Source organism: Epinephelus moara, chromosome 16 (genome assembly GCF_006386435.1).
Source record: "Epinephelus moara isolate mb chromosome 16, YSFRI_EMoa_1.0, whole genome shotgun sequence".
Lineage (NCBI taxonomy): Eukaryota > Metazoa > Chordata > Actinopteri > Perciformes > Serranidae > Epinephelus > Epinephelus moara.
The window spans coordinates 25,344,546-25,488,724 of NC_065521.1; the positions used below are offsets into that span (position 1 = coordinate 25,344,546).

The 144,179-nt window shown below is 42.2% G+C and overlaps 6 protein-coding genes and 1 non-coding gene across 12 annotated transcripts in view; 5 read left to right on the plus strand and 2 right to left on the minus strand.

The window, feature by feature from the left end:
- The first annotated feature begins 26,735 nt into the window (after window positions 1-26,735).
- Window positions 26,736-29,386, plus strand: sp5l (Sp5 transcription factor-like). The gene is made up of 2 exons (XM_050065143.1): window positions 26,736-27,159; window positions 27,556-29,386. The coding sequence occupies exons 1-2, from the start codon at window positions 27,106-27,108 to the stop codon at window positions 28,591-28,593; spliced, it is 1,092 nt and encodes a 363-aa protein (XP_049921100.1). The 5' UTR covers window positions 26,736-27,105; the 3' UTR covers window positions 28,594-29,386.
- A 958-nt stretch (window positions 29,387-30,344) lies between these two features.
- arhgef25a (Rho guanine nucleotide exchange factor (GEF) 25a) lies at window positions 30,345-84,434 on the minus strand. 5 transcript variants are annotated; one of them, XM_050065550.1, is made up of 17 exons: window positions 83,682-84,431; window positions 82,415-82,553; window positions 46,197-46,504; window positions 45,525-45,635; window positions 40,486-40,610; window positions 39,753-39,819; window positions 39,223-39,326; window positions 38,916-38,985; window positions 37,278-37,367; window positions 36,617-36,709; window positions 36,116-36,166; window positions 35,928-36,005; window positions 35,607-35,798; window positions 35,153-35,333; window positions 34,055-34,284; window positions 33,666-33,800; window positions 30,345-32,358 (listed from the first exon to the last, which is right to left on the minus strand). In XM_050065550.1, exons 1-17 carry the CDS (start codon window positions 83,775-83,777, stop codon window positions 32,236-32,238), a joined length of 2,193 nt encoding a protein of 730 aa, XP_049921507.1. In that variant the 5' UTR covers window positions 83,778-84,431; the 3' UTR covers window positions 30,345-32,235. The 5 variants fall into 5 exon arrangements, with proteins under 5 accessions (XP_049921507.1, XP_049921506.1, XP_049921511.1 ...); XM_050065549.1 differs by having other exon boundaries at window positions 30,345-32,361; window positions 83,682-84,430; XM_050065554.1 differs by lacking the exon at window positions 33,666-33,800 and having other exon boundaries at window positions 83,682-84,434.
- Window positions 84,435-92,597: 8,163 nt separating this feature from the next.
- On the plus strand, window positions 92,598-99,859 carry ankrd33aa (ankyrin repeat domain 33Aa). The gene is made up of 5 exons (XM_050065171.1): window positions 92,598-92,835; window positions 94,478-94,795; window positions 94,904-95,033; window positions 95,118-95,258; window positions 96,859-99,859. The coding sequence occupies exons 2-5, from the start codon at window positions 94,538-94,540 to the stop codon at window positions 97,677-97,679; spliced, it is 1,350 nt and encodes a 449-aa protein (XP_049921128.1). The 5' UTR covers window positions 92,598-92,835; window positions 94,478-94,537; the 3' UTR covers window positions 97,680-99,859.
- trnae-uuc (transfer RNA glutamic acid (anticodon UUC)) lies at window positions 95,745-95,816 on the plus strand. The gene has a single exon. It is a non-coding gene; the product is annotated as a tRNA-Glu (tRNA).
- Window positions 99,860-104,539: 4,680 nt separating the features above from the next.
- On the plus strand, window positions 104,540-120,074 carry acvrl1 (activin A receptor like type 1). 2 transcript variants are annotated; one of them, XM_050065511.1, is made up of 10 exons: window positions 104,540-105,216; window positions 112,093-112,164; window positions 113,659-113,895; window positions 114,244-114,449; window positions 114,544-114,643; window positions 114,733-114,879; window positions 115,955-116,230; window positions 116,416-116,613; window positions 118,217-118,347; window positions 118,505-120,074. In XM_050065511.1, the coding sequence occupies exons 2-10, from the start codon at window positions 112,095-112,097 to the stop codon at window positions 118,649-118,651; spliced, it is 1,512 nt and encodes a 503-aa protein (XP_049921468.1). In that variant the 5' UTR covers window positions 104,540-105,216; window positions 112,093-112,094; the 3' UTR covers window positions 118,652-120,074. The 2 variants fall into 2 exon arrangements, with proteins under 2 accessions (XP_049921468.1, XP_049921467.1); XM_050065510.1 differs by having other exon boundaries at window positions 104,541-105,231.
- A 4,903-nt stretch (window positions 120,075-124,977) lies between these two features.
- On the plus strand, window positions 124,978-143,092 carry acvr1ba (activin A receptor type 1Ba). Its single transcript, XM_050064825.1, has 9 exons — window positions 124,978-125,177; window positions 136,172-136,402; window positions 136,493-136,753; window positions 136,953-137,183; window positions 137,344-137,511; window positions 137,974-138,130; window positions 138,561-138,685; window positions 138,772-138,902; window positions 140,682-143,092. The coding sequence occupies exons 1-9, from the start codon at window positions 125,114-125,116 to the stop codon at window positions 140,805-140,807; spliced, it is 1,494 nt and encodes a 497-aa protein (XP_049920782.1). The 5' UTR covers window positions 124,978-125,113; the 3' UTR covers window positions 140,808-143,092.
- kmt2d (lysine (K)-specific methyltransferase 2D) overlaps window positions 142,849-144,179 on the minus strand; it is a 13,752-nt gene continuing 12,421 nt past the window's right edge. Inside the window, exon 20 of the mRNA XM_050063897.1 lies at window positions 142,849-142,874. Coding sequence (XP_049919854.1) covers window positions 142,849-142,874 — 26 coding nt within the window. The remainder of the gene's footprint in view (window positions 142,875-144,179) is intronic.

Consider the following 144,179-nt stretch of genomic DNA (forward strand, 5'->3'; position numbering starts at 1 on the left):
CCTGGTTCATGGATCAAACCACACCTTGACTCTGATCAGAGATTGTATGTGATGAGTGAGATGTTGTTCTATGCCGGACAAGAGTGAATACAAGGAAGCTTTGGATAAATACAAGATTAAACATGATATGTGTGTCTACTGGCCATAACGTATTGTTTGCAAAATGTAGCTTGGATACCATCACGTGATGAAAAAACCTTGGGCAGAAAGGAAATCACAGTCTCAAGAGAGGTCCAGTCTCACTGGTGGATATAAAAATAAACTTATCTCTGATGTAAGCCCAGTAATGGGTGCTGTGAATGAACCTCTCATATGGCTACGTGAGGAAGTGCAGCCAATGCCACCGTTTTCTATTGTTCCCCAAGATGACGCCCAAGGACTTTGGCTTGAATGGGACGTAGGATAAAAGGGCAGAGAGTTTTAAGCCATTCAAAATGTGTTGTACCACACGTTCAAATGTACAGCAAAGATGACAAAGCATTTAATATTACACTTGTGAAGCTGTATTTACCTTGATGCTATCGTCTTTCCAGCCAGCTAACATGAACACAGTCACACAGTGTATTTCACTGGCATTGTCAACTTGTCAGGTGCAACCCAACAAACATGATCAATGTTTCCCACTGTATCACCACACAGAAGAAAGTGTGCATCTACTGCTAGCTCACCTAGCATCACTGAGCTAGCTAACATTACAGTTCAGCCAAAGAGGATGCTATTAATGCTTACATCTCTCTCTGTCACAAGCACGAGCCACTCAATCATGAGTAGATGCACTCTTCCTTCTGTGCTGTGTTACAGTTGGCGAGTCTGGTTCCCCAGAAAACTGTTTCTATATGAAACTCCTTAAAAAAGGTCTGGATTATCTTGAGTAACCAGGTCATGATTTCTGGAATGTTTCTCAAATGTATGTTTTGAGGCTTTGAGCATAGTGCTATCTAGTTCCATTGTATTCGAGTGAAGGCAGACATCTCTATGGCCACTATCTCTAAGACTTGGCAACTCACACCAAAACAATCTGGATTGATAAATAGCACTACAGGTAAGAGGAAAAAATATTATTTTTAAATTTGTGGTGAACTTAACTTGAGCAGGAATTATGCTGCATACAGGCAAGTGTGCAAGAAAGTTCAGATACGTTCAAATGTTTCTTTTATACTCGTGTTGTTATCATCAGTTTCCAACCAACAGGAGCTGAATCTACCAATTAACTTGCTTAATGCACAGTTTAAGATTTTGGAGGTGTGTATGCCAGCGTGTGTGACCCATGGCTACCAGCAAGTCCTATCTCTACATGGGTTTGTTTACCCAACGTTACAATACCTGAAGAAGTTGTAAGCAAACACCTTGAACATCTAACAGACACTGCGGAACATTAACATTCATTAAGCATTGTGTTTCTGGATATCTGATGAATATAAGTCCAATATTCACTCTACTTTAAAGGAGACGTTTTGTGTTTTTTTCCCATGAACCAGGGTGTACTTAACCAATGTTTCTGATCGCAAGTAGCTATGACTTTGGCTTTGTGATGCAACTATGTCATGGCAGGTGACAGGTGTATTGCTCAGGACCCAAAGAATTGCAATATCAAGTGTGAAGTTGTTTGGATGAGCAGTTCTTGAGAAAACTGCAAGCAGCAATACTACAAGCCAAGCAATCAGCCGGTTCCAAACAGGCATGTTTTGACCTGGCGCTCCACTAGTTCGGTTAAAATTTGCACTGCATTTGGATGGTAACCCGACTTCTAACTCCAGAGAAAAAATGTCTGTCAATGGGCACTGGGCAGGGAGCATACTGTTGGTTTATCTGGGTGGGCCATATGTTGCCACTGGAAATGGTATTGATGAGCGCGGTGAGACTAAAGCATACAACAAATTTGCATCAAATAAGAGCTAAAAGGGCACAAACAGCTGTGCAGAGTTGGATAATAACTGTGAGTTCATCACAGCGAGAGACCTCTGACTCATTGTTAATGTATAAATCTTCATTAGTGCAGTTTTAATCTAATGGATATGAAATCAGTTTTATTTTCACACAATGTGTCACCTCATCAGCCCAGAGGAAGCCATAATTAGCAGGGGGTGTTTGGTAATCCCACATACAGCGACATTGCTGGAGTCAGGTCAAATGATTTAACCCTGATAAATGTCTCCATTTCTTTTTAATGACCATTATTGATTCTAAAATTAAAAAGAAAAACAACGGCTAATGCTGAAGGAGATTTTGTCCATGGTGTTGTTATTCCATGAGAGAGAAGACATTGCTAATTATGTAACTGGAGTCAAACAGGGTGTAGGTGAGAGGTCCAGTGATGCGTTACAAAGGTAAACCACTGGATAGACCCCCACCCCCCCAAGTGTCATGTGTCCCTGTCTTAATAATGTTTTAAACTAAATGAAATAAACAGACCTGCTTGTAGAAGTTGTTTTTGTTCCAGTGTCATATTCCTAGAATGTCTCTGGTGGAGAGGAGATGCAGTGATATAAGGGACTTCCTTTAAATGCCAGGAATGTGGGCTATTGTGTTGATCAGCTCCAGAGGATTTATGCACATACAGACGGCGTTGTGTGTCTGCGGGCTGTTTAAACAAGATATTAATCAGTGGTAAAAGGAACAATGCGTTGAATGGAAAAAGGATATGGAGTGTTAACCCCAAACTAGACGAAACCCTTCAGCTCCATCATAACACAGACAGCTCTTTATAAATTTAAACAATGAAAATGGGGATACCTGAGTGGCACACCGAGACACAAAGTATACAGCTCTGCCATTTCTCCAATCCAGCGTGAGTTCAGTTATCTTGAAAGCAACAGCACACAGGGTATCAACACCTTTATGTGGACACAAGATGTGTCGAGTGATTTGGGCATTTTTGTCTGAAGAACATGCATATTTTAAATGTGAAGTCACACTGTATGAGATCACTTCAAGTTTTTAAACGCGCAAAATCAGATGAATATTAAAGGGGCTCTATGTGAAATTCAGAGGCCTATAAGCTGACTGGACAACACATTCTCACTCCAACCTTGTCACATATCAACGTTTGGTCATGGACTTTCCATGTCCAGATAGGACGTGCAAGGTACCACGGGTGCGTTGGTTGCTGATGTTCTGGGACACTGTGTCAAGTTCTGCCTGCTACATGTCTTATTTCAAAATACACCTCCGTTTTCACAGGAAATTTGCAGTTTACATACAGTCTCTTTCAAAATAAATGCACTATGTCGATACAACACAACACTCCCGGTGAGGGTCAGTGTTTGTTGGACCCACCCACCCCACTTAGACTTTCGCTGCCTATATTTTCATTCGTGTCCAGCCGTGTTTCCCCCGACGCCGCCAGGCCCTGTTAAACTATAACGGAGACCAGCTGCATATTATGCCAACATGAAAGGACACCTTTTTTTGTCGGTGTCTTACGCAGCAAGCCACTGCCCGAGCAGCGGATTTCAATCCTAACTCCATTAACAACACTAAACAACAGCAACAGTGCTGACAGAGCTAACAGTGGTAACCAGGGGGAGTCGAAGGGTGGGCGCTACGCTTCCACAACAACAGCATCACCATATTAACAGTAACTGCCGTTTAAGTGAAGTGCGAAGTAGCGTTGATGAGCTAGCCATTCGTATACCGGCTTACCGCAGCAAACGGTGCTATGCTATTCTTACAATGGCCCAAAATTCTGAAGCCCTGTTTGTCTGAAAAATGTCTCACTGGACCAAAACCCATTTCTCTGACAGCCCATTTCTTTGAAAATACACACTCTCTGCAATTTGTTTCAGTTTCTTAGCGGCGTTTGAGCCATCAACCCTTGGTGTTTTTACTAACCCTTTGCGGCATTTCTCCATCATTTGAGCCACCATACCCGTGTATTTTTACCGACCAGGCTATTGTGCCACCAAACGTGGGTGATTTTAAGCCAAAATCTGGTCTTTACCCCACCAAAACCAAGTGTTTTTTGTGCCTAACGTTAACCACACAGTCACCACAGTGTTGCTTACAAATGTAACACATCCATGATTTACAGATATGTACAACACAAACATTTTTTTTCTTGCAACTGGGTTGTCTAGCTGCAGTAAATGTGTATTTTTGGAGAAACAGGACTTCAGAGGAATTGGCTTTTGTTTTGGGGATAATGGGCTTTTGCAGAAATGGGCTTTTAGTCCACTGGGACATTTTTACGACTAACTGGGCTACAGATTTTTGGGCTGTTTAAAGAATGGGCATCCCCAAAGAAGTTTAGATTGGCTCAAACACACGCAGCGGAAGCAGGATATCATTCTTTGCTCAGGACGCCATAACTCCATTATATCTTTACACAGCAAATAGTGGTTAGCTGCTATATTAATGCGCTAAATGTTGCATAAAGAATCTTTAATACTTTTCTGTTACCCCGCAGTATGTCTTGTTTTCATTTTCAGTGTTGTTAATGTTCCTGAAGTGCAGCATTTTCCTGGAAGACAAGTAATTATTCTTAGACTCATAAAAAGCACTTATGGAGTGTTGTGAGGCTTGCAGTTATGTCTGGCAGCATACCTCATGATCCCACTCTGCTTGTTACATTAGCATTAATCACATTATAAAAATATCTCATCCACCCTGTCGCCTTCACGCTGAGTGTGTGTCCTGATCTTACAGGGTCTTTCTATTATTCTCGTCCAGGGAGAGGCTCCAGTCATTTTGTGGCCTATAGTTCCTGCTATTGTTCTTTATCTGCTTTATGGGATGCTTGTCCCGACCCCCCATGGCATGCTACTTTGGAAATGACCTTTCCTATGAGGCTGAACACTGGCAGCCAAACCTCTCCTTGTGTCCCTGTCTCCTTACCTCTCCCATCCCTTTCCGTTAGCTCCTCTCCATCAATTAGTGCCTCTCTTCATAGTGCTGTCCAGTTATTTGCATTGTTTGAGGTCATGATTCATGTCTTTGAGACGAATTCTTCCTGCCGGCTCATGAATTTGTTGTAATTTGTCACTCACGCTATACAAAGTTTCTGCAGGGGTTAAGAGCCGAGCACAACCCGGGGATTTTGTCTAACAGCCCTTTGATGTGTGTTGAAAAGTGTATATATTATGGAAGCTTGTCAGGCCCTATTATTCAGGCAATACAATAATCAAACAAATATTGCATTGTTTAACCAACCTCAAACACTGCTAAATCTTCTGTTCTTGACTGTACCTGTAATTAGCCATGTCTTGATTTCCCAGGGCAACACACTGAAATCCAATTACTTTTTGTCAAAGATCTGTGGAGATATTCTCTGCCTGTTTAACATTGAAAATTCTTCATCTGAGGCTGTGCTTGTAAAGCGTGAAGGTTTCGAGTATTACTTTTTTTTTTTTTTTTTTTTAACTTTGCGTGAGTCCAGTAGGTTTCAGAGTGAGTTGGTGATTTCCTGTTCATTCTTGATGAACATCTCCTGACCTCCACCACACCTACTCTGCACTAGTTATGTCCATTCATCAAACATCTGTGTCATGCATCTCCTGGGCGGGTAAGGCAGCACCCGCCTACATCCACAGGCTCCCCAAGGAACTGTCTGAGTGTGCGCTCACAAAGCATCCTCCACAAGTAAGTATTATGTTCTCATTAAGGTAGCAACAAAGATGATGACTTAAGGATGTCATGTCTTTAACCTTGATTAAGCACATGATCATTTCCCTCTGATCAAGCAGAGGGTGGTTTATGAACAGTAACTGCTTGTTGAGCTGCTAGCAGTGGGTGTTACTGTAATTGCACTTCTTTTGGCGCAAACCAGGAATGCAATTGATTACTTTTTCAAATAAATAATGCTGTCACAATTAATGAAATTTAAATGGGCTGGTTACTTGCTGTCTTTGTGTCGATCGTGGCAGACAAAGACAATATAGTCAGTGGATTTTTTCCCACTTGTGATATAACATCACCTGTGATGCACGGCTTAGGTGAGCAGCGCTCAGCCCCTCTGTCTTGTCCTGTGTGTGTTTCAGAGAGGCGCAGAGAGAGAGACAGAGTAAGGGGAAGAGACAGTGGACGGTGGACTGTTGCATGCAGTGTTTCTGTAAGTTTTTAATAATGTAACGTTATTCAGAATGCCACAGGACCCGCCAATCAACCGATTTGGCACATCAGTATTCACCCGACCTTACTGCAGCACAATAAATGGCGTGAAGCATTAAATCAATCACTTGTTTGTCCGAGTACCTGTAGAGGTTACATTTAATAGGCCACAAAATATCTATTGATATTTTTTTTGAGTGCAATCATAGATATTATTTGACAGTTGTATTATCTCACTGTTACACAGAAACACAAAAATGCTATAGCTATGCGTGCCTAAATAAGAGAATTTTAGCAGCTATTAAAAAGTAATGCAAAAGTTACTTTCCCACATAACTTATTACTTTTATATGCAGTAATTGGTAGAGTAATTGAATTACTTTAGAGAGAAGTAACTGGTAACTGTGACTAATTATTATCAGTAACTTTCACAACACTGGTTGCTGGTAGAGGGAATGCACGCTAAAGAGTGCTATCTCTTCTGCTCTTCTATGTTGGAGACCAAACACACCAAAACAGACAATTAAAAGGTCAACGTCTTGCCTGAGCAGCCGGTCTATCATCTAAAGAGAACAAAAGGTGAGACCTGGCATCCCATCTGCCCTCCCTTTCCTGGCTAGTAGTCACTGTCCTGGTACCACACATGAAAAAAACAAACTTGTGTTTAGTCTCATCTGTGATACTTCTGACAGTCACAGTTGCACCTCTTGCTGAGAGATGAGGCATGCAATGTAATTCTTTGTACAAAATCTGCCATTATGCTCTACAGCAGTTCTGCTCCACCATTTAATCATCTCCACAATAACAATTAGATTTACTAAACCATGTAATGGAGCTGTTTTGGGATGTGTCACTTCCTAGCCCATGCCAAGGCATTGTGCAGCTCAAGTACACAACGGTGACACAGCCTTGAACCACATTGTAAGAGCCGCTACTGCATTGTCTGCCTCACCTCAGCACCTCTGTCAGCACTAGATTCACTTTTGGTGGTAGAACACTTATGGTGTTCAACACAGCAAAGAAACATTTCCCCATGTTTTCATTTAAAGCCCTCGGGCAACACCCTACTGTAAATTCTTCACAACTGGTGTATGTACACTAGCAAAGAATAATTAGTCCCAGATGTAATACACATAAAATAGTGGGCTAGAACAGCATCTGAAAGTGGTGTGTTGATAAATGTAAGTAAATTACTGCATAGTAGGGTACTAACAAATTTATGTTGTCTGAAAAGATGCACAAAGAACCAAATATTGAAGGCTGTGAAACAGTCATGGGGTTGAAGGGGATGGGATTTTGCGTTGATCCACTGTAGTGACTCCATTATTTCGCCATGTGCGTGAGACTCTGATGAAGTGGGTCCTCGAGAATCACCGGTGCAGCCAAGTTCACCTCAACAGAGTTCACGGCAGGTATTCTGTGCTCATTGCCCAAAAATGTTGACTCAACAACTTTTTGTCGTTTGAATTTGTATGTACCAACACAGTGATCCTTGTGGTCTGTTCTTGCATATTAAGGGGTGTTTATCTGCTCAAATGTAAGCTTCAAACGTTAGCATGTTCAGCTAACTAGCTTACTTACCGGCAGCAGTAACACTAACAGAATGTTTCTACAAAGGCCATCTAGCAAATCTTCCAAGGGAGAAAAAAAGGACTGATGCACACAGATTGATTTGCAGTGCAAATTGTGCAAACACAGAGACAACACTGCTGTGTCTTCATCAAACTCAAAGAGGACAAAGACAAAAGACAAACACATGCATATGGTGAATTCCTTTGGCACTGGGAAGTCAGAATTTCCAAGTTTAATTAGAATGCCCCTGGTGTTGGATTTCTGACTCAGAAAATCGTAGGAACCTCACCAACCCCAACCTCAAAATCTAAGATGGCCACTCTGCACATCAACAGTAGTGAAAGCTGCAGTAATAGATTGTCTATTAGCACTTCTGTCTTGATTGTGTCTCATTAAATCAGTCGTAGACACAGTACTGTCCAGCTTCTATCTGTGGGAATGTTGCTATGGTTTTTCTATGAACAGAATACATAATGTGTTGTTAAAAATGGCTAACACTAACTAACCCTGTATAGCTGCTGCTAATATTCCCACTTGTTTTACCGGAATGTATTTAAAAAGGGTGTGATGTCATTCTCAGCTGTGACTTTTAAATTCTGATGTAAATGTAACACAGTAATAATGCTATTATCAGGCCATTAAATTGCTGTTATCGATGGTGATAAGGGTTATAGATATGGGTTAGTTCAGTTAGCATTACTTTAGTCAAAAAAAACTTCCATTTGCAGTATTATATTTTGTGGTATGGCTCTGTTCTGGGGCCTCTGCCTTACCTAGGCCTGCACAGAATGCCTCTTCTATGCACAAACGAGAAAAGCCTGAGGCAGAGAGAGCAGACCTCTCTGCCCTTCCATGCGCCTACATGGAAAGCTTAAGGCAGGGAGAGCAGCAGCAGACCCGCCCTGGAAACAGAACAGAGCAAATATCAATGACAAACAGAAATGATAAGTCAGACGCAACATGAAAAGGAGGAGCTGGGGTGGAGGCGGCTGCAAAGCAGCTTACAGAGGAAGCAGCAGCAGTAGGCAGGCCAGAGCAGTTTAATTAGGGTGCCCTGAATGACATTTGCCAATGTGTTGCATAGAAAGGAATCATGTGATCAATCAGCTGCTCCATCAGTTGATTGGGTTGTTTGAGATCAGCTGATGTAGCTGGGATGTGAGCTGAGCTTGACTTCGTGTCCTGCCTGAACTAACGCTATGCTCTGCAATGTGTTTTTCAATCAGCTTGGCACATGATTTATTTTAAAAAAAATATTTCTACAGAACAAGACAGTGGTCACTTTCTGCATTATCTTGACAGCTGATCAGTTTGAAATATTGTAGGGAGTAACAGAACAGTCAGAGGCAGCCTCCCTAAGCTGTTAGATCAATAGCTGCACGTGACAGGCTGCACACCTCCCACTTTGCGAGGTAACCAACTTCCTTCACTGTGCCCTGCTGTCTGCAGACTCATGCCACGTGCTGCCTAAAAATAAGGTCACAGTTGCTGACAAAATGACAAAAAAAGGCTAATTATTGTCTGTCTTGCTGCCCCCAGAACTCTTTGACCTGTACTATTAAACCTTATTTTCTGTCACCAGTAGTAACTACAGGTGTAGCCAAATCAACCAGTTATGAAATCTTCAAGACTACCACTTCAAGTACTGAATAAAAGCATCTCACCCACACTAGACATGAGAAATTGCTTGTGGCCAGGGATATTCCTGCACTTCTTACTTTCAAAACACTTGACTCACCCTCCATTTAATGATGTGATGAAGATCTACGGACCAAAATTAATTCTTTATTCCAAGTAAGGAGGTCTAGGAGGAGCCAAAACATTATTTTCTGTCTATTACATTTTATTGCAAGTAAAAAAAAATAGTCTGTAATAAATATTCACAGTGCAGGCCAGTACTCTGTTGGAGTTGTGATCACATGTAACCCCTATCGTCACTAATACCATTCAGTAATATTCCAACTCTGGATTTTCCCTTTCATCAGCCTGAGTGCTCTGTAGAGTGGTTCACAGGACTGCAGCATCACCAGACACCCTCTGCAGCACGTACCAGGCTGAGAGTAGTGGGGTGGAGGGCAGGCAGACGTGGACCCAGAACTGTACTCTGCACATTGGCAGACCACCTTCCTGCAACGTCCGTGCCAAAACTGAAACAAGAAAGACGGGTTTGTTATTGTGTTACATTGTGCTAAAATTAAGAACCAGTACAAAAAGCACTAAATAAAGGTATTGTGGGTGTACTGTAAGGTTTTTATTATTAGTATTATTTTTACCTCCTGAGACCTGCATCCCTTTTTATCTTAAAACAGTGTCACATGCATGAAATTCAAACTGTCAAGCCAAAGTAGCACAAACAGTGTGCTGCAAGGGTCTTGGCTGAAAGATGATCCAAACAAAGGCCGGGTGACTGCCGTGCATGACACCATTTAAAATAAAATGGTCCAGGTCAAATCATCACTGATAAACCTGACAGTGAACAATAGTATGTAACAATGACTCTCCTCAGAAGTGATACGTGTACAGTGTCTTATCAGCTTCTATATTTTTATTATGCCACTCCTGGAAGCCTTGTTTCATATTCCTTATTTTCCTCTCCTCTCCTCTTACCTCTCCATCACCTTTCCCTTGCTCCCATCCGTACTTATTTAGCATCAAAGGGCACCCGTGGCACCGGCTGGGTGGCCACTAGCTTCTCATTTCCTCTCGTGCTCTCCAGCCATTCAGCGGTGGTGTGCTCCGTCAGGGCTGAGCAGACCCCAGGGAGTCCACCAGAAGCCTGCGCTCGGCGCTCACCGCCGCTTCCTGCTCATTTAAGAGAGCCCTCAGAATGGAGGACCATTGTCCTGGCTGTTATCTGATGGCCCCACTCAACAGGCAGACAAAGCCAAGAGCCTGGGGGCTCCCCCACCCCTTACCCCCCTGTACTGGCTGTGTTGAGGCTCTCCTGATTTTTTTTCTCTTTATTGTTAAACATGTCCATAGCTGTGGAAGGGAGCTCTGCAAACACTGATAGATGCATGAAAGAACTGCACATTCTCTGAGCAATTAAGGGGAATTCACAGCCTGCAGACCACACAGACATTATCAGAGTAGTTATAAGAGATGTGGAGGAACCTGATGAATGCAAGGCAAGGTATTACTGAGTACATTATATTGACGAGGCCTGTAGACTGATCAGCTAAGTGTGACAGATGCTGGAGCAGCAATACAGTCATATCAGTGAGAGTGATGACTCTCTTATAAATAAAGCATCAATCAGCAAACATAAATAAATAAAGCTTTTTTCTGCTTGATGATGCAGCAACCTTAAATTATGTGTGGTAGTAAAGTCAAATGTATGATATAAACAGAGTTACATTGATTCCAACAACATATAACACACACATGCATCATGAGAGACATGCAGGCTAAAAAAAAGCCTGCTAAAATAGGTGGATGTTAAATACATTAAATGTTTTACTGTAAAGATTCTGTACCCAGACCGTGCAGATTTAGCCTAATTGCTGGCAAACAAAGGAGACTTTGTATGTTTTGTGGGAAAATTAAGGTAGAGTCCCTCTGCAGGGGGGTTGGCAGCACAGTACAACACAGGCCTGTCAAGCTTAAAGGCCAGATTGAAGTTCCTACAACAGGCAACAGAAACTTCCTTTGACCTCGTTGTGTGTTTTTAGAAATAAACTTGAGAGAAGTACACAGGATGTGCGGTGTGTCTCACCTGAGATAATCATATTCCTCCTTGTGACATCACCCAGCCATAGGTATTGGCAAAAAATGTGTTAACTGTTATCAGTGGATTATAATAGAGATTCATAAGATAAGTGACCTGTACTTAGATGGAGTGTTTATGTCTTTTTCGGAACTTGTGCAAAAATACAATCTGGACTATAAAGGTCATTTTTGGAAGTATTTACAAACCAGAGAATGAATCACTAAGGGATAATTTATTCAATGTAAGAACCCAGTATTATGGGTTTTTTTAATTACCTGGTATAGCACACAGGGCAGCTACATGTATGTTCTACAGAATCTTTAGTGGGTTACCAAAAGATATTTCTAAAAATCTGAGGATCATTTGGCAGAAGGACCTAGTGTGTGATCAAACACTGGGAAATATATACTGTAAAGCGGGCGAGGGGGAAATTTACTCAGTATAAATAAATTCATACGTTTTACTTTACTTCCTCTAAGCTGTACAGGATGGGTCTACTAGCAAATAATTTATGTTGGAAATGTCAGACGGAAACAGGAACATTTCTACATGCAATCTGAGAATGTAAACTGGTTAATCCATTCAGGGAAAAAGTTGTGGATCACATAGGCAAGTGGTTGGGTATGATGGTACCTAAATCACCAAGGTTATGCCTTATGGGAGACCACACAGCATTGCAGAATGTATCAAAATATGGCAAATATGCTCAACTGAGTCTGGAGGAGTGCATCACCTCCAAACTTTGAAAAGTGGAAGGTCTCTATGATAGAAATTGTGTCATATGAACACACGTTAGCTAGGGTCAGCAATGAAATTGAAAGCTTTAGAGGTCATGGGAAGGCTTATAATATGTCTGTTTAACTGTAACGATGTGGTGTTTAGTTGTACCGCTGTGGTTGCTAAATTGCTGTTATGGGTATAAGAATGTGTAGCTACCAGGTGCCTGTGGATTTGTTGAGTTCCAATAACAGCACGGTTTGTTCATATTTGACTGAACTGATTAATAAAAAAATGAATTATATTGTCAGACACTGTATCCAGATTACTATAATTTACACAACATTAATTTTAGTCCCCCTATAGCGGTTTTAGTCACAAGTACGCCACACAAAGCTAACTGGATTGATCACAGACTGTATATTAAGAGATGTCTTTTTATACAGTCTATGGTTTTGATGTAGTTTGTGTCCAGACACTGATCATGACTGAATCCTCTCCAAACTTCTTGTTTTCACATTTACTTTGACAGATGTTTTGTGTGAATAATATATGAGAGGCACCACAGAACACATTGCCAGGATGAACCAGTGAATGAGTGAGGCTTAACGGACACTGTCCTTTAATCTGCCAAATCTGGAGACTGAAAGGTTTAACGCCACCCTAAGTGAAGACATAAGGAATGTACTTTTCAGTAAAATTACCTCTATCTATGCTGATTTCTTTTGGTTGGATGATCATGAAATATTTGAGTTTTGTTTCAGAAAGGGAGCCTTTTTGTGGCTGGATTTCTTTGCCAGGCCTGGGATAGAGGGCAGATTATTCTGTTTCTGGACCGAGTAGTTAAATAACATGTACTTTGGATTGTTACTGCAACGTCATGGTAATGGTGTCTAGTAATCCCATGAGGGTTGTGCACATGTAAGTGTGTGTGACACAAATAAAAATCAATCAGTCAATCTAACAAAACAGCTTAAATTCATTCAATGACGTCTATGTCACTTTTAAAATCGGCAGCTTCTTAACAAGCAAAGCTTTCTGCATGATTTTCTCCAACATCTGCATTACTAAAATTCTTACAGCCACAGGCCTCACAGTATATAAATAGGAACAATAATGTTTTGTGGGAGCTTTATTACTCAAGAGATTTCCTTAAAAATACACAGGAAATACTGCTGAGCAGTTTCGTACCAGTCTGAAGTACTCAAACTTTCTGCTGTCGAATCAATTTTATTTCTAAAGCCGCAAATCATAAATTCAACCGAAAGGGCTTCACAGTCTGTGCAGGACACAACACCCTCCATCCTTAAACCTTTGATTCAGAAAAGAACTACAATAAAAAACCCTCAAAAAAAGGAAGAAACCTCAGAAAGAGCGACACCAGTGTAATGTATCAGCGTCACTTGCTTGACTAGACTGAGATGGAACTTACATATTGATTTTGCCAACCTAATGGTTACTAGAGTTCATTTCCATGTGAGTCTTTTTATGCATAAACAACACCATGATATAATCCTAATCATTAATTACAGCTTCATTTCTTTTGATGGTTTGTTATTTGGGAACATCTTTACATTACACAAACGAATCTGCAGCCATCATGATTCATGTCGTACGTCATTTGTCTAGTTAAGAGACAGATTGGTACCCTTGAAATACACTGATTCAACAAGATTTTATACAAAATTATTATTTAGACTACATTAAGATCAGGTGACACATGCAACTGGTCTTTTTATTGAGCAGTGTATGTTTATATTCTGCAACAGTGCACAAGACCGGCGCAGAGTAGATACAGTATGGGAGCAGTGTCCTCTTGTGGAGAGATACTGTAAAGCAAATGCACCACAGTCTTTTCCTCTAAGTCCAGACCCAGCTTTGTCTCATTTAGCAGGCCTTTTTTTCTGCTGTGCCATTTTCTTTTCTTGTTTGAGACTCTGCCCCGCACACACACACACACACACACACACACACACACACACACACACACACACACAGAGGCGAGGGGGTTTCCTATAGAGACACTATTGTGTGTGCTGTATCAAAGGGAGATTTGTTAAAGGAGCTTTGGTGTGCTGTGATATCGCCCACATCAGTCAGGACTGCCCGTGCAGATGCCTGCGACCGGGTGGGAAGGGGGGGCTGGACTCACTACCTGCTCCAATTTCACCCTGAAAGACTGTAACAGCAGAGGGGAAGGTATCAAAACTGGCAGGAGTCACGTTTAATAAGCTGACTGTAAGCAAACAATACTTCCTTAAAATATATCTGTATGTGAAAATGTAAATATTTGACCCCTGTTGGGAAGTGATCCTATGTTGTTCTTTAACAGCATAGTAGCTTGTGTTGCCTTCTCAACAGCCCTCTCTAGTGGGGTGGCAATGAACTGTGCTATCTTACCACCTGCGGTAAAACAGTGAAGTAAGAATTTGGGTGGAACAATAATGACAAGTCCTTCTGAATCTGTTGATGTACTTCAGTAAACTCACATTCAAATTACACAAATGCACAATGAAGCAATGACATTCTCCTTCAGTTACCTAACGCTTCATTTTACAGCAGAGAGGCAAAAACTATTTGTCACAATGTCCTATATTAAATAAATATAATCAGAGTAATATTAACAGGAGCAGTGCAGGAAACTCATAGCAGTCATTTCAGCATTAAGCGAACCACAATATTTTGGTCTTTGTCAGCAGAGATTATGAGCAGCATGAGTGTACAAGGATAAAGTCACTGCAGTCTGACATTTTGCCTTCAACAGCGTCCAGACTGTATTGGATGTGTTTAATACATGTGCTCAAGGGTGTTGGTTTTATTTCAACATTGGGAGGACACATGTAAAATGGAGGGTTTGAGGATCCTCTGTCGGAAATTTTTGAGCATTTAACACTCAGTTTCCTGCATTATGGTGAATTTTTATGCACTAATTTCGGCATTAATTCATGGTGTAAATGTCTTTAATTTTGTCCAAATAAATGTCTTCTGCTACCTTTATGGTTTTATTGAGGGGACGGACAAATGCGCATGGGATGTGTCCCCTGCGTCCACCCTGAAATCTACACCAACACAAGAGCTGCTGGCACTTTGGTTAATTATCTATGTATGAATACCTGGTCAAAATATGATGCACAAAGTTATTTTATTGCATTCAGGGCACTTAGTTGCATTTCTTTTTTCTCTACAAAATAAACATCAATATTTTATTCCAGTCATTCAGTCTTAATTAGTATTTTTTAAACAGATACTAGTGGTAGGAGAACTTATATACTTAAAAATAAAGTAGTAAAATTAATTGAGAGAGATGGGAATCCAATTTTTTTAAAAACATGCTTTGGAGTATCGTCCAAGCAGCACATAAGCGTATGCTTGTTTTACCTGCGCCATGAAAGAGCCCAGCACTCAGACATTAAAGCCATGATGTACAAGTAAATACACCAGATGAGAAAACGAAAGCTCATAAAACAACTGAAGAACACTCTAACTCAAACTGATTCATCCATCTAGATCTCCCCTACTTTTTCCTCTCTTCTTTTTTGAAGATCAAGCAATGGCAAAAAGTTGAATAATTCTGCCTCTTTGATCTGCACACACAAGTGAGAGTTCATTTCCATTTTTGATTTTTTTTTTTCCTCCTTTCTGTAAGAGTGCCAGCATCAAGATTTACCTTGGTGTGCAAATGTGCTGGAATAGGTTAAAAGGAAATCTCGCTGCTCTCTCAAAGCACAAGTGCAGATGTTATGAAGTTAATTAAAAATTTAGCAATTCGTTTCTCCCGTCCCAATTTAGGCTGCATCAAATAGAAGAAAACAGACGGAAAAATGACTTATGAGAGAAGTCCGTGCAGTCTGTCTTATTACATGTATGGCAACGTCAACAAGGAGGAACACGTCTGTAATGTAAAATTCAGGATGATAAACCAAAGCTTTACACCTTTTGCAATTCTTCACACAGGATGTATCATTTACAAATATACTCAGTCCTGTAAGTGTAGGCTATATATTACACACAGAAAACAATTCATCAATTATGATTCTCAACATTCCCACTTATTGAATTCCCTTCTTTATTTCTCTAAATGTTTGAGTTTGGCCTGTGATGTTACTGAGAGATCAGAGTCCAGTCAGTTATCATCTGTTTTCCCAAAGACATCTCACCCAGCCTGCCTCATTTAGCAGACAACAGCAATAAACACATTTTAAAGCCTCCCCCCCATCCACCAATCTTCCCAACAAGTAACCCGGTTTTATCCATGTTTACTAAAATTGCATCAGTATGTTGACATAGGCCCCGCATCTTCTACCAACTCTTCGATCTCCTCCCAAATAATAGTGCCATCCACAGAAAGGATGTCAAGTCTCAAGGTGCTGCCCACCCCTCTCCACTCCCCCCTGCGTGGATGATGCTCCAGGAGGGTAGCGGAGAGGGGGGGTGGAGTTTCTGCGCAGGTGTTGCAGCTGCATTCGTACATAATTCCTTTCTGTGCGAGCAGTGCTCAGTGTTAGCCTCTCTGTGCTGCTTCCCCCCAGTGGGACCCCTCCTCCACTGAGTGATATTACAAGCGGCAGCCGTGCGCCTCTGATCTACATGCACTGGGCTCCCTCCTGGTCCTGGGTGAATAGCGCTTGACTTGTTCAATTTGTTTAGAAGCCGCGTTCGACGCTTTGAAGCCACACATTTTAGCATAAATCATAACCTGTCTCCTTGCTCACAACTGCTTTGAAATGCAACATCTGCTTTTGAATCCCCTGCTTTACAATTAGTTAAGCAACATCAATAGATTGACTCCCTATAATTTTTCTTGATAATGAACTGCTTTGTACACGTGCAGGGGCATTAGTGGTGGGCCCATTTGATTTTTCAAGGCCAAGGTCCTGAGACGGATCAATCTTCATCATCCTGACTGCGCCGGGGCGGCTTGAACTTCCTGAAGTGCTCAGCATGTTCTGACTACAATCCGACACACGTGTTAAATTGGGTTACCCTCCATGGTAACCTACTTAGGAAGTGTCATGGTTGTGGGGCATGTTACTGGGCCATGTTGTTTACTCTTTCATCACACTCTTCAGGTTCCCTGTTTGTTGGTTTGTTTTGCAAAGCACAGCCTTCTGTTCAGCTGTGGGAAAAGTGCGGAATCAAAGTCCCGGAGAGCAGCCTGACGTTGACACTGATAAGCTTGGCCTGTCACTATCCATTTGTCTGAATGACATTGATGCTCAGGTTGGATCTCTGGAGGAAGCCGTACACACAGAACCCAGGTGCATATGCTACTGCTGCTGCATGCCGGAGAAAGAAAAGTCTCCCCTATCCAAGTTTGCTTAATGAAGTTTGTTCTAAAGTTAATGTATTGAATAAAGGAAATACACACACGATATTGGCAGGAGTTGCTCAATATACTGTACCAAAGTTCAAACTCTCAAAAACTGATCCATCAGTTGGAAACCTCTCATCAGGTGCATTAAGAATTCTTTTTGCAGGTTGAAGGGGAAAATAACAATCCCAAAGATTTTATTTTCAAAGGCAAGCATTTGATCAGTAGTCATCAATTAAACTTACTGAGGTGCAAATTACACCACAAGGATTAGATGAAAGAGCCTCTGTGTCATTTTCTCCCCTCCTCCTCAAAGCTTGGCTTGGTTCGCAGTACACACAAACAGCAGGCTGATCCCTGGCATGGTGGTGACAGGGTGACACTTCCCCTCACATTACGCAGGCTGAGCTGACTGAGGGGCTTAACAGATAGTGGCATCACAGGCGTACGTTTACAAATAAATCTACTGCTCTGGCTGTGCGGCACTCCTCTGCACATGTAGCCCTTGTATCTCTGCTCCTGCTTTGCATTTCTGATTTCAGCTGGAGCCTTGCCATAAGATCCGGTTACCATACCGACGTGAGTCCCTCATCCCAGATGGCATGCTGGGGCTTCCTGGGTAATATTTATGAAATGGGTTCCATGACTTTCTAGGTTTGGTTTCTTTTCCTAATGCTACTTCAGGGCCCTCTGCACACACAACAATAATATGCGACACAGTCATTTTCTCCTGTGAGGTTAAACAGGGCTAAACACGATCATGATACAGAGCATTAGTGAGAATACATTCTTTTGATAACTCATGTGATTTTATTTCCATTTCCTTCTGGAGTCAGTCCCATCTGAGTACAGTTTAGATCAGACGCCAATATCACCATGACAGGTGCTCACATCTCCCACAGCCACTGAACAAAGCCATAAGATCAGGGTCCCTGCATGCTACAATACCCACACTGTGCTGACGGCTGTGAGTGACACTGTCAAATGTTACAGCTAATTATTTACCTCTGTTCATATTTGTTTAAATGCGTTTGGAGACGCTTCATGATTGATCATGCCATTGTTTCTTTTTTTCCTTTTGTCTCTGCGTTTGCTTTTTTATTATTCATTTAATGTGGCATTGCACCGACAGGCAATTGTAGGGAATTCATCTTTTTAGGGAATTTACACAGCAAACCCTATGAATAAACAATTCATTTTTTTTCCTAGTAAATTAGTTATCATTAATTTTAAATGTTGTGTTGGGGATATGCATTAACATAAATGTATTGTGCTCAGAAAGGGTGCGACAGTGGATACTTTAAGCACTAACAGGAAATTCACAGAGGATGTCAGACATCTGACATGCTGTCAGTGTCTTTAATTAAACAGCAATCACAATCAACTTTAATGGCTAAGTACGTGGAGTATAAATCATTTGACTCCACAAATATAACAAATACACACATATGACTAAATAAAGACAGCAAAGTTAGACAAAGATAAGCAGACAGATATTATGTACAGGTAAAAGAAAATACATATATTTATATACATATACCTAAACTACTACTAGACAAACATATAGCATCTATAAAGAGATTAAATTGTTGCTGAAAAAATGTTTAAACATGGTTTGTTTATATGATTGAAACCTCGAACCTCCAGTGTCTGTACATTTTTCATGAAGCTGGAACCAGCAGCTGGTTAGCTTAGCTTAGCTTAGCTTAGCTTAGCTTAGCATAAAGACTGAAAATAAGGGGAAACATCTAGCGTGGCTCTGTCCAGAAGTCACAAAATCCGCCAAACATAATGTCTATGGCACACTAATCAAAACATGTATCTTGTTTGTTTAATTTAATGAGGTCTTTTCGTCACTGTGAGGTTACCAGGCAACCAGAAATGTAGGGAAGTAACTGCTCCCAGGTAAGAAATACTGCTAACCAGTGTACCAGGAAGTGTCCTACACTATGGAGCTAATTTTTGTAGAGGCCAAACTGTCGAATTACAACTTTCAACTCTGTCATGTGATGACACTGGGCCCGAGACTTTTTTCCCATAGACTTATATTGTGAGAAGGATGTCCGTAAATTAGTGGATATATTGTTTGAGCGTCACAACCCTGTGAAATGACTTGCATCACTATCAGAATTTGACTTGTCAGGGTGATATTTAGCTCACCTGGTAGACTGTGCGCCTGTAAGATAAGTCTTCTATGGTAGTAAAGGTTTGATTTTGACCTGTGGGCCTTTGCTGCATGACGGCTGCCCTCTCTCACCCACCTTTCCTGGTTGTCCTATAAATAAAAAGGCTGAACTGCTTTAAAAAAAAATAAATAAATCTTACAAGGAATTTGATTCGGTCCAATAACATCTGAAAAGTCTAGAAACGCTGCACAATTCAATTATTTTATCCCGATTTAGGTAGACAACTCAGCCAGTGGAAGTGCGCCTGCTCTATGGTCCCAATGATGCGGAAGCCGCGCCGATTATCTGGGTAATTTTATATATATATATATATGTATATATATATATATATATATATATATATAAACATATGTCATGTTTACTCTTTGGTTGTGTAAAGGGCCCCATTATGCTTTTCCTTAATTTCCGTCATATAATGTTACAATGTTGAATGTTGGATGTTCATACTAAACAAAGTTTTAAAATAATGAGGTAAACTTATAGTAATCCATCTTAGCAAACCCCTCTTCAGACTGTTCTGAGACTCTTAATCCACCTTTTTGTTTTGTTTTGTTTTTCTAATTTTGAGAAGAGTTTATGTCAGATTGTGACAAATTTCTTTATATGATCATCTGCTCCAGGCATGCTAGGCTATGCAATGTGTTTACATTGCGTAACCTACACTGCTGCCTGTAGCTACATGCTAATGACAGGGACACCTGTATTCTTGGTTCCTAGTGTTGTCAATTTCTCCTGTTCCCGATCCTATTTCTGCTCGAGCATGTCCAGTTATGAAGATTTAGGTTTTAAAGCATTTATCAGTGATTTTTTTTTATGGCTGAAAGCGCTGCTATACTCTGTTGCAGTCACTCCCTGCTGCAAGTAGGCCTACTACGATGGGTAGCTACATGCTAACATCAGGGAAACATGAAATCTTGGTTGGCAATGTTGATAATTTCTCCCTGATTTTTAGATCAATGCAAAGATGCTGGAAAACCTGGAAACACTGACCAATCAGAGCATACTGGGCTATTTCGGGAGGATTGCTTAAAGATACTGGTGCTAAAACAAAGCATGTCATTGTCAGACAGAGGATGACATGCTTTGTTCCAGCACAGACAAAATAAATTATGTTTTTTTTTTATATTAAAGCATGTAAACATGTTCTAGTAGAAGCAGAAACCCAACATACAAATAAGAGTCTGAAATTAAGTATGAGCTTTAGCGAGAGTCAAGCTACCTTTTACATTCTGTTTCCATCCTTCATGTTAAGCTAAGCTAATCGGCAGCTGCCTCCACCTTCTTATTGACCAGATAACTAGAATAGTGGTATCAGTCTTCTCATCTTGACAAGAAAGCAAATAAGGGTTTTTCCCAAAATGTCAAACTGTTCCTTTATCTGGCTCTAAATGACTCCATTTATTTCTCTGCTACACAGTTTGCTGTAAACCATGCTCCAGGCTTCACTAGCAGCAGTGTCACATATTATCTCTTGATTGACTACATGTCTTTTCATGCAACTTTGCCACAAGTCTCCTTTTCAGATCAAACGCCATATTTTATAGGCCAAAACCTTCAAAGCGTGTCATATCCTGTCGAGATGATGAAATGATTATGAAGCACTATGAAAGTGACATTTGGCAGATGGACTGTATTCATCTTTATCACTGCAGAGTTCCTGTACTACTTTCCTTTGATAAAACATGAAACACATCCTCTGCTCAGATTTTCAGTCTGTGACAAGTGTTTTAGCTCCAGCGCTGATATATATAAGCGAGGTTATTGTGAGTCTGGAGTCGATTAAACAAAAAGTAAAAATGTCAGGTTTGTGGTTTCCTCTTATGACACGAAGTTGCCAGGTAACACGTTAACATTTCGTCGATTAAAATCTGTTACATGATAAAACTTATTGACTTGGGCTGCCACATTCATTAGATTACATCGGTAGTGTGAAGGGCATCTCAGTACATTTTATATAACATTGCCACAAAGGTGAATAAGGCAGTGATTTCTTCAATCCATTTCTTTTATATGTACTTCCCAAACCCCCTCCATCTTCCCTGGATCTCTCCCTCTCCCTCTCTCCCCTTTCGTCTTTCGTCTCTGGGAGTATGGGTGCATGTCAAGTGATTGTTGAATTGAAATATTGATGTGGAGTATCAAAGCGTGGCGTAGCACTCCTGTGTTTCCAGAACTAACCACGAAGCGCTTTGATCAGATACTCCTGTGATCTGACTTCTGAAGTTGTTAAGAGTGCTGGAAAACAAAATGCAAACAAACTTCAAGTGCTCTTGGTATTGATAAAAGTTTTCTTTGACAAGTGGAGATGCGTGCTGTCTGCCTGTGTCTGCCCAAGACTGGAGATTTTGGGGTTTTCGTACATGCTAATGGACAAGAGATGAGGGAATTATTGTGGTTTTACACTTCTCACACACCTAGCAATGTAAACTGTAGCGCAGGGGTGGGAGTCATCACAGAATCCTGCTGTGATATTAAGGCACTTGAGTAGTAACGCAAAAATATTGCAATTCTGCCTTAATTTTTTCTATGAGTAAGCATGTGAGAATTTACCAGTTTATTTCTAGTATATCTCCTTAAAACCTTACATGAAATCCCTTTAAGCAAATAAAGCAAAAACAAATTACGAGATTGAAACACTCATCCTAGAGACAAAAATGTATGTATTCATATAAGGGATTAAATTGAAATATCTGCACAATATCCCTGTGTGATTAGTAAAAGAAGAAGGCAGGTATTTATTTTTCTCATCACCTTCAGAGACAAATTATGTTTCTTAGGAACAAATATTATAATATGTAGGAAGATATTAGGTGCAGAGATCATTTTTAGGTTAAAAGAACAGTGTGTAGTGGTGAGAACTGCATATTTCAACCAGCTGAAACTTCTCCCATGTTCCAGGTGTGAAATCCTGGTTAGGATTCCTTCAGTGTTCATCGTTAAGGAGATTTTTACCAGGAGTCAAATTATCCGCAGAGGTCTCTTCCTCTTCACAATAAACAAACCAGGGGTCTCATTTCTAGACACTGCATATGCACAAAACAGGGCCTGAAAGAGGCGACGTTGTGATGTATAAAGACAGACTTAATGGGAGAAACTTTGACCTATACTTACAAACATTTTTGGAGACGGGTAATTGGCGACGGTAAGGTGGAAATCTGATTGTAGAAACTATCGAATATTTTTAGCACATGTCACTTTTGGCTTTTGTCAGTTCGTACATTTTTAGTATAGATCCCAAGCATTGTTTTATAAAGAGATCTCAGGTGATTTAAACCAGTAAAAAACTTAATATAGCAGGTCACGTTAAAAAATAAGTGTCTCTACAATGGTGTTTGGCTCGTCACAGATGGCTGCTGACCCAGCACTCATCAATGTGTGCGCACCTTTTTTCTCTGATAATGTAAGATCCAGATGTTCAGGAGATTTTTACCAGGAGCCAAATAATCCTCAGAGGTCTCTTCCTCTATGAAACAAACGGAACTGGTGATATTAACCGGTAAAAACACTGAATGAAGCAGTTTCACATTAAAAATCCGTTTTTCCAACACTGTTTATGTCATGGCGGAGGTTCTGCGATCTATGGTGGCCGACGCGACAATGTAAATGACCCTGTGTAGAGCCAGTGCTGGGTTTGTCCATTCTGGGCTACCATTGAAAATTGGCCGTGAAACATGGCGGACTCCGTGAACAGGATGCTCTCCCTAATTAGATAAAAACTGCTCATTCAAAGGTAAAAAAAAAATCATGACAGTTCTTATTTCTTACACTAAGGAAAACATACTTCTTATATTATATTCCACTTCTGTGGACCTTTAAATGAGTTTTAGTTTCAATTTCTGAATGAGCGGACATGAAAATAGGTGGGTGCAAGGACATGTATCTACACAGATGACGTGGCACAATGTAAGAAATGACACATTGTGACTGAGGTGGAAAGTTTCAACATCACGTCATGATCAATGCAATGTGCAAATTCTCCAACACACTACTGAGCAAAGGCACACAAGATGAACTACAACAGGATGCCTGATCCTGAACATCGATCTCTCTGCAATATATCTCTCTGCACCTCCCTCTCAAAGACTCACACGCAGACACACACATTTCTAACTGAATAGGAAACAGGAAAGAGACTCCTGAATGAGGTATCAAATTGTTGCACTGTAAAGTCCAGCTGTTGGTGTTGCTCTTCATCCCAATGAGACCGAGTGTCATGGTAATTACGCCCCATCTTGTCCTGTCTTGGATTTGAATGGTTAAAGAGTGAAGCACTGCAGTTAGCAGCAGGCTTTTACATGCTGTCTGTCTCATCCATTAGACCACATTTGTCACATGAGGGCCATTGAGTCAGCACGGTGCTGTAAAATTGGCTTTTTGACATGGCCACCAGTACAAAAGCCGCTCTCCGTGGCTGCCCTTTTTGAGTGCAGATGGTCAAGACAGCTGGGACAATTTAGTGATCTGAGGCTTTTAAACTGCCCCCCAGGCATGATAAAAACAGCTTGAGAAGCCGCTTGCATATTCTACGTTCTGAGCTTAAGATTATGTCTGCAACGTAAACAACACCATTTGTTTTTTACGGTGGGCAAAAGGACCAAAAACTCTTCCAGGATCAGGAGATTTCAGAACATTAAACTATCACAAAAATCCCTGTTGAGTTTTAGCGTCTGTTCTGGGTTTTTTTTCTTGGATGTATTTTCTGTTTCGAAATAGACACGCGAGAGCGTCTGCATCGCCTTGTTGGGATTAAGCCTGTAGTTTTGAAGTTGAATTTGCTGGTAGCCACCCAGTCAGAGCAGCCTGCAACATATGACGGAGCGGGCCTGATTACCAGCAATCTCACCAGCTGTTTAATGAACACAGGGACCTCTTTCTCTGGAAATGAGTTTTCCCTTGAAAACTGTGGAAGCCGTATCCAGGTCTATTTAAATGAGGTAACATGGGGAAGGTAAGCACCACCACATGAGCATTGTTTTCACAGTTCAAAGTGAGGAGAGAGTACTTTGCACTTCAAAGCCACTCATCTGGGAGGCAGTACAGTGGGGGTGGGGTGGCGTGGGGGAGAGGGGACAGGAAATAAGAATCAGGGTAATTAACAACTTCTGCTCCGTAATAAACCAGAGATACCTCTGCCTCCAAGATACACTCCTATTTTCATGTCCTCCGCGCTCTTTTCCTTTACTACCATTTTCTTTCATCCTAAATGTTCACTTTAATTCGGAAATAGACTGCTTTCCTCAGTGCTGCTGGAGTTACATCACATTTGTTAATATTTGCAGAGGGGATTTGTATCATACAAAATCTATGTATTTTATTTGTGTCTTATTTTAACTGTAGTAGCTACGGACCTGCAGATGTTTATCCTCTCTGAAATTATTTTGTTAAATTTCAAGCCAGAGGCATTAGGAAACATTTGGACAATTAGAATTCATCAAAAAGCATCTTGTGTTGCTTTTGCTAAATCTAATAATTAATCTGGTCCTGTAAATATTTTTCGGGAAAAAGTATTCTTATCATTTTTTAATTCCAACACACAGATTTTCAGATTTGCTCAGTTTTGCTCTGCACCTAAAATAAACACAATCTGAGTGATTTGTTAGCTGGCTGCAGATGAAGTCATTGTGAGTCTGGAGAAATCTTTTGTTTCAAACTGAGGTGTCTCTCTGTCAAGGACATAATGTAAGATACACTGCCTGCTCTGCTTTCACACCAGTAACTTCAAAAAGGCCTGAACCAAATGGTACAGTTTAGTGATTGTCTTCACCGGCTTTCATTCCTTTTTATTACAGCCAAGTGGAATTCAAGAACCTTTACATTTCTGTTCAAACTTAATTATAAGGTGTGCATTTTCAAGTTAATTTATTTCCAACTTTATCTGGCTCCTCCTCAGGGTATGTTTATTTAAGGATCACAGTCTGTGAAACAGGGAGCAGCAGATAAGTGAGGAACTAGGAATTTACATGAGAAACAGGTTCCCGGCCTGGATTTAAACTCTTAACATTGTAATGGTGAACAGACTTACAGAATGAGATTAAGCCTCAATCTGCATTTAATGGAGCAGATCTGAAGCGGCCTCTACTTGAACCCTGAAATGTGAGAATGTCACACAGGGCAGCCTATTTGACATGTCACCCACTGGTGAGAACTCTGAGGCTTTGATTGAGTTTTATCAATTAGCTTTGTGAGGGAAAATACTGTTACTGTCTTCGCAGTGTGTGAGCCTCACGCCTGCCGGGCCGGAGAGCTGCCTGCTGCAGCGTTAAGAAACAGAAAGTTTATGTGTCATCTGGAGAAAACTGATAATCAAACAATGAATTAAATTAGTGTCAATGTATTTACTCATCGCTGTGCAAAAACAAGGTTTCATGCTCATCATCTGCCCATGCACACTTTACATCACTGAAGCAGAATTATACAGATTAACTCCAGCTTCACACTGTAAAATGCAGAATTCAACTAAATCAAAAGTGCATGTGAGTGTGTATGTATTGTTACCAGAAATTTCATTATGAAACCTAAACTACATTTTTGTCCTGACATCAATCTCTCTGACATAAAGTTTTACTGTTGCATTAAGTGATGCAAGATGTGTGACGACAACAGGGGAAATTATACTTTTATGCTTTCCTGAATCAATTATCCTTTAAATTGCCTCTTGTTTGTTGACTGCAGATCATAGTTTGCCCACCTTTCCATTCAACGCTGCATCACTGACTGTTGCCAAAAATATAAAATCCATGTATTTACTATCTTTACTTGAATTCCCACAGTGGAGTTGAAGCAGTATGCAAATACTCCCAGAGTGGAAAATATATTTGACTAAGCTGGCTATATTAATCTTAGATCTTTTCACAGACTAAGCATTTTGTGCTTGTGGTCCTAAATGTAGAAATTGAAAGTTGCTGAAACACTAAATGTTAACACTTTGAAATGTTTGTTTGTTCTGTGGATTTATTTGGAATTTAAAGACTGTAAAGGTAACATGGGGTGTCCAGAGAAGTTCAAATAGATACTCTAAATGTAGATATTAAAGGAAAAGCTCTTTTTTTTTTCAGAACAATTGTAGGAGGAGTCAGCTCTTGGGGTCAGCATTTGGTTGAAATTGAGTGAAATTATGAGTAGCCCACCCCTTCACCTAACAATCCCCCCTCCTTCCTCCCTCACATCTCCTCTCTATTGACTGGCTCTCCTGCATCATACTGGAGACCCCGTTGAGAGGATCTTTTCTCTCTATAAAGAGAAGATGCAGCTCAGGCGCCTTTGAGATGATCGCAAGGATTTACTGCGCGCCTCTCTGCCTCTAACTTCAGACGGGCACCCTCGGCTGTTTCAACGCCAAACTATCTGGACTGCTAGCACGTTTAAAATACTTACCTCGCGGACTGAGGGACACATGAATGACGCGGGATTTCCCAGTCTACTCTGCCAAACTGTCTGAGTCATCCGAGACCCGAATGTGAGCATCTCTTTCTTCTGCGCTCCGAGCTGTTAGTTTAGACTTTGTGCGTCGTCGCCTCTCGGCGCAGTTTGTGTTGCAGGTGCGTGGAGAAGGAGCGCGAGGACAGATGGCTGCGCTGGCGATACAAAGGACTGACAACTTTTTGCACACCTTCTTACAGGTTTGTTGTATAATCATCATTTTGACGCATTGCACGCGGATGTATTACCTGATTTAATGGCGGCGAAAGCTGCAATTCATTAATACGCAACTTGTGCGTAATGAATAAATGCTTCACCTGTTTTGGGGGGTCTGTGTGAAGACAATTAAACTTGTTATAGTGGTAAAATTATTTTTAAAAATAGGGATAACAGTCAAGGTGACTAAAAAATATCAGAAGAAAACAAATTAAATGTTAAAAATTGATAATTATTTTAAACTTTTTTGGATAATATAAAGTGCCAAATTCAGAACATTTTCTGATCATGTAAGGAAAAAAACATTTATTAATATCAATCAAGATTTTAATGTTGTCTTCAATGTGTCTCATTATGTGTGTTTGTGTATGGCTACACAGGACCGGACGCCCAGCTCCTCTCCAGAGGGAGCACCCAACGCCCTCTCCTTCCTGGCCACCACCTGTAGCCAGGCCTGGCAGGTGGGAGGCACAATGGGCTCTGAAGGCTCCCAGTTCCCCTACGAAGGCACTGTCAGCTCCACATCAGGAATGTTCCAGCTCTGGAGCAATGACATGGCACCCAGCACAGCCCTCAGCACACACCAGATGACCTTCACGGTGCCCAAGGTGCAGTTCCCTGGACACATGCAGCCTGCTCTGGGTCACCATCATCATCACCCCCATCATCACCACCACCATGAGCTGCCTCTCACCCCTCCAGCCGAACCTCCGTCTTCCTACTCCTTTGAACTCTCCCCTGTCAAAGTGCTGTCCTCGCAGCAGCAGGCCACTGGCCCCTATTACCCTCAGCACAACAGTGTGGGACAAAACTTCCCCAGCTTCCTCCAGAACTCCTCAGCCAGGCATCACCTGCCTGGAGGCCATGTGGACGACGGGCAACAATGGTGGAGCCTACCCCAAACCAATGCGACCCCATCCAACCATCCCTTCTCCATAGGCAGACAGCTGGTTTTGGGCCACCAGCCCCAGATAGCTGCTCTTCTCCAAGGCACCTCCAAGGGCCTGCTGAGCTCCACACGCCGCTGCCGCCGCTGCAAGTGCCCCAACTGCCAGGCGAATGGCGGGGGGTTAGAGTTTGGAAAGAAGAGACTGCACATCTGCCACATCCCAGAGTGTGGCAAAGTGTACAAGAAGACCTCTCACCTCAAGGCACATCTGCGCTGGCATGCCGGGGAGAGGCCCTTCATCTGTAACTGGCTCTTCTGCGGTAAAAGCTTCACCCGTTCAGACGAGCTACAGCGGCACCTCCGTACACACACCGGTGAGAAGCGCTTTGGGTGCCAGCAGTGCGGCAAGAGGTTCATGAGGAGTGACCACCTCTCCAAACATGTCAAGACCCACCAGACCAGGAAGAGCCGGTCTGGGCCGCCTTCACAGAGCACGGACCCTCTGCTCACCAACATCAAGAGAGAGTAATCTTTGTGCTCCATCATTCAGAAATCAACAATGAACAGACTGTGTGACTTACACTTACTGCCATAGGTTTGCACTAGAAGGTGAGCACCAAGCTCCCCGAACATCTTCTGTTGTCAAAGCCCTACTTTTTGACTTCAAGTAGTACCATAAAAATATATTTAGAGACCATTTTTAATCAAAGTTATTGTGTCCTGTTTGAGGCAAGGCACCTTTAAAGAATACTTGAAGCCTTTTTCAGTGATATTGTGACAGTTTGGCTGAACTCAGTGTACTTTCCAAGACGCCACACAAACTGGTTTTATGCCTTTAACAATTTTAAGATTTGTTTAAATTGCAACTGATGTGAAAATCTAAATTTTTTCAGCGTTCATTTTGTAAATATTTTATCCATGTGAAGGACGTGGCTTGAGCGAAGGCTATCCTTAATATGTTGTCCTTATTATCATGTTCAAAATAAATGTATGCCTTAGTACAGCTAAAGGTTGCTGTATAAAAATTAGAATTTCTTCGCTGGAAAACAGGTTCAGAATGGAAAGATGTTTCTGTTGCTGTTAATTAGATTTTTATTCCAAAAACATATCCTAATTTGTCAGCTTCAAGGTCGTGATCTTTTTTGAAATGTAAGTCTTTGATCTACAGATTTATCTCGCCTGCTCTTAAGCAGTAATGTGAAGCACCATTGCTCCAAATTAGCAAACATTTTAAATGTTTAAAGTCTTTGTAAATTATGTATAAATATCATGAACAATTTTATTGGGGTTATGGCCGCATGTAAATTTTAATAAACATTGTCCTTGCTAAAACAATTTCCCTGTTTCTAATAATGTTATTTTCTTACACCTTGGCGACTGATTGTGAAGTGAATATCTAATATGACTGACAGTGAGAGTCAATGGTGTTAACTCCTCTTAGCTCATTCAGAAAATGTGTGAATTCCCGATGCCCCCGGAGCTCCTTAAGATCTAACATTTTATTTAAATGATAATTTGATTGCATTCAGAATACAAATGCTGCTCTTTGTGCTGCTGGTGTGAAGGAAGAAGCTCCTAAAGAAGCCCTAACATGGTGGGCTGTTCAAAGATTTTCACACCTCAAAGTAAATACTCAATCCATTGATGGGGCTGTTTGTCTCGCCTGCTGCAATCAAGTTCACAGTCATGTGGCTTTTAATGAGTGTTTTCTTTCTCTCAATGGAGAAGATTGAGTCAACAGATGCAACAGAGGGCAGTGGAGAGGAATTCCCTGTGAATGGAACCCCTGTTGCTGAGACCCCCTCAGTGGTGACAGGAACTCCCTTTGATTTTGCACCCTTGTGAAAGTTAATACCCCCTTCTCCCCCCCTCCGTCCCCAGCCTCCATATATCACAGCTGTGTTACGATCGGCCCTGCTTTACTGCCCAGAATGGGGCTTTATTCAAGAGGCCAGCCAACCAGATGTCTGCTCATCCAGGGGTTTCTTCTCTTTGTTTTTAATCCTGTTTGAACTTTCTGCACGGGGGATGTCACAGCAAGCAAAATGTTTTGCCTTTGTCTTCGTCAAAGATTCCCAAATGTGGAGTCTGAGGACCTCCATGGGGTCTAAAGCAAAAAAATCTATACTTGCACTATAGTTAATTTAATAAGAAAGAGCACACTGTGAGAATGAGTAAGGGCAACAGTATTAATCATTATAAGGGGTTAGAAACATTTACAGTATAAGAAATCAACAGAAGAGAAGATTATTCATTTAGAGAAACACAAACACTGCACTCTGTTTCAAAAAGTCACTTTTTATTTGATATGATACAACAGTTTCTACACAGTCAAACATGGCATTAACCAACCCTCTCCTGGTTTTATGTCCTGCTTTGGTTCTCTGTAGTGGTATTATTGAAGCAAAACTGCCTGATCAGTAATTCCCATGAACACACGCCAGTTCACATTAACTGCAGATGGATCCTGTGAGATGCTTCCACTCACCTATCAGTTTGTTTTGTGTCATTTATTATTGTGTTTCGGGACAGGTTATTGAGCAGCTTCGGCTTCACTGTGAACACTGAAATATGAGGCCTATTGATCTTTGGTGCAGCTGTATGATCTAACTGGAAGTCAAAGCCTTGTGGGGACCTCTACTGGCCACGGAGAAGAACTGACCTGATATTGACAGGATAGCCGCCTCCTTCTACTCCGCTCTCCTCTTGCTGTCACTCAGGCGTTACAATCCAGATAGTAACACAGGTATCTACAGTTGTTTTGTAAGAGTAGTGGCAAACTGAACTATAAGTACGAGCATGAAACGTTTGAGTGGTGAGCTGCTGTTTTGTTTTTTTGGCACTGTTGTCTGAGGAAGAGGGAGCATGCAGATTCATCAGCATCACTCTGTTTATCCAGCAACATATTATCCTTCATTTTAACCAACTGGAACAGTGACACTTCTTGGCATACCGCCCCCCATTCTTCATCTTACAAGTGGAAATGTGTGATTGCCTTTATGGTATGCACTGTACAGTATTTAGTTCATGAGGGCAAAAGCTAACAGAGATTATAGAAATGGTGCACAGCCTTGACATGACAACAGTGGACTAATAAAACAATTCATATTAGTTTAAACCAATGCACGTTTAAGGACTAGTGTCCCCAAAACCACAAGCACTGCACTTCGGCCTGGAAAGAAAGATCTGTGTAAAGTAGCAACGTGTCAGTCAATCACCAAGGAGATGTTGCATGCAACACTTTGGGTCAGCACAGCAGTCCCTTTGAATGCACCTACTGTATCTCGCAACTCCTCTGGAGTTGCCCAAAGAGCAAAAAAGTATTCCGAAGTGACGTCATACCCACAGAGAACCTCCAGGGGGCTCCCTCACGCCTTTTTTGTCCAGATCAAACGAGGGCTGGTCAAACAGAATAAGAGAACACACCGGGGCTCTCAACGCTGTGGCAAGAAAGAAAGTTCTTCACTTTCAGTTGAAATTCGAGTGAGTAAAGTCCTTGTGGCGTATTCACATCAAGTGTTCTGCCTTTCCCATTCTTGTCGACACAAACAGCAGTTGTCAGCAGGGGAATGACAAAATGTATTAATGTAGCTGTCCTTGTCTTCACAATGGGGCATCAGAAGAAAAAAAAAACATTATCTAGGAATTTACCAGAGGGTACAAGAGGAGCCACTGCCACTCTTTGCACACTCTCACGCACTCAAACACATCCACACTTAGTTGCACACACTCAGGCACACACGCAACTCCAGTGACCGCCCCAATTAGGAATGGATATTTCTTCAAACAAATTCCCCTTGCCCTTTGAAAGAGAGACGAGTATGGTATACAAACTCTCAAAAAGGTAAAAAGCAGAAATTGTCATAACACTGAGTGTCCACTGAGTGTTTTCACTGAGCCCAGTAACATCCCACTGGGTGCTGTTCATGTACTCTCGAGGTGGCCAAGTCTCACCACCTCCCACTGAATGGCTCTCTAAAAACAGGAGCAAAGTGATTTTATAGTCCATAATTCCTTCATATGTTCAGGTTCCTTCATTGTCCTGCAGAAATCATGACTGAACCAGGTAAGGGTCCAGCCTGGCATACACACAGTAGACAAGTCCTCTTGTCTCCACAGCTGTGGCGTTAGCCGCTGTCCTCCTGACCCAGGAGACAGATAGCATCAGAGTTCATAGGTCATCCTCGGCCAGCTGAGCCAGGTTGCTGGGGCGTCGTCCTGCTGAGGGGCCCGACATTGGAGCCTGGCTCCCAGCCTCAGTAGCCTGACCTCTTCGGCAGCCCTCTCCTGCTCTCTGCTGGGGAGAGAGGGAACATTCATCACACAGATAGAAAGTATTTCTATGTTTTGACTTATCTACTAAGAAAAGTTTACTTTCAAGAGCAAAGAACTTCCGCACGCTGTCTCCTACACTTGGAATAATGATACATTATGGGGAACAATGTTTCAGTGCAGAGGCCTTCATCATTTTTTTTTTTTTTTTTTTTTTTTTTTTTTTACAAGTCAAAGGGAAAGACCATCTTAAATAGTTTGTATGACCCATCTGGACAAATCAGGTCACACTATAGACTGATGCCACTCCTTAAATAAATCATTATGGCACCATACAGTATGCTGCCTATATATATAGACAGAAAACATCATATACAAAATGCACGCCATGGTGCCTGGATTCTTTGCTCTTGTATAGTCAGCCCATGGTCTTCTTCTGTTAACCTACAGGTGTACAAAAGTTTTGCCAGTTGTTTTTTCACTTTATACCAAACTAAAGCAGTAGAAATGAAACCTATAATATCAGCTATTTCTCATTTACACTTGCAGTCTAAAAATGCGCTGGCCCAGCACAAGTATGTGAAACGATTATCTGCCTTTGATAGGCATCTCTCTGACATCCTCATCTGGCTCAGCCTGCTTCCTGTTTATTATGTACCAAGCCTATCCAGCCTGAATAAACAGAAAGAGAGCTGGAAAACAACAACTGCTGGCCTGTCAACAACAGCCCAGTGATGACAGAGGGAGACGTCGCTAATGGTAATGTAAAGCCCAACAACAGGATGCTCCCATTATTGACCGGCCAGATGGCTAAAACCTCAAAGTGAGGGCAGACAGGCTTGAAATGGAAAATGTTACATTTTGTGTATATCACTGAGACGAGGGAATTTCCCCTCTTTGTATTCAACTAAGTGAAACAAGTACAACTAACACTGTAATCCATTTCCTTCAGAAACATCCAGATTTGTATTGATTCCTTTTTCATCCAACAGGGGGAGAAATAACTCTTCTTATGACTCAACAAATCCCTTCACTGTATGTGTCTAAATAAATGGTTACCATTTACCAAAGTCTTTCATCTTTTAATTACCCGTAATGAGCACATTGGAATTATTGTTAGTCGTTTTACAATGGCCCATTATTTCCCCGGTGGTTAGCTTCCTGTGGCTTGTTTTGTCATTAATTTTTTCCAATGTTGGTGTTGAATAATGACTGCTATGCAGCCCAGGAGCACCATGTTCAGCTATGTGCAAAACCATTACATTCTGAATGTAACACTGAGGCCCCCATTTAGACAGCTGTGTCTCTATTAGCATGCATATACACTACCTGTGCACTTTGTGTGGTGGGTGTGTACAGCCCATTTGACACAGCTTGACAGTTTGGCTGATCAGTGAAACCCAGTTGGACATGTGACGGAGAAACAGTGTGGGGGTCAGCAGGGCATGGCTGGACCACAGTGGGCTGCAGATGCAAATAACAGGTAGGTCACTCACCAACACTGTAGTGCATGCACACAATACCATTTGCTGTTTTTTATTATCCCATTTGTGCGACAGACCAGTGCCGCAGCCAAAAAAGCTTTAGAGAAAAGCAGGCCTGGTGGTGTCTTAGGTGTTTCAGAAATAGAAATACTGAGTTTGAGTGGGCAGTTACTGCAGAACAGTGTCGCTGTACAGTATGTAAGGCAGAAGGAAGAGACAGCTAAAGAAACCTACGTCCCGCAGTGAGTATGTCTCGCTGGGTCCTTGGCCCTGGCCATGGCTGGGCAGGTAGAGCGTGGGCAGGGAGGTGTTGTGAGAGTGAAGGGAGGGCAGCTTATGACGGTCAATAGAGGCGGAGGAGTGGGGCCGCAGGGCACTGGCGGCAGACAGAGGGGGCCTCATGCTGCGGCCCAGGCTATTAGACTTGCTCTCTCGTCGCTGGTACTCAATAGGAGACTGTAAGGCTGAAAGACACAGAGGAACAGAGACAGTTCTTATGAAGCTTAGATATATCTTTTGATATATCTTGTGAAAATGTAGCTTTTTAGAATTACGGGCGTTTTCATAGTAGGAACGAAAAATTCGTATTGTGCCTGAGTACAACCTCCTCCAACTGTCGCTCAGCTTTCCCATCAGTAATGTTGTTCCGTACCCAGGTACACCTGTGTCATCATCTGCATGACATTTTGTGGTGCTACAGTGTAGAAAAAGACGCCACACATGGACACTGTTGCCCCGGGAACCATCATCAGCGGGGACTGTCAGAGCAGTAAGGCGAAGCTCTGCTCCTGGCCAGAGGAAAAGCTGCTGCTGTCAAGTGTGGAGCTCTCCAACTGCAGATTGAAGGTGGCAGCAAAACTGGAGCTGGGTCTGTCAGCGGCAGGCTGCGCTGCTGTCTTATATAAAGCCACTAATATTAAATGACACTGTTTCGCAACTGGTTAAAAACTCATTGTGGTCACGTTAAATAGCAGTCGACTTCATGTTTCGGTGCAGATGGTGTTGAATCTCTGTGTATCGTACTGGAGTACACATGAACCGTACTCGAGACCACCTTTTCAAGTGGACCAGCATGCCGTGCCCAGGTGCAGTACAGTGTTCACCCTAATCACACGGGACTTAAAAAAAAAAAAAAAAAAAAAAAAAAAAAGGTCAAGTCAATTCTGAGATTCCTATCTTCTCTTTTTTTTTGGCTGCAATGGGCTTCCATAGCCCAAGACTGCAGGGTCAAACAAAACACTCATCTCAACTAACACTGATTCAACTGTGAGCTGACAACAAAGTCAATAAATGCCGAGCTGAAACATGATTTATGGATCTGGGCGCACTTACCATTCAGGAAGTTGCGCTGGCTTTCCAAGATCTGAACCACATCATTGACCCAGGCCCTGCCGGTCTCCGGGGAGGACGCCTGCAACTGGAAGCGCACCACACTCCCGTCGGGGTTGCGTGACGTCAGCACAAAGCGGGCGTCATCGCCGTCCACGCTGGGCTCCACCCCCAGGCAGCTCACCTGGAACATATCACATCTGATTAGCATCTATGAGGAGACCTTCCTGCCAAGTTGCTTGTTAAATACTTCAGTAACACATGCAAGCCTCTAAAATGTCCCTGCTCTGGGATTATGTAAGATGTGTTGATTGAGGCAGAAATTAGTGTGGTGGAAATCTCTTGTGTAACTACTAACCTGGGAGTGAAATGTATTTTCTCATTATTTTGGTGTTCTATTTTGCTAAAACATCCTGTGTAGCTGATCTGAGCTGAATGAGGCAGAGCAGGTGCTCACCTTGATGCTGTTCTTAAAGATGTATCCAGGGATTGAGAAACCTTTCTTCCTATCAATTGGCTCACTAAAGATGACCAGCTGCTCAAACAGGAAGATCCGTCTTTCCTTGGCTCGGGACAAGAAACCACTGTCCTGCTCCGTCACAGTGAAGGTGTCTTGCTGGAGCAGTTTGCCCTGGGCTGTGATCTTCCCCTGGTACCACAGCAAAGATAAACATAACAAACCGAGGAAGTGGTTACGGTTTGAGTTTCTTGAGCTGAATAGTTGGCATGAGAAATGTTTTGAAGGCTTTGAAGGATGGTTTAAATTCCTGAGACGTACCTCGAAGCCTTGTAGTCTGCCCACATTCATCATGTCATTGCAACGTTTTGGCACAAAGCACATCACTTCTACTGCTTTCTGTTTGAAAGACAAAAGTGGGGTTGTTACCAAGAATACTAATAAAAAACATGACTTTAAACACACGGAACATCACTATAAACCTTATATTTATAAATCAGGACACCCACCTCCAACTCCTCCGTGTCCATCCCAGCTTTGGTGTAATACTTCAGGAAGTCCTGCTCAAATAAACACAGCATGGTCACCAGAGCATTCCAGGTTTACTGCTCAGAGTAAGGTGAGGACATCTGGAGGAGTATTTATGGGTGTTGAACCCACCTTTCATTTGAATGCCAAAGGGCAAAGTTTTAAATTTAGACAAAGTTTTATGCAAGGGATGTCATTTTATGGTCATCTTCAAAGGCTTTTTACTTATGATTGTTTAAATCCTCTGGTAAGAAACTATTATGTCATTTGCCTCTTCCTCCAGCTGGAAAGTAGCCTGAGCAGACATTGAATACATCATCAGTGTTTCTGCACAGAGGGGTGTGCGTGTGTGTGTTTGTGTGCATGCTTATATGTTTACAACAGCGTGACTGACCCTGCTGTGTGTCAGACAGCTGCACATTGTGTGTATGTGTGTGTGTGTTGGTGTGTGATCAACAGCACAGCAGTGCCCTGCTTTTCACCTTGAGCAGCAGCTGGTACTTCATGATCCTCTGGACAGGTTTGATGAGCAGGTCGTTGAGCTGCAGTCTGTGGCCCAGCTGCTGCCGCAGCTCCTGACAGCAGAGACGGACACGACAAGACGCCAGTTAACATGACAGTGACAGCATAAAACATGGCAGCTAATGGCCAGTGTAATCCCTCTAAGACTGTATATCACAGGGACTATACAGTTTGCCTGATAGTCTTCTGTTTGCTGTCAAAGGCAGGGAACTGATTACAATCTGAATAATAAATGGCAGCTGAAAAGACACCCACATGTATAATATATAGTATAGGAACAGTTAGACATCCATGCATATTAAAGGCCTTATTAACTACAGGCCCGAGTGGCAGGTGACCAGCGTATCATTGGCATGCACATGTTTGCCCTGAATCAACAAGTAATTCAACTGAAAAGTTTAAAAACTTTAATAGTTGAATAACTGTTTAAATTTGTTATATAAAAATCCCAAACATTTGCTATAGCTTTTAAAATGTGAGAATCCATTTTTGAAAATGTCATATTTTGGGGTTTTAGACTGTTGGTCACCTTTTTGCTAAACATTTTTTCACTATTTCTGACATTTAGAGACATAAACATAAGTAAATATTGATTGTTTAATCATAAAATAAGGCACTCACCTCAAAGTAAGTCTCAATATACTCCGAGACGATATGTTCCGACTTGGGCTTGTTCTGACAGTATACAACGTACATATGCAGACGCCTCTCCTGCATCACAAGCCAAACAAACATCTCACTACAAAATCATTCAGCTGAACCTTTGACATAAATGAGCCACAAAATGAAAAAGACTTCACTGTGAGAGAAACATATCTGAAACAACATATCTTTAATTGCATTACAGATAAATGAAAATACCCCCGAAACTGTTAGAAAACAACAATGGTGCTGTCTCAGCGCAGAGCAATAATGATTTGTGGCGGAGTCCTTTGAAGCCGACTCTGTCTGGTTAGCGCTTACTCTTCTGTGACTAATTGGCATGGGAGTGCAGATGTGGCAGTCCCCAGAGTCCTAATGGAGCTACATGTAGATGAGGATCAGGTTATGTATAATTCACCCAGGTTACCCTCAGTGTAACCGGAGCCTTTTAGAGACTGCGGATATAAGGCTGTACCTAGCAACAAGCTGCACGGCTCTGTAACCTAGAGACCAGTGAGCTGCTCCACCTGAATATGGACATCGTGTAACACTGCAGGAGAGGGCTGAATGTGAAATATATGCGTATCTGTCTAACCAGCATTCAATGTGCCGGCGTGGCTGCATGTTTACATGTGTTTATATGTTGCATGTGTGTGGGAGTGAGCACACATGTTGCACATTGGTGACACAGCTCTTGTTAAAAGCAGATTGGGCTTTCTGCTTTTCATTAGGGCCGCGTTCCCAGTCTGCTTGTTTTCACAGTTTGACACCGTGCTTAGATTTAGTTACAAGTTTCTTTATTCCCCCGCAGGCTTTATAAGTTGATTATCCAGTGGGCTGAGCCTTATTGAATTGTTTAAAGAGCTACACACACACACACACACACACACACACACACACACAGTGAATATAGCAAAAGAGAGACACAGACATTTCACTTAATCATCTTTAGAGAAGGAGCAAAGACAAGTTGGTCAAATTACGCGTCATGTCTGCCCCGTCTGCATGTGCCACCACTTAACCAATATATATAAATCTAATTTTGCTCCCCATATCAGCCCTGTGACCCCGCACTGGCTCAGGCTCTATTCTATTCTAAGAACAACGTACTTCACAGTGAATCTTTCTTTGCATGCATCGCTTTGCTTCATTCTTGCGCCAGGACATGTAGGAAGAAGTAGGTCGCCGTTTTGGGTGGAATAAAGCCTTCATATCAAAGAGGCTGAGCTGCAAGTTTGTTATTTCTCGCCTTATTCATGTTGTCTTTTCTGGCTGTTTTTTTCCCCTGGTGTTTCCTGACCGGTCCAGCCCAGACTGGAAATGGGCCAGTGTGTCATTGTGTGTATGTGAGTGTTTGCCGTGCGCACTGTTGTAAAAACACAGCCAGGACTGAGACGTATCAGTAACAGGGAAGTGGAAGGAGAGACGCTGGCAGAGTTGAGAGTAAGGGAGAGAGGTACGGTATAGCATGAGCATAACAGGAGCTCTGAATGTTTTCTTAGCTCTATTTACCCTCACACCAAACAGCACAAGGAAGCAGACTCACTTCCACTGATGTTTGTGTGTGTGTGCGTGTGTGTGTGCGCGTGTGTGTGCCTACACGGTAGTCATACTCACATGTTTAATGAAGAGCTGAGCCAGCCTCTCTGGCTCTGCTAAACACTTCTCCAGCTCTCCCAGGAAGTAGCTACAGAGAGAAAACACACACAAACACACACACACACACAGCCACACACACACACGTAAGCACAGTCATCCCCAAAACGGAAGGTCAGATTTGTCTCCTGACCTATTGTTCCTTTGTCCACCACTCAGCCGCAAACACAATACTCTGCAAGTCACTGTTTGTCTTTCTCTTTGAATGCAACTGGAACAAGCAGAAAAATTTTCCACATCAAATGCATTAAAAAAATTAGAGACTTACTCTTTATGCCAGTCAAATATTTGGTGAATGTTCCCAAAAACGATCTTGTCTTTTCCCTTCATGTCCTCCGGTATACCTTTGGATTGCATCGTGGCCATGTAGCCCTGCAAGGAAACAACAGAGCTGACGTCTGTTCACACCCACAAAAACCAACACCTGGCTGAGAATAACACCAGTAAATATAGCTAGATTAATATAACACACCGCAACAATCACACACCCGCTATTACTGAGCTTTTATTAACTTTAACATGGCAAGAATTCTCCTCTGAACCAAAATATCTCCAGCTATTTAAGGCACCTGGGAGATGGATTGCCATGCAACATAATACTCTTCAAGCTAATAATTCACAAAATCTGCTTAAGACTGGAGACGGTGGGATGGAGGCAGACAAAAGTGTGGAGGAAAGTGGAGGAATTGTGATGATAAGGATTTAGGGCTCTCTCTGACAGACTGGGTGGATGACTAAGTTCCTTCTTCTCTGTCAGGGCAGATTGTGTGTTCTTAGCTGGCAGACTGGGAGGTTTACCTCCACTATGAGCCCCAGGTCCACCACATAGTGCTTCTCTGTCTCGACGAGCTCCTTCAGTACATACCTGTGACCATACAAATAAGGCAGGATTAGTGTTAGAGTTATGCTAGCAAAGTTATTTTGCACACAGCGAAAATCTTAGTAACACTTTATTTTACAGGTCCCAGTTTGCCTTATAATTCTCCTAATAAGGACGTGATTGCATGTTGTAATTTTGTAGGAAGTTTCCTGGAAATGTGATGTGCTACTCTTTACAAGGAAAACTAAGACAGTGTTCAATGGGTACACTTTCAATGAAAAAAAAAATCAGCAAGCATGCAAATTTTAAGCATGAAAGTTTACCCTGGAAGAAAAGTTTAAAGAAATAATCTTAAATCTTCTTTTTTTCAGAGCTTTGAACTATATCTAACAGTCTTCATCAGGCAACAGGTTTTGTTCTGTTGTCATGGAGATGGCTCAGTTGTCACATGACTCAAGTAAGGATGTCTGGACACATGAGAGCCGCTGAAATAAGCAACTGCTAATAAAGTCAACACAACTATTTAACTCGTACATATAACAGTGGATCTCAACCAGGGGGTGTCCAGAAAAATAGGGAATAGTTTATTTTCATTTAATTTAATTCGCTATAGTGGTGAGCCCGATGTGAGTTAGAGTCATAGGTTTCACAAACTGTTACACATACTTGAGCTAATATGAGTTTGGTTGTTTACATTGACAAAACACATACATGCTTTTCTCTAAGGCACTCTTCCTCTCCTCCTCAGTGTCGGCCGCAGCTGACCATTGGCTGGAGGTGTCGTCCATCAGCACAGAGCCGCTGTCATCTGGCAAAACACTGGTGGACTGAGTGTCCTGAGGAGGCAGAGACCGACAGACAGACAAACAGACAGACAGACAGACAGACAGAGAAACTGTTTATCAAAGGTCCAGTGGCAGTAATGGGGATCATGCCAGGAATAAAGTAAGCAAGGGGAGATAAAGAGCAGGAGAGAGATGATAATGATGCAGGTTGCCAAGGTGACCAGAAAGAGCAGAGAGACACGAGGAACAGAGATTGGATGATAAGGAGATCAGATTCAGATTGTCACCGTTAATGATCCGTGCTGTGCACATCAGCCACAGATAGATGGAGGGAAAGAGATTAAAAGATAAAGAGTTGGAGGAGCAACAGGCTCCATAGCTGTAGGAGATGACAAATACAGCTGTGAAGGTTCTTGATGGAGTTTCTGCGTCAGAGGAAGAGGAATACATTTACTGCATGCCCGCTGGCTATTACGTTTCTGACTTATGTGTAAATTACTATTTTCTTGTTTTGCCACCTGAGCATTCAACCCCGCATGTAAATACATCACAGTATTTTTTCTGTGTCTGCAGGTGCTACAGCAACATCTATGTCAGTATTTCCTTGTTGGAGTAAAGAGTGCAAACAGAGATGCATGCAGGATAAACCCAAGGTTACTCTGATCTAATCGATTGTGTTCAGGCGTTATATACATGACCTCCTTTTCATGCTTTTTCCTGGAATTGATATCATTTCCTGTGGGGGTCATGGTGCAAATATAGAGTCATTGTGCACGCCGCTGACGACTAAAATCATCACTAACTCAATGGATACATGTACACCACCCTCATGTTTGTGTAACCCATTTCTCTTGCACAACAAGCACACTTGTCCCCATTATATGGCCCTAAAATGACTCAGTGCCATGTCTCTGTACAATTATATCCACCAACAAAGTTCATCCATCTATTTTTAGCCACGCTGCTCAACCATTTCTTTTTAGGCTATTCACTCTCCGACTGTGTAAACTTATAGGAGCAGCCGTCTGTCTTCACCTAAATCCCTAGTCAAGCAGAACCTCCCCACCTTAAACACATACACAAACCTGCACACACACCGCAGACAGCCCTCAGACACCCCTTGCAGGCGGCCGCCCCGTAGAGAAATAAATACATAGATTGGATAGATAGACATTTAAGCAAATTGAAAAAGCTACGGAACTTTCTCCTCTTCCCCTCTGGCCTAGTTCAATTTGTTCACCTGCCATCTCCATGATAAACTTGTTGACGTCTACAAGTTGTGAGCTTTCTATTCTGTCACAGTGATGTGTGTGAGAGGGAGAAACATAATGAAAGAGACAAAGTGAAGTAGAGAGAAAGGGGTGTAGGGAGAGACAGAGAGGCTCCATAAAGACCCTTGCTCCCCCAACTCGTCTTGCCCCGCTAGGAGTGCTCCAGCCTGGCTGACAGGTCTTCCTGGCTCCTTGATCACTTCCAGATGTGCTGTGGCAAAGCCCACAGGAAAAATTCCCCCCTTGTCTCCCTCTGTTGCAAGTTTTGTTTTTCTACTCAGAAGCCCACGAAAAAAAAAAAACCTGACAACAGTTTTAGTAACAGCCGAAGTCATGCTTTTGTGTAAGACCTTAAAATAAAATCCATCCAAACAATTCCATCAATCAAGAGCAGGAACAAATTGTAATAACATATTTATTCTCAAAGTCTGAACAAGTGTCTGGGTAATAAAATCTTAGGCTTTAAGTCTCACGTAAAAAATGACTTACAATAAAACAACTGTTATTAGTTTTACAACTTCTGCTGTTTTTATTCTTGCCCCAGAGCACAATGAATAAATCATAAACTTTTTTCTTTATTTTATCATTTTATATTTATCTATTTAACTATTTTACATGTATTATTATAAGTTCTGCATTGCTGCTTTAAGCACTAACAAACCACTAACTGTTAGAACACCTTAAATGCCATTAAAGAGATTTTCATATAAAGAAATGTGACTCTGTCTGGCATTACGTGTGATGTTTTTAACACCAGTTGTTGAGTAATATTTGATGATGCTTGAAGCTGATGTGTTTTTAAATTTCCAGCGTTGCCATCGGCAATTTCTTATTTTTGGAATGGAGCAGACTCAAAGGGCCCATCAATACTTAAACATGCAGGCACAAATCAAACATATGGTGCTATGCCAACGACAAACACACTTACATCACCCACTTTGTATGTTATCACTCAATTGAAGGGGTGTTATCAGTGGTTTTCAGTCTCATATATAGATATGGGTTAGTGGGTTCAGAAGGAATTACCAGCCATATTGTCATTCAGTCATTAAATGACCATTGTCATAAAATGTCAGTTGTCATTAGGAGCACAGGCGGCAACCTCTGGTGGTCATAGGAAGTCAGATGAGGCAACATAAAGAGCGACAAAGTCCATCTACAGAGGAGGTGGGGCTGGTGGATGGGTCAAACAAACACAGGACTTTCATCCAACCTGGTCTCATTCCCAAATCAGCGAAATCCGGTGCTTGGGCAGTGACTTGTGGCGTCAGACACCAATGAACAAAGCTGTTCTTTCACGTTGGCATGATACGCAGCCAGTCACCGTTATAGCTTAACACAACTCGGCTGCGTCAGGGGTAAATGTGGTGGGACAAGAGTGAAAGATAGGGTGACGAAAGTCTGAGTGGGGTGGGCAGGAGGGGTGGTGGATGGGTCCAACAAACACAGACTTTCAACCATGTGAGCAGTGTGAGCGTCCCGTAAAATTATAAAGCCAAACCCTGTTCTTTTTCCTAAACCCAACCACGTGTTTGTGTTGCCTAAACCCAACCATGTGTTTGTGTTGCCTAAACCCAACCACATATGCTGGGGGAAAAAATGTCAATTTGCGGTATTATACCAACGTAGTGTGTTTATTTGTATGTAAACCTTAAATTTCCTGTGACAACGGAAGAGTATTTTGAAAGAAGACAATGCATGTAACAGGCACAACTTGACACAGCATCCCAGAACATCAACAACCAACGCACCCAGGGTACCTTGCATGTCGCATCTGGACGTGGAAAGTGCATGACCAAACGTCGATATGTGACGAGGCTGGAGTGAGAATGTGTTTCATACAGAATCAGCGCTAACTCATTTTAACTGATGTACGTGAGTTCGCCATGTTAAATTACATTACATGACAAATAAACTTATTTTAACCCAACCCATGGTCTTTTTTTCTAAACTTTCTAAACCATCAGTTTTTGCAGGTAACCTAAGGAAATTAGACACGAAATCTAACAAAACTGTAACAATGTTAATCGACTGATAACACTCTTCTGAACCTACTATCAGGTGTAGATGGCCCTTCCTAACCCATATCTATGGGGTGATAACCACATGCCCATTCAATCAAGTGATGACATTCGAAAGAGGTGGTTACATGGTCTCAAGTGCTGAAAACTGCAATTTGATAGCACTGTTGCCAGTGTTGCAAATCAAGGGATTGGGCTTTAAAGAGATCTCACAGCACCATCTGTTTCTTTTCAATATTTCTTTTCCCGTTTCACAGGGAAACTGTTTCTAAGTTATTTGTTTGTGTCTTTTTTTATCTGCAGGTCGAGATGACAGACTGTACAAATTGTTCCTCGGGAAAAACTGTTTATTAAATACTATAATCTGCAGTTCTGGCTTCCTTTTTGACACCACATCTTGTTTAACTGCTGACACACAATCACAAGAACTTTCCACTGACCACAGAAACATTCAATCAAAAAACTATGTTCTGCTGTGGTTGTAAGATTAGAGATGACCGCATAAAGGAAAGGTGGAAAGACAACAACGCGTTTAACAGTGGACGTGAGGCCACTGAATGTGGGGTACAGAGACAGAACCCACAGCTCGGAGATGACTGACCTACATAATTTAATCTCCCTACCTCTACCTCTCTCCCCCTCTCTCTCTGTTTCCCTCTCTCTAAAGATTGGCAGTAAAAACACCATAGCACTGACCTCATCCCTCTGATGTAATCGTATTAATGGCTTTTGATGTGTTGTTGAGACTGAAATTAGGATTTAAGTGCTCTGGTGTCGATTCACCAACAGGAGACACTCCACAAGGCTCAAATGCTTAGACATCATTATTGTTTCACCGTATATCGACAGGGTTCAGGCAACCCAGTCTCTGCCATGCCTCCACCTCACAGCAAAAAAGGGACCTTCTGAACACTTGAGATGTTCCTTTGCCACGAGCAACTGACTCAGAGTGTTTGATGGAAAAATGAAAGCGTATGCGCACACAGGGCTCACACAAGAGGAGTCATCTTTCATCACATCTGCTGTTTTGTGCTACAACCTATTTATTTCCAGGCATGTCCTTTTGTAGCATGTTGAAAGTGAGTCATGCATCACACAGGTCGCTGACAAGCTCTGCCCTCTGGCCCTGTGGTGCATCGATCTGCTCTGAGAGAGCCTTGTATTCATTTGGACTCCCATACATGTGTGTGCTCTACGTCTGTATGCATGGGTCTATATATCTTTGCATCCATGGTTGTGTGAGTGTGTGGTTGCAGGAAGCAGTGCTCCTGTGTGCATCTGTGTGTTTGTTTTGCTTGATAGTTGAACTCCGCCCGCAGCAGCAGAGTTAGTCATTTCCAGATCTGGCTGGAGGGCCATGGAGGCAAACAGCACTGATGTCACCTCCCCACCAGGCTGAGTCCTTACTGAGAATGTTACTGCTACTCCCTTTAGAGACTGTCTACAGTAAACTATCAGCTAAAATGGATTGTAAGTGTATTTCCTCCTCATAGTTCAATTCTCATCATAGCCAATCACTGATTGTATTAAACAGAGGGATATACTCAGGTACTCTGGCATCCTGTCAAAAAATTACGACTTGTATTTAAGCCAGAAACATCAGCTCTGCTTGATGTTATTTTTACGTGACAAAAATAATATTAGGTGATAGAAAAGGTTGCATGGTGTCAGACCTGGGTGTTTGGCAGTGACGTGCAGCCAATCAGCGAGTCAGTTATGTAGCTGGGGGACTGGAGTGTGGCTGGTGACAGGTCCTCAGGGCTTGCCAGGCCATCTTTCCACTCCTGAAATACGCACACACAAACACACACACAAACAGACACACATCCTCAGCGTCAGAATAACACTATCAACATGATGCAAAATGTTTGTAGCATTCCGGCACACAGGCAGCTGCACAACAGCAAAAGAGAGCACATGAATCACAGAACATGGCGGCGTGAGCTCCTGCGGGCTGAGCCAGCAGTGCTGCTGTTATGTAACAGCCTCGCCACCTGCCATGATACTTAGTCCTCTGTCGAGCAACTCTACATTAAACCTGTGTTTGCACTAATATTCTTGAGCTACCTCGTGTAAACAAACCGCCGTCAGGATGTTGGCTTTAGTTTCAATTTATATAAGACTGAAGCTTTGCATGTTTACTTCGGAGCCAGTTTATACAAAGGCCTTGTGATAAGACAGTCTGGGAATAAATCCAGTTGATGAGTTTACTTATGAGGTGGTTCATCTTAAATGTGTAAAGGGGAATTTCAAACACAAAGCTGACATGCCATCCCTTGTTTGATTAGTTCATGTGACCAAGAGAAAAAAAAGATGCATCTTTGCAACAACTTTTCACTTCTCACCAGTTCTCTGTGGGTGACGGGCAGAATGGTGAAGGTCTCATCAGGCCTCGGGGGGCTGCCCACATCCTGGCTCTGGCTGTGGGATGGAAGAGGTGGAGGCTTTCCCTCAAGTTTGCGGACCTGACGCTCCCCTTTGCCGGCGGCCCCGACGCTGAGTTTGCGGACAGGGTTTGTGAGCCACTTCTTCAGGGTGCTCACAGAGCGTCTGGAGCCCGGGGAGCTGGGGGCCGAGCTGCCTGATGCCTGCGGGGGCAGGGACGCCACAGATGTGGAGATGCTGCCCTCGCTGCCTGCTGCCGAGTATGAGTCTGGAGAGAAGAGACAGAGAGAGAAAGAGAGCAGAGGGTTATTGGTAAAACAATGAGTGTCTGAGGAGGAATAATGCGGAGGTGGAGATCTGGTAAATAAGGTTTTTATGGGTCAAAGTAAAGAGCAGAGTACATCCTGACTCTCTATGCTCAGACCTCCACAATCAATGAATCAATTCATCTATGGACGAAAGCAACAGTGTAAAAAGAGCATTTTGTTCGAGGCAATAGAACTCCTGATTGACTATTAAATGAGGGCAGCTGTGCTGGTCAGTGAGGTGATGGAGGGCTGGAGGCAGACATGTCAACACCAGGAGAGAAGAAGTAAACGAAGACATAAAACAAAGGGTGGATGTATAAATAGCCTTCCTCTTCAAACACAGCTGTGCAGCTGTGAGTCGTACTATAAAAGACGCACTGTTCTGTTTATGTCAAGCAGACCATGGTTTTTATGTTTGAGCTGTGCATCCAATCACATGACCAGCACACTCTGATGCAAAGCAGACAGCAGAGGTCAGACCGGTGGATGTGAAAAATACCCCAGACCAGTTGCAGGCCGGCTGCTGCAAAGTGGTGTCAGGAGGACATGGGAAGTAAGCTGGGGGGGGGGCAAGTCAGGACCGGACATCCACTTTAAGCCTTTGTAGAGGGGAAGATCCTTGCTCGGGACTGTTTGTTTTTTCTGTCTTGTCCCCCATTCCCATCCTGCCTCATCCACCAAACCCTACCGCCCTTCCTGAGTCCTGAGATAGCTCTTCCTCTGAGCTGTGTGTCTGGAGTGTTTTATCTGTGCAGGGTTCACTCATACCTCCCCATCCATCTCTTTGCCCTCGACCCGACCTCCGACCCTCAATCACCACTCTCCTACAGATGGAGAAACACTCTGTCCCACTAAGACTCACTGTCAAGGCTTATTATTGTTCGCATACAGCTGCTGTTTCACACCAATCTTCAGCTGAGTGTGACAAAGCTGATAACTAAACAACCTTTTGTTTCCAAGAAAATGCAATTTTCAGAGAGCTTGTACTGAGTTTGTGAATTTGTTGTTCATCAGAAGACAACACTGACCTCATTTCAGTGTTCCTTATGTGAGCCACAGAGGAAGATCTTATCAAGTGTACTCAGCAGTTAAGAGCCAGACTGCAAGAGCCACACTGACACAGCGTGGCCCATTTTGTGAGTGTACCGTCTTCAAAGGCAAAGCCAGAATAAATTCCCTCAGTTTTAAATACTTAAAGCGATTGAGCTTCTCTGCACTTTATTCATTCAGTTACTTTCCCTCAGAAATGCAATAGTAGCCACTGTACCGATCAATGAAAATGAGCTGAGGAAAAATGTCCCCGACTCTCCAGTGCACAAACCACAGTCAGTGTGTTTGAGAAAAGGCTAACCTCAGAGCTAAGCAACTCACGCTCACGACATGCCATCGCTGCCAGTGCACACAAGTTAAGGTGAAATACGTTGTTTATGGATCCTACAAAAAAGAAACCTCTGACTTGTCTGTTTGTGTTTTTTCACCACAGAGACAACATTTCCTCTGTAATCTTTCTCTCAAATGTCTTGCCATACATTTTACAGGCATCGAGCATGTGTGAGTGATCCAAGGGTGGCCAATTTCCCCATCGTCTCCTCCCACTCCTATCCACATGAAAGGCTGGAGAGTGTAAGGAGATCTGAGCCTGGCAGGATGGGGGGTTAAACAGAGGGAAGAGACAAGGAGCAGAGAGGGGTTCAAAGAAGGGAGATGACTAAACCCTGCAGGGGATGGACAAAAACTCTGAACAAACAGCGGATGGGTCCACAGACAGTAAGACGACATTAAAAAGAGCAGCAGTCTAAGTTCATGCCGTCGGCCTTTGTGAAGTATCATAGCAGCAAAAGACAATAGGATATCAAAAAGCATCTGAAAGCTATTGAATTTATGGCAGGAGCTGTAAAAAGCCCGAAGCAAAGCGTACACCATATCTGATGGTCCCCAGCTAGAGAGAGGAGAGAGAGAAAATGATGCTGAGCACATGTGATAACCCCAACCCCAGCTCCTCTGACCTCTAACAAGGGCCAGGCCTCGAGGTTTGTGTTTCCCAGTGTTCCCTGCTCAAGTTCAGTCAGGCCAGGGTTTAGAGGGTCACAGTGCAGAGACACAGCCGCAGTAACACAGTTTCTAACCAGCTCCAGACATGTGTTGAGATAGCTTATCACAAGAAAGAAATGGGGGAAGAGAGGCTGACACCCTCTCTGCGCCTGGAAGCAATTAAAAGTGAGTGGAGACAGCAGTGCAGCCTCATGATTTGAGGCCCTGCGTCAGAATGACACAGTGGCTCTGTCAAATGTACAGATTTACAACGTGCAGAGTGTACATAATTTACTGGTTTTATAATCAAGATCGTTACATCTGATTCTGTCACCATAGCAACTCCGCAGTTCCCCTACTGATCATCGTGCTCATGGGTTGGTTTCCCTGTTGACCCTGGAAAGCTTCATCTCTGTATTGTTGTGAGACCTTACACTCGCCACTACAGGGACATCATTAACAGTTTTTCCACAGTAACAGCGAGGAAACTGTAAAACACAAAGGGAAATGATGAGCTTCCCCTCAGAGCAACATGCCTCCGCTCTCCCTACACTTTACAAGATGAGAGGAGTTGATGCCATTATACACCTACACAGAGGAAATTGGGGAAAAAAACCATAATTCCTTCCCACTCTCCCTCTGTGTTGCTTCACGCTGATAGTGCCCAGTGACATTCATCTCCATAATGGCGCTGCTAAGAAAAGATTACCCATGGCTGATTTTGTTAATGCAACTTGACTATTGTTTATGTGCTGGCGATAATTAACAGTTGAAGGCACAGGGCAACAGGGCTGCATTAAGCTGGCCAGATCTGTTATGATCAGTTAATGCTGGGCTTTCACCAGTCGCCCACTCACTGTCTGAAAGGCTGAGCGGAGGCCGGGTGGGAGGCTCGCCCAAAAAGTTGCTCCACTATGTAACTTTAGAGCCGAGTGGGTTTCTGCTACAAAGTCGTTCCAGACCTTTTCTTGATGCTGTTCACTCACAATAGTGAAGTTTGACAGCACTCATCGCCTGAGAGGGTAACTTGAAAGAGTCAAATTTAGGCAGTCTATGCTTCATTTATCCATTACCATTTTTCTTGCACTAAATCAAGCTTTTGACCCCATGTCTGCTCTGATTATTCTGGGGCTGCAACTACTGAGTATTTTTTATATTTTCATCATCGATTCATCTGCTGATTGTTGTCTGATTAGGTGACTATTCATTTGGTATAAAACTTCAGAAAACTGCCCATCAAAATTTCCTTTGGGCCAAGGCAATGTCATCAAATGTCTTGTTTTGTCAGCAGTGGTGCCCACAAGGGGAGGCCAATGGTGGCTATGGCCATTCTAATAGAATCGTTGGTACCCCCAACTGGCAAAAATAATAAGAGGCCGAAATAAATGACTAGATTGAAACTAGACAACCACTAGACAACGTCATCTATTAGTACCATTTTAGCATAGCTTGTCAGGAAGGTGGCTAAATTACACTCCAAATGTCGGCTAAATTTTGGCAAGGCAACAACAGGCATGGCCATTTTCAGAGGGGTCCTTTGAACCCTCACCTCACAATATCTTAATCTCACAATATCTTAATTCCCCTAAATTTGAGGAGGCATGTTCCCCGTAAATGTCTGTTAATTACCAGCAATGTCATCAAAGCTGTCTATTTTTCTTTATAAGGAACTTATTTATAAGGGCAACCAGCCGATTGGAAGAACAATGAATCGCCTAAAACAGTGGTTCCTAACTGGTCCAGCCATGGGGTCCAGATTTCTCCTTAGTAATTAGTTCAAGGCCCACACAGTTTAATTCAGCCTCATGCTTGAATTTGGTCGTTCGGTCGTTGAGCTTGTTTGCTGTCTCTGTCAAGTAGCTGTCCGTTATTCACGTACTCTACAACCGGAAATGGCACTTCAAAATAAAGACACTGTGCCAGAAATTCACTGCACTTAAAAATAAAGTGTGTTGTTAACAAACTTGACATATTTGTGAGTCACTTGGACCCCTGACCCACGTTTGGACCGCAACCCACCATTTGGGAAGATACAGACAGATACATAAATCACTGAAACAGGACTGCTGTAAACTCAAAATGTTAACTTTATCTTTATTAGTTTATGCACATCAGATAATTAGTAATATTAACTGAAAAACAAGAAACCAAAGTATTTCAGTATGTGATTCCTTTATTCTCATGTTGACATAGTTTTCAACTTGCCTTTATACTTCAACAGCATAATTGAATTCCTGAAATTTAGTTATGACTTCGGTTTTGGTGTGCCACCCCAAGATTCTGGCAACCTCTATTAAAAAATATCTAGGGGCGCCACTGTTTGTCAGACCACAGACCACAAAAATACTCTATTTACTATTATACAAGACAAGATAAAGCAGGAAATAGTCACATTTTAAAAGTGGGAACCATCAAATATCTGACTTTTTTTTTTAAACTAAAAATGATGAAGATTGATTAATTGCCTGGTTGTTGCAGCTCTAAATCATTTGATGTTCATCCGTCTTTTTCATGTGGTTTACAGTGAACCATGAAGGCTCAGCAAAGTTTTAAATTTAATTGCAGCTGAATTGAATTACCCAGTACCTATTTGCAACACAGCTTTCTCAGTCATGCGGAGAGGGAAAACATCAGATGCAGTAATCGCATGAAGGTCACAAAGGTCTGATTTGGATGTGATTGAATAAAAGATACATTTCCTGGTAATTTGTGTTTGAAACAGAAAACTAGAGGGCAAAGAAAATAAGGGCAAATCAGCCTCAAGTTTGTGGGTGGATGATGTGGATGGATGGGCTGTAAATGTTGGTCCCCCTGAAGAAGTTTAGTCTAACTTCCCTTTATTGATTAGTTGATAAGTGAGTGCTGCTGAGCCAACAAATCAGACTAAAAGCGTTGGCTGTAATGGAGCAAACTTGTTCACAGCCGCTTCGCTCTGGAGCTCTCTGTCAATCCCACTGCCTCCTGGGAACATATAGGCAATTTAGGCATCACTGGACTCCACCAGTGCACACATACAAACAGACCTGCGGGTGCCCACACACAAAAACGGCACATGCGCATTTTCTCCAGGGTAGCTGTCCAGATGTATGGCTGAAGACTGTTCACTTGTGATATGAGCTGTCATCTATCTGTCACAGTAAACAACACGAAACACATCAGAGGCAGGCGACCTGCTGGTCTCCACAGTGCCAAACATGTCAAGCGTCCAGCTGAGTCTAAGAGACTCTTAGTGCTGCCAATCAATGCCAGCACCTCACAGATTACAACCCCAGGGGTCTGAGAGTGCAGTGGTCAGCACACAGGCACCAGATGCCCACCTGAGTCATCGCTAACAACTCTCAACACAACACCATGCTTATCTTCTGTATCCTCCATCTCTCATTCATTGCCTTCCCCACCTTATGCACTTCAGCCCAAGCTCGACTTGTATATTACATTTCACCTACTCAGAGGAAATGGACACTCTTCCCATCAACTAGCAGGACCTGAGCTGAACCCAGGCACTCAAATGTGCAGACTGATAGACCTTTGAGACGATGAGGCACTTAGTACCTGAAGCATATGACCGGAAACCCTTTAACTGTCCTCTGATGAACTTTTACAGAAACACAGTGCAAGGCAACATTTAAGATCTCACTGTGTCCTCACAGGGCTCCAGACTATCTTCAGCTGGGAGCACTGGTTCAATCAGCATCCTCACATGGTCACACCAACATATGATTCGGTCGCTCCCTTTTGTCACTGTTATTTGAATCATTTCAATAATCTTTTTTTATCCAATAGTTGATGCTCTGATGCAGCAGCCTCTCTCTGTCATCACTCTGTAGTTTCGCTTAATGTCCCGCCCACAGCACTATCTGTTTGGTCCAACGCTGCAGGCCTCTGTGCTACAGACGGGCCAAGAGACTTGAACTGCTGCTTCTGTCAGCAAGAGGAGCTGTGTGTCGAATGTCAGGCAGCAGATAGTACTGAAATTGTAATAAACATCATAATCCCCTACACTGAATTTACAAAAACGCCCAGTGTTTCCACTGCTGTTTCTAAGAGTAGATACTCTATGCAACTTCGAGGACCACAGGGAGAGGAAGAAGGAGTGGGACTGTACCAGAACGAAGGTGAGAGGTGTGACGAGTTTATCATTATCATTTATAAAAATGCAACGCAATGACAATACAGACTTTTCATACACTAGATGTATGACACAGACCTGCTGATGCGCATTTAACCCACGTTGGACCTCCCATCACACTGTCACTGTAGACTTCAGTCTGCAGTGTCCTTAGTTACACACTTAACTGTTAAACCAAGATGATATAGCCTTTATGATGTAGCCTACACACACTGTGCGTAGGGTTACGTGAAGGCAGGGGCACCAATGATAATGTGACCATGTTAAATTCTAACTCACACACTCACAAAAATGGTCACATATGCAACTGTTTCTGTCCCATTTTAGATCCCTGTCTTGTCAGCAGTGACTCCCAGTGAAAAGCCAATTTTTGGACCTTTTGAAACTGCTGCCTTTTTTTTTTTTACCTCATATCTCTGTCTCGTTCACTTTTTTCTCATTATATTTCATCCTGTTGGCCCCCGGGCTGTTTCATGTGTATTTTGTTTGTGCTGCTTCTGATTAATAAATCCTGGCACTTGGCTGTTCTCTCTTTCCCCCGCACTTTTTTTTATTTTTTTTTCACTCCACCACCTCTTTTGCACTCTTACCCGTTCTTCCCCCCTCTCTGCACTGCAGTGTTTTTTAGACTTTGGCAGGGTCCTGTCCTGGGATCAGGACACATAGCTCCCTCCTCTGATGCAATGCCCCGCACTGCCCCAAAGCTGCTGAGACCAGCACATGCTCAACGTGCAAAAACCAACTGGCAGAGAAGACAGTGACACAGGAACAAAGGAAAAAGTACTAGGAAAATCTCTCTTCTCTTCTCTAGTGGGGATTTTAACAGTACAACTCGAGTAAATGAACTTTCAACCTTAGAAATCCTCTGGAATTATCTAGCTGATACATCTTTCCAGTGAATATAAACGTGCATATTAATGAACAGCAGAAAGAGGAAGAGATGGGATGATGGGAAGAGCAGGGATTATTCATGAATTAGGTAAGCAGCAAATGAAGGTTAAGCACAAATGCCAGATAGATTGAAGCTAAAACCTTGAATCAGAGAAGAGAAACAGATACTTAAGAGACGGAGGGAAGGAGGGTAGTTAGGGCATGTATCCTTTTAAATATACTTGAGAGCATATAAGTAATGTCATGCATCGAAACATGCATGTGCAAAAGGACAACTGTTGGCATCCTTGTTTGTGTGCCATATGTGAGTGTATTTGCATTCAGTAACTTTTGGAGAGTCACACTGCAGTCAGACAGACAAGTGAACAGAGATTTCCTGTCCTCCTACTGACCTAGTTTATGCAGACACACATGCACACGCACTGCTGTGATTCCAGGAGCACAGAAGAAAATACGTGGTAGACACAGTCACACAAACAAGCCATCAGGGTCGATCTCCTGCATCAGCACTCTCAAACAGACTCCGTGGCGTATTTTTCATCAGCATAACGCATCAAAGCAATGCCAGTTACAGAAAAACAGGCCCGAATATGACGCTGGCATTAATCCTATTGTCTATGGGGAACAATGTGAAAGAGTGAATCAGACACTTCTCCTGATGAGGGCTTACGAAACGACCCTAAGTGATAGATCTAAACCACCTCTAGGGCCACTGACTGTCAAAATCAGGTCAACATGAGTATAGCGATGCATTTCAAGTGGCAAAGGTTGTGCATTTACGTCACAGCTGCTGCTTCCAAGGTTTCAATCAATCCTACAGCACCTACTTTGCATCTGAATCGTTCTTTGTTACAAAAAAAGATGCACCAGCATGGGTTGGCAGTAGGGCTGGATATGGTTTAAAAAAACATAACAATACCAGTACCCTTACAGTGATACCAAGTACTTCACTTGATACCTCAATTTTCTGCTTCATTCGATACTAATCATGGCAGTATTCAGTTGCGTAAAATGCCACCTGATGTCCAGGCCTGTAGTAAAGACATACTTTCAAACATTTTGGCGGCATCTCGGCACTCTGAACTGTCAACCCTCTGGAATACACGGCACTCGACTTCACCACACCGCAGACTGTATGGGTTGTAGCTGCTGCAGTAGTGGGCCAAGCCACTGGAGTAGTTGATTGTCTGCGAGCAAAAGCATACAACTATTTTTTTGATGATCTAAAAAGGATAGAACGTAGATATCTTTTGACTGAAGAAGTTTCAATACCATCTGGCGCTGGGTTTTTTCAGTCAGTACCTTCAGTGCAAATAGGCAGCAGTATTTTCACCGCAGACATGAGTTTTTCCTCAGCCTATGCAGCAGTAGCAGGCTCCTGGCAGTGTGAGACTGGAACCATGTTTGTGGTCACTGGGCCTGAAAACTCCAGACATTCCTCCAGAACCATTCAGAGAGAGACTTGCCAAGTCCCTGGCACCATCTGCCTTTATTTCTCTTAATGTAAGCTCTGGAGAAGCGAATGTGTCAGATTCAGGGGATTAAGGTTTCAGGGTGGTCCATTCCACGCTCACTCTGATGTTACAATTTAGCACCGTCAACAGGAGAATACAGAGACGCTGATTATGATTTACTACTTTCATTACTGAAACTATCAGGAACCGTCAAAATCAAAGCTGCAGAGACCGAGATATTCTAACTTTTATACTCTAGTATGGATCAAGCTCTAAAAAATATAACCAATACTACATTCCCCATAATGAAATGTGTCTTTTATTAGACCCTCTATGCCTGGTAAATGCCCACAACTCCATGTTCCAAGTTTCTTTTAAAACTCTTTATTCTTAAGCCCAGTATGAGATTTTTCAAACCCTGAAAACTCCCTTCATGTGAAATAATGGCCACTTAGATTTGAATTTCAAAGTAAAATATTTCAGTGTAATTAAAATCAGTTGTATTTAAATTTCAACAGCAAGCAGCGATAACATTTCAAAACTAAGTGTTCAGCTGCTTAGAATAAGATTCAAATCTTTATGGCCGTTATTTGCTTCATACCTTCAGAGCCATTGTGGACATTATGCAGCTGTTTCCATCATTCCTCTGTAAGTGTGTGTCTGAATGATGTCTACCTATTGACGTCACAAATCGTAACCTTTAATTTTCCCATGCTGTGCTTGAAGTAAATATTATAGACCCGCATTGATCTGTGAGAGAGAAATCAGCCCCTGTCAGCATGGCAATAAATGAAAGCTGCTGATTCTGAGTGTTTGCACCTCGCTCTGTGTGTGTGTGTCTCAACAATTTTGACTCACATCAGTGTTTTTGTATTCATAACACAAATTCTGATAATTTGGGTTTGATTTTGTTGATAAGGCTCTTTAACTTTATGTAACTGCACTGAACAATGTTTTCATAGTCAGACCTGAATTTTGATGATTAGGAACAAAGAGCGGTCATTATAAGGTCGGTATGAATCTGAATATGTTGCGCTGCCAAAGTATACGGAGATGAGAAAATCACACACAGGTGTTCATTCTTCTGTAACTTCCACAGTACTGTTTTTTTCTTCTTTCAGAAGCAGCAGATGAGCATGAGGCCTTCATCAAGTAGCCTGGCAAAGAATATTCGCTTGGCTCATTGTGATCTGACAAAGAATTTATCAAAACCGATGTCCTGTCAAGTGCAAAAGATGATTTAAACTGAACCATACTTCACTTTATATTTACAACATGTAATTATACATAAAGGTTCCAGTTCAATTCAAATCTCCATGTAGTTCACTGATTTGCAGTGGAGAAAAAATGTACTCCGATGCTTTTAGTAAAAGTAACAATACCACGGAGCAAAAAGACTGTTACAAGTAAAAGTCATGCCTTCAAAAGTTAACTTATGTTAAAGTCCCTCTCTAGACACTCTGATTGGCATAAATAGAAAGTAAAAGCATACAAAGAAAGATCGTCAGACCTGCATCAGGAAGTCAAAGCTAGTTAAAGTGAAGTGAACGGATACCTTTTTAGCTTTCTTTTAAAAAATATTTAGCAAGCTAGCTTCCCTGATATCTATAGATAGCGTGTTCCCTGTTTTGGGGCGTAACTGCCAAAGGTTACGTCCTCAATATTGTTCCAGCTGTTGCGGGGAACCTCCAATAAACCAGCAGCAGATGATCGCAGTGTTCTTGAAGGCAAACAGCCTACAGTAGTTAACAAGGGCGTTAGCAATGTAGCTCGGTCCCAGCCCATGAAGCCGAGCTGCAGATTTTTGAATGAGCTGAATTCTCAGTGACCATCAAGATGGCTAGCGTAAGGAGGAAACATCAGTGAGATTCAGCCATACATGTCTGAGCCTCAGTCAGACCCAGACTCATATGAAGAGTCTGTTGCGCACCAAAATCTGCAATTAGCAGAAGTATCAGAACAGTAGCTAAGTTTAGTTAGCATCATATTTTTTGCTAGCTTGTTAGCTTGTAGGCTAACTGGTAGTGGCTGACGCAGCGTTAGTGGTAGTGAAACATACAATAATATCTGCCACCATGGAGGTTTTGGTAAATAGTGGAAGGAAACTCCAAGATCCGGTTTGTATCCAGTAACTGCACACTCTGCTGTGTTTGCTGTCAAAACTTTCTGTACTGACAAGTCTGCTTTGAGCTGGAGGTTTCAGGTTTCTTTACTGGTGTTGTGTCAAAGTCTGTTCATCTGTTGATTTGATTTCCCATATATGACAGTGATTGGCTTTCGTATTAGTGATGTACTTATGAATCAGTATAGTCAAGTTAGGACATTTCAGGAAAAATAAACACATATTTGAGTTGAAGGGGAGTACAAAGTATTAGCATCACAATATACTTAAAGTACCAAATGCAAACGTGCTCAATGTGCAGAATGACACATTTCAGAATAATCTGTATTATTGGATTATAGTTGTTGATGCATTTGTGTGTACATCACTTTAATACTGCAGCTTGTGAAGGTGGAGCTAATACATCAGAGCACTTACATGACCTTGCAGTGTCTACATGGCGCTCTGTTTTAGTGGATGTGTGTGTGTGTGTGTGTGTGTGTGTGTGTGTGTGCCTGTGTGTGTTTGATAGTGTGTATGTGTGTGTGATAATCATAGTGATGATCAACACTACCCTTTGAGCCTCTTTAGCAGCAGGCAGCACCAGCGCACACACGGTACTGTTGATCATCACTATGATTAACTGGGCAAATACACACACACACAAAAAGAAAGGAAGTGAGAGAGTGGCTCACACTCCTGTTTAGGGGTAAACAAGGCTGCCATTAAGCCGGAGGTGGCTGAGAACACAGAGCAAATTAAAAGCGATTGTGATTCCATATGGCAGCTGTGGCAGTGCCAGTCAGGAGGCCTGCAAGGAGAGCTGGAGACAGAGCTGTGGTGCCTGCTGGGCCGTGGGGACGTGGAGCCTCTCCTCCTGGCCCCAGTCTGCCTGACAGCTCTAGTCTTCTCAGCTCTGGGGCTCTTGCTGTTTTTCACGCTGGCCGTATACAAGGTCATTTCTGAACTGCAAGTAGCCAAGACTACCGTTTATAACCAAATGAGTGAGATGTGAATTATGGGCAGGATTTGTTTGAACTTCGTAAACTGAATTCTGCAAACGTGGCATCTCGTGCAATCACGTCTTTAGTATCCTACACATTCAGACATCCTGTTTATGTGAACTTAGCATTAAAGGGTTTTGTGTTGAAACCACAGAATGAAACAAAGAGGTAAGTGTCGCTCTCATGCTGATCTGGCATGCTGTGTTGACCTGCAGATGTAAAGATGTGCTGGTACAGTTCCTCTCAGTCAGACTTGATGGGCTTTCCAGACACATATTCTCATTCCTTTCCATGGCTCTACACCTCTCCGCGCTCTAATTGCCATAGCAACGAAACCCAGAAGGGAGAGAGAGTGGGGACAGCCGCACAAAAGATTAGCCATCAGCAAGACATAAAATCAACCTACATATGTGGGCACACACACATGTACACACATCTGTCTGGGGCAAACACAAGCACACAAACAATAATTATCAACAGATTTGCATCAGTGTTTATACAGTAACACACCACTTAATATTATCATGCCTTATGATTATTTGTAAAACAATGCTGTCCGCACAAAGGATGCCTTTGAAATTCTAATTCAAAATTAAAGAAAGCCATCTGCACCTGTCAGCTTTTGTCTATTTCAGATCAAATCCTGCGTTTGGAGCAGGAGCTCTCCATATGGCCATTAAGAGGGTGTATGAATACGCAAAATCCATTCAAGTGTTGCAGGAAGACTACCTGTTACAGGTCCACCTGGAAGTCCATGGATTAAACAGTGTTGACTACTTTATGGACTATTAGTCCTGGATAGGGTTATACAACCTCATGATGAAAGTGAAGCAAAGCAATATAGGGTGTTACTGCAGTCTCTAAAAGCTGTTTATATCCTCATTGCTCAGTGAACTGCTTTGTTAGCAAACATAAACCAAGTCCATGTTTTTCTCCGACTGTAGTTATCAGCAGGTTTCATTTGAGTGTTACCACAGAAACACATTACTCTGATAAAGCCTGAGGGTAATGTCTTAGAATTATTAGGCTATAGCTTTTCATGTCTTCGTTTTGCTGCTGCATAGAGAAAGTCAGCTGCACAAAAATAAAAAGATTATGAGGATTTTAAGATGGGGAGCTTTGCCTTCATTATATAGTTTGAAGTGAAGATGCTGACAGGAAACATAAGGAGAAGAGGGGCTGACATGCAACACATTCTGTGTCGAAGTAGTCCTTTGTAGTTTTTTGTTTTAACCACTAGGCCACCAAGACAGATTTTAAACCTCAAGTATTATCCAAAACAGACTAGCTGCTGTGGTAACAATTAATGTGTACCTGCTGACAACTGACAATCAATGTTGTCTGCTGACAAAGAAGAGAAAGACAGATCAATTTTGGTTTTCTAACAATGTAACAGAGCAGGCAGAAACTAGGGGAAAAGTTTAGTGAAGACTGAAGGGATCAGTTGGAAATGTTTCTTTTATCCTCGGCTTTCTTTATAACTGAACTCCAAGAAAAAATAGACACAGCTTTTCTGCTGGAGTGAACAGAGCCAAGAAGCTAGGACCGTCTTGATTTACCCAGAATTCATTTGATGATTTTGTGACACTTAAGGTAATCAGTAATTAGACATGTTTATGTGACTGATGAACTTGTTCAGCTAGCCTCTGGTCAGGTCAACACAACAGCAGTACCCCAGCAAACATGGCCGGACGGTGATGTTGTGATCCTGACAAAAAATGCTTTGACAACAAAAAACTGCAACACAGACCCTCTCTTACGAACCACGAAATCAATGTTGATATAAAAAAGCAAATGCATGTTTGTTTGTTTTTTGTTTTTAATACAATGACATTTTGTTGAAAATTTATTTGTTTAGGTTGTGAAATAGTTGCGATCTGGTGGCCCCACTGTGATATCCACTCCATCTACAAAGACTAGTGTTACTTGAATGCAATTTCTAAAACATGAAAAACAGACCATTTTTTTGCCATTTATGTTTATCTACATGTAAATTATATTCCAGTCTCATCGTTTGAAGCCTGTGGTGTTGTTAAGAGCCAAAAGTCTTTATCTAAACTGTCTTTGATTGTGCATGGGAGAAGGAGACTTCAGGGGTTTTGCCAGAAATTCAGGTTATTATTAACATTATCATATTTCAGCGTTGCTAGGACGCCCAGGTAACGTCCTGGACATCGGCCCAACCTCTATTTTGGAACCATTTTTAACCATGTCCATGATTGGACATTCAGACAATGGTCATTCAGCATCTCAGTGTTTGCTGAGAACCCAAGTCCACTTCTTCAGCACAACTTCACATCGCTTTCAATATTGTCACTTTCCATTGTTTGCTTTGCTTTGCACACTGTTTTGGAAAGTTTCTCAGCGAGGCCTCTATCAAGTGTTCTCTGGGGAGAACTGCAGAGGAGAGCGGCCAGAATCAGAGCACCTCTCTACTCTCACAGCCTGCGGGGTCACTGAGGCAATCGTTATAGTTAACCTGCTGCTGAGACTTACTGTAAGCATGTTCCAATCTCACTGGATGAAAAGATGTTCTAAATAGAAAGTGAGCAACTTTTTTCCAATGTACTCAGTCTACCTTCTTTTAGAGTTTGACAGAGCATAAGAAGGAGTGAGTAACACACCATAAGGGTTTTAATAGAGTAAAAACAAATGTCATAGACACCCCTAAAGACTGCAGACATAAAAAGAGCCATATGGGCTGAAAGTGGGGGTTCAATCGCAGAGGGAAGTGGCTCCTCTCCCCCTCTGCACTGTAGGAGAATTCTTTCTAAACAAGGTATGGAATGCACTCCTGTGTTTCATAATTTGTTCCCTCATTCTTCTCCTCTGCACGTTTACAAACAGAGCCATGAGGAGGAGAAAAAAGAGAGGGAAAGAGAGTAGGAAAGAGTAGGAGAAGGGCATGGAAGCCCTGGAAATATGTCAGGGCAAGGCCGTTTAGTAGAGCAAAAGGGAAAGGAGAATGAACTGTGAAAAAAGGGAGATGGCGAAATGAAAAGGGGAGAAGACATAATTAATAACCGTCTGACTGGCTGTATGCCGACCAGTCTGAAAGAGAGAGTGAGAGAGAGAGATCAGTGAAAGAGGAACGAAGGGAAGAGGAGGAGAATGGGAGAAATGAGAATGCCCCAGGAATGATCTTAATGCTCCACTTGGTGTTCACATTCCAAGCCAGCAAATCATGCAGCATTCAGCCCCAAAATTAATTTCTTCATCCAGCTTTGAGACTGGGAACACTGGTTTACTTCCTCATCCTTTCTCCCACTCCATTTCTCCCTCTGTGTCTGTTCTTTTCTCTGTTGCATGTGCGAGAGAAACAATACGGAGGAGATCAGTTGCACAGCAGAGAGGAGACAGGGGGCTAGGTGGGAGGGCAAGAGGAGATGACGAGGTGGAGGGTGGGCAGGGGTGCAAAGTTTAAAAATATCTCAGACTGCCGAACACAAGGCTGGGCCACAGCAGTCCAGCGGCATACCTTCAATTTCAGCTATTTTTGTTGCTTTTTCCATAATGTCTGAAGTCTGCCTTATAAGCTGATGACAAAGACAGTTCTCCAGCTGAGACATAAAAAGACACGCCGCTTCTGTCACGGCAATTTTCCCTCGCGTTTGCCAACAAGGCTGCTTTCTGTCAAAAGCACACTCCACTTGTTATCAAGTGGGTCTCGGGGGTCTCAGGGAAACCTGGGGATCAAATTCCTGTGTCTGAAAACAACCATATACCGCAGAAGCGCCCTTGAGGAAGACACTGACCCCTACCACCTCCAGGGGCTGTAACACATCACGCACTCTGACTGGTCTGAGAAGGAGGACGAGGGGACAGAAATAATTCTCCTACAGTGATCGAGTATTTTATTTTAAATTGCCTGGAAACCGCAACAAATGAGCCGTGTGTTTAAGCTGAACATGGCCAAGAAGCCGTACAAGTACAAGGGTTGGACAGAAATAACAAACACTTTACGAAGAAATGCAATTTAACATAGAGCTTAAATGATTGGTAGATAGAAATTATCGAAAAGTATTTTAATAATCGCTTAATGTATTGTAATTGTGAGAATTTGCTTCTCTTCTTTGTCTCATGATAGCAAACATATTTTGGGTTTTGGACTGCTGGTTGGATAAAACAAGCAGTTTGTAATTTTTTGACGTTTCATAACAAACAATCAAATTATAAAATAAATAATTAGCATTAGCAAATACTGATTTAATTCTACGCGAAATGTGTGTATGAGTTGTCTGCACACGCTTCTCAATAATGAGGTGGCTGAGCTGGCAGCTAACAACGCTAACTCCATAAACAGTGCTAAACAACAGCAAGAGTGCTAACAGGGTGTAAGGTGTTAACCACGGGTAAACTGGAGGGTGGGGCTACGTTTCTGCCAGGCCGCCACCACAACATCAGCGGAAACCACTGTATGAGAGCAGTGCAAAGCAGTGGCGATGAGCTAGCCAGTGAGATACACACATGCACTAACATACACACACACAGCTGGACAGGCTTACAGCAACAAACCATAGAGAAGCTCAGATTACAACACACACATAGACGTAGCATGATTCCATTCTAGGCACAGGACGCCATTACTCCACTAAATCTTTACATAGCAAATAGTGGTTTGCTGCTATATTAGTACACACATACAGAACCTTTAACATTAGGTCTAACTGCCAAATGCACACACATATGGTTAAACAATGGAGTGTGAGGCTGTGCTATTTAATGTTCTGCTTTTTCATATATGTCTCTGTTTTCTGTGTCTCTGCCATTCACCCATGTAAATATATGTGTACGTGTGTGTGTGTCATTGCTGGGGGGGATCCTTGTCCTAACTCACTGCATGCATGAGTCAACACCAGCCCCCAACACTCACAAATAAGCACAATCACAGATGCACAGCAAACACATATAGACGCACGATGCAGCACGTAGCCTCTTCCTTCTGTATGGGGACATAAAGGAAGAGGAAGATAAAGAGAGAGAGAAGAAAGTGATGTGAATGGGGAGATGGAGAGATAATTGTGGAGGAACAGATGGATATTTTAGGTCCACAGATGGAAAAGTTGGTTTAGTTGCTATGCCACTGTTGCAGCTGCAGCCAAGTCATCTTTAACCTAAACTCTCAGACAGATAAATCTGCTTTCTGCCTCAATGGGGGAACAGAGCAGGTCAGGGACATGTTGAGGAAAACACAATCGAATGTATGGTTAAAAAAAAGCGTGAGACAGTGAAAGAAGGCTTGAATAGTCAGAACCTTCTTGTAAAGCTAAAACTTAATACTCAGTTTTTCATTCCGTGATTATTATTCCCTAGGAAACCAGAAATATATTTGGCATACAGTACACTTTCTATATAAAAACACATGTAAGTGTGTCTTGCCTCATATATTTTGACAACATATTGTAAAGCTTATCCAGTTCAAATGCATTTCCTGTCTCTGTGCATGTATTTCTTATTCAAACTCCTTCATGTCTTTGAAATGCATTTTAACACTGCTGCAAATGTATGCCAAACCAATTTGAAACACATTTCAGAAGCTCATTGTCTAATTCAATTGTATATTTATTTTTGCTAAAAGCTGCTTAAAAAGACATTTTCAATGTATTTTCTTTGACACATTCAGGTTACATGCTTTTTTAAACCACATAAAAAACTGTGCTTATTCTAGCATGGCCTTAAACGCATTCTAATTACAATCTGTGATCTCACCTCAATCCTTATCTTTCTTTTGTTTCTTCTGTCTCTCTGTCAGCGTCAGATTTACCTCAGGGTGCATCCCAAATACCATTAGGTGTGTGGGAGGCTGTGCTGCAGTACAGATGCGATGTTGAAATGATTGTGTTGGCTTAGACTGACGTCGTCTATATCATGTTTAACATTACCATTTATGTAGAGGGAAAACATTGTGAGAGTCTTTAGGAATCTATACGAGCTTTTTATGTGAATTTTTTCCTTTGTTTCATAGTCGCCATTTGATCCTCAAAAGGGAACGCACATTTTGCTGCATGCTGTAGGACAGAGGTGTCCAAACTTTTCTGAAGAGGAGCCAGATTAGATCATGTGAAAATGCCAGGGGACCAGCTGCTTCTCAGATTATATGGGTTAGTAAAAAAAAAGACATACAAATAAGGCAAATGCAATGGTTTCATCTTTCAGCAAAAAGGTATTCAACTTTTTATCACTCGCTGTCAACTTTATGCTTGTTTGCTGTGGCCATGTCAGCTACTTAGCAGCAAATGTCTGCTGTTAGGTAACCATTTGTTTGCTTGTTTAATTCAATTCATTGAAACACATGAGTATCGCCTGCATATTTCCTTCTTGGTGCATGTCTACAAAGTGTTTTTGCTAGATTGATTGAATTGATTACATGAACCGACCATGAACCCTTGAACAATCATGAGCCGCTAACGCTAAATCATTGTGTGGCACTGGTTCATCACACCGAGGTGACGTAGTTGTCAAACTGTTACATATTGAAACATATTGGTCAATAAGCTGTATTATTTCAAGTGTTGGGACATTCTTGAAAGCCACAGTTTTATAACTTTTCAAGCAACCGTCCACCTCAGAAACCACCAGCGAAAGTGCAGTGAGTGAGGCTAACGCACCTAGCCATGCTACAACTGCTGCTGACTTGGCAGCTACCAGAGGCTGTATATAAAAAGTGATTACAAAACAGCTTCCCAAAGGTGAAGCTCAAACATCTCAATCACCCACTGGTGACTTGCTGCAGCAAAGGCCTTAAGCCCCGCCCCATACTAGATGTAGTTTCTGCCATTTTAGGTAGTTCTTATCATGTTGCTGTATGTTGAAGTGATAAGTTTGGATTTAATTAGTTATTTAATGCTATAAAAAGGTGTTATGACATCATGATTGACAGCTATGTGTGCCAATCAGTGTGCTCGTGTTGAAGGCGCTGTTTGCGATTGGTCAGGTGGGGCAAGAACTCAAGACCACAAAAATCGCTACTGCAAAGACTCTGGCTCCAAATGACATCACCAGGGCAAGATGGCAGCCATATCCGGGATATTTTGGCTTCAATTTTTTACAGTCTGAGTTAGTGGAGACACGTTGTCCATCTTTAAATACAGTCTGACAGCTACAAGCAAGCACTAATGAGAGAAGACCTGAAAATATTCAGCAAATTATCTTAAGTGCAACTCAGTTTTATACGATATCTTTGAGCTCAGATGTCCTTCTCCTGAAAAAAACTGAACCCTACTCTCTGATATTCGAGATACTAGCAGCAGCAACACCTACTTTATTCCACCTTTCCCTCACATATTAAAAGCCTCTCCCAAAACAAAGCTCCTGCCAGATCTAATTTGGTGAATCCACAGGTTGTGTTTCCTCCCTCTGGTCTATGGAGGCAATTGACTTAAGACAATATCAAACAATGGCACACCATCTATTTTTAAATGGTTTGTCATCAGTATTTGCTGGGAAGCAGCCCTCACTAATGGCCCTCTGGCAGACAATCTGCTAATGTGCCGTGCAGAGCAGCGCCAACATCAGAGCTAAAATGATACGTGGTTTTCTCTTTATCTCTCCACCTGTCCATCTCCCTGGGCTTCTCTATCAAGTTGAGTACTGCTGCGATCAATAATCCCACCCCTCCCCTCCCCCCCCGCACTCATGTTTATATATTTCCTCTTGACTCCATTTTTCATGCCTTCTGGCACTTGTCATGCCTATAATAAACCTGCAACACACACCCTGCAACAACAAACTCCTACACACATATCACAGATAATCATGCTTAGCTACGGACTCTACAGTTCCTCATTTAATTGCACATTGATTAAGAACTAAAAAAAGAAATGTGTTGCAGAATAGTCCGTATAAGGCCACGGAGAGCCACTGATCACTTGTTTTTTTCTGATGCACTGCAGTCCCTTTTCTGCATAAAAGTGAATTGGCTAGAGGCAGGACTGTCGGTCATTTAATCTGAGTGACAGCAGCTGAAATTACTTCAAGTTTAGTTATTTATTCACTGATTGCTTCGCGTGAATGTGTTGATCTGAGTACGCGTGTGAATGGAGGCACACGCCGGATACACATATGGTGTGACATAATGGCATACTGCGCTGTGTGTCATCATCCAGCGTACAAGTAAGTGTTATTATGCCTAAGTAGGGAATGAATCATGCGGTACACTATCATTTCCTCTCGTGTTGTTGGAGTGGCTTTTTTAGAATCAATGAATGGTGTAGCTGCATCATGGACAGTTTTGTGTGATACAATAGACTGAGACAGCCTGTCACTGAGATGAAAATGACTACAAAGAGGAAACATCTTTGTTTGTTGTTGATGCTAGAGTCACATTAGAAATCTGGCAGCTCACTCCAAGCCATTATTTAGTATTTTGACCCTGATTATTTCAGCTTGGAGAAAGCAGTCGGCAAGTGTTTTATAAAAGAAAACTCTCCTACAGTTAAACATAAACCTTTTTCACACATAGTTTTCTGTAGATCACTGGGATAACCTTCAGCCACTGCTAGAGATTTTCACCATTCACACATGCACAACATTCAGGAACATTTCAGATTTGCTCCTTTTCACAAAATTTGAGACATTTACACCATAAGATGATCCAGGAAAGGCAAAAACCGGTGCATACAAATTCACCAGAATGCTTAAAATGTTCAGACGAGAACCCACAAAGCCCCTATGTCATATGTGTGTCCCCCAAATTTGAATCAAAACCTACACCCTTGCACACATGCATGGCAATGCCAGAATAGCTGGGGCAAGGGACAGTCCAGCAGATGACAACAATGCAACATTTCTGGAAGTCAACCGCCATAAAATTCAGCCTAAGAAGAAGAAGATGGGGTAAGGCCAGATGTACGTGTACACAGCGGAAGATGTCTTTATTTGTTCATAAATATAGTTCATAAATATTGTTCGGAACACTTAAACTCAGGAAAGCTCGACTCGGAAAGAGCCTGATCCCAGCAGCCATAGCTGCACTGAACAAAAGATCCCGTTAACTCAAAGTGTCCACCTCTGTGAATGAACATGTGATGTTTTGTGATGTCTGTGATATGTCTGTGCCTGTGATATTTCTGATCGATCTCTGTAAATGTACAATTAGTCGAAACGAATTTCCCTCTGGGACGTATAAAGTAAGTCTAAGTCTATTTCCTTTCTTGAAAAACACGCTTATTTGCAAACAGAAGAACTTGTTTTATTGTTAGTTTCCAAATCACCCACAAAAGCATTGGCGGAAATGCAAAATCATTAACAAGTCACGGATTCAATAGATCATCAGCGTGGTCTTGTGATTTGGCTTTCTTGCTTTAGGTGAGAGCATCTTTGTTTATATAAAAAAAATATAGAGTCTGTGTGACCGTGTGGTAGAAACATACAATGGCTTAAAAAACACACCTAAAGAACATACAAAAGGTAAAACGTACAAAATCAGCAGTACTTTTTAAATATTATAGTGTTGAAAATTTTCACCTAAAATAAGTGCATTATAGTTAAAACAGGAGAAAAAATGTAGAGAAACAGGAACAGTTGCCATATTTACAGTATGAAAGTTTTTTGGCAGGAGGGCATTTTAAGTCCCCAAAAAATTTGTTGGGAAAAAGACCACAGGGTGCTTTATACACTTGTCAGAGCGTCTCCCATCAGACCGATGTAACCCTTTACATGCTTGTCCCTGCAATGTTACTGCTTTCATTCACAACACAGCCGTACCAACATTTTCTTGGGGTGGGAAATTCTAGGCACAGATTTCCCTGAAAATCAGTCCCTGCTCACATCCACACATGACCCCATGCAGGAAATGTTCCTGAACTGCATGTGTGAAAGAGGCTAGAGAGTATCTGACACTGTGACGTGTTTAACCTGCATAAACATTGTCTTGGGACTGCCGTAAATACTGAGGATCTTGGCAAGTGAAGTCAGACCTGCATTGTTCAGTGTTTTTCCTGTAAACACCACAACAGAAACAATGGGGTCCTCGGTCTCAGCTTAGTTCCCAACACAGAGAGACACAGTAAATGAGTTTGGAAAGTCAGATGTATCAGATAAAAAGTAAGAGAAAAAACGACGAGTGCACCACAGCTGACCCTTTTCCCTCTGACATCGTGTTAATTATAGAAACTGCTTTACAGTATCGGAGAGCACTGTACAGCACGTGAGCTCCGAATGGGACCAGACCAGTGGTGGCAACATAGAAATGTACTTTACATGCTCTGTGAGAAGGTTTTATAGAGCACACGGCCTCACATTAATAGTTAAGTTACTCTAAGAGACTACTGTAGTTTTTATAATGCAGTGTCTCCAGAGGGGGTTGAGCGCTTACATTTCTTCTGCTCAGATTGTAAAAGGAGATCAAGAGGTTTTCTGCTTCGAACTGTAAAATATAAAACATCCCATCTTGCCATGTTGGACCAAAAACAGCCCCCTGATACATTACTACTGGCTTGTCGGAATACACTGTATGTTTATTAAGATTTCTTTTAATAGCCTGAAATGTTTCATTCTTCCAATCACCCACTTGTTTACACATCATGATCTAAGCGTGCGTGTATTTGCTATGATAACAAGGTAGAGGTGCAGTTGGGAGCTGCAGGCTATGGAAAGGGAGAATATCCATTACATAAGAGATTAAACTGAAGGAATCTGAGGTATGCATCCAACAACGCTGGCCAATAATATGAAAGCCTACTTCATGAGCCCCCCCTCAAGTGCAGAGCCTCAGCGGGTAGGTCCACTGTTTATCCCTTTGATGTAGGCTTGTAAAAAGGTAACAACCATGCAGCACGGCACCAAAGCGTTCACTCATATTAACCAATGTTGTTGTTTTAACTTTGCATCCGAGCCACGGGAACAAGAGGTCGCATGAGTGCACAAGACAATGCAAGTTAGTGTTACAATGAGTCTCTAGTTTTGTTTAAACTTTAAAGAACGCAGCATCCGCCTCGCTGTTATTACATATCATGCCACCCGCTGCTTTTACTCAACCACACTATTCTAATGGGCCGCTGCTATGCTGCTGCACTTCATTACAACAAACAGGAGAGGGATAGAGAGAGGAGATTACTGCTGTTTTGTTCAGCTCCCTCTGTCTGGGGGTGAGTGATGTTTCAGCTCAGTCCCCCCTGTGTGTTTCATCCATCCACGTGCTGCACATACCTGAGTGACACACACTTATCAAGATGAGGACAGTCACTTTCCAAATCCCACACATACACACACACAGTCTCTCTTTCCTTTCCTAATGATAGAAATGTGTGTGTTTCCTCCTCTTCCTCACTGTGTACTCATCTGTAGGAAGGACTCTTTTTTTTTTCCTCCGCCTGCTCTGATGTGTATGTGACACACATCTGTTGCTTTAGCTGGAGGCAGCGCGAGCAGGCGAGAGGATTGAAGCTTACACTTAAACCATTAGCATACGCTCACAGGAATGGAGGGAGAGATAAGGGGAGAGGTGGGTGGACATGTAAGAAAATGTGGAGGAGAAGAAGAGAGGGTGAACGTAGAGAGGTGTTGAATGGAAGAGGAGAGGAGTTATTGCCTCAGTTCAGTATGAGTAACAAAAACACACACGTACAAGTAAGTACTCACACACAAAATACAACAACCAGCAAGCACTGAAGCATTTTTAAAGTACAGTAACAAACCTCACAAAGAAACTTCGACTGACAACAGTTACTCGAACATATGTGTGTTTATAAGTGTGTGACACTGACCTCTGACTCGGGCATAGCAGCAGCCACACTTGGCCAGGACTTTACGGAACAAGTGTTGGCAGCCACAGCCTCGGTGGTGGCGATGATGATGGTGGCCCCCTTTCATGTTGTTGAACCATGAGCAAAGGTGGGCATGGCCCGGCACTCTCTCTTTCTCCCCCCTCCACCCCCTTTCTCTCCCTCTTTCTCTCTCTTAGTCTCCCCCCTCTCACCCTCACACAAGTAGAGGTTTACTCCTCAAAGTGTAAATCCCCCAAAAGGTGTCAGTTGATCCTCCTCCTCGGTTGACTGCAGACAGACTTAAAGCCCACATCCAGACCGAGAAGAAGAGAAAGAGTCCACAAAAGCAGCAGCCAAGAAGAAATCCACACTCACAGGGTTTTTCAGATGGTGATAAAAAGCCAAGGAAACATTCCAGCAAGCTTATCGTTAGATTGAATGTGCTTCCCTTCCCTCTGCCTGTCTTTTTCCCTCTGTTTTCTATTTGGTGCTGAGCTCTCGCCTCTGTGAACTGCCTGGTCAAATGACAGACTGGGAGACTGCTTCAGAGAGAGAGAGAGAGAGAGAGAGATAGCGAGGGAGAGAGAGAAAGAGAAAGAGAGGGAGTAAGGGGAGGGGTGAGAAGGGTGGAGTCTGCAGCTCTAGTTGCTGGCTATTCCAGGATAAGGTTCCCACTCCCCTAATTTTCTCTCTTCCTGTCTTCTGTTTCTCTCCTCTCAGCTGTTTTTCTCTGCTGCCCTCTGTTTCCTCGCCCGTTTCCTCTGCCGTCCCCTAACTAACTCCGAGACCAGGCGTAATGCCCCCCCTCTCTAATGGAAATATAGCTCTCCTGGAAATAGTAACACCAAGGTCTGTAATGATACATAATGCTATTTGCAGAGGAGAGGCTATGTTGGGCTGAAGGTGTCATGTATTTCCCAGTAAGGAGGCGACAGTGTCATCACCAGCATCTGTAAGTGTGTGAGACTGACAGTTTAAGAGTGTGTGTTCACTTCATGGATCATAGAGGGCTTTCCTTGCTGGGACAGATCCAATATTGATTTCTGTGTTCATTTACGATCATGGGGCCAGCACAGCGAGGGGTTTTTGTGTGTGCGTGCGTTTCCATGGAACGAGCAGGCGGTCTCAGATTTCACAATGCTGGCATGTTGGCGTGTGTGTGTGTGTGTGTGTGTAAAACACTTTTTATTAAGCCTGACAATTCATACAGAGTACTCACTGAGGCACTCTGACCCAAAGAAATCTACAGATCGAGGAAATACCAGGTTTACTAAAGAGATTAAACCAACACCTGTTTTTTCCACCAAAATTGGCGCATACATGCAGGTGCGTGGGAAAATCTGAAAAAAAATAGGTGATAGACTCCCTCTTTTCCAACTGCAATTAGACCAGACAGCTCTGCAGTACATTAGACGCACAGGAAAACAGGTTAGTAAACAGTAGAAAGCAGCATCAAGGCATCTTTCACACTCTATGCCAAATAATTCGGAATGTTCAAGCACTGCTTGGACGGAGAAAGACAGAATTTGTGGCAACACGTCAGTGCATAATGCCAGGAAAAGGTTGAAAATTTGCACTTTCAACAGGGTTTAATGTTTCCCTCACTGACAAAAGGAGCCAAAACTGATAAATACCCATGACTACTGCTACTACTACTGGGACTATTTGTCCCAGGAATGAAAGCCAATTGTAACCTTTCCCGTCTAACAGAAAAGCCAGATGTTAATGGGTGTTAAGGGTTTTTTTGTCCAGTGGGAAAGAGGGCTTGATACTGATCCTCTGAATGAGTGATCATCTAGGATGATGTTATGGAAACTGAATTTTAAAAAAACATTAGCCCTTTTTAAAAAGGAATTGTGCAAATTTGCAGGAAAGCCCAATCAGTCTTTTTTCAGCATTGGCAGTATAAAAACAAAATCAGGGAGTGCAGCAAAACGCCACCTACCTACTTTTGTTCATACTGAATGCGCCTTTCTCGGGGCAATGGGAGGCGTGAGCAAGTAACAAAACGTGTAGCTCAGAGTGTGACGTAAACAGTGACGTACTCGAGAGAAGCCGCGACTGGTCAGTCCTTCGGCGATTTTCTCATAAGTTGGCCCGTCCTTCACCGTCCCCATCATTTGACGATTAATGGCCTCTTCGTTTGCGAGGGCAAGGAGAGTGCGCAATTCTTTGTCTCCCCAGTTGCTCATCTTTACTGTAGTGTCTGTCAGGTTTGCATTTATTCTTGCTACTAGTAATAGCTGCTCATTCCTGCTATCAGCTGTTTCCTGTTTATCCACCACCAGTGGGTCGCACGTGCGGCGTCACCAACAGCTCCTCCCACAAGTCATCAACAGCCCCTCCCGTGGCGGAAGGGCGCCTCGTTCTTTTTAGCCAATATGACTACCCTATGAGGCGGAAAATTGGGCACCTCGGATCAACTCGCCAATCCGGCTCTGTGTGTCTAAACGCTCGCATGTTACCGGAAAAACGGCCCAACATTTGCCGAAAATCTGGCAGTGTAAAAGGGGCTATACAGATAAAATAACAACATGCTAATATCTGGGGTTTCCACAGCTGAAAAATAAAGCCGATGTGGAAGTGCCAAAAACTGCAGCTCATTTAATGGCCACTTGAGACTGGCTCCAAAGCAGGGTCAGTCCTCAGAGACCCTTATGTTAAATGCCCAACTTTACAGCAAAAATAAACATGTGTACAGCCTGTACACAAAAGGTTTTGGTCTTGATAGCTATTTTCAACATTATGACAACTGTTTAGGGGATGAATTTTTATATAACTCACACATACACTTTTTATTTAGGCTTAAAGTTATGCATATTCATGGTTGGGGCCATTTCATTGAGAGGCGTCGCTCCAGTCAGCTCCACCCTCTCGTCTAAATATGGTCACCTCTGACTCCAAAAAACCAAACAGCCGAAATGCCGAACTCAAGGCTTCAAAACAGGAGTCGAAAAACAAACACATCCATTATTTTATGCAGTCTGTAATCATCTCATATCATCAACTGTGCTCTCATCAAATGCAGCGAATTAGCATATGCTTTTATGAGGTTTCACTCATCAGTGCCTTTCACTTGCTGTTTCTTTGCTTTATTCTGTCTTTTACTTTGATTCCTTACGTGTTTAACAAATCACGAGTATCTGTGTGCGTGTGTCACTGAGATTGAATGAGTGCTTACTCAGACAGTGCATACATGGACATTGGTGACATCAGTGTGCATATCTTATGGAGGAGATGTGTGAGAGCATAGCACTGTATCCATGCACACACACGCAGACATGTATGCACAGACACTTTTCATTCAGCTTTTCATCATCGCAGTCATTGTGTTGAACCTGGAGGCTGCAGAGGTTGTCTAATCGTACCATATTTAGATGTGTGCTTTACATCAGAGCACATTAAACTCAATCAACACTACGTTATGACTCATCAGCCTTCCTTACAGATGAAATCACAGTCTGTGGACATGTCAGTATGGTAGGAAGGAAACAACTCTAGACGCAACCGACAGAGGCAGGGAAAATGAAAGAGGTTGGTGATGATGCTATTGTGAAATGCTGCGTGTTCTGAAACCCGACCAATTATTTTCTGACCAGCAAACATCATTTCTTCAGCCTGAAGCTGCTGAGCTTATGACTCAGTTTGTGATCTCATCTCATTTTTGCGGCACTCATCACACCATGCTCCTCTCACACGAGCTACAACCCAGCCGCGTGGAAATCACTACCTGGTAACTGCAACAAAGACGAGCACCCACTCAGGTTCCTCTCCGGGGGCATCGACGGAAACAAGAGAAGGCTGAGTATCGGCTGGCACTGAACCAACATGCACGCTTAGAAGCAAGCACGCACATCCCTGAGGTGCACTGTCAAGTGTTTTAATGATTGGCAGGGCTGTCTCTCCAGCATCCATCTCTCCACAGTGACAGGGTGGTGGCAGATTGCTGTCAAGATGTTTCTGTCGTCTACAGGAGACAGTCAGAGCAAACAGAGAGGCCTGGCTGCCTCACCCATTAGCCACACAAGTAGAGTACACACACATACACAGTTGCATTAGACACAAATACACAGAGAGGACTAAAGCAACTATAACATATAAAAGAAGAAAGTTCTCCACAAGAGAAAGCCCCACAGTGACAGATATTTTATCTATCCTCAGGTTCAGACAGCACACTGGTTTGCCACATGCAACACTTACACTCTGCACAGATTTATATCTCCCTCCCTCTCTCCCTTTCTTTGCTTATAATGGATGCTTTAAGCGACTGTGATTGAAGGGGCAATTCACCAGAGGAATATTGAACAGCGCTGCTGAATGTCTCCACTTGTCTGATGCCGATATGGCTGCAGCACTGTCTAGGCAAAGGAGCAGGATTCTAAGAAGGCTTGAAAAACAATGGATTTGACAGCAGAACAGAAGGTTTAAAAGCAACGAGATAAAACAAAGACACCAAGACGAGAGAGCGAGGGCAAAGCATTACAAATTGAGCACACGCCGCTGCACTGTCGTTCTACACAAACACCGACTACACAGCGGAGAGATAATGAAGAATACACTGCTCTTGGGATGCATTCAAAATTCATGAAGTGAATGCAGGGGAATCTTTTCATGTGCTCTTAAGTTAGAAGATGGGAGTGTGTTTCTACAAGGTGCCCAGTAGGGGGCATTTGTACTTGTTGCATAAGGCTGATGTTGGTTCAGGCACTTGTCAGTGCTGCTTCAAAGCACTGCAAACATGAACATTTTTGTTTTATTATACTTTCATTGATATTTTTTCTGCAATAACAGCAACACAAATGTTTGGAATATAAAACATTTCACAGATGAACACCCCGGCATTATTACAACACACAGAATGGCCAAATGCTTATTAGTGACTGAGGATCTTATTTCTCTTCAGCCCTGACGTTCACCTACAGTATCACTTTCTCGATATGGAATGAAACCTTTGAATAAGTGAACACCGAAATTGGCCCAGGAGACATACAGAGCCCTGAATGTTAACAGAAATATGGAAAAAATGTTCCTCCCCTGCCTTGAGGAGGGGGGAGCAGGGGATGTGAGGTGAGGCGTGCATTAACACCCATTCATCTCTCCCCTTTTATCTCTCTCCCCTCGTTCTCTCCATCTCCCACACGAGACACACTAAAAGATGATTCATCCGCACACGTATGCTTGTGCAGACGTGGAAAAAGAGAGAGACCTGAACTGCCACAGTGATAGAGGATAAATAAAATCCATACATGTACATTCACACGGGACTGGATTTAAAGGCTTGTCTACAAGATAAGCACGCCAGTAGATGGATGTGTGTGTTTTTGTCTGAGCCAAGCCGGCCAAAAAGGGAGACTGTATCGTCGTTCCACTCTGTGTAGGAGACAGTCACATTTAGAAGGCGTGTTCAGAGTGGAATTTCGAGTATGATTTATGAATGTAAATCAGCTTGTGTAGATGCATTTTCTAATGCTTATTTGTAGAGACATTGTTGGAATACAGATATTGGAAACATAACACACCCTGCTGGATTAGACTCATTCATAATGTACAGTATCAATGCACACACACTTGATCTGCAGAGGGAACAGGAGAATATGCAGAATTCATATGACATAAGCATGCATACTAATAGCTACAGCGAGTCTCAGTTCAGCAGATATGCAGTTGCTTATTCGCAGTGTTCCCTAACCCCCCACTGACATTAGCCTCTCCTCACCCCATCAGCCAGCTGAAATCCTGCCAAAATATGCTCACTTAGATTTTCCTTCCCCCTTCTCCCTCGCTTTTTCTCCCTTAGTTCCTTTCTCTTTTTCTTCCTCCCGTCATCTCTCAGCTGAGCGCCAATTAAGGCAAACTGGCATTCTGGACAAGCCGGTGTGAGGGGGAGGCTTTTGGTTTTTGGCTGAGGTCCCATCATGGAGCAGAAGTCACAGAGTAACTGTCCTATTCTCTCCTGTGCTGCTGGTCTGCAGAAGGCTACACCACACTGCTGGCATACACCAGGGAGACAGACAGGTGGGTTGCTCTGTCTGTGTGTATGTGTGTGTATATGTGTGTGCACTCTACCATAAGTACCACTCAGTACCTCCCACTGTTATACCTCGCTATGCAGTGCAGCTCCCAGGCAGCAGGAGCTCTGCACTACACAGAAGGGAGGTACACCACCCGAGGAGACTTGTTTCTCAAAACATCACATACCACCCATAATGACGAGCACACACACCCAGACACACTTTGTACACTCACACAAACACATTCTCCTTACCCATCCAGCTCCTCTTTTTCCAAAGAAAAAAAAAACAAAAAACGGTGATAGTATTTAAACTGGAGCTTGTCGGAGCTTTCCTCCTCTACCTGACCCACAGCCTCCCTCTTTTTATCTCCCTGGGACTGGTCTGTGAACCTTGCTCCAGAAGCAGCACTGCTAGCGTTGAGACTTTTGGGATTGCTGCTGACTGTGTTCAAGGCTTAAGCCTGAGCTAAAACGCCACCCAAAGGAGAAAATGTTAATTAAGCAAAAGCAAACCCAGGGACCACACATGGAGAGACATGCTGCTTTATCTTTGATTAATAATTACTGAGACCAGAGGTTCTGCCGTCAAGGGAAAGAGATTTTCTGTCGGAAAAAGAGATTTACAGATAGTGTTTCTGCTACATTGAATTACAGTCTGAATCATGCTGCAAACCCTTACATATACACTGATAAAATTGCATATCAGTATTCCTGATTTCTGTTGGGAGTGTACATGGCACATTTGGGAGCACATTAATGTGTGTGGATACTTGTGTGCACACATGTGTGTCTGTAAGACTGTGTTTATGTGCCTCCATCTGCTTCCTTCCTTCCAGGTCAGTCTGTGGTCTGAATGCCAGCTGTGCTGCGGAGCAGTGACCTGTGAGGTGTCCTGCCTGACCTACACCTTCCAGCAAGTCCAGCCTGACCCACTTTGCTGAAACACAACATGAACTCCTACAATTTAACACTACAAAAATACACACATTCAACTCTTTTTTTTTCAGCCTATGCACTGTAAAAGGGCATGGTTCACGTATTTCAGGGGTTTTGGCACTCGCACAGTCATATCAGGACAGGCCACATGAGGTTTTGCCTGTGATAGACCTGTCATCCTCACTTCTTTAAAGCAGCAATAATGGATATTTTTATAACACCAATGTATCAAATGTGAAAGGGGGTCACTCACAGTGATGAACCTACGGAGAATTATCACCCGAATCTGCAGCTCCCCTCAGCTTATAGCGAGTTTCAGGTCATTGCTCATCTATCTGGCTTGCAACTCAAGTGTTTTGGTTCACTCTTGTCTTTTAGACACAGCAAGCAGCTATTTTAAATCAAATAAAGCTCTAAAAACCTTCTGTACATCTGGTCAGCACCAAACGACAGACAGACGCAGTTAGAGAATAGCTGGTGAACATGGAGCAGCATTTAGCAGCTAAAGACACAGAAACTTTCCTCAGGAGTTGAAAGAAACCAAAAGCTGAGCTAAAACTTAAATTCTGCAGTTGGCCACAAGCATCATTCCAAATGAATGATAATGTTGCTCAGTAACTGCTGGATATGTAGATAAGCAGTTTGCAAACAAGTCCTCCGTATAAACTTGCAAGGTAAAGATATGTGTCTGGTGTGTCAGTGTTGGGTTCACAGCTTATTTCCCCTGCTGAGGGGCCAAAATGTCAGTTATTGCTGGCTCAACAGCGAGCTTAGGAACTTGAACAACACTGCCAATTGAAGGCAAATTGAATCCATGTGGTAGGAAGTGCACATATACTTGTGGTTAATTACCATTATTTCACAATGAGCTCTGATCTATAGGTCAAAGGTGCTGATAACTGAATCAGGACTTTAGTTTGTGGACTGTTTACAACATCTGGGGTGCATTGCAAAACAGACATGGAAAACTAGACCATCTTGACAACACACAGGAACACAGGCAGTGCTTGGAAGAGGATTTCAATTAGAAATGACAGCTGTATAACAACACAATGTCCAATAATTTACAAGTCTTCATACACATAGGATAGATCTGCTATGAAAGCAGGTAGTGCTACATTCATTTTTCAGATTCAGAATGTATGAAATCATCTGACACTGTGAATCTATTTGGCATTACAACAGAAGGCTCATTAGATATAATAATCATGTAAATAAACCCACGTTATTACACCGTCCACCTTTGTGAGGTAATTCTGTCTAATTTCTGGCCCTTGCAACACAAAATGTTGCAGCTTCAGGTTGATCTCTGCCCATTTAAGGTCACACACACACAGTTCAGTCTCAGGGTCCTCTGGGATCAGCACTCCTCCTTGGATGGCACACTCTTCCAGCCTCTCGTAAACCCAATATGGACAAGAGCATAAATTTTCACATAGTTTACCTCGCATCTACTCATGAATACGGTGAATGATGTCATTAAATTTGCACCCCAGTGAGGTGTTGAGTGATGGGCCTTCGAAACTTAACTGTTCTCATAGGTATTGCTTTTCATCAGGAGATGGTAGAAGAGGCTGATTACTTTTTAGAGACTTTAAGAGACTCTAAATTCTTGTTTTGATCTCTAGTATTTCAAATACATTCAGCAATTCAGGATGTTATTTATATAACTGTGTGTTTAATACTGTAAAAAACACCACTCTTGTACTGACTATGAACAATGTGTCGTACAGAGCGTATTATGCAAGTGTTCCTCATATTATGTTCCCATAAATGTGCATCATCATTTCTGTATGTCTAACAGAATATTATGTTTCCTATAAATAACAATTCATTGGCATAACTTTCTCGCCACTAATAACTCTGTCTGTACACATGAGCAGTGTGTGCATGCAGTTATGGGTCAGATACATCACTGTTATTTTTACTGGTTCAGTGCAGTTTCCTGTTGATGTGGCTTCATGCATTTTACCTTTAAAAAGACAACATCGTAAAAAACTACAGAGTGTTTGGACACACATGACCATCCATCACATATCTGTGTTACGAAACAGGCACTGTAGACACATATTGTCTGGGGAGAGTGAGAGTATATGGCTGCTGGGAGTCTGAGAAGCCGAGAGACAGAGAGAAAAAAAGAAAATGAGATTTGAGAGAAATATGACCAGCAGCTCTGTATACTTGGAGGGGAGGCCAGGTTTAAAATACCACTGCTGAAGATATTGCTTTGAGGAAAAATAAAAGGAGATACATGGGGATTGAAGAACAAAAGGGAGACGGGAGGGGAAAAACAAAGACAACATGATCAGAGGAGAAAAGATAGCCAAACTGTAGTAAGATTCACTACCAAGAGGGGGGAGGAAGAATACGCTGGAATTGACAAATGGGGAAAAAAGGATCTGAATTTGTGGAGGTTGGCACTGTCCTGTGCTTCCTGGGAAGCCACTAGCAGGCATGTTGTGTCTAATATATAACAGATGGCCCTTATGGCCCCATGAACCACGACTTTAAAGAAAGCAGGGGCCTCTCCTCTTTTCCCATCTCTTCCACTAACACAGCAAGGGATGGAAACAACACTTTGACCTCTGCCAGTCAAACCATAGCTAAATGGAGTCACATGCCTCACATGTTTCACATGTTTGAAGATTGACTTTAACAACTATTATATTAATTATATCAATAATAACAATAAAAAATCTGCTTTATGGCAAGTGTATTACAGCCAAAAAGATAATGTAGACCAGAGCTATTCATTTGGGCCAGATTTTAAAACCAGGAAATGTAGACGGGCCAGATATTTTCAGCAACCTATTCAAAACCTCTCTTCTTTTTTAGCTTTTGGTTATGACACATTTTAAACACATGCAAACGAATGTAGTAAAAAAAGCAACTCTATCATTTCTCTTTTGAAATAAACAGGTGACAGTCACTCATCTGACCCAGATACATCACAAAGCGCAGAAACAGACACAGTGCAGCTCTGTGCCATTAAAGCACAGAACCATAACAAGCGGCAAATATATACAAGAGAAAGTGTTTGGAAAAAGATGTTTTGAAATGCGTCACATGAGAAAACACTGATTTGTAAAAAAAATATCAATGACGGTGACGCTACACTGATCCTGCCTGACCCATACAGCACATGTGTAACTCAACAGAGATGAGAGGCGGGATGGCTCACTCGTTAGCTACTTTCAGACACTATATGTAGATCACATATTTTGTCATACTGGTATATCAGACTTATGTATGCTGGGCTCCTCAGAGGTTGCCTCTGGACCAGATGTAGCCCACTGGCCACTAATTAAATAGGCCCGATTTAGACTGTATAATACTGCCCACATCATTAACCTTCTGATGTTTTGGGGTTGGGTTTAAGGTTGCCAGACCTGTTAATAAGTGCGTAAACATTATGAATGTGAATAGTGTATTGGGTAAATAAAACTATTGTGGAAAAAAAATGAATTTTTGTCATAAGGTGTTGTAAAAATTCAAGGTTTTGTGAGGACTACGTTTTATGTCTTCTGCTTTGTGATCTCTGTGCTACAGGTTGATGATACAGGTAAAATGATATTGAAATAAGTATCAAAGATTCATATTGATACATTATGGTGTTAACTAAAAATGCTCGCATTGAATTCCATATGAAAAAGCCATTAAGCTCAAGGCCGTGTATGCATCCTTTTTTAAAGATCATGAGTTAATTATTTTGTTTTTGAGATAATAAAGCTTGTTACCTTGTGATAACAGGTTAATTTATGTCGATTTGAGAAAACAAAAAGGCCAATTCCTTGAGAAAAGGGGATAATTTATCACGAGAAATGGCTTGTTCTCTTGAGATCACGGCATAATTATGGAGAACTCGATAATAAGTTCATTTGATCACACCTGATTTCAGCCTGTACAAGGATTTAGTTGAATGTTGTCTCCAACAGAAAGTCACAATGAAATTTCTGCCTTGATCGAAGTACAGTCTGATGTGTTGATCAATAACGGGTACTCATGGGTACTCCTTGATCTGAGATTTCATCTAAAATCTGTTGCTATTGTTCCATGCCATGCCATCAATGCATGCCATCAATGCATGCTCGCACTCCGTACTTATCGGACTCCGACGTTATCTCAAAATAACAAAGCTTATTTTCTTGAGATAACTAAATTGTTAACTTGTGATCTCATGATAAAGGCATGTAAAAAAATATATATATATATGGCAAGCAGGGACAATCTCCGCTACCATAGAAAAAGTAATTTAAAAAACTACTATTTTCAATAATTCCTAAAATTAAATCTGTTTATTTAGTAAATAAAACCATGACCCATGATTTAACATTACAGGAATTTTGTCATGGTTCTATATGAAGAGTTGATGAATGAAAACACATCTTGTTCAGCCCTATTCTATGCTACGACCATGTCTGTGTCTTGTTGTGGTTCAGATATTTTTCCACCTTGTGTTTCATTGATTTTCCATCCAATTTCCCATCCGGAGGAAATTGGGCTATGAAAAAACAATCGAGCAAAGGAGCATGTCTGGGCCTGGAATAAACAATCTCCCTTCAGGTCATCATCCTTCCACATGGCCCTGAATAATGCATTTCTTTACTTTTTTCTTGATTTTCTGAGCACCGAGCTGTGCACTAAAATAATATTTGGCAGCATTAACCTCAACAGCACACCCCATCCGAGTATGACCATTACAGATAAGCATCGCTGACAGCTTCCTTTGGCCTCACTCACACCCCTTCTGTACGCCATGTACTCTTCTGCACAACAGTTCGTGGTCCAGCCACATGGTACTTGCCACCAAACCCCCCCCCCCCCCCCCATATATACACACACACTCCCTCTAACCCAAACCCAGATCCAGCTACAAAGATCCTTTTGTTCCATTCCACTCAAGGAAAATGGCAAAGCACGCAACCCTTTCACAGCGAAATCAGAATAAGTGCAACCAACAGTGTTGGGGCAGAAGGGGAAGGGAGTTCAGCTGAACATGTTTTCTTGCCCCATCTGGAAAGTGTTGCATGTGTATACACACAAGAGCTCTTTCTCTCTCGAACGTACTTATATATGGTACATTACAGCGAAGCAATTTACTGCTATCAGTGCTAATAGAGGATACAGAGGGTGGAGTTTAATAAGAGAAAACTACCAACACTCAGGTGACTCCAATCTGATACTTTCCCTGAAGTTATTACTGCCTAATGACCACCATCAGATATGGCAGATGGGCCTGTTTTTATCCTGAATTCACATATGGCTAACATGCAAGAGCAGACTGAGCTGAAACTGAAGGCCTGGGCGATAGCTCACGTGGCATGTACACATTTATAGATCCAAGATTGTATGAATCAAGAAATCATTACTGCATATTTATCGAACCAGACTGCAGCAAGGCAAGTGATTGAGTGGCTGAGCAGGCTGTTTAAGACGTCACCACGCAGAAATCTGAGACCTTTCACACAAAGAATCAAAGCTGAGTCTGGAAGTTTGTGTTTCGGTGGGTCTCTAAGCTCTGACTGGTTTGGTGAGGGACAATGTTTGGACTAGCATTGTGGGTATGTGGTCACAAAGTGGTTCAGTGCAGCCCTTTCAGGTCTTACCTGTTCTTTCTCTCCGCTCTGGGATTTCTGTCGTAGTGGCCTGCTGCTCCCAGTCCAGCCCCTCCGGCTCCCACTGGCCCTGCACAGGCCCCTTTTCCTCCTCGCTTGATGGGAGGTCCGCCTCACCCCCTTCTGAGAGCTGCACACAGAGATGCCTTTGTCAGCGGCGGAGTCCTGCTCTCAAGGAGGAAGTGATGGTAAGATTGTACAGAGTGCTTATGGTCACATAACCACAAAACATTATACCAGTGGCTGTGTTTTTCCACTATTCCCTGCATCTTTTTCATCCTTTTCTCCATTACGCACCGAGCAAGAATGCAATAGAAATCGTTGAGGTCCAACTTTTTGCCACAGAGCTTGGATAAGAACTGCCTCTCAGACAGCACTTTCAATCTATTTAAAACCCAGCAGCACCAGAGGTTAACAGAGGCAGTTATCAGTCCTCTGCAGGGATGGAGGAAGATTCTAATCACTGTTATGTTTTTTACCTCTCTCTGCCAGGGAGGAAATGATTTATCAAAATAAACATTTTTCAAAGAGAAAGCAGAGTTTCAAAGAGAAAACAATTTGGATCTTTTGGTACACCTCTGACCTCTGTGTGTTTGAATCTACCCTGTAGTTGTTGTGTCCAACCTTTAACTCTGCAGTTCAGTCAAGTTCATCGAATCCAATTTGTGTAGGAAATTACGTCAGACTCCATATTGGTTTTGTAGATCTGCATTTGAAGAGCATAATAGTAGTAATTATGTTTATATTAAAGAATGAAAATGAATGTGGCTGCCTTGGTTTCCTCCAACCCACAATAAAACGCATTACTTCAGGAAAGCAGATTGCCTCTAATGCAGACATTTTCTGTTTTAATGGCAGATCAAGGAAAGAAAGAAAGTAAATGAATTTGCTGGATTGCAGTGGAGCGTTAGACCTGCATGGGTTTGTTTATGGTCAGAAGGTTTAATCACCACCACTCTGCTTCCTGTTCCTCTGAAACATCCAAGATTCCTCCCAAGCACTGAACAGAGACTAGCAATTCTTCCATTTCTCTCTCTCCCGTCTCTCCTCTTGTCCGGCTTTACCATTTTAGGTTGACCAAGTTATAGAGATGCCACAAATAAACTTGGAATGTAACGGTATGGGCCAAACACAAGCTGAGCCTCATGCTCCGCAAGCCCTTAAAAATACCTCCATATGTACCTCCTTTTTGAATTTGTGGCATTATGCTTTTTATACAAACAGCCAGTTACAATACAAAAACAGATCTGCAACTCACCCACTGTTGATTGGGCATGGCCACGGAAGTAAGCACGTCAGCCATGGCTCCCAACATCTGGTCAGTGCGTCCCTGATTCTTCTGTAGAGCCTTCATTCTTTCCAAGTGGCAAACAAACACGCTCCTTAAATTACTTTCCCCTGCTGTTGTGACTCTCTCTTTCTCTTTGGGTCCCTTTTCTCTCTTGTCCCCCTGTTTTCTGCTCCTTCAGCTCTTGTCTCGCGGCGCACTGTGCCACAGTTTGGAGCCGAGCCACCGCAGCCCTCCTTGCGCTAGCCTGACACACAGGAAACCTCATGCATATGAATAATTGATCCTGGAAGAGGGGGGCATGTTTCTGTCTGGACAGGAGCCTAAGAGCTCGTCCCTCCTTGTCCCTCTCTCACCTCCCTTTATTCAGACACAGGTGAGCTAGATGGAGGTGTCTCTAATTCTTGATTAGTCCAGTGAATATATCCACCTTGTGCTCTCAATATAACCTTCCCCTGGAAACTCAGAAGATTTTCTTGGGCCTTCTTGAGCAGAGTCAGCCGTCCTCTTCTTCTGTCATCCCTCTAAATGAGGAGTCCAGACAGTGTGGAAGTATTTCTCTGTGAGACTGGTCTTCTCCTGTCTTGTCTGAACGCTGAAACGGTGAGCCGTGACTTCAAGAGCTGAGCACATCACCCTCCCTTGAATCCCTCTTTCTTGTTCTTCATTGGCTATAGAGGATCACCACCCCCCTTTCCAAAATCTCTCCTCCTTCCATCTTTCCTTTTCTTCCTTTATTTCCTCCTCCTTGTCTTCATTACCTGGATTTATTCCCAATCTGACATTCTCAATCTTTCCTATATCTCTGTCTTTTGGTGTTTCTTTGAACTATCCTGGCACCCTACGCTCTCTCCTCATCTTTGCCCAAGTCTCAGGCAGTGACACATGGATTGTGTGAACTCTTGAGCAGCGGGGCAGCCCCAAATAAGGTATGAATACACAGCCCATGAAGCGCAACTATTTAAGAGACTGTCACCGATTGCACTCACGCACATCTTACACAGCTTTTTTAACTTGTGAGGTACTGATTAGTCAAACCAGTAGTGTCTGTTTGTGGCACCTTGAAAGATTATTTGCCAAAGAAGAAGTGTAAAGGCTTCCAACATTGTTTACTGATAGACTGATCCCGCAGGCCATGAGCAAAAGCCTGTATAATGGAAACACACACACACCCTCCATTATTAAACTCCATTCATGTTTTACAGCCAAAGTCAACATTTGGGCAACAAGACTGCTGGATCATCTGTTATTGAGAATTCATCTGTAGTAATATTAACAGATTACTTTATTGTTAATGATCATGCTATCCTACTTTCAATTTCTATGACCATTAAAATTATCTAAAAGTTTCACTGCAGCATTTAATAGTGTTCCTCCAAGAGAAACTCGTAAATCACACTTCCTTCACTAATAGTTTCACATTTTGACTTATTTTATCACTTGGCACAGTAATTGTGTGAATAAATTCACAAATATGAGACCAATGGGAATATGTAACTTCACAATTTATGTTACTGATATACATGGTATGTATTATTAATATCGACAATTCAGTAGCAAAAAGGAGACAAAGAAGAGGTGAACAGGACGAAAGCTGCAGTTGAATAAACCTTTTTGCTTAGAGAGGTTCCTCACTGAGTAAAATGACCCGATGGCAGCCATGATAAGAGCTGATCAAATTCTTTAAATGCTTAAGAAACTTGCTTCAATGCCTCCTTTCTTTTCTCTTTTAGCATAAGGTTCACTGGACCATCTTTTATGCAATTCTTGCAGCAGCAACAGTGACCCACGTCAATAACATCTGCCATTGCATAATTACATAGCCCAGTGTAAGTGCAGTTGGCTTCTTTTAACTTTTTTTCCTTATAAGTTCTCCACATCTTTCCTCCACCTCAGGACATTTTCCATCAAGGGTAATGAAAATGATTAGGAAAATACATGGGACGTACTGTTTTGACTAGCCTATCTGACTGCAAACTAAAACGCCCAAACACACAAAACTGACATCAAAGGACTAGTGGCGACAAAGGCTGACTGTTGTGTTGCTTTACGTTGCCTGTGTCTGAACCCACCGCAGAGTTTACAGCCAATGGCCAACTATCATCTATGCTCTGCGCCTGCGTGAGAGGAATTAACTCTCCATACCAACAGGCAGGGGTAAACTGTATTGGTCATTCAAAAAGGGAAACCAGAAGACGGATTCGAGATGCCAGATAGCCAGTTAGCACATTAACAACACAACCAATGTTAATAGAATAAATTATATTTACTGTGCGCCAGTGAACGATAACACAAGCAGTTATGAACCGTTTGTTTAAGAGCTCAATAGCTAAAAATATAGTCTTGCCTAATATAGCAAGTTTGTTTCAACTTTAGTGGTTTGTTTACTTTCCTCACTTCCATCTCTCTTCTCGTGCACTGAGCAGAATTGCTAATCAGAGTGATTTCATTCACCAATAGATTCAACATGCTGAATTTGCCAAAAGGATAGACTGGTGCCATCATGCCGTCGAGTTGCTGTGTCGGGGCCCAAACAATCTACAGCCACGCTAAGGCAGGGTTGGTGTTAGGATTAATGGTGCTTTGAGCTAAACGCTAACATGCTGTCTTTAAAGTGATATGTTAGTATATGTCACCTCAAAGCAAGAGGGTTCCTGGTTCGAACCCAGGAGGGAGCCCATTTGTGCGGAGTTTGCATGTTCTCCACGTGTCAGCGTGGGTTTTCTCTGGGTACTCCGGCTTCCTCCCACAGTCCAAAGACATGCAGGTTAGCTGGGATAAGCTCCAGCCCATGATGACATGATGTTGACATTAGGTAAAAGGTCAAGGGATAACCAAAGACATTAAAATTCATCCTTCCCCAATATTTCATTCAAAACCACAAATGTCAACTTTGAGGTGGTGGGATTTATCCTCTATGCTTGAACTACATTTCATACCAATCCATCCAGTGGTTGTTGAGATATTTCAGTACTAAAGGTATCTTCTATCTCCCCAGAAAAACAGCAGTTAGTCATGTTCCTTACAGCTCATCTTTTTGAAGTCTCTTTTACTCACACTGTGAGTTATGATGACTTATGGCTGCGATTATACTAGAATTCCTCAAGATTTAAGTATAATTCATGAAAGCTGTAAGGTTGTAATTTTTGATAAAAATTAAAAGTTTGCACAGACACTGACCATAAATGCCTCTTGTCAAGGGATTTATGGTCAGTTTAAAGCCTGGAGAAACCTACAAAGCCTTATTAAACAGGTGTGTTTGCAGCAAATCAGCACACCCTCAGAAAGTATTTGTCTTTTAATAACAGGGAAACTATTATCCATGCTTCGCCTATAAATTCTATAAATCCTTGTACAACCGTCTGGGGCAGCCGACTATTTCCAGATTGCAGACGGTCCAAAATGTTGCTGTTTATGGACAACCTATGTTGCGGAGTTTTTAACTTCCACTGAGCCCAAGTGCAGCCTGAGATCCTCATGCTGTCCTGTTTTGGTCATACACAGTCTAGGCTAAGGGTGAGTGAACTTCCACCATGAGAGTCTCTACAAAATCTGAAAACCTGCCCAGCAAAAAGGTTTCCCTGTCTGTGTCTTCATTTATTTCTTGATATCATTAGTTATGTCTTTTTCTTCATTTTATTATGTTATTTCCCATTATTTATCAGTCACATTTCCGAGGGTATACTGCCAAAAATAAATTAAAAGATGTGAAAGGTGAAAGCTAGCCCACAAGTCACGTAAAACGTCTCTCCCTAATACCTTGGCTGAAAAGCATCTACACACTTCCCTTCACTGCATATACCCAGTTCCTCTGAGCTGTCAGTCAAACAGACATGTCCAGCACACAGAGAAGAAATAACCTCCCCCAGGGAGAGGAGGAGTCATCAGTTTTCAATTAACACACCTGAAGCAATTAGAAAACAACACACCTGTTACGTATGATCTTCTTTCATTCCTTCATTTCATCTTTTAAACTGGCAAAACATCAAGAGAGACACAACAAAACACTACAATCTAAGGGAAAACAAACACATCTAAGGACATGAGACACAGCAAAATGACCTGAGAAAAACAGGGTGCAAAGCTGTTGTAAATAACATAATGATCCATTGTCAACAAAGGAGGCTGCTACAGAACATCAGAGGGCTTCAGTAATGGAGCAGGTTGTTAAGAGTCCAAAATATGAATCCAGAAAAAAAAAAAATTTTTTGGTACTGCTTAATTCTCATCTTTGTTTCTTGCTGATGTCTCCACTACTGTCTTGTTGTTTGTTCTTGCAATTTTGCCAAAAAACATATTGTCTTAAGAGCATTTTTACAAGTAAATCACATCTCAAACCCAGATGACAATTTTTTGTCACCTTTTAATGGGAAATATGATGGTATATGTTTATAATTTTGTGGTATTTAAAATTAAAGATGAAATATGGATTTGAAAACTCTGCCAAAGGGAATACTTCTTTCTATTTTTGTCCTGTTGCAGCCTCCTTTGTTGACAGCGGATAATTACGTTATTTATGACAGTTTTGCATCCCATGTTTTTTCAGGTCATTCTGCTGTGTCTCATGTCCTTAATGTTTGTATTTGTTTTTCCTTATTTAATCTTTAATTTTAAACACAAAGCCACAAACATGTGCCTTCTTATTTAGATTATAAGATAAGTTTTTATTTCCATGTGCTCTCAGTGTAATGTGTATATTGGCCAAACGTCAAGAAGCCTTTAACAACAACACAGTGGAGACAGCAGCAGATACAAACTGACAATTATCCAGTGACATGTCACTTTAATGAATGTTCTCTTTGTGTTTCTGCCTGATGGGTTTGAAGTATTTAAAATTAAAGATGAAATATGTATTCAAAAGAAGATTCTGCCAAAGGGAACATTTCTGGATTCATATTTTGGACTCTTAACAACCTGCTCCATTACTGAAGCCCTCTGATGTTCTGTTATGTTATTTATGGCAGTTTTGCACCCTGTGTTTTTGTTTATTTGTTTGTCTTAGACTTTTCATCATATTGATGTATTGTTGTGTTGAGTTTGTTGGGTATTTTTGTTGAACATTAATAAATAGGGCTGCACAAATAATGGAAATATTATCAACATCGCAATACAGCCAAGTGCAACTCTCAAATTGCAGGAGTTGCAATTTTTCCACTAAGGTAAAATGTGTCACAACATATTAGTATTAATCAAGTGTTTTGTTTTTTTTACAGAGATGCACCACCAGCCTACAAATCAAACTCCAGACATAAGGGATCATGCTTGTTTGGTACAAACTCCAGCAAAAATTTCATTGTTGTCACTTTATTTATTTATTTTTCAGTGAAAATTAAATGCAAAAATTACCATTACCTCTAAAATAGCAACGCATCGCAATTGCAACATCTGTCAAAATAATCACAACTTTTTTTGCATGTCCCGCAGCCCTTTAAAGAAAGATACTCATAAAGTTTGACATCATTTAAAACAGGTGTGTGGCTTCAGTGCTTCAGGTGTGTTAATTGTAAATTATCTCCTCTTTCTTGGAGGTTATTTCTTCTGTGTGTGTTTGGCATGTCTCTGTTTGACTGAAAGCTCAGAGGAACTGGGCGTATGCAGGGAGGGAAGGGTGAAGAGTGTGAAGATGCTTTTCATCCTAACTATTAGGGAGAAATGTCTTTACATGACAAGTGGGCTGCCTTTCATCTTTATCAGGGCTGAGTACAATTAGTCACCAACAGCAGTGAAGTCCTCAGAGAAATTACTGGCAGAGGTGAAGACGTGAGAGCATGAGGAAACACAAAGCTTTGAGTTGGAAGACGCAACGATTGCTCTCAGCAACCACTTTGTGGTCATACAAAGTTTCCACATCACTCACACCGGCCATTAGTACAAGGTCAAGATTGTGTGTGGACATATCAGAATCACTTTCTCTAGACCAGGACGGCTACAAGTGAAGCCCACAGGCCAGTTGTGCACAGTTCAAATGAGGACAGGGACTTTTGTTGCATCCCTCTACTTTCACTATGTAATAAAAAGCCCATTAAAATAATATTGTACTGCATTGCTTTGCTCTGAATATTTCATGTGAATACATCTACAAGAACATTTTTAAAAAACCTCAATTCGAGTAGGATTTGTATTTCTTTGTTGAGCTGTGAAAATAATTATTTTCAGTAATTGCTGATTATGCCTTATCATCTTGCAGTATCAGTCCGCTCCATTTAGTGTCTGCATGACCTACATTCTTCATCATTGTGAAAAAAAAAAACAATATGAATTTTATGTAAATGCACTTACTACAAAGCACAAAGAGTGAAAAAATATATTGAGTGAGCTGTGGTGCGCATTTTCATACTTCATGGTTGACCTAACCTGACCCTAACCCAGCCTACAGTCGCCGACTCATTTGTTACTTGTACCTTATTCATCCACCCTTAAGTCTGAAAGCACAAACACCACAAACTTTAACTTCCCATTGCAATCATTTCTGCCAAATCCCCCAGAATCTCCTCCTTGCCTTACACGAACAAGTTGAGCTTTGTTTCCTCCCTGCTTCCTTTCATTCACCTGATCCCTGCAGGCTTTTAGACGCTTTAAAACAAGTAGTGCAGGGGGTTTCTGTCTTTTAACCACATAGCTGGAAATAATGTAGCAGATGCTCATAGAATCTGAGCAAAGTGCTGGTAAGACCGCTCCTGGAGAGACTGCCAACAGTCTAATATTAGCTGAGCACATGGCTGTCTATCAGTCACTAAGCTGGCTAAACTTAGTTCGTTGCTTCCCAAGCCTCTTTCCCAGTTCTTTTGCTCTACCACTGACCTCTGCTGGGTACTCGAGTGTCTGGGGAGAGGTTGGGCTGCCTTTTCCACTGATGAGTGAATGACTCTGTGAGGAATTTGCAGAATAGGAGGGAAATAACTCTGACCGTAAAAGGAAAGTGTGAGTACTATCAGGAGGTGGGAATCAGAACAAAATGTTCTTTAACTCGTACATCCGATTAAGAATCATCTGTAAAAACCTGCTGGATTTTCCTCTAAGACAAACACAAACTGCTGCTGCTGCTGAAGTGAGCTGTGCTGCCCTCGTCTGGCAAAGCTGTTAGCTCATTCTTGAATATCTAACAGGATTAAGGAAAACACACTCACCACTACCCCACCCTTTTGTGCCAAACAGACTTCCCTTTCCTCTACATGTCTTCCTATCAACTTCATTTCTGTTTTGGCCTTTCACAAACTATAAATCTTCCCCCCTAAGCATACCCTTTCTTCCTCTTCCTGTGTTTCATATCAGTACGGAGTCAAGACCCCCCCACCTCAAGCTCTTGTGTCTAAACATAGTACCTTTGGAGTAATTAATCAGGTTAGTGTGATGCTACAGGTCTGATCTGGTGGTTTACAGCTGAAGAGGCAACCCCTGATGAAAAACTGGCTCGGGCATATGATGGGATTTAGTGAAATTATGTTACTGGAGGTGTGTACCCTTCAGCTGGCTGGTATCAACAACAGTTCTCTGTTGGTTAACTCTTCAGAGCAGATCAGCAGCTATAATTCTCAGGATCAAAATGCTTTTGAATGAGTGTCCAATTTGTCACAGTGGCTTTTCTCAGTCAAGACGGGGCTCTACGGTGATGGAAATCTGATACCGAAGTCATTTTGCTCGTTAATAGTGCTGGGGCAAAGCATTTGATAATTACTTGTTAATGGTGTGTTCCACTCAAAGTGCAAAGTGGAGACATGTGAGTTCAAAGCGAACGAGATGCACCTTGTGATAAGTTTGTGGATATATTTGGAGGTTGTGTAAACAGCAGCTGTAACCTACAATGAGGATTAATTAATTCTATGGCTATTTTAGCCTCTGAATATCTTGTTGAGTCACATAAACAAGGTTCATGTCCCAAAACTGCATTACCCAGTTTGAACAGAAGGGGGCAGTGTGCACATCCCTCTAACAGAGAGGAGCTGAACAGGCTACTGCGTATTCACATGCACAAAGTCACAGATTGGCCCTACTCCAGCTCACTATCCGGGTTAATCTATTCACACACACCTTTCATACCATGTGATTGACGCTGTGATGCTATCAATAAACCTGTTGACACGATTTTTCTGTCCACATAGGTGTCGGCCATCAAAACAAAACAGTTATGGTAACAGTTCAAGCAGAGGACTTGTTTGCTGAGCAACATGAAACTAGGAAAAAGTTAATTCAAGCATTTTAACCTAGTTTCTGTAATTGGAATATAAGATTACAGAGTAACCAGGTTAAGGAGACAATTACATTAACTATAGGCTAGATGAAAATGTGGGTACTCGCAAAATATCATGTTAGAGCAGCATCTTTTTCGGCATCTGTGTGGGTGTAAAATGAGTTGTGTTTGTGTGTGCATAGTGTCTTGTACTTGAGCATTTGCAGGAACGCATCACAGAATGTCCATGTGTGTCTATGCGTGTCTCTGTGTGAGTCGTCCATGGGAATAATTACTAGCAAGGCCCCCTGGCTTAAGTAACAGCAGGGTTAGTTTGTTGTCCCAGCAAATGGATTTCCATGGGAAAACAGACCCAAGACGCTGTCTCCCATCACGCAGACATGCTGAAATTATTCAGGCGGGGGGTCCTCAGCAGCACAGCCGATTTGGGAGCCATAGCCTCCATGATTCAGTCACAGGCAGCACTTATTTGGACAGGGAGGTTTGCTCTGACACAACAGATTGGCAGCAGAGAGCTGTGGACGGACAGATTCTGAGAGAACTGTGGAGACAAGTGAGGGAGAGAAGAAAGAGAGAGCAGACTAACTCCACAGACTGTAAGCGGAGCAAGGTTGGCTGCTGTCTGTTTCTTTCTCTTAATCCTTAAATCTTCTATAATCAGGATGAGAGGGAGAGAGCATGTTGCCTGACTTAGGACAGCAGAGTCTATGTTGGGACCAGGACGGATTGCCAGCTGATGAAGCAACCTAACTGGCTGGTAGGAGAGATGGAGGGAGGGGGAAGGCATTCAGCTAGTGTCAGTTTGGGAAACTTTAACTTAACCAGTTTCTACCAAGAGCCAACAGGAATACGGGAGGTCCAAGATATGAGGATGGTTTAACTACTGAGAACAAGTAAAAAAAGAAGAGGACTAACCCATGGCTGGATTGTTTTAGGGTGAGACTTTACCATTACCATTTCTCCTAAGATTTATTTTTCACTTTGCTTTGACACAAATTGTTGCATATTCTTTACACTTTAACTCCACAGCTCATATTTAGGATTTCGAGGAAGAAGCTTGATCAGATTGCAAGGTGCTGGTCAGCAGGAAGTGCAGGCCACAATGGCAGAGTTAAAATAGGAGCTTTCTATGTTTGTGCAGACGGAGGAAGAGAGAGAGGGAAAAGTTTGTGTGATAGTAATCTTCATTCTTCTACATGACACAATGCTGAAATAGGAACATATGTTTGTGGGATTAAAGGGGTTGAGCAGTCCTATCTGGCATTTAACGAGCGCTTATCCAAAAGATGCCATTACTCTAATAAATTGTCAGCAGGTGCAAAGCTGCTTCTGAGCAATCTGTGCGAATGTGTGCCTAGTGTGGATGTGGTGTAGGGAGCTACGCAGGGCCAAGGCAGCTTGATGACTGAAACCCTCAATCCCTCACTGGCAGAGCAATCAAGCTCTGTCTCACACTCATCTGCAGCTCCTTCAAAACATTACGAATGACTAAGTCTATCCCATTCTAAGCCTGAGCCGAGAGAAACAGTGTCATCATTGGTTTTAAAATACTTCATACAAATTTGTATTTGCATGGTTTAATGATTTATGCCAGAAACCAACTGGATACCTGTGAGTGCACTTGTATTGCAGAGCAGTGTGACACAGTTAAGACACCATTACAGATGCTGTTACTAGCCTAGCCTCCAATTGCTTGCAGCACCATGAGGCCTTTCTCAACCCAGTACACTCCTCCTACTATGCCATCATTCACAGGACTTTCACAGACTGAGCATCTGACGATTTTCAGTGTTTCTTGACCATTTACTGCACCTGTAATCTGTAAATATACACCCATCTTACATTCATACCTACTCCCTCTCTTCTTCTGTTCTATAACGGGCTGAGCTAGTTAACAAACGTCAGCAAAAAGCATGTTGTACAGTCAGCTTACCCATCTTGTAAATCAGACTTGCGGATCAGTCACTCTAACAAGAGGGCGGAGGTGAGCTGAAAGCTTGTCATCCTCTTTAGGCATCGTGCCTTTTACACAAGGCCCGTACAGGTCATCAGATCTATTTAACACGCTAACTTCAAAGGCTGCCAGTCTTTTGTTGTTAGTTTCACAGTCATAGTTGAACTAGTGTAAGAGGCTGATTTTGAGGAGAAGAAATCATACACCATCCTACCCTGCATGGCACTGAGCAAAATGCAGGTGCACACCAATATTTTCCCAATCACTGACACCTTTCACATCAGGATAAGCGTAGTGTTTTTTGACAGAAGCTGCTTTGGATCATGAGATATGTCAGGTCAGATTCTCACTGTTGAATTTTAAATGCTCAAATCAACAGCCTGTGGCCATTAGTGATATTTTTCCATCACTGTAGCACCCAAACAAGCCATTGCTCACTAAAAATAAGCTGTTTGATGGGCATACAAGTTTGATGGAGTTAGGTAATGCCCTTCACTACACCTCCTTTTAGAAACTCAGCCTGATACCAGAGGAAGTGCATGGCTGTCTCATGGATGGAGGAAAACAAATCAAGACACTGTGTTCATTTTGTATCCACAATAACATTAATGTTTCTTATTCAAGATGTGTGTGATGCGCAGAAGACCTGACACCCAGGTGTGAACCCAGGCAGAAGGGGGTCCAATGGCCACTGCAAATTATGACCCCGACTTGGGCGAAGGCCCGTCCGAGGACTTGGATAGCCTCCTGGATGATTCTGAGTCAGGGAGTTTGCTTTCTGAAGACTCAGTGCTTCCTGACTATGACAGGGATGAAGAGTGTAAAGACCCAGCTAAAACACTGTATGAGGCCTGTAGTAGGAATGACCCCAACTCCATGCGCAGGATCCTGGAGCGAGGAGTCACTAAGGACGAGGCTATGGAGCTGGACATCAACGGCCGGGTGAGATTTATCACACATGGAAAGAGTTTGACACAAAGTGAGAAATCTAAATTTCTACAATGAACACTTTCATGAAGGTCAATTTATCTCTGCCTTCCTCCCCCTCAGAATGGACTAATGCTGGCTGTGGTCAAGGGATACGTAGATATTGTCACCATGCTGCACACATGTCCACTTATAGACATCAATCACCAAGACAATGATGGCAACACTGCCCTCATGATTGCTGCTCAGGCAGGTATGTCTGTTGACCTGTACAGCACATAAACATAACATCTAGTCTCAAGTCAAGTCATGTTAACGTTTTTTTTTCCCAATCCAGGTTTCATCACCATTCTGAACTTTATTCTAAACTATTACTCTGGTGTGGACACCGAGGTCAGGGATCCCCGTGGCTTCACAGCCCTCATTAAGGCAGGTCTGCAGGGCCGAGCAGAGTGTGTGTCCGCCCTGCTAATGCATGGTAAGTTTACAGTACATAAGACCTACTATAAACTTTGCAGTATTTTTTAATTCAGATGGGAGGAACATCTGGTGTGTGTGTGTGTGTGTGTGCATACATGGACAATAGATTTATCCAGAGGCAGTCAGCCCAGAATCTTGAGACAAAACAACCCTGTCTCCTAGAAATTACAACTATATACAAATAATTTGAAACAGCAACTCTGTGTTTTTCAGCGGATGCCCAGCAAATTATGTTTTTTTTAGATAACACTGCATTATGTAACTCTGGAGAAAGATAGTGGATTGTTGAGTCTAATTCCCAGGTTATCAAATATGACACTTTGAGTTGGTGGTTCAGTCTGACAACCGGGAATGAGACTCAACTTTCTTTCTCCAGAGTTACATAATGAAACACTATCAAAAAACATTAACTGCTCGGCAGTCCCCCAAAGCACTTGAGGAAATGTGGGAACTTAAAAATCTGTATCAGTCGGTATCATATCAGTCCCATATGGTCTAGCGGTTAGGATTCCTGGTTTTCACCCAGACGGCCCGGGTTCAACTCCCGGTATGGGAATCTCTCTTTGGTCCAAGTCCCTATAGACTGAGTCACTGTCCCCATCGATTCAAGTCCCCACCTAGACCAGATATACAGTGTGGACTGGTAGTTGTAGAGATGCCAGGTTGACTCCTGAGCAGTTGAGGGTTTGGTGCCTTGATGAAGACATTAAACCCCCAACTGCCCAGGGTGCCTGTCCATAGGCAGCTACCCCAACATCTACCCAAATGCATGTTAAGGCCTGTTTGTACATGTGTGTATTTTGGGCCTGTGTGCATATGACAACAGAGTGAGAAAAATTTAAGGATTAATAAAAGTATATCTAAAAAAAATCCATCAGCAAAATGTTTACTGACAACGTATTTCATCTGTTGCCACCAAAACAGGCAACTTGCAAATCACCATCCACTCGTAGTGACTACAGCATAAGGTTTTTATTATACCCTTTTTATAAACATTTAACCAAAATCACGATCTTCCCCTAACCTTTACCAAAGCACTCTTGCTGCCTAAACCTAACCATAGACAGAAGTCTGGATATGAGCCCAGGATGCTGGTGTCACAATCCTGCACCACAACATAATTACGAATGCAGTTTAGTAATATACAAATGTCATTTTTAGAAAAGTTGGATATACAAGTCTGGACGTCTGACCTGTGAACTAATCTGGTCTTTCTCTGGGCTGCGGGGATTAGTCCTGTATAAACAGTACAGGGACATATTTAGGATAGCACGAAAAACAAATTCCAACAACGTTCTATTCAAAGTCAAGTCAGAGACAAATGACTTGGCAGGCAAACTTGAGCCAAGTGTGGAATAAAAATATATGTCTGGTGTTCTTGGATTTGTTATAAAGCCCTGATTATTCATTAAGTGGATTGCCATAGTCTTTGAAATAGACTCTATACTCTATGAATTGTGCTCCTAAAGCGACCACATGGTGGGGTGATTTTACTGATGAAGCAGCTGATTTCCCCACATCCCTCAGCATCCAATCTTTATGAACTTGTATCCTTATTTTCACCTCATTCTGATGTGTCCTCCCCTTTTTGTGTACAGGTGCAGATATGAATGCAATGGACTTGGTCCAAGGGAGAGGGCTAAAGGATTGGGTCCTCAGGACAGGAGGGTTTGAGACTCTTAACAGAATACGCCGCCTGCAGGCTCATTGTGTCGCTGAGCAGTTCTGTGAAAGCTACATTCCTGAGTGGCCTGATCTGAAGCAACTGGTAGCAAAGGCCACTGCCGCCAAAACAGCCAGCCAGAAGCTAAGGCAGCGCTTAAAAGACAGCATTACTTTCAGTTTCCCTCAAGACCCTCAAGACAATGGGGTCATGGACCATATGGTGCGGATGACCACAAGCATCCACAGCCCCCTGATAGTCACTGGTTGCCATCCACTCTGTCCCACCAGCCCCCCAGAAATTGGCAAGCGACGATGGGCTGTCTCTGAACTGCTTGAAAAGCATGGCAGCAAAGAGTTGGAGGAGAGCACAGTGTCCCACAGCAAAGGCCCAATCATCACCTCAGCTTCTCCCACTGCTGTGTCAGCCGCCTCTGTGTCTCTGACCTCCTGCTGCCAGGACTCAGAGCGCAGGGACAGCATGCCATCAGGTGGCATGAAAAGCTTCATTCCCCGCAGCATAGCACACAGGAACAGCATCTTCCCCTCAGGCTGTATTCCTAAGATTGAAGTGACAAAATCTGGGGAGCCCACTCCAAAGAAGGAGAAAAAGAAGAAAAGGCAGAAGGGCTACCTGGAGCCTCCTGTCTGGAAGTACAAGGAGGCCAAGGAGGAGAGAAAGAAAGAGAAGAAGAATCAAGAAAAGGAAAAAGAGCAAGAGAAAAAAAACAAGGGGTCTAAACGAAGCCACAAATGAGGAAGTCTTCTCTTTTTCTCAGAGAATTTCACTGTGATAAAGTCAGGCAGGAGGGATCAGCATGCCATTACAGTGAGGACAGTTTTACTAAGGAATTGCAAAACCAGTTTGGAAGTGCGCAGCTGGTAATTAAACACTGATGGACTGGAACTTTGGCTTGGGATGAACATGAGAAAACTGGAGTGACTTGAATTTGCTGGATACAAAGTATTTATGTAAACCAAATGTTATTTGGTTTTGGAGATATATGCTGACATGTCTTAGCATGGCTGTTTCTCATTTCAGCGTCTACCTGGTGGTAGATTAAGTCTCACAGAGATGCAAAATTACACTGATTGCAGACATCTGTCGATGACATAATTTTGTTTTGAAAACTTTATTTTACCAATCTGTGTATTGTGAATAACGTCCAAGTAGCGTGCCATCATGGTATCCAACTGCAAAGTAACTAAAGCAATAGCAAATACTATACATACAGTACATAAGAGCAATGGCCTTCAGCAAATAAATGTATGTTATAGTTAATGAAAAAGACTGTGATGTTGAATGGAGGAAAAAGATAACACATCATCAGACTATGTGCTTTGCTCCTCTACAACACAGGCTCAAAGAGACAGTGGTTACTTTTCGTAGGACCAAGCAATGGGGGGAATGTGTCGGCACCCGACTATTTTGAGATTCATAAACTCTTGTTCCTTTTTCCACTCTGCAATAGGAGTAATGCTGTTGGCAAAAATTCAGAAACAGGAAGTAAATTGTAGTTATGTAATATCTTAATTTTGATTGAGATCACCATTATTTTCAAAGGTTATCCAATCCTCTCTGTATGCAACATGTAGCATATACTGGATGCCTTTATGTTTTTTGACAGAATTTTAAAACTCCAAACTGTTTGGCTGTGGCATGTGAATGATGTTAGATCCAGGAAAAAAAGAACTTTTTCATTTAGTCTGATGATGGGGAAAAACTGCTCACTGTTACCTCTGCACAGCAAAGAAACTATTTGTGCATAATGTTGCTCAGGAAGTTTTTTGTTATATGTTGGGCATTATACTTTTAAGGGAAAGTCTGGATCTTTTGAAGTGGGGTTGTATGAAGTACTTATCCGTAGTCAGTGTGTTACATATCAGAATCAGAATCAGAAATACTTTATTGATCCCCGAGGGGAAATTATTTATGTTACATATAGTAGATGTCTGTTGGCACACCACCAGTTTGAGGAAGCAGGCAGGAGTACTGTACTGTGGAGGGGTCAAAAAATCCATATGAGTTTGTACGCTTGTGTACACTGTATTTAGAATATTACTATACTTTACAGACAGTGATTTCCATTTATATCGCTCTCTGTAAAGCCAGACTCCATTGAGAAAAACAGTAATTTTACCATGCAATACAGGAGCTAATGGGCTAACGCTGCCTCAATCAGCTAATTGTGTGACTTCACTGAATTCAAACTAACAATTTTAAATGCCAAACCCACACAATACCTGTAACTAACTAGCTGATTGAGGCAGCAGTAGCCCAGCAGCTCCCTTCTTAAGCGAGCTAAAATTAATGTTTTTGCCAATGGAGTTTGGTGGCTTTGACAAGAGCATGGAAAGGGAACTGAGGCCGTTATTGGCTTTCTGCGGCAAGGTAAAGTGGTGAAAATATTCTAAATATAGAATACACTTAAAGTGTTCCGGATTATTTTAGGTGGCTTAAATACGTTTTGCTGCCAACCCCGTCCACAGCAGTACATTGCTTAGCCTCTTTAGCGGTACTCTTGCCTGCTTCTCCAAACTGAGGTGTGTGCCAGCTGACATCTACTGTATGTAACACACTGACTACCTCATGCAATCCCACTTCAAAAGATCTGAACTATCCCTTTCACCACCTGTCAAGGCAAGAAATGTATTTTGGGGTCCAGCTTGCATTGGGGCGTTCTGTACATAGATCAACTTGGTACTTGATAAAATCATAAGAAATAACTCAGAAAGCTATCACTGCAATATCTATTCTAATTACAGCAAAATATATTTAAATGCGTTATCTAAAAAATAATCTATTTTAGATACCTGTTCTTACAAAATGCTAGAGCATCGTTCTGGGGTTATTTATTTTGAAGTGGAAGCAAGAGACACAGGAAGCTCAGGTCTTCTACATCTTGATAAAGTGTGAGACGGATGAAAATGTGTGTTTGTATGCAAGCTTGGAATAAAGTTACTGACCTTTTCAAGTCGGTTTGTTTTTCTTCACCGCGCTTCGCCTCTGATTTGTTGATCTGAAAGAACCACAACACTGTGTGTTAGTATGGTTAAAAGTGCAACACTCTAGATCAGACTCTCCCAACTGGTGGGTCGCGGTCCAAAAGTGACTTGCAAACATATCAACTTTGTAAAAAACACACCTTATTTTTAAGTACAATGAATTTCCAGCACAGAGATCTTATTTTGAAGTGCCGTTTTCTGCTGTAGAGTGAGTGAATAACAGACAGCTGCTTAACAGAGACAGCAAACTAGCTTGAGACAAACACAAGTATGACACAGAATATATTAAACTGTATAGACATTGAACTAATGACTAAGGAGAAATCTGGACCCCATTGCTGGACCAATTGGGCACCACTGCTCTAGATGACTGTTACACGGGGAGTGGGCACAAGAGGCTTGAATGTCAAAATTGTTCTTTATTAAAACCATGCTTGGTTCATAGATAAAGAACTTCTGCAGTTCAAACAGCTGAGGAGGGAAAAAGGAGTTTAAGTCAGTACTGAGCAATGTTAAAACGACAGTCCCCAATCTGACAGAGTGATCTGAAAGAACCACAACACCACCTGATAGAGTTTTCGGTTTGGTTACAGTCCCCAATAAACATTTCGTAATGTACAGAAATACACTCTTACACAACTCCCTGTATTTACACGATAGAAATGTAACACTCCTGAAACGGACATGCATGTGATGGATGAGCCTCTTGCCTGGCACCGTGGCAACTCTCTCACAATAAAGTTACTTTGAGCTTCTTAAGGAAGCCTATAATGCGCTCACTGGAGTGGCATGGGGTGACTCTTGAACCCTGGTCTGTAATCTTTTAATCCAATGTGCACTATCATTATATAACAATTAGCTTTTATTGGTGCTAACATGAAATCAAAATGGCCACTTTGATGTGTTACATATTTCATTGAAATTATTACAGGTCAATTTCATGTTTCATATGTCGTTAAAAAGCGAGAACAGATCTGCAAACATCGTCACATTGTATTTTCAGTATTGGGCTCACTTCCTCTTCACAGGGGGGAACTTGGTGTGTGGAGGTCAGCTTGTAAATAAATATCTCTCTAGACTTCAATGAAGCAAGACGTTAGACCAACCATGTGTAGGAGAGACAGTAAACACATATCCTATACAGTCTTAACATATAGACTGGACCAGAATGTAAATTTTAACCTCTGTAAGGCTTGAACATAAGCCAACATTATATTTTGATTTTATGTGTCATGTTTTCCACAGCAACATATTCACAAGTACTTAAGTGGGGGCAAAATGAGTCGTCCCTTTATCAAGAATAAGCTTTAAAAAACTCAGTATGAAAACATGTCTGTTCAAGCAATATCACATTTCCTCTACTCTCGTAGATAACACAACAAATAGAGGCTTTTTAGAACAACCTTAAGGGAATAAGACCATGTGGCTTTTTGAATCACAGAGATTAGCAGAAAAGAAAAATAAGTGCTGATTAAAAAGAGGGAAACAATTTGCTCTTTTTCCTACATGACAGCTGATGTGAAGGCTTCCAGCTGGTTCTTCAGCCATAAGCCAAAAACGGAGAGATTACTGAGCCTGAGAACAAGGAGGGGAATTTATATTACAGACATGAGGCCATCTCTCAGGCTCTGCTGAATGAAGTGTTTTCACACGGCCAAGTCTGTCTGGCATCCAAGAGACAAATGTATTTGCCATTAAGAGACACTTTGAGTGCCACAACTGCAGTATCAGAAAGGCACTCGAGAACCACTGTGTTATCCTCAATTTGAGGAGAGATGAAAGCTTTATAACACTCATCAAATGCATTAAACACACAAATTGGAAGAATAATATAGTTTCAAAGAAAAATGTATCTTAAGGTCCCACTCCACTCAAATATATGTTTTGCTTATTTCTATTTTGCATGGATGTTTTACCTTCACTGTGCAGAATGATTTACGTGCAGCGTTTGACACTAAAAGGCTGGTTTGAAATTCATCTTCATTCATCTTTAATGACATCACAATTAATTTGGAAGTAAATTCAATATGCAACCAACACAAATGTGAAGTTGAACCTTAAAACCTCTGATTCACTTATGAAGTAGGGGACAGCTTGTGCAGGTAAAGCAGCTATAAATGATATTTTTATAATAACAACATATCAAGTGACAACCTGAATACACTGTTAATTGCTTGTAATAATGAATCTGCAGAAAATGACCATCTGGATCTGCAGCTCCAGTCGTTCCAGGCCATGAGCCTGAAAGACAGCTCAGGCCTTTTGCCTTATTCTATCCATAAACCATCAATTAAAGGAGGCGATTGTGAGGAGCTCCCCTCAGGTTTACAAAGATTTATAGCGAGTTTCAGCTCACTCTCAGGTTGTCTGGCTCACTTCACCGCTCTCATAGCATTGTTTTTGGCCAGAGCAGGCAGCTGCTTTCAGTAAAATAGCTCCAAAAACCCACTGCACACTACCTGTTCAGCTGACAGACAGATAGCAACTAGCTGGTGAACACTGTGGAGCATTTAGCAGCTAACGAGCCAGATATTTCCATTAGGAGCTGGTAGTGACCAAAAACTCATCTATCAGCTTAAAAGACTTTAGAATATGTAGGAGAATATACCCACTTCTTCCTCAGTAGCCTACCAATCTACCTAGTAGTAGGCTACACCCACCTCATCAACTACCACTACACTACTGCTGATAATGCTGCTTAATGACTGTTGGATCTGTTTGCCAACATGTTCAACATATCAGCCTATATTGGCATGGTCTCACATAAGGGAATGCAGGCACGTGACCCTCACCTGCCGAGGTAATATTCGTGCTAAATGTGGGCAGTGATGGATGTGCCGCACACAGAAAGCTAGCTTACGATTATACCGCAAAATATGATGTTATTTGTAGGCTACATTTCCAAATTCTTACATTCCATGCATCTCTCCCAGCCAGGCACCATCTCTCATGTGGGGCAGTTTGTATTTTTCTTGGTCAATATCGTACAATACAGGTACAATCAACACAGCAACAATCACTGTCTATGTCTCCATGCATACTTCTTAGCTATTTGTTGAGGCAGAGACTCTGCAGGTCAAAGTTCACCAAGGTGGAGCTCCATGCAATGCAAAGATGCGAATTTGCTTTGCCAGCCCTTCGCTCACACTGAATGGAAGTGAACAGGAAGCAAACATGGATGTATTAAGAGACAAGGCCCCCAGGAAGCAGCTGGGCTTTGAAGCCAAATTTTGTAGTGGCCAAACAGTGGAATCACAACTCCCAGGTCCGTCACGTGATGCCATTGGGCCCAAAAAAGTCTTTTTTCCCACAGACGTACCTTGGGAAGGAGACATCTGTAAATTAGTGGATATATATATATATTTTTTTTTTTTTTTTTTTTTTTTTTTTTGACATCATAACCCCCACGAAATTACTTGTTTCACTATCAGGATTTAATCCATTCAGTCTGATAACATTTGGAAAGTCTAGAAGAGCCGTAAGATTAAATCATTTTATCCCTATTCAAATTGATGGAGTGTACACCAGAAGTAGATGGATCAGCCAGCCAAAGTCTCTAATGTGCTGGCTCCATTGGCCCAATGATGCAGAAGCAGCGCTGATCATACAGGTAATTTTCAGGCTCCCTGAAATGCAGCTCAGCCTTGCAGCCAGTGGCAACTCACAGTATTGCAACAAAAAAAATCCCCTGCAGCCCAAAAAGCATCTTCCCCACAGGCTACTAAGATATCCGTAAACCTGATGACAGGACACCTCAAACTGCAAACAAGGTCAGATATGACTCTTTCTATTATGTTTTTTTAACCATGGAGGTTTTATATTTGTAAAAAGTTCCTGGTGCCAAGAAAAGTGATTTAAAAATCTGTGACATAATGACAGACATATCACAACATATCATTAATGACACTTTCCGTTAAGCTGTTAACATTTCTGGCATTGTGCTGGATACATTTACACTTATGCATATTATTGGTAACCTTTACTGCAGAGATACTCAACTTGCTTTGCCCGGGGGCCACTTTTGCAAGATGACAGGAAGCCAGGGGCCAGACCTCTTTCTGGGGGTTAAGGGAACTTCTTTTGATTAACAAAATGCTTTTTAATGCACTCTAGCACCTTATAAGTACCAAAAAACAATGTGAATCAATTTATTTTCATTGTGACTCAGAAAATGGTTGGGGGCCATCCAGCACACCACCCAGGGCCTCATTTAGCCCACTGGCCTTAAGTTGAGTATCACTGCTTTACTGTTTATGTTTTGCTTATTTGCACTTTATATATCTGCACTTTTTTCCACTTTGTACTGCAACTGCTGCACAACAGTTTTCCTTGAGATAAAGTTTCGCCTTATCTTCTATCAGATTCAAGTCATTATTCCATTTTCCATATCCTAAAAAAATGTCTGGAGAGGATCTTTAAGTTCATTACTGTAGCTAAAATACATGATAAAGTCTCCACTGACATCTGAAATTAAAAGAGTGGGTAAGGTACTGAGCTGTTCTTGTTTTTACACAGAGAGAGATGTTATTATATGGTGGGGTCTTTGAAGCACATTCCTGTCAGTGCAGTGCAGACAGCAGTCCACAGGGGAAAAAGGAAAATGAGAGGTTTAGCAAGCAACAGGAAAACCGCTATGAGAACACATTCCAGGCAGAGCAGACCCTGTACGGGACAATAAGGGGTGGGACAAAGCTGTGTATACTATTTAAAAATCTTTAATCTTGCCCTTAGATCAGGACCATGGACAACAGCTAAGAAACTTTCTTACTTAATGGGAGAGGACTTACAGAAAGCCTTCACTTGTGGGGCTCTCAAAGCGGAAGCAGGCTGGTCTGAGTCCAAACCGACGACGATGTTGTCGGTTTATCAGCGCAGATTTGGACCGAGATGAGATAGGCTTCAGCCCGCTTTCTGTTTGTCGTCCTGCCAGGACACAGCTGCCAGCTCCTCTCATTTTTTAAATGTCTCACTTCTTCCACATGTAGAGGTTTCGCTTGTTACTAAAGGCTGTTTTAATTTTTGGAGCAAAGAGGAAAAACTGCGGACGAACTTTTTTTTCCCAGAAACGGCGGTTGGTCGTCACCGAAGCAGGAAAGGATGTGAACATCTGCAGCTGAGACGACAAGTAAAAAAGATTAACTCCACTGTTGTCGAAATGGAGCCTGTTGTATTTTAAACGTTTCCTCTAAAGTTACTTCGTCTGCCTTAAACGCTTGGCCAACAGAGGGACACTTCAAGCTAACTTTGATATGGGAGACGTGCGGCGTTTGCGTTTGTCGAGTTAAAAGGCGAGTAGGAAACAGGTAAAGCGTTATATTTCTCTTTCTGTGGGTGTTTTATGATGTGATGTGATTTTAACTGGCTTAAAATGTAAATTATTGTTAACACTGAACGTTAAGTCACAGCTGACATACATCACTCCACGTGTTTCCAGATGTGAACCAACAGGTGTCGAGAAGTAGCCGTACCTGACCTAAGACAAATTAACAACAGTGAATCATGACCTTAAAGCCACCATCTGTGTAGTGATACTATTTTTCCCTACATCTATGTTTAATACTAAGAATAGCCACAATACATTCAGTTTATTGAACTCTATATTCTGTATACCAGTGGCTGAAGGTACTTTAAAGTACATTTAGCTTATATAGTTTAAGTATTGTACACTGTTTAGGTATTCTCGCCCATTTGATTCTGCCTAGCTAAATTTTACTTTACTGCACTTATCTTACAGTCAGCTTGATCGATAAATCAATAAAGCCGATATTAGCTTATTGTAGATATCAGGCATCATGGCTGATATAGAAAAACTACAGTACAGAAAATATGTGTCTGAGGTAGAGGCATATATTTTTTATGTGTGCATGTAAAAATCAAAGACTATATTGGCTGATATAATCGTGGCTTTTTTTGAATGTGGGATTTGTGTGGAGTGCTTTTACATTGTTTTATGGCTACTTATGCTAAAGGCCTGGCCGATATCAGCTTATTGTAGATATCAGGTATCATGGCTGATATAGAGAAAGTGCAGTACACAAATGCCAAATATATGTCTAAGGTAGAAACAGTGTCGTCATTCTATGGGCCTACAGTGGTTTGTCCACCAGAGACCACTGACAAGTTTATTTATCAACTGTAAAATGTTATATATGTCATATCTCGGCCATAACTCTTTCAGAAATATATGTAGGCCTGTTTGTTGTGTGTGCATGTAAAAATCAAAGACTATTGGCTTTTTTTTTCTCTATCAAATATTGGTATCAGCCGCAAACAATCTGTTATCACTTGAGCTGTAGCCTAAACAAACTACTTTAACAGATTAAGACTTGACATAAAAGATAATACAATCTTATAAAAATTAGTTGGTATAGACTGAACAACTCGACAGGATTTAAAGTAAGCTAGATAAAAGTAATTCCCCCTTAACTACTTACATGAACTGCTGCTGTAATATTAATCTATCAGTAATAATAGTTATAAAATACATGATAGATAACACTTACAGGTGCCATTCTGCTACATTATGAGTACTTTTGATGATTTAAGCACATTTGGTCATGATTTGTATTTTTTACTTAAAGGGACAGTTCACCCCTAAATCAAAAATACATATTTTTCCTCTTACCTGAAGCACTGTTCATCAGTTTAGATTGTTTTGGTGTGAGTTGCTGAATGTTGGAGATATCAGCAGAAAAGATGTCTGGCCTCTCTCAAATATAGTGGAACTAGGTGACACTTAGCTTGTGGTGCTCAAAACACCAAAAAATAGATTTTAAAAAACTCAAAAGCAATGTCTCTCTTTTAGAAATCATGACCTGGTTACTCAAAATAAATCACAGACCTTGCTGTGAGCAGTTTCATGTAGGAACTAGGCCTATTTTCTGTCTACCGATGTACACCTGCCAACTGTATCACCGCACAGAAGGAAGTGTGCATCTACTCATGGATAGAGATTAATTTAGAGCTAACTGATACTGCTAGCTCTCCCAACAGCACAGAGCTAGCTAACATTACAGCTCAGCTATCAAGAATACGTGCTTTGCATACATGAGTAACTTCCTCACTTCTGCAAAGTGAGGGAGTTAGCAAGTGTAGTTGAGAAAGAATATAGTTCCTACATAAAACAGCTTACAACTGTAGATTATCCTGAGTAACCGGGTCAGGATTCCCGGAAAGTGACACTTCTGTTTTTTGGCACTTTGAGCACCACAAGCTAAGTGCCATCTAGTTCCATTATATTGGAGAGAAGGCAGACATCTCTACAGCCGATATCTCCAACACTCGGCAGCTCACGCCAAAACCATCTAGACTGATAAATATTAAATAGTACTACAGGTAAGAGTAAAAATATGTATTTTTACCTCTGCCAAGGAGGTTATGTTTTCACCGGCGTTGGTCTGTTTGTCTGTTTGTCTGCAAAATAACTCGAAAAGTTTTGAACGGATTTTGATGGAAGAGTTGATAATGGGACAAGGAACAGATGATAAAATTTTGGTGGTGATTGATTGAAGCGAAGTGAATAAAATAATAAAATGTCGGGAAATCCAAGCTGCTTGGCGGAGGTCTGCGCTCTCCGAGTGCTCTAGTTGATTTTGGAGTGAACTGTCTCTTTAAATAAGATTTTGAATGTGGGACTCTGACTTGTGTGGAGTGCTTTGACATTGTTTCGTGGCTACTTTTGCTAAAGGATCTGAATACTTCCTGCACCACTGGCCTGTACTTTGTGGCATGATCCTTCTCTCAAAACATGGTTGGGTGAAAAGTTCATACCTCATGAAATGTGCAGAATTAGCATATATCCTGGAGAAGCTGGTCTGTATCTTAGATCATGAATCATAACTGTATTTCACCTCTCTACACATAAGAGAGAGGTTTACCCTGTCAGTGTATAGGTCGTGATAGATGTGACATAGGCTCTGTCTAGGTGGGTGCTGTTGTTTTTCCATTTTTCAGGCGTGTGTCACTCGTTCTCATTCCCATACCACACCTACACCTTTTCACTTTTAGTTCTTCATCTCTCGATGCAAAGACTAATTTGTGTGCGCATCATGTCTGAGGTATATTCATCCTCCTCTTCCCCAGACACACATTCATCGTAGGTATGCATGTGAGAGCATGCAGACAACAACTGAGCCGTAAAGCCTGCCAAGCCTGGCTTTGTCTATGAAATGAAGATACAATCAGTCTGTCGCTGCAACCAGCAGACAGTCGCAAGAGGTTTCTTACCACTTAAAACACACAGAACACAAGCGTTTTAAATGTGTGGCTATGTCATTAAAAAGAACTGAATGTGATGTTTTCTTGCCATTGAAACCACATAATAGAAGCTTTTACAGTAACACTGCTTTAAGTTACTTTCCAGAGACAGAGTTATAGGACTTTTTGGTGTGATGAGGCCCAGTGGAGGGGCTGTTAGAGGCTGCTGTGCTATGCCATGCCCCCACCATCCACCACTATAACCACACAGTCATCCAGATGGAATGAGAGATCTGCCTCTCTTAGTTAAAGCCCTGTAGATGAGAGGAAGAGATGACAATGGATCTTTTCCCCCTGGGTCACGAGGGTGTAGCGTTGGACAGAATGGAGACAAACAGGAGAGAGCTCAGAGAGGAAGTGCGCTGGAGTCTAAAGTCAGCCTGCCTATGATGGAGGGCGTGATTACTGCTCTCTCCTATGTCAGGATGATAAAAGTGATAGCCAGAGAAACAAGACACAGTCATGCTCCTCTTCTGGGAATATGTTCATTCTGCGGGTGGAGTTGTGTTTACTATTCCTCCAGTGGACCCACAGATTAACCACCACCACTGACATGTAGGCTGCATGACACAGGAAGTGCTCTTTTTTCTGTTTAGTAAAATATGGCTTGTGGTTTTAGCGAGTCAGAGCAGAGTGCAGTGGGTTCTCATCTGTTGAGCTGGAGCCTGACAGCTAACCAACGTAGGGGGGAAGTCTAAAGATAGTTCGTCAGACATTTCTTATCAGATTTCTCATGTGAAACAGAAATCTAATAGCAGCGATTTCGCTTTGATTTGACACTTTGATAAATATGGAAAACTCCCTTCAGAACGTGCTCTCATTTCAAGACAGCCAGCTATGTGTAATTATAGATCAGATGCATTTAATATCCGTAGTATTGTGCTGACATGCATGTTCCACTGCCAGATGTGTGCAGTTCAAGGGTTATGTGCTTCGGGAGAAATGAGGTAGGATCACTTTTTCACTAAAAAATATTTGATGATAAAACATGCTGTGCTGTACAGTTGCAGCAAGTGATAGCTAATGTAGAAAACATGCCCATTATAGATAACATACCACCAGTTCCATTTACACAGCCTACAGCAGATAAGCAAATGGAGGATTCTATGTACAACTGCACATGAAGTTTGTTTGTTTTTTTAATGAAAGTTGGTACAGTGATCTGTCTTTTTAATAAGCACCACATGGTTGAGTTTGAATTTTTACAATATGGCCAAACAGGTTTGACAGCTTTACCTGTTTGACTGAGTCAAAGTTGAGCAGACTGTCCGACTGGTGGGATTTTTTCCTCACCCAGTAGCTTTTTTATTTTTAATTACATTTGTATGTTACGTCTTGAATCTGTAACCAATAGCTACATTCGCTCTAGGCTACAAAACAACTAAAGTGGCATATAATACTAGTATTGTAAAAAAAATAAAAATAAAAAATAAAAAATTGAAATTAAAGTATTTTTATATAATTGTTGAAGCCAAAGTGATTAATTGATCTATTTTACCACAGTTACATTGGCATTACTTATAACAAGAGATGTCCCAGTCCCAGACTTTGTGAATCAGCTGATACTGAGTACCAATCCAATACCATTACATTAAAAAAAAAAAAAAAAAAAAAAAAAAAGCTGTGTGCTAACTCTGTATGGATGTGAAATGATTGCTATTATTGTATGGCATGGCTTAGGTTGAACCATTTGTATCATGTGAACAAATACACACAGAGAATAGTGCAGTACAAGTTTATTTTATCCGGTGTAAAGCATTGCCAAATTGACACTTGTTAGCAGTTCATTGTCCACTATTTAACAGTGATCAATTCTTCTTCACTGCTCTAAAACAGTAGTCGCCAGTGGCTGCAAATCACAACTTGTTCTGTAGGCTACTGTTTTGGAGCAGTTAAGATGAACTGATATCTGGGTGAGGGTGCGGAGCTACTTTAAAGTTTATTAATAAATGACTTGTTGCATCGGTGTATAGCCTCGCGTACTTGCCAATACTAGATCCAGCATTTTAGACAGTATCCGAGGCATTTCAGACACTGGTATTGGTATTGGAACAACTATACTTATAGTATAACTGATCCAATGACAAGTTACAACCGTGATGAATGATTTTTGCCCAACTTTCCTCAGCTTCAAGAGATTTTTTTGTGTTTTTATCCACCTGCCACTGGGGCTGGTGGATTCCAAAATCTACCACTCAATAGATGACCATTGTTTTGATCTTTTGGCTGGTGAGTGCAGCAAATCTAGCCACTTGCATATTTTACCGACATTTGGCTGGTAGCTGGTGCTGATTTACAGCTCTGGTAAATGTCTACCTTCAGGGCAAGAAAAGTGTATTACAGATAATCAATGTAACCTCTTTGCATAATGGTTTGCACAAGTGGTTCTGAAGATGCTCGAAGTGCATCTAAAATGTATCTCTATTGAGACATTTAACCTGTACAACTCTGAAGCCACGTGTTACTCTGTGTTGTTCCCTGGGCAGTGACACAGAGAAAAGAATCAGAAGTGTCAGCCCTAGGAATCATCTTGTTTCCTTTTTTGGACTTTAGTCATCGTCTATGGCAACTGTCTCTTGAATCTGAATGCACACAGGCTAATTGATGCCTATCTCAGTCCGTACAATTCCACACATTTGAGACTTCATTTAAGCTCCATTCACCTCAGAGGTTAGAGGACAGACTTCAGGTGTTGCATAGAATATAAAATACAGATTGCAAGCATCATTTTCTCCTTGCACTCTTATGATTAAAGAAGCTGCCAACGGGCCCTAGTAAATCCAGAGGCTGACACAGGCAAATGGTGTCTGCAATGTCTACATTATCCAGCTATGCTGATCCTACTCTCAACACCTCTCAAACAATAGCATTTCCAAAAGACATGCCTTCTAAGTGGTAGGAATACTGCTGCTAAACAATGGTGAAAACAGACCTCAGGGTTTATGTGGGTGCTTGTGTTATTGTGTGCTTTTTCAGACAGAAAGTTAAAAGCATGGTGAATAAATCACCATTTTTATGGCTTTTATAATTCCTTGGTGACAGACAGACAGACAGATTCAAAAAGCAATTTAAATGAAATCACAAAGAATAGAGTCTAAACTGTGCACGAGCATAAACTCAAGGGGCTTTTAGGAAACATACTAAATATGAAGTATTTTACGTATTTCATATGTAGCACAGTGTAGTAATGAAATAAGCAATTTGATCTTTTGCAGTGTTTTTAACTTAATCTTGTCACTTTTTACTGTTTTTTTAATTAAATGTATCATGTCTAAGCTCACCTGGGTGTCAAGTTAAGAACTAGATTGTGCTTCACCAGTGAGAAAGGCTGAGTCGTGCATGAAGGCCCTCCTCCTTGCGTGACCCTCAGCACTGCAGCCCTAAACAATGAGCAGACCTGCGTCTCGCCGGCCAGCCGGGTGGGGCCACTCAATGGCAGGAAGCTCAGCCATCAATATTTACTCTGCGAGCAGGGTAGTCGAGGAGTCGACAGGACTGGAGCCTGGGTAGCACAGCGCCACACACAGCCTCAGCACACATACACAAACACTCTGGAGTGCTGTTACAGCCTCCTTCCCCTAAGCCCCCTTTTCCCACCCAATGCAATTACAACACAGGCAGACAGGCTGGGCCCTCGGACTGTTGTTTTTGACCTCATAGCTTCCTCTGCCAAAGAGTCCGGGCTTTAACCACTGCTCGACTCCTCATAGACACTATTAAGTTACAGTCTGTAAATTCCAATCACAGCAGTTAAAATGTCAGGGAAATGGCCTTGTTTTTTCCATTATGTCCCAAATGAAATCTTCGGTTTCTCATTATGACAGCTCTCAATAAAGGGACAACACTAATTCTATTATCATCGTTTGATTATATTAACTGTTATTAATTATTTTGTTCCTGTTTCACAGAGATGGGAAGCTCTGCTCTGCTCACAGTGGTGCTAGTTGGGGCGTTGCTGTGGATCTCTGCTATCCACGCAGGTGAGTTAACAGATATGGAAAATGTTCAGTACTGTAAAGAGCATTCAGTTAAAGCGCCATTACAGGAAACTTTTGATTTTGAATATGAAAGGTTCACTGGTGCGGCAGAACCCCCTGAGTAAGCAGCTTTTAGTCCTTTGTGCGAACTGGAGAACCAAAACATAGACTGTATGTTTCAGTCTCACAGTTGTCACCAGTCCTCCAGTGTAAAACAATAGGTAGCTGTTTGCAGCAAACAAGCTCAGACAGGCCGAGTGCACACCACCCACCTGGCATGAAATGCAGAGGCAAAGTAAATGAATGGCTGTTGAAGACAGCTGAATATGAGCGCAGGTATTGGTGGACCAAACCACAACTAAAAGTCTCAGGAACATTGGGCCTCCATTTGTCAGGTGGTCAGACAGCTCTGAGTCTTTCTGCCTCCAAGTGGTCAAAATGTGTGTAATGTAGCTTTAACCATATCGAACAAATAGTCTGTTTCAAAATTCAATTCTCTTTTCCACTACTTGGTGGGTTAAATGTCCTTTCTGCAGAGCTTGTTTCAGACAGAAATGTATGTATGAGATATGTTAGAACTAACATTAACTTTAATGCTGCTGTGTGCAGTTTCTGCCCATTAATTCCTAAACACACGTTGGGCTCCAGATTACCTCAGTTTTAAAGTAACAGGGTGTAAGATTTAGGGGGATTTAGTGGCTGATTGCAACCAGCTTAAACATCTCCCAATTTCAATTCCTTCCCTGTTCATTGTTCAGGAGGTTTTCACTAGGTGCCGAATCATCCGCAGAGGTCTCTTCCTCTCCAAATCAAACAGACCAGGAAATTTAAACCGGAAAAACATGGATTAAAGCGGTTTAACAGTACACAACAGTGCTTCTCTTACGTTCTTGTCAAGGAGGGGCTGCTAACTAAGGCAGGAAACACAAAAACTCAAATGGCCCTGCCTAGAGCCAGTGTTAGGTTTGTCCATTCTGGGCTACTGTAGAAACATGGTTGTACAAAATGGTGATCTCCATGAAGAGGACTCCATTTAAGTAGATATGAACGGCTCATTCTAAGGTAACAAACACACAACAATTCTTATTTTCAGGTGATTATACACTAAAGAAACTTATTTTATATTGTTTTCCATTTCTGCTAATATATTCCCCGAAATCCTACAATAGTAAGTACCATAATGCAGAGGCTTGCAATGTAAGAAGAGTTCAGGGTGTGAAAAGTACCCTAATCATCATGAACATCACACCTCTTCATTTAGTGTCTGTGCCTTGTTATTTTCATGGGGATTTCCCCTTGAGGAAGCCAAGGTCTCTTTACTAGAATACTTTATCACTTTACCACTGATCTTTAAATAATGATTTGTGTGATGAATGTTTGGCCATGCTTTTCCATTTCCCAGATCACTCATCTGTGGTAGGTTTTTCATTTTACTACTGACGGGTATGACTTGCCTTTCTGTCAACACTTGTCTATGTGTACTTCCTTGTGTTTCAGATTCCGAAGACGATGGGAAGCTACTGTGTGCGTGCGAGAATGCCAAAGGCACATGCGTGAATGGAACTTGCAGAGGAGACATCTGCTTCTACACTTGGTGGTACAGCAATGAGGAGAAGGGCTGTTTCTCCGCAGTTAACTACAGGGAGCAGTGCTTCACCTCCTTCGACCGCTTTTTCGTCCACTGCTGCAAAGACAATCTGTGCAACGCCGACACCACGCCACCTCCAAATATTAGTCAGTACCCCAAAGCCTTTGCTTTACAGTATTTGATATCACATCCATTAATCTGATCACTGAGGGACTGAGCCTCCTCAGTCACACAGTTCAGTGCACATCCTGCATTACTGTGCTGATGGGACTCAGAGCTTCCCTCTAGATAGTAACTGGTTCCCCCTTGTGGTCAGTTACAGCAAATTGATAATGTTGCTTTTTGGACTGATGCTGTACTGCATGTCATATAACCAGCATGTTTACCTTTCATTAAAAAGAACAGCAAACCTTTTCTCCTCAGTTTACTGAAGTGTTCTCAGCTGGTTCCACCAACTCAAAGACGTGTGTGTGCCTGAATGTGTGTGTATCCAGATGGAGTGCCAACAACAACGCCCCCAGAGCTCAGTCGTCCGGAGCTTTGGATCACGTTGTCTTTGCTGCTGTTAATCACGACTGTCAGCGTGTGTGGCCTGGTGCTGTTCCTGCGCTTCCGACGTGCACATGGCAGACTGAGAAATGTTGAGGACCATGATGTCACCATGCTCAAGGTCCCTAATGGAGATGAACCCACATACGGCGTAAGGGACATTCGATGTGTGACATGAGACACAATACAAAAGATGTTAAAGTTAGGGTTCTCACATTTGAATTATTTCTGTGTCTCTGTCTCAGGATATCTTTGATGAGTTTTGCACATCAGGAAGTGGGACAGGGCTGCCCTATCTGGTCCAAAGGACTATGGCCAGACAGATTTCACTTGTCCAGTGTGTCGGTCAGTCCCCTTTCTCACCGCTGTTGCTCTTCTTTGCCCTGTTTTTTTAAATACTTTGCAGTTGTGTAACTGTGTCACTCTGTTTCCAGGTAAAGGCCGGTATGGGGAGGTGTGGAGGGGAACTTGGATGGGGGAGAGTGTGGCTGTCAAGATCTTTTCCTCTAGGGACGAGCAGTCCTGGTTTAGAGAGACAGAGATCTACAATACTGTACAGCTGCGACACGACAACATACTGGGTACGGCAGCAGATTAAAGTTGTGAAGAAATGTTTCTTGTGACATGTTTTCTGTGTAAAGAAAAGTGCATTTTCATTTAGGGCTGGGCGATACAGAGAAAATCAGACGACACATTATTTTTGACCAAATCACTATTGATATTTTGACAATATTGTAGGGTTGACTGTGTAATTGTATATAGTTACTAAAGCCCTATTGGCACAGGGCTAGTATTACCTGGGGACGTCATATGATTCAGATATAACCAACCCCACACCTTGTTTCATGCACTCATTCGCACAGGATAAGTCTAATTTACTGACATTATCCCCTGAATGTGATGTGCACAGTTATTTATAACTCCACTCTACACAACACTACTAGCTGTGATGTACAGTTTTAACCTCCTTTTTTCTATTAAATGGGGTTTAAACAAACAGAACCAATTCTTCCACACACTGTCACATGTTATGTATCTCATCATCTTTCAAGATTTCGCTCCTCTGATTGATTTGAGCTTGCTTTTGCTGCAAACAGGTCTCCATGTTGTGTAGCAAGATGAGTCTCCTGCACCCAGAATGCTGTCAAAACAGATTTATAATTGCCAAAGCAGCCTCCATACTTCTCGATGAGAAGAGAGGCAAAAACAAGGCGTGGATAAAATGGAAAACGTAAATAGGACAAAGCACTGAGATGCCAATTCACACAGGACTAGTATGATTACAGAACCTCTGTGTTTGACTTGTGATGGCAGATTTGCATGGGACTAAGATTGTAGGTGACCTCCACAGTTATTACAAATTATCAGAGGTCCCCAGGTGATACTAATCCTGTGGAGGAAGGGCTTTAGTGGGTAAAGGCAAATAATTAAGCAGCTAGAACAGTCTGGTTAGTTCAGAAAATGACATCACTTTAATGCAGTGCAGCCTTTAAATCTAGGAGAAGACAACACTTGCTGTGTTCCGGTATCCAAAATCTAAGATGACATATAGACTTACATCACAAAATCAATATATTGCCCAGCCCTAATGTCATTTTAAAAAGGCATTAGCCAAAATACAGATGTGTAAATGGTGATCTCCTGTCCTGGCTTTAGGTTTCATAGCCTCTGACATGACATCTAAGAACTCCAGCACCCAACTGTGGCTCGTCACCCACTTTCATGAGCTGGGTTCGCTCTACGACTTCCTGCAGTACAGCAGCTTGGAGCCGGAGAGCTGCCTGAGGATGTGCCTGTCTGTGGCCTGCGGCCTGGTTCACCTTCACACTGAGATTGTCAGCTCCCAGGAAAAGCCAGCCATCGCCCACCGAGACCTGAAAAGCCGCAACATCCTGGTAAAGCGGAACGGACAGTGCTGCATCGCTGACCTGGGTGAGCTGAGTTGTGTAGAAGCAAGGACAGCAAAATCACAATTAATCCACTAGACTTCCAGTTGTATCTGTTTCCAACTTCTGCTGCTAGTTATGATTAATGTGTTGAGACAGAGCAGCTGGTTCATGCTGATTAACTGTGAATTAAAAGGTTGCGTCTGTTCTCTGTGCCTGCTCGCTGGTCAGGTTTGGCTGTGATACACTCTCAGTCCCATGACTACCTCGATGTGGGCAACAACCCTCGTGTGGGGACCAAGCGCTACATGGCCCCTGAAGTGCTGGATGAGACTATTCGTATGGATGTCTTTGAGTCCTACAAGCAAACGGACATCTGGGCCCTGGGCCTTGTCTTCTGGGAAATTACCCGCAGGACCATTGTCAATGGTAAGAAGACAGCTGCCTGTTAGAATATCGTGATTTTAAAGTAGCTTTTTGCTTTCACTTATCTAAACGTCATGGAGAAAATGGCACACAGTGTGTTTATATATCAGTGTATCTTCTGAAAGTTGATATGTTACCCATCCTCTCAGGCACACCATGTTGAAAATGTGTTTTCTCTGTCATGTCTGCCTGGCTCTGTGTACATAAGAGGCAGTCAGTCCCATGTCTCTCAGCACCCCAGTGTTTTCCTAGTCTGTGTCTGTCTCTACTATCCTCTCTCATGATTAGCACTGCAGTAATTATAAACAGTCTTATCTGGTGTCAGCACTCACTTGTACATAGTCCAGATGCCCGTGCACACAATTTGTAGATGCAAGCACACATCAGCGCTCAAACAACCACGCATACACACAGTGGCGCTAACACAGTTAGTCCAGATGGGTAGACATTCATAACTTTATGAGTGTGAGTGTGTGTGTGTGTGTGTGTGTGTGTGTGTGTGTGTGTGTGTGTGTGCGTGTTCTCTCACAAACACACACAGTGAGCAGGCCTCGCAGATCTCCATCCCAGTGTAGTCGTCAGGGAATTGATATCTTTCCCCGCTCTCTTGTTTAGTCAAACATACTTTACAAAACTCCCACTGCAGACTTTCTCAATTTCCAAGTGTGCTATTTCAGGCTTTGCGTGAAGAGAAATGTACGTTTTTAAAAATGTATGAGGAGGTAAATTAGGGGTTTAATGTTGGTGATGAGTTTTCTTATAATGTTAACATTACAGTTATCCACTAAATCCCACAACCAATAATGATGCGATAGCCTTATAGTTGCTCATCTGCTCAGCCGGAGAAGAAACAATGCACTGACGAGCGAATTCACAAAAGGATTGCGCGGGTTTTGTAGACACTTAATGCGCACAAAAAAGACCAAAGATAAAAAAGGTTTAATTCTCTGAGCACCCACAAAGTGTCTAATACACCCCTGACTGTGACGCCAAGCAAATAGCGTCTCGGTGCTCCTGTGCTATTTGCACATATGTAAATTAGGTAATGTACCGTGTATATGTTTAGCGCAAAAGTGGCGCCTTTCTATGCAAATGAGCCTGCCCTCCATGGAAAAGCAGTCAAATTCATAGAGATCAGCACGAATAGCCACACGCAGTCACAGTGAAATGGTGAGTATCTTCAGAGAGTTGGTGGTAACTGAAGCACATTTATAGTGGGTGTCATGCCCAGACTCTCAAGTGGTCATGGCAGCAATGATTGAAGCCTGGCGAAGCTTTGAGGAATGCCTCTGCACCTCATCGGTCAAGACCCTGTAGCTTGCTGTCTTTACATTTCTGTTTTCTTTTACCCCTAGCTGTTGTTCTGCCCACTGTGTTGTTGGCCACATGAATAATTTCAATCAGGTGCAATAAAATGAGCAAGTTGCACTCAGCTGCAACATTTTATGGGCGTGTTTGCGCTGTAATATCGTAAGCACAGTATCTTTTATGAATCTGACCTTGAGACGGGGCAGATAGAGGTTGCAAGTGATGTCCAATTCATGGTGCTATCAGTAGCTGCAATCTATTCTTTGTGAATTTACCTGTCTTTTTTGGATTGTTATAGGGATCGTGGAAGAGTACCGCCCTCCCTTCTTTGACCTGGTGCCCTTAGATCCCAGCTTTGAGGAGATGAAGAAGGTGGTGTGTGTGGACCAGCAGAGGCCCAGTCTGCACAACAGGCTCCATTCCCACCCTGTATGTCATCTGATGACACACACATTAACGCAAACATACACACAAGTGTAACTGTAACTAGAGCACATACTCTACAGGACACACAATAACGATGCCACATGTTTCATCCAACTGGGATGCCCAGGTTGTATTTTCACATTTGTCTCTTTGTGTTCAGATCCTAACGGCCATTGCGAAGATCATGAAGGAGTGCTGGTATCAGAGCCCGTCGGCCCGCCTCACTGCCCTGCGGGTGAGAAAGACACTCTCCAAACTGGACCAGGACAGTGACTTCAGCATTGAGAAACTCAAGCGGGACATCTAGACCAGAGGCATGAAGCTGGGACAAAAGATTGAAAGCGCCAGAAGGGATTATGCGCCACATTCCAACAGCACGAGGTGCATATCATTAGCATATTTTTGAGCTAATGACTCACACAGTCACGGCATTATATTAAAACCATATGACTTTCAGCAGTAGTGTCTAGACTGGATCCCAAGGCTATTTTTTTTCTTCTTTTTTTTTGCTTAGCATAGCCTAATTTTCATCTGCCATATTCCTCAAACCAAAAGGCCCCCAAAAGACAACCATTAAGACCACAATGTTTTATCAAGGTATATTTAGTTTATTATGTTGAGCCAATAAAAAGCATTTCCAAAGCTAAATAAATTAACACCAAACAACTCATGGACTGTTCTACACACACAGGGTTTTATTCATAATTGTCTAAATCCCCCATCATCATAACAGAAAGGAAATCAGGCATTACTCATCATCTTATCGAGAAGAGGAGGAGCATGACATTTTAGACTTTTCTCTGAAATACAGTGTAATTGCACAAATGGTTTTTTCCCGAAAATTACCAAAGAAAAGACGGAGGCCTTTGTGTTGTTGGGGGTTTTTCCCCTAAGAATACAGGAAATATGTAAGTAATAACATGCTCATACCAAAGCACATTACCTGTTGTGTAAGCATATTTAACTTATATAAAATGAGCATTTATTATCTGCACACAGGCACATTGAGCTATCTAGTTGTACATATTCTAACAGCGCTGAAGCTGTTGTCTTGTATCACCATTGGGTTTATTGTAAATATATTTTTAAAGGGATCCAATATTTTCTATTATACAACAATGACACATTTTATAAACTTTTTTACAACACATTTTCAGAGATTTTTTTACATTTCTGTAGGCCAATAATTTACCATCACCATTAGTATGGTCAATAAAGGAATTCACAAACAGACATGTAATATTGTATATGTTGAATAAAGGATTGTATTTTTCAACAGTTGGCGCTGTACATGATGTTTTTGTACCACTGATGTTTACAATTCCCTCCCTGACCAGTAGAGGTCATCAGATAACAAAGATTGATCCATGTTGATTACAGTCGAGCAGCTTACCTTTTTTATTTGCGGTGTACTCATTTCATTTTGTTAAAGTTATTAAACAAAAAAAGTTTAGACCATCACAACAATGAATTATAATAAGCACAATGTCAGTGGAAGGTAGGGAATTTAATGTTTTATAGGAGTCATATTCATCATATTTGAACAACCGTAATAGCCCACGTGTCACTCTGTGCATGAAATGTCATTAAGATAAGATAACATGTTCACATTTTCTCTCAGTCACACTAACCTCATGTAGCGAGGCGCTAAACTAGGAAATATAAATAGACTCATGGAAGACAAGTCTGACTGAATGGGGACTTCATGAATAAACATGTAAAAAGTAATTTATATATTTATATTTCTGCTTCATTTTAAGAGGAGATTGATGTGATATTCTCTTTACATTGAAAAAACTAACATAACCTTCCATTTGTTTGTCATTTTTTAAAATAATGTCAATTTTGAGGTCTGTCCACTCTGAGGGGTTTCATTTCAAACAAATGTATAGATCCCGTTTAAAAAGGCAAAAATTTGACATATTTTGTGAACAGAAACGATTCTGCTCTTAGAATCAAAACTACTCGTAAACATCTTTGTTTACACTTCAGATGAGTCACAAATCGACACCCACAACCATTTGGTTTCAGCTTTAACCCTTGCAGCCGTAGTGTACGATCAGCTGTCACGCTTATCTCATTTTATGAACACTTACATAACAACAGTATTTTGCTGTATCAATGAACTGGTGGGGGGATGTGGGCAAAGTGAGGCAGAGAAGCAGCAAGTTTACAAAATGTTCAAGAAGAGTCAAAATTGGCAAGAACGTCCAGTATTCGGTTAAAATAATTGTTATCAGCTCCTTCATGTAATATGTGCATGTCAGTGTTTTCTTTTTCTATCTGGTGTGCTTGTTCTTCCTTTATCTGTTGATGTGTGCATGTGAATGTGTGTGTGTGTGTGTGTGTGTGTGTGTGTGTGTGTGTGTGTGTGTGTGTGTGTGTGTGTGTGTTTTCTGTCTGCCTGGTTGTTGAACAAACTCCAGAGAGATAATACTCCCTCAAAGCCCCAGTCTGTCTGGTCAGTCAGATGTAGAGCTGGTTATTTTTAACACTGCAGGGGGGTTGTTCAAGTATCAGAGAGGCCAAACTCCCTGTCTGTGAGTGCAGAAGCCCATCTCACTTCTCCCTCTGTGTATTCTTTTTCACAGCAGGATCATTCCAACTGGCTCGGTAGAGACAGAGGGATTTGTTCGGCAGACAACGTAGACTGGAGAAATGTGGAGATAAATTGGACAGGGCTGATAGCGGACAGATATAAAGCCACAGAGGACACTATGCAGACACAATTAGGCTTGAGGATAGATCAGTGAGAGTGCTAGCAAGAGGACAGGTGATAAAAGCAGGCACAGATAAAGTCCCAAATGCACCAGGTTACAGGCGGACTCACCTCAGCTTGAGCTACATTCTCAAGCAGTGGCAGCTGTGTCTGTTGGTTTAGACAGGTCGGGTCCCCAAGCTGAGAAAAAAGCTTTAAATGAATCTGGACCAAAACAGCCTTTGTGATCCTTACATCCAAGATTATTTTATACTTTCTGACTTCAAACTGCAAGTGGCTGTAACTTTCTGAAAAATCTGATACAGCAGTTGATGTGTGATCAGATCAACTGGAATCGTAAGGATGAAACGTGGCAGGCAAGGGTGTCGGTTTTGTTTCAACGTATGAAATGGAGTTTGAGGGTCAAAAACTTTGCAGCAGCAAACAATTTCCTGAATTTTCATTCATTTTTATGCACCAATTTGTGCCTTTGTGTCACAATTTATGGAGTAAATCTTTTAAATTTTGTCAAAATAAAAGTCCTCCACCACTTATATGTTTTTCTGGAGTGGACCAACATGTCCTCATACAATGGTTCCTGTGATATCCTACTAATTAGCACCCAACGAATGGCGTTACGTCCTTAACGTAAAGTTATGTAATTAAATAAAGTTACAGAGCTTAGGTGTAAGCAAGTTACCATGGTTAGTTTTTGGAAAAGAAACATAGTGCAGACGTACCGTAAAATGTCTCCAAGTTCACTTAAAGGTCAAACGATTCTGAAAATCAGTCTCCTTAAGTTAAGTCCGGGGGAAAGTTCTGTGTTTTTTAACCAACTGACCACCCCAAGAAGGCTGGCTGGGCTCAGCCTTAGAGATAGGGTAAGGAACTCAGACATCCGGAGGAAGCTTGGAGTATAGCCACTACTCCTTCTTGTCGAAAGGGGTCAGTTGAGGTGGTGCAGGTATCTGATCAGGATGCCTCCTGGGTGCATCGTGTTGTAGGTGTTTCGGGCACGTCCCACTGGTAGGAGGCCCTGGGGCAGACCCAGAACAAGCTGGAGGGATTACATATCTCGTCTGGCCTGAGAACGCCTCAGGATCCCCCAGGAGGAGGTGGAAAACTTTGCTGGGGAGAGGGACATCTGGAATGTTTTGCTCGGCCTGCTCTCCCCGCGACCCAGCTAAGATAAGCGGTTGAAAGTGGATGGATGACCACCCCAGCCTTCATCCTTACTGGACGACTTGGGACTGCTTCCTTCTTTACTCTGGTCAGCACATTGGTCACATGATTTCAGCCTTCCAAAATAAATGGGTTATGCCCATATTACTGGCTCATCATTATGTGGGAAATGTACAAGTTTTGGTGCATTTCTTTTTGTAGGAAAACGCACGAACAGTTCATGAGGCTGAGTTGAAATATGCACGTTCTAAATATTAAAGGGAATGTGTCCCCTATGTCCCCCCCGAAATCCACACCTATGGTGGCAGGCTCTTTTTTATGCAAGCCAAATTGGTCTCACAGGTTTTTGAGCAGGGGAGAGCTGGTGGAAGTATAGATTAGACAGCTGCAGTGCCCTGAAGCTATAATATCAATAAGGGATTAGTTTGATAACTGATCAGCCATTGAATATGGATGGACAGACACATGTGTTTGTTAAAGACGAGCCTGATGCTCCCAAAGTCACCCACTGTGCATATATCAGCTCTTCCCCTGCTGCCTTCTAACCTACATCCATATTAAGAGAAAAGGTTCAGCAGTCAGTCACATTAGATTCCTCTTCCATTTGCTTTTGAGGACGATGTCATGCCTGACTCCAAATGTCTACTCTGAATGGAGGTGTGGCCTGCTTTAAATTAGAGTCATGAATTTGGTGACTGACCCTTTGTACACATTTTGAAGGAACAAGATGTTATTGGTTACCGGATATGTTCACAGTTTCTACCATTGTTTAAATTATCTTCATCAGACCAATGTTTCCTGTCATTAAAAGAGACATTCAGTTATTTTACATTTTTCAGTCATGATGCCAGTGGACGGTTGCCAGTTAGACCCAGTTCCCTGAACACATTTTTGTTTCTAATGGACCACTCACCAAAAGTCCTGTCTTGAGTAATAACCTTAATCAGGAATGCATAAACTTAGCATAACCAAGTTAACCAATGTAACCACTTGATATTGTTGCTGTTTGTTTCATGCCAATAATCAGATTGGGGGGAAATTTGATTTACTGAAAACATTTAGTTTGACATGATCTGTAGGAGATAACATTATGTAGTCATACAAACTAAATCAGTAATGCAGAAATGTAATCGTAGTTATCTGAAACAATTCTGACTGAAATCAGATTATTAAATCCCTGCTACATAATATGAGGGAAACCGACACTCATTGTTTTCACCGTCTTTAACATCACCTTTATGTGTGAAACCCACTTTTTATGTCATGAAAAGAGAGATTAAATGATTTTAAATTTTCATTAGGCGTTATGATAACAGTGGAAGGTGGCAGGTTAGACCCAATGTGTTCCCTCAGTGCATTTTTGCTTCAAATACACCATTCACCACCAGAACAATCTTGAGAAACAACACTAAATCAAGAAGGCCAAAATATATCAAATTTACCAAAAACATTTAGTCTGATACAATCTTAAGGATATAAAAAGGCATAACAATGTAGTCTTTACCTCTTTTTTTAGTATTGTCTTTTAGAGTGAAGCTCATTTTTATATCATAAATAGAGACCTTTAAAAATGTAACATAATCTTCCTTTTGTTATATTATATTTTGTGATCTTTCTAAAGGAAGAATGCAAACAACCTCCAAGCCTTAAACAGTGGGTGGACATAATCAGGGACATCTTTCTAATGGAAAAGCTGACTTTCTCTCTGAGGTCTAGAGGAGCAATATTCCTTAGCAAATGGGAGAAATGGACTGTCTTTATTTCCAAACAAATGGCTGCAGCTTCGCCGTGAATGTCTGGGCAATGAAAGGACACTTAGCATGTGGACTTATGAACACTCAACCCTGGTGGCCCCACACAGTGTTTATGTTTTGTCTAAACGTCTAAAAATAGGCTACTTTAAATAAAGATTAAAAAAAGGAAGAATGTAAACATTCAGGCCTATCCAGACTGTAGAGGTTTATATTAAGCTAATATAGAGATCCTGTTTTAAAAGGGATAAAAATATGACAAATGAAGAAAAAAAATATTCAAAATTTCAATTTTATAATATGAAAAATAATTAAATAATTTTAAAAATTAGTCATAATTTTCTGTTTTCTAATAAAGTACTGATTGGATGCAGATGATTAAATCCCTGGAGGAAAAACAACAAAGATTTTAACTGTTTTCACATCTAACGTTATCTTTATGAGTTAAACCCATTTATAATGTCATAAAAGGAGAGAGTTAATCGTTTTACACTTTCATTGGTGCATCAGAGTATAATGTGGTGTGTTAGACTCAGTTTGTTCTCTAAACATATTTTGTTTCAAGCAGATCATTAACCAAATGCAGTCATACATGACCTCAATCAAGGCTAAAGGTTCAGTTTATTCATCCATAAAATCATGTGCGCCCAAAAATAAAACTTTCAGGAACACATTTAACAGGTTTTTAATCTGACATCAGTCTTTACACATAATAAAAAAAATGTTACAGACATCACAGGTGAACTGATAATGTAGAGATGAATACGTTATTCATTCAAAAAGATGCACACATTTTAGTAGTGCTCCCTCTGTGTTGTGATGATGTGAATCTGGAAGATTGTAATTCACCCAACATTTTTATTTACAACACAGAGCCGTGACCTCGGTGGCAGAAGAGGACATGCAGCAGGCAGCCCTCCCCTTTAAACATGCACACACACACACACACACACACACACACACACACACACACACACACCCCTTTAAACACGTCACTCGCCAGGCTGGCTGGCTGGCTGGCTAGTATTTGGCGGTGTGGTGTGTGCGGTCGGACTGTGGTTGTGTCTCAGGTCTGGGCGCGTTGATAACGACACACTTCGGACGCATTTCCTCGCGGAGAGATGGGAATTTTGAAGCAATGGCTGTGAACGAAATTGCCCTAACGCTGCTGGCCCTGCTCGGCTCGGCGGCTGTCGGTAATGGTAAGTTTCATCCGAGCACCTCTCCGGCTTTTGTCTCGATGTGTTTTCCTGGACTGGGCATCGCCTGTTGTCGCTCATCGTCATGGCGCTCTGTATCGGGGATTTGGCTAACCGTGTCAAGCTAGCGTCGACCTTAAAACCACCGTGGCTGTTTGCTTGAACATAAAGTCACGCTTTTTGTGTTTGTTTAGGTTGAATGTGATTTTTATTGACTGACGAAACCCGCCGTGTTAATGGTCGTTATTGAACAGCTAACGTTAAACCACAACAACAACATGGTGGGGCTGTTTGTTTCGAGGCGACGGCTAACGCTCGCTAGCTAACTGGATAATGAAGTGTTTAAAGTTAAATATAGTCGATAATTGAGCTCCGTTTGTCAGCGATAAGACTGAATTAAATTAATTTTATTTGTATTATCTATTACATCGTATACATACAGAAATAAAGGCGAATGACAAGCGACAGTGTACTGTTGATGTTGAAGTTATCTGTCGCTGTTATGCTAACATATTTACAAAACAATCTCCTGTTGGCTTGTGACTGCTTATCGCTGTGTTGCCCGGGTACGGCTCCCTGTAATGATAGCAGACATTAAACATGTGCAGTGTGGTCTGCCACAGTGGAGGGAGCAGAAAAGAGTCGCTGAATGAAGGCCTAACCTACTTTGTGCATGAAATGTGTTTTTGAGAGTAAACACTGGCAGCTCTTCCATTGGTGTCCATTTGTAAGGAGTGAAAAGGCTGCTTAGTGGCCTCCAGCAGAAAGTGAATGCTGGCATAGGGTGACAACAGCCGTGCATTCAGCCATCCCAGACAGAAGTCAGAGTTGAAGTCTGGGTTCATTGTGATGGAAATGTGGCAAGTGGGGTCTTTTGAGGCGCCAGTTATGGGGCTGCTTCAGTCTGAATCCTCCCCGTCTGCTGGGGCAGCTGATACCCAGCTCCACACCGCAGCCTCAGATGGACATATGTTGTGCTAAACTTGTTTGCCTCTGCAGCACATCTTTGACTTCACTCACTCAAACACCACATTTGACCACAGGAGCTCATAGATTTTCATTTGAGACACAAACATGTTTTTGGTTATGCATACCACCATTTGTCCTGCCCTGTTGCAACTTGCCACCCAGCAGGTAAACTGAGTAATAAAAAGACAACTCAGTGTGCCAGAACAAATATCCTGCATTGTCACCTATTAAAGTGCATGTTGTGCTTTAAACAGTTGAGTCATCATTCCAAGAATCGTATAAATATGCCTCCCACGCTTAGTTTAGATAAGGGTGCAGCACACCCAAGTCGATCAGCTCATTGAAGGCACGCTAGCAAAATTGTCACACCTGAGTGATCAGTTTGTTTGACTGGGTTACTCCAATATTAACAGTGATGTGTGAGTGGAGAGTGGGGGTGGGTGTGTGGACTGAGCAGACAGGGGGTGATGATGGGTTTGTCCAGCTGGCGGGGTCTGTCGTGTAAGGGGCCCACAAGTCTGTCTGGAGCCATGGTTTCACGCCATATAATGGATTACACCATGCAAGGACTGAAACCAGACAAACCTGAAAGTAGCAGCACTAGAGCGGAATCCACGCTTTTGGCAAGTGTAGTGTGCATCTGGGAGAATACACTTTACTCACAGGTTTGATGAATCTGTCATGTGTTGTTGACTTCATTAGGATTAGGAGTCACTAGTGTTATGGGCATTACATGCCTGTGTGACGCATTCAGCCTGGGTGCGTTGAACACAATAGCAATGTGATATGGGCACTGTCAACCACACTGCCGTGAGGTAGGGCGCGTCCCTGTCTTTCTCCTTTCCTCCTGCCCTCGCCATTCTCTGTCCCTGTCATATAAAAAGCCTGGTGCTTTATCAGAATTTAATCTGTACTTTGTTATCTGTGGTCCCACTTCTGCTTTCACTTACTCACCGCCACCATAGGGTGCTGAAGCAAGCTTTGGCATGGGCTGTTTTTTCCCTGGGTTAGATGAGCTCCTGCTATCTCCTGAACTCTGCACTCACTTTTAGTAGCCCTTCCACATACTATCAAGACTGTGCCAGAGTCTGCCTCTGTAAAATCAAAGACAGGGCGACTGACAACAAAAAAGTCCCTGCTTCTCAATTTGCTCAGGGAACTGCCCGTGCAGAGCTTAACTCCGCTACAGGTGCTGTTTCATGTCAAATTTGATGTGAATGAGTTCAGGTGGAGGAAGCATGAGCTAGTCAGATTGGAACATGTGTACACCTGCCCATTAGATCAGAGCCAAGGGAATGCACTGAGAAAGGTTGAAACTTAATGGGTTCAAAGGTGTGTGTCTGTAAAGAAACAAGACTTTGGACAGGGGAGGGGGAGCGGTAGTAATTCCAGGCTTAATCTTGAAAAGGAGAAAGTTGTTTTGTTTTTTCTCCCTAAATTTGTAGCAGTTGTCGAGGCCTGTTCTAGATAGACAGATGTTTTGGCTCCCATATCCCTGCAGCTAAATTATGATTAAATGAAGATGCACGTCCTCTGTATAAAACGTCAGGTTATTCCCTGGCACGGATACCTCCACCTTGAGAAATCTGTGTTTACTAAGAGTTTCTATAACGTGGCGCTGAGCCAGTCAGGGTCAAGAGAGGTCTGGGGTGGTCTAGTTTTCCCTCCATAATGACCAGTGCCGTTAATGACCTCCGCTGGCCCGGAGGCACAGGGCCCTAATTGCTACAGCAGACAGCGTAGCCTCTGACTGACCCAGCTCCGCCATTACTGATGTTGGACCACAAGGGATTATTGCCACCACAGAGCCAGCAGTTTCACCTTCAGTTGCCCACTTCTCCATGCTATTAATTTACTGTGAACACTTTGTCTTTGTGTAAAGGGTTTTTTTTTTGTAGCCTGTGTCGGTGGTGAAATGACATCTGCTTTTTGTGCCATACCTTAAATGTACCCTGAGAGTTGTTTATTGTCACAGTACACCCAGACAGACCCGGTAGCTATGTGAGTTCACGTCTATAGGGCTGAACCTGACACCCATCCTCCATTACATGTCTCTTTGTAGACGTGCTTGATTTGTGTTTTTGGCTGTTGTTGGAATGCAGATTAGACTTGCTCTGTCTCCTGATTTTCTGCTTGAAGGTGTGCTGTCTACTGACTGGTGTGATCCAGGAAAGGACAGCTGGTAAGAAAGCTTTTGCGTAGGGAATATAGTGCTAATGTGTATTATCTAGCAAGTGCTTGAAGTACAATTTAAACCTCTATCTCTTACTTTTCTCCGGCCTCTGTGGTGACACTGGCTTTAACAGAACCTGTGTTTCTCACTTGGCAATAAGCAACCGCCCTTGCAATAAACGTCACTATACAACATTGCTTTTTTTAAGTTGTAAATGTAATTTTATAAGAAGCATATGATTTCAATATGCATGTGGCAGAGCCCTTTGAAACAGCGCATTTCCTACATCAACACTAGTATCGGACTGTTTGATGATGATAACCAGAAGAAGCTGTCATGCTGACAGAACGTTATCTGATTACACACTGCATGCAAAAGACAGTAGATAATATCTCTTTTATTCCATGAATGTCATTGTTTTCTACATTATATTTTTTGTTTAAAAATGATAGTCCCGATCTAGTTGTCTTGTGAAAATATTTTTTATTCTATTTTGTTCTGTTGGTTATTTAGACCAGTGGTTCTCAACCAGGGGTTCAGGGACCCCCAGGGGTCTCTGAGGTAGTTCCAGGGGGTCCATTTAATTCACTTGGAGTGACTTAGTGACTCGGAGTGTCACTACGAGTGAAGCCAGTGTGAGTAAGAGTCATGACAACCATGGTTATCTCCTTAACTGTAGTTGAACTATAGAATTCTGGTCCTAATCATTATCACCAAAATGTTTTCTGATGGAGGTCTGTGAAGCAAAAATTGAGTCTGTGATCCAATGTGTATAAATTAAGGGTCCTTGATACGGAAAGGGTTGAGAACCACTTGTATTGACAATTAAAGTTTGTGTCACCAAAAATCAGTGTCATAAAATATGATATTAGTATGTTTGTTTTAGCACTGATACTAAATTACGCATATTTCTATACCTTACATTGAGAAGTATAAAAATGTTTTTCTGTAAGGCCCTTTTTCTTTTAATTTAACGTGAAAGCCAAAGTTCTCAATTGTTAAATGTTGTCGAGATACAAGCAAACATACAAGAAATTGGCTAAATAAAAATTTTGTTTTGTTTAAATACTGGAACTATTTGATTGAAAATTAAAGGTCTAACATGTAGGAATTTAGTGGCATGTAACAGTGATGATGCCAAACTGACAAACTGTAGGAGAACTGTGGTGGCTGGTGTAAAAACACAATAACGCAAATGGCCTATCCAGAGCAAGTGTTTGGTTTGTCAGTCCTTTGCTACTGTAGAGCAAGATGGCAGCGTCTATATAAGAGGGTCCCGCTCCATGTGTAGACATAAACAGCTCATTCTGAGGCAGAGTCCTGCACTGGGTCGGGTACCCACGGGTACCCAACGGGTACCCGCAAAAACAGCTGATTTGCGGGTGGTTTTTAAAAAACAATTTTTTCCCGGGTTCGGATCTGGGTGGAAAAAATAACATGCGGGTCGGATCGCGGGTTTTAGATAAACACATCAGTCATTAGTTCGATAAACTACAGATAACTACCTTGGTCATTATTTAGGCTACTCTCTGAGGATCGCCTCCGCTATTTCGCAACGGTCATTGGTTCCGCTGTTTACACACGTTTTACCATCTAATAACACAATTTGTGATTGGACGACAGAGTCAACATGGCTGCCACCGTCTAACAAGCGCCGCTTCCAAAACAGTAAATAATTATTTAGGTATTTGAGAAACAAGTGGATAAAAACGTACAACTATCACTTTATAATGTTTCTGAAGTGTTTCCCTGATGGATTACTTCTCTCCTCGATGGATTCTAAAAACACGTGACGGCTCGTAACTGCTGAACGTTGCTCTGGACAGAAAGTAAGTCTGTTATTNATATGCTGTTCAATATTCAGCCAATATGACCCAAAATGATTACTTTAAATCCGGGTTACGGGTCGGGCTGCGGGTCGTGTTTCAACGGGTCGGACCGGGTTGCGGTACTAATTGGCCTGATGCACGGATTTGCGGTTGGGGTGCGGGTTTGTACGTCCCCGGGTCGGGTCGGGGCAGATCTTGAAAACTGGACCCGTGCAGGACTCTGTTCTGAGGTAACAAAGACACAACAAATCTTATTTTCAGGTGATTCTAAACTAATGATAACATTATTATGAATATTACATTCCATTCTGCCAGTAGATGCCCCGAAATCCTACACACTGGACCTTTAAGTTAATAACGTTTGATATAGCTAATACTTCAGGTTCTTTTGCTCTGTACCAAAACATATTTGGGGTTTGATTGCCAGTTGTAACTGTAGTCAGAGTAAATCTTATTCAACAGTCAAAGAAAGAAAAGGGAGTAATTGTTAGATTTCTAGTCTGCTTAGACTCAAAGGGGTTTTTAAGCTCAAGTCACATGGCAGATGCCCTGGCTCAACAGTACTGAAACATACTGGGGCATTATAGAGGCAACATGGACCAGTTTGAGAATGTGAGCAGCAGCATGAAATCCAAAGTGAGCCAGTACTCACACTTGTGTGCCTTTGAACTGATCCAGGGCAGCCGACAGACAGACAGACAGACAGACAGGATGGGATGTAGCCTAGAGGCTGGTGGTTGGTAGAGATAGTAGAGGCAGCCTCGGCCCTAGAGACTTCACTTTAGAATCAGATCAGTAATCTGACCCTGAGATGCAGACAAAGGTAATGACTTTCCTCCTTCCCCTAGCATTGATTAGGACACAGTTGTGGTGTGTGTGTGTGTGTGTGTGTGCGCGCGCCTGTGTATGTGTGTGTGTTTGCACTCACACTGTCTGGTGGCGTCTGCTTGTCTTGATCAGCTCTCAGTCTGGTATCTGTATGGATCTAATTTCAGCCAGTGCATTTTGGTAATGGTGCTCTGCTCCCCGCACACACGCACGCACCCGACTGTCTCTGTCTGCGCCGCTTAGCTCCCAGAAACCCACTGTGTTTGTGTAACCCTGCTGCCCTGCACCGAGCACGCGTATTTTCCACAGACTTTATCATCTTCCCGTACTAGAAAGTTCACCTCCTGTTTTGACTGGGTTTCTCCCGCGTGAGTAGGTCTGAGCAACACATACACACACTCACGTACACGCACAACACGGTCATCAGGGTTAATGTGTAAAGGTGTTTGGAGTGGGCTCTGCTGTGGTTTTTAGTTGGGTCCAAGTTAAGGCGATGCTGGTTATGGCAACAATGTTTTATTAATCCCCTCCTCACTGTGTCTGCCATTTCCTGTCTCAACATGAACGGAATGATAGGAACTTCACACACTCGCAGCTCAAAGGAGTTGCTCTTTGCGCTGAGTTCTCCCCTTTTTCCTCCACTGTTCCCTTTTCCTGTTATTTACCCCCTCCCGTAAGTCAAAGTCTAGACTGGGTTTTAATGACGGTCGCAGCTGGTCACTTGGGCAGACCCCAATCGCAGCTGGGGGGCCCCTGCTAGTCCCGCTTGTTACCCCCTCTGCCCCCTCCCCTTCGTATTATCCTGACCAACTCGGGACCAGCCCCCATCCTGTCTGGCCTGGAGCAGCCCCCAAATATCAGGGTTGTTACTGTTAACCCTGGCCTGTCCCCTGTGTGTGTGTGTGTGTGTGTGTGTGTGTGTGTGTGTGTGTGTGTGTGTGTGTGTGTGTGTGTGCCACCCATCCCCCCATCGCTGCTCCACGCAGAAGTGCGCTCCCCCACTCCACTCTGCTCTTTGTTCGTGCAGGGCCAGTCCAATCCCTCCTCATGTCGTCTTAATCTCCACACAAAGGACCAGTGTAAAGACCACCAATTATGTGGATACAAGAGCAGAGTTCACTCAAAAACCGCATACACCAGGCCTCTACTCATATCCATGTGTATTTAGGCTTGATATTATTCCCTCAAGTCCTAGCTTTGTAACACTTCTGCTCTGAATCCAGTGAGATATGCAGAGCGCTGTGCAAACAGCATGGCATTTCGGCAAATGCCAGTGGGCCACGAGTTCAGTGCCCTCCCTGTCTGGCATGACATTCATTTTTAAATTTACCTTTTATTGTAGAGGTCTTGATTTTGCATTGTGCCATCTTCTGAGAAATATTGTTAACGGCTGGGTGATAAGATAATGTATTCTCTGGTGTCTCTGTAATCAGTCAGCCAGTGGAGATTTTCCTTTTTGGAGGTTTCCCTTTAATATTTCTGGTTGTATGAGGTTGTAATGAGCAATGTTGCAAATCAATGAGCAGGATAGTTTTGTGACAGTATTGGATTGTTACTCCAATGTAATGAATGACCTTAATTTGCTTGGTATTTGGGTAACTAGATCAGGCTACTTTATCTATAAATGGTTTCTATCTCTATCAATATATAAAGGCACATTCTGTCATTCAGTTTCTCCACGTTGGCCACCCATAGTGTCGACGCTCGTTTGTGTGGAAGCAGGCTACACATGGTGTACTCACAAGATAGCCTTTAACGAAAGGGAAGACTCGCCACAAACCAAACTCTTGGTAGACCACAAACCATCGGCGGCAGAGTCGAGAAGGAGATGTGTGTGTTTTTCAGCTATGTTTGGTTTCCTTCCTGAGCTTCTGTCTGTAAGTCTGTGGACCATCTGTCTTACCACACACAGAGTCTCCATGATGGATGCGCCTGTTCATTTCAGATCACGGTGTCCTTATCAGATCACTGTTGTTACTTTGATGCTGTTTATTGGTGCAATGTGTGTTTCGTAAGAAGTATTTTGTAACCCGTGGTTTGATTCTCATGAGAAGAATTAAGGACAATAAATCTAGTTAACAGCAGTGTGGATAAGAGATGAAACTGTATAGAATAGAATGATCATAGTGACCTAAATTATCACAGTTATCAGGATTATCGCAGTGTCGTTAAAATGTACTAAACATGTTCAGTACTGAAACACACACTGAAATGATTGCACCAAGTTTTACTTTGTATCGGTCCACAAGCAGCCTGTCTTTCAAATACTTGCTCAAGTGTCTTTCGCCCTTTTTACACAAAGATTGCGCTACAAAGTCCCTTCATTACACCGCCTTTGTTTTTTTGCACAGAACCAAACAACGGCGTCATGACGCCCCAGTGTGTGATTTTTAGATAGCATGCCAGCATTTTAAAAGCTACAGAGGCATGACGGGCGTGACATGCAACACAACAGCGTCAGCCTCCAGTGTGACATATAACATACGCGTCAGCAGCTCTTTCTAAACAATAACATAGCTAGGACAGTCATATACTATCTCTGTTATATGGCGGCTGATCTTGTCAGGAGCTCAAGGACTTCACTGTCTTTCCAATTTGCAGGCATTTTGGGACACTGTTTTTCCTCTTTGAATTAGCTGCTAATTGCTGCTATCTGCTTTTTAAATGTCCCACAATAACTCGTCAAAACATCACACCCGTCCTGTACATAGTCCTGTCCTACTCGCTGTCCCTTTTACACAGATGTTGATTCCGCTCTGTTACTGTCTCCACTGCTGGCTTAAAAGCGAGACAGTTCTGTCCCCCCACTCCGCTATCGTACCTTTCATAAAGAACAGTGAGGCAGAATAATGGGGGACATTCCTGCTTGAACAGGTAGTGTGAAAGGGGCTTCTATCACAGTAGATGAGGAAGCGGAACCGGTAGCATCACCCATTCTTCAAATGCTATGGCTAAAAAATCTCGAGAGCACTGTCACTGCTTTCTGCCATGTTTTTATTGACACAACAAATCCATGCTTGTGTGCTGAGCCTCTGTCTCAGACTGTTGCTAACTTGCTAACTTGCTGGACAGTATGTACTGTGTGAGGTAACAAAAAAGGGCTTTAATCATAATGAATGTTTAAAATGGTAATCGTAATTGTCACAAATTTTGCCATGCTTTATCATAAACTGGTAACCGTTTCACCCCTAGTGTGGAGGTAGTTTGTTGTGGAGAATTGCTTCTCTCAATGATGCATGTTTTTCCTTTTTTAAATGCCACTCTTACTTTGAGGATGGATTGATCAAAATGCCTCCTGTCTGGACTCACTTGCTGATTGATTTATTTCCCTGAGAACCAGTAAACATCCAGCCAGACAAAAGAGGAGTCTAATGGAAGAAAGGATTCAGGTTGTCTGAATTTGATGATGGATATTGAGCGTCATCCAGCTTTCCGACGTACAGCTGTTGCTCCCGTCATCTGTTTTATTTGGCTAAACTATTTGCTCCATTAATGCAGCAGATTAGCGTGATGTGGCACACAGCTTGTTTTTCTCTCTTTATCAGGCCCAGCCTGCTTCACCTCCGTGTAATCTGCAGGAAATTCCATCTGCATGCGAACTGTGGTGAATTTGGACACACTCCACCAAGAGTTCCTGTCACTTTCCCGCTCACCTCCTCGAGAGCCACACACATACATGCTCACACAAACATTAACTGATGAGAAATATCACTGAAGCAAGTCCTCCACATTTCCAGTTACCACTCACTGGACAAGCATAGACACATCAGCATACACGCTACATGTGAAAAATGCTCCCAGACAGATTACAACCTCCCAGAGTTCAGTAGAGTGGAAACCACTCCTATGACACCGGGGTTTGTGGTTTTGGCCACTTGAATGTTACATTCTGATGGTGCAATCACTGTATCAGTCATTTGGAGTATTTTTTTTAAAACTGCTCTGAACAAGAGCCAAAGTATGACGACTCAGATGGTTCAAGAATGCACTAAAATCTGCTGACACCTTTTGACAGAGACCAAAGTTGGTACAAACGGGAGATCAGTGAGCTCATCTGGTCAAAGAAACCCTCAGGATAAGACACAGAGGATTAGTGGAAGCTTGCCACTCTTAAAATCTTTTCTTTCCTCTGGGCCAGACATTGTCAGTGGTCCAACCGCTACTGAGCCTCCTCTCTTTGAGGGAGAATGGGGATTGAAATTCCTCTCTACTTTGTGTCTCCTCCTGTGTTGTTGTTGGTACGACGGTCTTGTCTTCACCAAGTCCACAGCGATTAGTCTTGAGTGGTCTAGCCTTTGTTTACCGACCGAGAACCAGCTCTTGGCCTGTCACGCCTCACTCACGGCCCTGTTGTCACTCAGACAGTTCGTCATTATTTAGCACTGACAGGGGTTCAGCTGAGTTTAGCAGCTTCCCCTGTGTTTTTCCCACGTGAAAACTAGTCCCACATTCATCTAGCCTTGCCTGGTCCAGCCATGCGCTTTGTTTGGTCACAGCAAACCTTGGAAGAAGCCTTTTGTGCTGACCTTACTCTAAATGAGAAGCATGTGTGCTATGACTCAAAATCACATTTCGCTCCAAATCTAATCAGCTTGCAGTTTCTCTACTCTCTTCATTGCCCAACCGACTCTGGTTTTGTTTTAGATGTGGCAGATTTGTGCGGACTTTCTGGCACTGACCTCATTTCAGCGTGTAGATGGACCACCGTAGTTTTATTATGGCGGCGGCAGGAGTTCCATTGTGTCAGCTTTAATAGGTCCCCGCGCAGGAGTGTGCTGTGTTTAATAAAACTCGTGTCTCATTAGCTTAAACAGTGGCAGCTCTCCCTGTCAGTGTGAGAGAGACAGAGGAGAGGAATGGAAGCAGAATGCTGCATTGGGGATTTGGCAGGAGCCCTCTCCCCTTGTTGGGTTTCACTTTGTCTGTCCCACTGGGCAGGTCCGTCTCCACCCTGCGTGTTTGGGTTCATCTGCAGTGAAGGATCTGATTTCAGGGCCGCCAGGGCCGTCTGGCTGCTGCTGCTCAACTCAAAGCTCTGTGTCTGCATGTCACAAAATGCTTACAACTGAATGGGACACTACATGCTTTACATCCTGTTGAAACTGTGGGGTTAGTTTGCCCCCTGCTGGATACAATGGAGAAGTGAAATGGATCTGATAAACTGATATTTATTTACCTCTCTGTGTCTTTTCCCTCAGCTCTACGTTGTAACTGCACAAACTGTGAGAAGACAGGCTATGAGTGCGAGACAGATGGCGCCTGCATGGCCTCTACATACTACATCCAGGGGAAGGAGCAACATGTACGCATCTGTATCAACCGGGACAACCTGATCCCCCCTGGACAACCCTTCTACTGTCTGAGCGCTGAAGGCCTGCTCAACACACATTGCTGCTATGTAGATTACTGCAACAGTATTGAAGTCCCCGGTGAGGCTGCGTCACCAAACATTAGAGAGCTTTCAGTTCAACAGTGCTGTCAATTTAAAGTAACCACCTCGTTTCGTTTTGCCCTCCTAGTTCCAACAAAGGAGGTGGACTGGACGACCTCAGGGAGCTCCTGGGGGCCGGTGGAGCTGGTAGCAGTCATCGCAGGGCCAGTGTTTCTTCTGTGTGTGCTGCTGATGGTCGGCGTGTTCCTGTTCCAGTATCACCAAAGGGCCTACAGCCACAGGCAGAGGCTGGAGGTGGAGGACCCATCCTGTGACCATCTGTACTTGGCCAAGGACAAGACCCTACAGGACCTCATCTATGACATGTCCACCTCCGGATCAGGCTCTGGTCAGTATAAGCTGCCCACCTGATGTGATGTAACAGAACAGTCTTCAACATGTCATTTCATAAATACAACTGCAACACTCAGTGACAATTATTCGGACCTAGAATTTGCTGAGGGTACGTCTAACAAACCCCTTCTACAAAACAAGTCTGCAGGTAATATTTGCTAATGTTTTGTTTGTCTTCCTACTGCCCCCTGCAGGTCTGCCCCTGTTTGTGCAGCGGACTGTGGCCAGGACCATCGTGCTGCAGGAGATAATAGGGAAGGGTCGTTTTGGTGAGGTGTGGAGGGGGAAGTGGAGGGGAGGAGATGTGGCGGTGAAGATCTTCTCGTCCAGAGAGGAGCGCTCCTGGTTCAGAGAAGCTGAGATCTACCAGACAATCATGCTGCGCCACGAAAACATCCTAGGATTCATAGCAGCAGACAATAAAGGTGAGGAAGTTTGTGGGTTGTGTGGAGACTTGGACTATTCACATCAACATTCAGGCATTTATCCAAAACATTGTTAAGGTGGAGTCCTAGACTTCCCACATCAGCTTGTATATACTCTTACATCTTAATTGATTGTTTTCTTTCTTCTGCTCTCTTTCAGACAATGGTACATGGACTCAGCTGTGGCTGGTGTCAGACTATCACGAGCACGGCTCTCTTTTTGACTACCTGAACCGCTACTCTGTCACTATTGAGGGCATGATCAAGCTGGCACTGTCAGCTGCCAGTGGCCTGGCACACCTACACATGGAAATCCTTGGCACTCAAGGTGAGATGGACTGTCACATTAGAAGAGTACTTCACCCACAAAATGACCATTAGTATGTCTGTTACTCACTCCATGTTATACTCAATTTGTGAAGAGGTCTCAGTTTTTCTCACATTGCCTCCACAGTAAAGGAAGAATCCAACTGAAGTTAAACTATATGAAAACATACAGTACAATCCAAGTCTCATTTATCCAGTCATAAACACAGTTGTGGCATGCGAGAAAAAAAATTCAGTCAGTAAGTAATTCAGTGTAATACAGGGTGAGTAATTAATACACAGATGATCATTTTGCGGGCGAAGCATTTCCTTAAAGAGCAGCACGCAGTGAAATCAGTGAACAAACAAATGAACACAGCGGGGACATGAACGTGCACACAGTCAGTGATTCACATTCAGCGAGCATGTGCTATTCCTGCTGAGCTCCATTAAATGTAATGATGTGTTGTCTGTTCTCCTGCAGGTAAGCCTGGCATTGCTCACCGTGACCTGAAGTCTAAAAATATCCTGGTTAAGAAGAACGGCATGTGTGCCATAGCTGACCTCGGCCTGGCAGTCCGCCACGAGTCCATCACAGACACAATCGATATAGCACCGAATCAGCGCGTGGGCACTAAGAGGTAAATGTTTCCATGCAGATTCACCCAGAAGCACTAAAATGGAGATATTTGTCAGGGATCTTTGAAGGCCAAGTCTGGCTACACTCTGTGTTTGTCTTACTGTCTACATGAAAAGATGAAAAACAACAGTGAATATTAATGTGCCACTAACAAGTTTTTATATGTTTTAGCCAAATTGACCAATTTGCCTGCGCTCTTTGGACCTTTTAGAAAAGCCCAGTGATGGATGTGTAATTTTGCTGATATAATGGTCGTTGAAAAGGGGAGGAGATTGTCATGTATTATCCCAAACAACATTACAATTTGGATTCATTAAACCTTAAATTTTATGAAATAAGATGATTTAAAAGTCTATGTAAAAGGATTAATTGGTCATATAAACGTCTCATCGATGCTGTCACTCATTGCTGCCCTTTGTCTCCACCTTCAGGTATATGGCTCCAGAAGTCCTGGACGAAACCATCAACATGAAACACTTTGACTCCTTCAAGTGTGCCGACATTTACGCGCTGGGCCTGGTGTACTGGGAGATAGCACGTCGCTGCAATGCAGGAGGTAAGACCACAATCATCAGCTCAAAAAATATCTAAATGTTCTTCATGTGACAGAGACTGAAAAGGCTTCCTCATTGTGTCCCCCAGGTATCCACGAGGAGTACCAGCTGCCCTACTACGACCTCGTACCCTCTGACCCCTCCATAGAGGAGATGAGGAAGGTGGTGTGTGACCAGAAACTGAGGCCCAATGTGCCCAACTGGTGGCAGAGCTACGAGGTATTTCACACTGCAACATATACACCAACAGCTGACAGTTTTCTAAAAATACATGTAGGGGCTGTATAGAAAGGCAGTTGGGTATTATCAGGTTGGGCAGTACAGGACGTTCTGACTTGAAAATGGACTAATATTTTCTAAATCACTGTAGTGGGGAAGTATTAAATTAAGTTATCTACAGCCTACATCCTATTTTTTATAACCTTTTATAATAGTGCAGGGCTCAGCATTGAAAAGTGATAGTGTGTTTCACAAATTTCCTGATGTTGCAAAAAAGCTCTCTCTAAAAGTTGGCCCCTTCAAACTCTAATGGATCAATTTTTTCATAGACAGATGCTGCTCTCAATTTTTTTGTTTTGTTTCCAGAGATATCAAGCAGATCAGGTTGAATTTTACAGGAAATATTCATGAAATAATACGCTATCTAATTTTTAATACCTTCATACCTTCCTGAAGTTTCATCGGTGTATATAGTATGTGATGGTATTAATATGCAGCCTACCTACCTGTATTTTTGACAGTGTTGAAAATCATATCTTAATACTGTGCCCAACGTATATTTCATTTTAATCAATATTTAGGATGACAGACACTGGAATTATAAACTGAAAGTGACGGCTCCGTACAGCAGCAGCAGAGTCACAGCACAGAGCAGCAGGAGTCAGATTTCTCTTACCAGTGAAAAAAGTTCACCGTGAAGAAGATGGCAGAGGATTTGGTGTTAAAGTGAAAAGTAGAAGCGCCTCCTTGGCAGTATTTTGAATTTCAACCCAGTGCTAATAGGAAACCTAATAACGCTAACAGGGAGAAAAGTATGTGGTTGCATCATTGAGAAGTTGGAGGTTGCTGCCTATCGCCTGAGGCTAATCCTTCTTGTTCCATTGCTCCCTGCAATATCTCAAAGTAATCTGCTGTGAACACTTCCCCAAAATGACTGTTGTTTTGTTTTGTAGATGCATTTGTTGATTAAAGATAGTGGTAGTGCTGATGTCACAAAACATGGCATTTCCTGTGACTTCTTCAGAATAAAAGTCAAGTTATTTTGCCAGTCAGATGCTTTTAATGCGAAGCTGCAGCAGTAGGAAATGTTTTGGTTGTATTAGCAGTAACTAAAGGGGCCGTACACATGCTGCGTTTTTTGGCCCCAAATTCATAATTTTAATGTGAACGCATGGCTAATGTGCTCAAACGCTAGAGCAATGTCATTGCGGTGGGCAGGCGTTCCTGAGTGCATATATTTCATGGCGCGAGTTCAACTTTTGGAACGCAGCAGCACACACCACATCATGTGACGAGGAACAGCCAATCTCAGCCGACAGATATCTTTCCCTTCATGTGTAGATATCAGATGGATAAATATGGAGAAGTTGATCATGTTAGTGCAGGGCCACTCAGAGCTTTACATCTGTCCTATGGACAATAGGCTTACACACCTATAAACGGTGCCTGGAACAACATCAGCTCTGCACTCAGGATTGTAGGTAAATAGGCTATGATATCGTGCTGGTTAAGGGTGCTTAGCAACCTCGTACACAACCTGCCGCCACGCTCTTGAAAGCTCTCAGAGAAAAGGCATAAGAGTAGCATCCAGCGCCTGACCTCGCGTTTTCCGGGAGGTGTGTACGGCCCCTAATACAGCGCTCTACAGATAGTGCGCATCATTGTATCTTTGCTTGTGGTGTAATCTGTAACACCGGTGATGTCTGTGGCGTTCCTGTTATCAGTCAGCATTATTGTTACGTGTCTTTGTATATCTAACCTATGTCCCCTGTCCTGCAGTCACTGCGCGTGATGGGGAAGATCATGAGGGAGTGCTGGTACGCCAACGGAGCAGCCAGATTGACGGCCCTGCGCATCAAGAAGACCCTGTCTCAGCTCAGCGTGGAGGAGGACGTCAAGATGTGAGCGGCGTAAAGGCGCGCTGGAGACGCACAACCAGACCACACTCCCATAGGAAACAAACACTAAAGACAGACTGCAAATGAAAACCCTGCCAGTTTTAAAGCCACACTCCAAGTTGTGACGAGGCCTACCTCACCTTTTTAGCCAAAACTACTGAGAGTCACCCTTCCCCCTTCTTGACGTTTCTGCCCCCCGCCCCCTTCGCCTCCCTTTGTTCCTCGTGTCTCCTCCCTGTTCCCTCCGACCTCCCCTTCTCCATGGGCCACAACACTACAGCACTACCACTGTTAATATCATCACACTCAACCTTTTGTTTCATTTCCCATGGCAGGAATTACTATTGTACAGCGACGGGATTTTTTTTTGTTCAATCCTTTTTTACCTCTCTGAAATGTGTCCCATGACGGACTAACCTTGTCCAGAAGAGCCGAGAATGTTGTGGGTGTAAGAACAATAACACTTCATATTGTGTTGGCCGTGCAGCATCACACTGTGGTGCTGCGAGCGCGAGGGAGGAAAGAGGCTGAAGCACTGTTTCTAGTCATGTGTAAAAAAAAAAAAAGGTGTCTGGACTACTAGCATGTTTCTACGACACTAAGATGTCCTCTGGTGTAGGCTGTAGCTCATTAGACAAATCCAGTAATGGGACGTTTGGTAATTAGGCAGACAGATTCTGCTTTTTAATCCCTCACTTGAATACCCTTCAAACCGAAAACGAGTTGCACTCAACTGTAGCTTCCTCATCGCGTGTGACACCGGCAGGTATCACACGGCAGATGTGGTCCAGTCCTGGTGTTAGTCTGAAATGTGGCAGGGATAATGTTTGGGATGGTTTTATTTATTTGTCGATAGTTTTTATTTCATATTGATGAACACTGTGAGACGAGATGTGACAAGCCAGAGTCGAATAAGACGTGAAAATTAGTTCAGTCCGAGTCTTCACCATCTTTCAGGCGTTACATTCAGGGGTCGTTGCATTCACTTTAATAAGATACTGAGCGCAAACATGGATGTAGCCATAGGCCCCTGTTGGTGACAGGCGATGACATCATGCACACTGAGCAAATAAGAGGCGTATGAAATGGCAATGAAAAATACTGTTGTTTTTTTTAAAATATATTTTTGTGTTTTGTGTAAAGACATCATGATGGGTGTTTTCTTTTGACGTTGACATTAGACACTACTGATGATGGGTACATATGATTTGTATATAAAACATGCATATGTTTTTTTGTTTTCCTTTTATGCCACAAGCAGCGGTGTGACATCTGAACAGAGATTTTGCTTGAATGGTACTTTCAGAAGTTTCTTTGATCTGTCTGCATGGTTTTGAACTGTGCCAGGAAATAGACTCTGTCATCTGCTGGAATTTGTTTGCTCCTCTCATGACAATTTGGTGGTACTACTGATCCCAGATAATTTTGCTGCAACCTGTTTTTGTCTTTTTTTTTTTTTAAATGTGTAATTGTTGGAATTGAGCTCTTCTCGGAGCTCGTTGATGCAGATCTGTTTCTACATATGTTCTCCCGGGTGACATCTCTTTCTCATTGACACTGGAATATTTAGGAGCGTCACATAACCTTGAATTCTGATACTGCCAATGGCTATTTATTCAGAAGTAAAGACAGCTGCTGACAGTTCACACACACAGGGAACATACGGATAGATGTGAAAAGTAGTCGCGACGTTTTCAGAGACTGACATGCTGTAAAGTGAAACTGCATGTTTTCATTCTACTTTGTCGTCCGCAGACAAAACTATGAAAGTATTACACTGACGTTTGTCACCGTTGGGCTCTGCACTGTTAATGTCCACATGGACTTTAGTTAATGTTAGTTATGTCATCACTTGATCCAGAAACCATGTGTCATGTTAGTATCCATTTTGCATGCTGTCTCAAACACTGGGTCCTCTGCACTGAGGAAGATGAACTTAAGTCTTTTCCCCTCTTCCTCCCCGTTGTTTTCTTTCTTCCTGTTTTTTGTTCGGGTCATTGGCTGTGTACCCCAGAAATGTTGCTGCTACTGTTAACATGGGTGGAAGTTCAGCGGGCAGATGGGAGGAGGAGAGCTGTGGAGGGAAAAATAGGGAGACTGCTGTCAGTTGAACCAAAATTGTCAAAACACTCCTGTCCATGTTTGGTTTGTTGCCATGGGTATATGACCATCAGACATCATCCTGTTCACGAGTAATACTTTGAGATTTCAAAAATCATGTTGTGCAGATCTTTTCAGAATTAGTTGAAAAGTGTATATAGATGATATACAATAAATTCCTCTTTTTCTTATTTGTGACTTCAGCTGTGGTGCTTATTCAAGATGCCATGTAGTGTGTTTGTCAACTGCTGCACTAGTTACAGAGGATTAACAAAAAAGACCACTGCAATGGACAAATGCCCTGTGTCATAATGTTAACAAAAGAGAAATCATCTTTGTAGCCTGTCTGCCCCTTAAATTCAAAACCACTCTATAATGTAATGGGTTGCTCCTTGGGTCATGTTACACCCTTCCACCAAGTTTCATGAAAATCAGGCCAGTAGTTTTTTCCATAATCCTACTGAAATCAAACAAACCAAACTAAAAACATGACCTCCTTGGTAGAGGTAAAAACCATTATTTAGGATTAAAGGATAAGTTCACATTTTTCAAGTGTACTTTTAATGGGAACTACACCCATTTTCAAAATTCATACATTTTTCTTATGGTCTAAGACAGTCCGAAAAACATCAGTAAATACGTACCATTGAAACTATTATTCAAACTATTGCTGAATAAGAAATTGTGATATCATTAAGTATAAAGTCTGGAGCTGCTTCATAGACAATGAATTAGGATAGATATTCTAAATCAGTCCAGCCACGGGGTCCAGATTTCTCCATAGTCATTAGTTCAAGGTCCACAGAGTTTAATATGTTCAGCGTCATTCTTGGGTTTGGCCATGTTATTGGGATAGCTTGTTGTCTCCGTTGCGTAGCTCTCCAGTGTCCAGCTGTTAGTCACTCACTCTACAGCAGAAAACAGCACTTCAAAGTAAAATCTTTGTGCTGGAAATTCACTGTACTTCAAAATAAAGTGTTTTTTTTTTGGGGGGGGGGGGGGTGTTTGTTTGTTTTTTTGTTGTTGTTTTTTACAAACAAGTGACTTGAGGTATATTCAGAATGGACCCATGACCCACTTTTGGACCGCAACCCACCAGCTCGGAACCACTGTTTTAGATGACACTGAGCACCAAACTTCCCTGTGACTGGCCGTTATTTGACACCATATCTCAGGAACCAAAGACACTGGTCAGATACTGAATTGGTGACACAAATCTTTGTGTCTTCCTTAAAACTGTGGTGATTTTATAGGCCGGGTGATACTCAACTTGCAGCCC

Excerpts from the sequence above, each read along its gene's own strand:
- sp5l (XM_050065143.1), top strand. The coding sequence starts at position 27,106 with ATGGCTGCGCTGGCGATACAAAGGACTGACAACTTTTTGCACACCTTC. Across the intron at positions 27,160-27,555 it reads TTTTGCACACCTTCTTACAG|GACCGGACGCCCAGCTCCTC; the intron begins GTTTGTTGTATA and ends ATGGCTACACAG.
- arhgef25a (XM_050065549.1), bottom strand. The coding sequence starts at position 83,777 with ATGAAGGCTCTACAGAAGAATCAGGGACGCACTGACCAGATGTTGGGA. Across the intron at positions 82,554-83,681 it reads CCATGCCCAATCAACAGTGG|CTCTCAGAAGGGGGTGAGGC; the intron begins GTGAGTTGCAGA and ends CTCTGTGTGCAG. Across the intron at positions 33,801-34,054 it reads AGACATACTCACTGCGGGAC|CCCACTGTGGTCCAGCCATG; the intron begins GTAGGTTTCTTT and ends TTGCATCTGCAG.
- ankrd33aa (XM_050065171.1), top strand. The coding sequence starts at position 94,538 with ATGGCCACTGCAAATTATGACCCCGACTTGGGCGAAGGCCCGTCCGAG. Across the intron at positions 94,796-94,903 it reads AGCTGGACATCAACGGCCGG|AATGGACTAATGCTGGCTGT; the intron begins GTGAGATTTATC and ends CCTCCCCCTCAG. Across the intron at positions 95,034-95,117 it reads CATGATTGCTGCTCAGGCAG|GTTTCATCACCATTCTGAAC; the intron begins GTATGTCTGTTG and ends TTCCCAATCCAG.
- acvrl1 (XM_050065511.1), top strand. The coding sequence starts at position 112,095 with ATGGGAAGCTCTGCTCTGCTCACAGTGGTGCTAGTTGGGGCGTTGCTG. Across the intron at positions 114,450-114,543 it reads GAGATGAACCCACATACGGC|GATATCTTTGATGAGTTTTG; the intron begins GTAAGGGACATT and ends TCTCTGTCTCAG. Across the intron at positions 116,231-116,415 it reads GTGCTGCATCGCTGACCTGG|GTTTGGCTGTGATACACTCT; the intron begins GTGAGCTGAGTT and ends CTCGCTGGTCAG.
- acvr1ba (XM_050064825.1), top strand. The coding sequence starts at position 125,114 with ATGGCTGTGAACGAAATTGCCCTAACGCTGCTGGCCCTGCTCGGCTCG. Across the intron at positions 137,512-137,973 it reads GGAAATCCTTGGCACTCAAG|GTAAGCCTGGCATTGCTCAC; the intron begins GTGAGATGGACT and ends GTTCTCCTGCAG. Across the intron at positions 138,686-138,771 it reads ACGTCGCTGCAATGCAGGAG|GTATCCACGAGGAGTACCAG; the intron begins GTAAGACCACAA and ends TGTGTCCCCCAG.